Source organism: Mesoplodon bidens (genome assembly GCF_964165515.1).
Source record: "Mesoplodon bidens genome assembly, chromosome: 13".
NCBI classification, from domain to species: Eukaryota; Metazoa; Chordata; class Mammalia; order Artiodactyla; family Ziphiidae; genus Mesoplodon; species Mesoplodon bidens.
In genome coordinates this window covers 79,642,664-79,786,842 of record NC_138169.1, presented here as the reverse complement: position 1 = coordinate 79,786,842, position 144,179 = coordinate 79,642,664, and the positions used below count along the sequence as shown (strand labels likewise).

The 144,179-nt window shown below is 33.9% G+C and overlaps 1 protein-coding gene across 1 annotated transcript; it reads left to right on the top strand.

The window, feature by feature from the left end:
- Nucleotides 1-65,409: 65,409 nt before the first annotated feature.
- Nucleotides 65,410-120,042, top strand: CDH19 (cadherin 19; the record flags this gene model as incomplete). The annotated part of the gene is made up of 11 exons (XM_081252340.1): nt 65,410-65,668; nt 68,912-69,206; nt 75,802-75,921; nt 78,968-79,132; nt 81,178-81,359; nt 82,109-82,362; nt 94,340-94,461; nt 100,902-101,023; nt 114,436-114,550; nt 116,590-116,841; nt 119,552-120,042. Exons 1-11 carry the CDS (start codon nt 65,474-65,476, stop codon nt 120,040-120,042), a joined length of 2,313 nt encoding a protein of 770 aa, XP_081108466.1. The 5' UTR covers nt 65,410-65,473.
- Between the last annotated feature and the right edge of the window lie 24,137 nt (nt 120,043-144,179).

Here is a 144,179-nt window from a genome sequence, read left to right as displayed (position 1 = left end):
AAAGGCAGTAAGTTTAATATCTTTCAGTGGCGCTTATAATACTACCTGCAGCAATTGATATTCACTTGAAAAATATTTTGATCTATCTCTGGTACCCTGGTGCACTCATTGTACTCATATTCTGTTCCAAAGTGTAACAACTCTCCACCCACCAAAGTAGACAGTCTATAACTTCTTCAGTAGCAATTTGGGGACCTCAGATATATGAAACATCAAGCCATCTATTAACTCATTTATTCATTAAACATTTTCTCTGTTAGGTGCTGGGAAGACTAAGAGGTTAATAAAATTAAGAAAACACATATCATTGACCGTAAATATTGACGTACTAACTGTTACAAATATAATGTGAATCATAGGCATTAAAATCAGTTTCACCTGCTCGAGTAATCTAGAATTCTATGATGTGAAAAAGTTAAAAAATAAGCCATTTATTTTTCTCAAGCTACCACATGCACATTGACAAGTAGTATTTGTTATTATTCATTTTTAAATTTTTTTTATTTTTTTGCACACAGAATATTGAAGGAGATATCAGAGCCTGACCAACGTTCACTGTTTTTTTTCTTTCAAAGGGATAAGACAAAGTAAATAGAGCATTTCTTATAATTATGATAATTATAGATCTAACTGCTTTGGTGTATAGCTGGTCAGAGAAACAGGGATCCCGCCAGAATTGGGAGAATGTTACAAAGAGTTTTATTTGCCAGAGATAGTTCAAGACATCCTGCTGCACTGAGAAGAGAGGTGTATTTGGGAATAAAGGAATTTCAAATATTAGACAAACTCCTTTAGATGGGAAACAGCAAACTCATTTTGTATATATCAATAATATTCATACACTTTTCCAGAAAAGTTAATAGGACAAATCAATGTATTTATTTTACATTTGACAAAAATTTTTTAAAATATATTATTTTACCTGCAAAAGAAATATATTTCCTTTGTTATGATTCATTTGGCATAGTAAACCACCGAATACAATATAATGTGAAAGTCATTTTATTCTAAGAACTAAACCTCAGGGCATTAGCTACAAGAGAGACATTTTCATCTGAGCTCTGACTCTCTCATATGAATGATCTTCACAGCACTTAGGAAGCTGATCTATATATCTGGTTCTTTTTATTTTTTACATTTTATATTGAAATATAAAAAATTTGTATGAAAACATGAATCTTTAAAGCAGCTGCAATTTGTCTGCTAGTTCACTGCTGTTTTATTGGAGCATGTCTAAAATATTTCAGGGAAATATTAATCAATAAAATGGAAAGAGATTTTTAATGATTTGTCCAAAATATTATGCTTGTATCATACCAAATTTCTAGAAGACAGTTAAAACTTCTAATTAATGCCTGTAAATAATTTAACTAATGATTTGTATAAACTTTTATTTTCCTTCTCATACATGGTAATTATATTATTAATGTGGATTATATTATATTGTGATTTACACTAAAATTTATTTTCTGGACTTCTTTTGAAAAAATAATTGGGACTTCCCTGGTGGCACAGTGGTTGGGAGTCCGCCTGCTGATGCAGGGGACACGGGTTCATTCCCCGGTTCGGGAAGATCCCACATGCCGGGGAGCGGCTGGGCCCGTGAGCCATGGCCGCTGAGCCTGCGCGTCCAGAGCCTGTGCTCCATAACGGGAGAGGCCACAACAGTGAGAGGCCCGCGTACCACAAAATAAATAAATAAATAAATAAATAAATAAATAAATAAATAAATAAATAAATAAATAATTGGAAATCAAGATTGGAAATATTAACTTAGAAATTAAATTTTTTCTGGTATATCTTTTTCCATTTACTCTTTTAATTTTTAAAAGAAGACTTTTGGTTAAAGATTGAAAGCAGCTAATAATGTTCTTTTAATAACAGCTTTATTGAGCTATGCTCCAAGCACTGCATAAGTAACCTATTTAAAGTGACAATTCAAAGTTTGTGTGTGTGTGCTTTTTGTTGTTGTTTTTTGTTTTTTTGTTTTTGTAAATTCAGAGCCTTGTGCAACCATCATCAAAATATAAATTCAGAATATTTTCTATACCCGTTAGAGTAACTCCTCCCTTCCCTATAATCCCAGCCCCAGTCCAAGATGACCACTAAGCTCTATAGATCTGCCTATTCAGAACATTTTATATAAATGTAACCATATGATAAGTGGTCTTATGTGACTTGCTTCTCTCATGTAGCATAATGTTTTCAAGGTTCCTCGATATTGTGTTTCATTCATTTTTACTGTAGATTAATATTCCGTTGAATGGAAATGTCACATTTTATTTATTCCTCAGTTTACTATTATGAGAGATGGTACTGTTATCATGCCTATACAAGTTTTTGTAATGACATATGTCTTCTTTTGGATATATTCCTCAATGTAGAATTGCTGGGTCATATGGTAACCCTATGTTTAACCCTATCAGTAATCCTATCAATTTTTGAGAAACTGATTAACTATTTCCCAAAGCAGTTGCACCATTTTACATTTCCACTAGCAGTGTAAAAGCATCCCAGTTTCTCCACATACATTTGCTATCCTCTGTCTTTTCTACTGACACCATCCTGGAGGGTGTGAAGTAATATCTCACTGTGGTTTTGATTTGTACATCTCTAATGACTAACAATGTTGAGTATCCTTTAATGTGTTTGCTGGTTATTGGCATATCTTATTTGGAGAAATGTCTATTCAAATTCTTTGCCAATTTCTTTAAATGGGTGTCATTATTATTGAACTGTTAAAGTATTTTTTGTATGTCTTCTAGAATCAAGTCCCTTTTCAGATATGTTATTTGCAAATATTTTCACCATTCTGTGGATTCTCTTTTCACTTTCTTGATGGTGTCCTTTGACACACAAAATTTTTGTTTTGAAAACTTTTCCTTTTGTTGTTTGTGTTTTTGGTATTGTATCTAAGAAACAATTGCTTACCCTAAATCACAGATATTTATTGTTATATTTTCTTCTATTAGTTTTATCATTTTAGCTCTTACATTGAGACCTTTTATCTATTTTGAAAGAATTTTTATATAGGGTGTTAAATAGGGCTCTCTCTTTGTTCTTTTACATGTGACTATCCAGTTGTCTCTGCACCATTTCTTCAAAAGACTGTTTTTCCCCCATGTTGAACTGTTCAGCAAGCTTGCCAAAAATCAGTTGGCTGGCCATAGATATAAGGGTTTATTTATGAACTCTCAATTTTATTCCATTGTCTATGCATTGATCTTTATACCAGTATCACACAGTCTTGATTACTGTATCTCTGTAGCAAACTTGGAAATAGACATGAGTTGTCCAACTATGTTCTCCTTTCCAGGAGTGTTTTAAATATTCTGCGTCTTTGCATTTTCAGATGAATTTTAGGATCAGCTTGTATTTCTGCAAAAAACAAACAAGCAAACAAACAAAGAAAGTCCAGCTAGGATTTTGATAGGTATTGTTTTGAATCTATAGATCAGCATGGAGAATATTGCCATTTTAACAACGTTAAATCTTTTCACCTTAATTATGGCTGTCATTCCACTTAATAAGTTTTCTTTACTATCTTTTGACAAGTTATAGTTTTCAGTAGACAAGCAATTCTTTTGTTAAATTTATAACTGAGTATTTTATTATTTTTGATACTATTATAAGTGGAAAATTTTAATTCCATTTTTGGAATATTTATTGTTAATACATAGAAGTGAACTATGAAGGGAAGCTTGAGGAATACTTTCATGCGTGTCCCACATTTGTCTCTAATTGCTCTTGAGTGGTTGAAACCTAGCAGATACAGCCCTGCAAACCCCCAGACTTGTCCATGCTCATAGGAGTGTAATTCTTTACTGCCATTTTCTCTGTTTCTATTAAACTTATAGGTGCTAGTAGCCTTAGAGTGTATCATGGGGCTACTAACCTCCTAATTGCTCTCCACAGTGGTCTCTGTTTTGTCAACAACACTATTAAGCAAAAAGTTCTTCATGCTCTGTGCAAATAGTCCCCCCAGGCAGAGCTTCAGAGGTCTTAGTCCTCCAGTCCTGCCTTTCCCCCTGCCCTTGCCCAGAGGTAGAGGAGGGGTTAATCCTGAGATAATTGTAACCTGTCCTCTGGATGTACAGGTTCCACCCTTTCAGTGGGGCTAGGAGGTTAAAGGGAGACCTGGTCTTGGCCACACCTACCTAGAGTGTCTACAACACAGAGCTCAGGGGAATGAAAAACACTTCTTAGCGTGGACTTTGGAGATTTTCTTCAATGAATACTTCCTTATTTGCTATATGCCATTAGGACAATTTCCAGAGATTTTAAATGATTGATTTTTAAATTGTTATTGCAGGGAGAGTTCCAGTAAGATGTACCAGGCTTCCTACTACATCATTCCCTAGGTACCAACCTTTTCCCTACTCCCTGTCTGCCTCTTTTAGATAAATGCTAATACATTGACAAAACTGTCAGGGCTTATCTGCTTATCGCACACCCACATTCCAGTTGGGTTGATTTTCACGCAGAGGCCACAGAGAGCACTCTGCTCATGAGACCAAAACATTTATTAGTTTACAATCTTTCTATAAATTTATAGGGAAGAGTTGAAATACAAATTTGCTCATTTTGAATTCATCATACTGAGTGAAGTAAGTCAGACAGAGAAAGAGAACTATCGTATGCTATCGCTTATATGTGGAAACTAAAAAAAAAAATGATACAAATGAACTTATTTACAAAACAGAAACAGAATCACAGACTTAGAGAATGAATTTATGGTTACCGGGGGAAGGGGAGGGATGATTAGGGAGTTTGGGATTGACATGTACACACTGCTATATTTAAAATGGATAACCAACAAGGACCTACTGTATAGCACAGGGAAATTTGCTCAATATTTTGTAACAACCTAAATGGGAAAAGAATGGATACATGTATATGTATAACTGAATCATTCTGCTGTACACCTGAAACTAACACAATATTGTTAATCAACTATACTCTAATATAAAATAAAAAGTTTAAAAATAAATGAATAAAAAAGTAAAAATAAGTTTAAAAAATGAAGTTCTGCTCTTGAAGTAGCTTAAATTTCTTCAAAATGATAACATAAAATATTTCAAAAATTTATTATATAATAGAAAATACTGCTGTGCACCATTGATATTGTACAACATAATATCATTCTGCACTGGATCAAACACACAAATGTAATAGATTTTAATATTTTGCTAACTCTTCCTTAGATCATGCTTCCTTTTTAAGAAGGAAAATAAATGCTTTACTTGTTTGTAATTAACTGTAAGCAGTTCGAAAGCCAGACCTTAAAATTTTGTAATCAATATCTTTCATAATACGTGAATGCAAGGAAAGTAAAAAGGTTTGTTGAGAGGTTAGTTTGACGAAATCTGTATTTTGTCCATGAAAGCAGTCACTGTTGGTATTCTGCACAGTAAGGCCTTATACTGTGTGTGTCCATGTGCGTCTGTACTACATGTATTGATGTACTAATATGTAGAATAGATTTCTTGTTATAACAAGTTGTATGCCTGCATTTATATTAGATATTTACACATATAGTTTAGATGTAGCTATATATCTAAATAGAGATTAAATCATCATATTTGATATGTTAGTAAGTAGAAAAAGGATATAGAGTTATTTTTATTCTTTGTTTTAATGAGACATCACACCTGGAAAAGGATAATAATGTCAGTTTAATCACAGGTCAAAACTTTTATTTATTTACTTGTTTCAGCCTAAATCTATCTTACTACTAAATAGTATCACTTCTCAGTCATTACAAGTCACATAAGAGTGACAGAAATATCTAGGGCATGCTACAACAGAGAAAGTAAAAGAAAGAAAGATTAAAGATATTAAAGAGTCAAAAGTGTTTTCCCCTTAAAAAACAAAAAACTCGTGTCCTGTATGCTGTCATAATATGTCCACATTCAGTGCTACATGATGAAGGTAAATAAAGACAATGGATTATAATAAATCAAATTAGACAAATTCTCAAGTTGTATGCATGGCTACCCAAAAATGGACTCTTTTTTGTGTGTTTTCTGAATAATTTTTTTTCATTATCTAGTTATTTTTTCCTTTGTTCCTAGTGGTAGATATTTATCAGCATTTCAAAGTGAAAATTGTAATGAAACAGTAATTAAAACCATCTGTTACTAGCAGAGGAAAAAACAGATGGAAAGTTAGGACAAAGTAGCCCTGAAAAATACTATTATATAGAAAAATTCACTATGACAAGGAGGGGTAAGATGAAATTATTAAGATAAAGAAGGGTTATTCAATAAACAGGTTTGAGATGTTTGGTCAAAATTAGGGAAATGATAGATTTAGTACATACCCTTCAACATATTATAAAATAAAGAGCAGATGAATTAATTAATGTAAAAATATGACATCCATTACCACAAAATGATAAAATGGCCAAACATAAAGCTGAATATAAGTACTCAGAAAAAAAATTTTTTTTTCTAAAATTGAGATAAATACAAGAAATTTTTAAAAAATAGAACAGATAAATCTGGGTCTATAAAAATAGAAGTCCTATTTTTCCTCTAATTTTTCCATAAAAGTAGCAATAACAAAACAGAGGAAAAATCTCAAATATATTCATTTTTCAATAAGCTTATAACCAACAAGGAAAAAAACAAAAAGACTAGTGAATATATAGGGAAAAAATTACTTAGTTTACTAAGGAAAAATTAAAAATGATACTAAGCATTTAAAATAATTTTGACTCAAAAATATTTCAAGATATTTAATCAAGATGAAGTTCCATCTATTTGTTCTAGTAACTAAGCAGTTATGTATAGTACAAAAATTATTATACCCAGTATTGATGTCTCTTTTACAATTTTATTAAATTATAGAATGTTTTAGAATATAAAATATAGGGACATGCATGGAGTTTAAAAATAGTCTTTTCTTTTTGTAGAGTAGTTAATAACATGAAAATTATTTAAAAGAGGGAAATTATTATGAATATTACTATTGTAGTATTAACTTTAATAATAAAATAATCAGTCATAAAGTAGGCATGTAGCCATTCAAATAAAAATTACGAATACCTATTAATTACATAATGGTAATGGTAATGGTAATGATATTAAAATATATAGGTGTGCTGTAATTAAAAGATACAAAAACCTAGGAAAGAAAGAAATGAAAGTGTGGTCTTGAAAATATTTTTAAATTCCTATTTACTTTAGTGGGTTTGGAAATTCTTGACACATTTTAGCAAATCAAACCAGTAATATGTTAAAAGTATAATACATGATGACCAAATATGTCTTATTTCCAGAATGAAAGATTGATTTAACAGTCTTAAATTTAATTCAATATAATCTACCATATTGAGACTGAAAATATCTCAGAGATGCTTACACATCTATTTGAATATCTACAAGTAAAATGATTGACTAGCAATTGTTTATGAAGATATGGGTCAAATGGAAAGCTAATACACTGCTCATAGGAATGTAAAATGGTAAAACCATTTTGGAAAATAGTTTCCCACTTTCTTAAAATGTTAAACATATACCTACCATGTGGTCTAGCCATTACCCTCTAGCTATTTACCCAAGGAGACAAAAAACACATGTTCTGTACATGCAGGAAATGGAATGTTATTCAGTGCTACAAATAAATGAGCAATCATACCATGAAAGGAGATGGAGAAAACTTAAATCCATATTACTAACTGAAAGCAGCCAATTTGAAAAGCCTACATACTGTATGATTCCAATTATGTGGCATTCTAAAACTATGGAGACAGTAAAAAGATCAGCACTTTCAAGGGGTGAGGGGAGAGGTTGGAATGAATTGGGGAAGCACAGAGGATATTTAGGGCAGTGAAACTACAGTGTATGAAATAATAATGTTGGATATATGTCATTGTATATTTGTCAAAATCCATAGACTGCACGACACCATGAGTGAACCCTAAGGTAAGCTGTGGACTTTGGGTGATTATGATGTACCAATGTATCAATTGTAACTAATATACCACTCTGATGGGGGATGTTGATAATAGGAGAGGCTGTACATGTGTAGGGGGAGGGTTTATATGGGAAATCTATGTACCTTCCTCTCAATATTGCTATGAACCAAAAACTGCTCTAAAAAAATAAACACACATCTCTACAAAGAGTTGTAGACAAATATTCGTAGCGACTTTATTTGTAGTAACCAAAACTGGAAACAACGCAAATATCTGTCAATAGAAGAATAGTTCTACGAATTTATAAAATGTAATACTACACAGCAATATGAACAATTGATAGATGCAACCAAATGTATGTATCTCAAAAATTATTCTGAGTGAAAGAAGCCAATTGTTCCTCACCCCCCCAAAAAATAAATCTAATACGATTTTAGTCATATAAAATTCTAAGAAATGCAAAAATAACCTGAAGTGAAATAAAGTAAATTAGTGCTTGTTTGTGCCTGGGAGTTGAGAGCTACTGAGAGGGATTACATTTAGGGCAAAAGGAAACTTGCAAGTGACTGATGATACATCCATTACCTTGATTGTGGTATCATTCACCCTTGTCTGTGCATGTATGTGTGTGTGTATACATTGTACATTTTAAATATATAGTTTATTGCATGTCAATTATACCTTGGTTAAAAATAAAACAGAAGGTGTGGGGTTGGGGATGAAATAGGTGAGGGACATTAATAGGTACAAACTTTTAGTTACAAAATAACTGAGTCATGGGGATGAAATGTACAGCATGAGAAATATAGTCAATCATATTTTCACATTTTGTATGGTGACAGATGGTAACTAGCCTTAGCATGGTGAACATTTTTTAATGTATAGAAATATTGAATCACTATGTCATGCACCTGGAACTAACATAGTGTTGTAGGTCAATTATACTTCAATTAAAAAATATTTTAAAATTTTAAAAATAAATAAAACACAACAAAGCAAAAAGCAGTGAGGGACATAAGGACATTTCCTTAATGTTCTCCAAGATCCTGAGCTTCCTATTTGCCTAGAGGCAGGTTATGGAGTTTACAATATTCCTCCTTTTCTGGCTCCCCAGATGGAAGTATCACTAACCTTTGGTTTCACGATCTCAAAGTAAACTTGCTGTGCTCTGTGGAGTGTAAGGCTCTAGAGTTCTCTTGATTTTGCGTAAGCCAAATGACACAGAAGAAGGTTAGTAAATGATGAGAAAGCTTGGGAAAGTCTCACCACTGGCAAACCGAACATTAGTTCTCAAACAGGGGAAAACAAAAAAGTAGGAATGAGCCTTTGACTCCTTCCTCTTGCAACCCTATTCCTGCATATGAGGAAACTGCAAGTTGGACACTCATTATTTTAACTGTCACAGAAATTCTTAGAAAGGCAGCCAGGACTTGCAAGGAGAATTGGAAGTGGTTGCTTGTTAGTTAGGATGTGTTGCACACATCCTGCCCTGTGCACACTTGCGAGTGTCCTGAGAGAATGACTGCTACTACTGTGCTGACACTGAAAATGCCATACCATGCCCTTCTACAGACAGGGCTGTAGATTCTTGCCATCAGTGAAAAGGAATTGATGATGTTGAGTTGCATCAGAAAATAGAAGGGGTTGCAAGTCAGAAAGTGCCCTGAAAAAAAGAGGTGAAAAACAAATGAAGGAATAGTTGGAGTTTTCGATACTGTGTCCAGAGGATAAATGAATGCTTCTTTGATGGGTTTGACCAAATGCCCTGAATGACAGTGATCAAGTTGAACCATCTCAAGTTCTGAAATCCTCTGACCCTTCTCTTTAATTTTCTGTCTCTTGAACTGTTTCATCAGACTTTGGAAATTATAGATGCCTCTGCCAAGTGGAAATCTATAGACTGTGGTACAGCCCTAGATGTTACTGGAAAAATCACAGCCTTCTGAAGAACAAGCATTTGATGAAAAAGTTTGACATGGCTATCAGAGTCCCAGCCTTCCTTTCTCTTTTACTTAATAATAGTTCCTGGGGAAGCATCAAGATCTCGGGAAAGCTGTACTTATATTCCAGGGATCCTGTGGTAAAGGGGGCATATACCCACCCTATTCTCCCCCCAAAGCATAGTAAGACTGTGGGTGTAACCCAACTATTTGGCATTCAATATAATTTTATCTAAAATAATTTATTCAGAATCAGTTTTCTGAAAGCATGTGTATTTTTCCATATTTGAAAAAATTGAGCCAAGAAGAAATATTTAATTACATGACTATCAGCAAAAGTCTATTAAAGGTGTCACTTTCTTTGATCTTGTATTTATTATCACTGCACTGATAATTGGGAACTATATGAGATTTTAAAGGTGTAACATGGGAATTCTCACAAATTAGCTTTTGCTGTTATTAGTGGCTCAAGAGCTTTCCAATTGTATTTCTCATACACTCAAAGCAAAATCATTGCTTATTTCAATAACATGATTTAGTAATATCTCATGATTGTTTTATCAATTAAAAAAAAATTGTTCCTGTAAAATTGAATATTGGTCAGACCTTTATAGTTAATTATAAGCTTTAATATCTTGGCAAGTTAAAGAATTAAAATAATATCTTTCCTTAAATTCTTTGAAATTGAATTTATGATTATAGACACATTTGTAGAGTGTGTGAATCTCTGACATAAGGATATGTGTAAATAATGTTATGCATATAGTTATATGGTAAAATAACAATAAAAATTAAACATTATATTTCACACTTAAATATTGGTTTCAACACATTAATTTTAACATTGATCTACTACAAATTAATAAATTCCACAGTAGATTTAGATAAAATCTAAATTGTTTTAACTGGACAAAATAATCTAAACTTCATGTAATGAGAAAACATTATTATATGGAATATTTGAAAAATGAATAGAAACATCTGATCATTTTTTCACTTTAGAATATGAATTTCCTGTTTAAATAACTGAATATATTTCTTATTTTGAGAGATTAAGTTTTCATTTTCTTTGTGGATTATGTAGAGAAATTATAAAAGGATACAAGAGGATTTTTCTATCTTACTGCTATCATAGACCCAACTAGTCAAGCATTTAATAGACAGATATAAATAACAACAAAAAGAGACAAAATGTTTTTTTTTTAATTACCAGAAACAAATAGACTCTAGGAAGACAATGCAGAACAGTCAAAACCTCAACCACTCAATCACTATGCACCCATGTCCTAGCTGTCCAGGACAACTGCCCATAAGATTCACAGCAAATGGAGCAGCTGGACAATGTATCATTCCTCTGTTGTGTAGGTATCCCTCTCTGTTCAGCCAGAAAATTGACAATGCTGCATTAAAAAAAATTAATAAACAAGTAAAAACTAGGAGAACAATTTTTGGTAAGTCACCAAATTTTTTTTTCTGCCTCTTGACATCAGGCTTTCGCTTAAGTACAGGTAAAGTGTCAGCATTTAGCTTCCTACATGTAAATTTAATAACTGTATGCTTGAGTGGAAAAGAGATAATTTGTTATTTAGTATTTAATAAATTCCCATCCTACTATATAGAACACAAATATATATAGGAAAAAAACTCTGATGTCAGAAGTTTATATAAATGATAACGTAAATAAATCTATTATGAGGCAGAGAGAGAAGAAAGCTGTATAGAAAAGTAGAAATTGTGATAATAAATGAGGAATATGTATACATGTGTTTATGTATTTATACATATATGAATATGTATAAATATATCTTAAATATATATAATCAATAATGAAAAATTAAAGCTCTGAGAATACATTTCATTCTGTCCACTGATTAGAGTAACAACTATTCTTGTGATTTAAAATGTAATTCAAATACACCCTCATGATTATAAATTTATTTTAAACATTTTTAAAATAAATCACAAAATTATTTTATGAGACAGTATGCCATCCTATGCCACCATTTAGCCCTGTGATTTGTATAGTTAATATCACAAAATATTACATGAAAACCTAGCATGGTCATTGAGTGAGTTACCCAGAAATTTAATTTCTATATTCTATTTGAATAGTGTTACTTGCTTCTTTCGTCTGTAGCAATTCCCTAGAAGAGTTTTTTTTTTTAATAAGTAAGAAATTTTTTAAAGGATGCTGAAAATTATTTCCAAAGAGGAAAAACAAATATTAAAGGAGTTTAGCTACTCCCATTGAATTTTTAGGCATGAAAAATCCAAGGGGTATTTTGGGAAGATAGCTAATATGTGTAATAAAGAAAATGGGAATAATTAAATAAAAGAAAGACCTATTAAACGATGAATTTTATGAATGACCTACGTAAACACACCATAGCATTCTAAGAGCACAGTTAAATTCTTGGGTTTTATACTATTTCTGATGGTTGTCTTCTCTCTTGATAAACAAAAGTTGATAATATAATGTTTAGATTTTGATAGTGGGATTCCACATAGCTGGATTTCACATATTATAATAACATGAAAATTTAGCAGAAACTCATCAATATAACTGCGACTCTGTGATAGAATATATCTTCTTCTTAATTACACTTACCACGAGCTGTGCTTTAAGTCAGCAAAGCAATTGCCACAAATCTATTTCTAAGGCTGCATTGTTTTGAGCCTCAGTTCCTGTGTTCACGTTGATAACTGTGCTGCCTGAGAACAGGAAGTCCTCCTCCTCTGCTGCTGCTTGGAATTGCTCTAATTTGTTCTGGTAATGGGTGCCAGATGTCAGAGTATAAAAGAAAGCTGGACCAGGCAAAAAGATTGCCGTTCTGATCTTCTATTGAATCCCAGACGTCTTACCCTCTTTTTTCTTCTGTGAAAATCAAATATTCACAAACATACTGAACGAAGTGGGACAGGCAGCTTCCCTCCTGTGGAAGCTGTCACAGCAGAAGAGAGATGGCTGCTTGGCACTACCCTGGAAGGACAACATCTGCCAAAGTTTTCCAAGCTGTCTTGTGGGGTAGTGGGGGAGGCAGAAGGAAATAGAAAGGAAAGGAAAAAAATGAACCCGTATCATCCACATCCACAGAAGCATCTCCTGTGTAATGACTGCTACATCTTCAAAATTGCCTTCTCCCCAACTGGGTCTTTGGCATCTCCTTTTAGTAAAGATGAAGAATAGGTCTGAGGTTTTGTTTTCCTTTGCCTTTTATTTTTCAGTAACTACAGGGCTAAAATGTCTCTGCTTGTATCATGCATATCTAATTTATTGCATTTGTCACTCCATTTGTCTTGGTCAAAGAGCTTTAAATCTGAAGAAGTCGCTGTAGAGTAAATCAAAGTGAATATAGTCAGATATTTGCTGCCGATGATAAGAGTATAAACTGGTGATAAAGTCTATCAACTAGTACAGGATTTACATATCTGAGCATTTAAATCACATTTTTTAAACTGATTTTCTACAGGTTCACAGGGTTCCATGCAACTCATTTTCTATTTTTAATGAAGTTTATATTCCCCAAATTTTCAAATGGCTGTTTTTTTGCTGTAAATGGAGGATTTTTGTTTCCAAGGAGTGTTCCTACAGAAGGTGTCTTTGTTTTCTTTTGTAAAAGTGTAGTTGGAGGATATAAATACCATCCTTTATTGAGGGAAAAGCATTTTGTTTTCTCGGGAAAAGTAGGGAACGATAGACAAAAGCAATTAACTATTCTGTTTAACAACTTTGTCATCCAAGCAGCACATAATAAGATTTGAAAATTCAGATAAATATCTAAAATTATTTTAGAATTTTAGTTATTCACTATTCACCTAACAGAGCTGGGGATGCTAAAATTTAAAATGAGTAGGAAACGTGACACTTATTCAAGGGTCACTGTCCCAATAAAACAACTCTGTTGGCACAGCATACATCCTTATAATTAAGCTGGTCACAGTTTCTGTTTATCTCCTCCTTAATTTCTTTTCCCCAAAATGTCAGAAGATTCAAGTATATCTTAGTTTTTCTTGAGATTTTTAGTAATTTTATAATGTGATTTTATTTTTTTTCTACAGTAACTTGCTCTATTTAAGATTTCTTTGAGAATAACATATACTTAAGAATTAAGCTCTAAGGGCTTCCCTGGTGGCGCAGTGGTTGAGAGTCCACCTGCTGATGCAGGGGACACGGGTTCATGCCCCGGTCCGGGAAGATCCCACATGCCGGGGAGCGGCTGGGCCCGTGAGCCATGGCCACTGAGCCTGCGCGTCCGGAGCCTGTGCTCCGCAAGGGGAGAGGCCACAACAGTGAGAGGCCTGCGTACAGAAAAAAAAAAAAAAAAAAAGAATTAAGCTCTAAATAAAGGCACCAAAAGCCTCTGGAAAACCCAGTTATACTTGTCGGCATCCCTCATTTCTGATCATTGATAATGTGTTTATAAATGTTAACTTACTTATTCAATGTACCCCACAGTATCCAGAAGCATCTTCATTAGTTTGTCCAGAACTATCCCTGTAAAAAACTAAGCTGTGTACAGGACAGCGTGATGGGGTAACAGGGCTCTCTCAGGACAGGGCCAGAAGCAAAAGCAGTTCTCAATGACCAGGGTTCTTCCTATGCCAGTGTGTAACCTGTTTGACCTCTTTGATACTCATCTTCTCATCTTTAAAACAGGATTAATATTTCCTATCATGTAAAAATTCAATATGATATATTTGAGAAAGCACCTGGAGCACATCAGATGCTCTAAAAAATTTTATTGGAAAATATATTGTTGTATTTCAATGAATTAGATTAGCAATCTCAGACCATTAACTGGATTTGTACTATTAATTATGTCAATTTTATAAAGGTTTTACTGGCTGTAAATGTCATATATATATATATATATATATATATATATATATATATATATAATTTCTTATGAAAAATTACACAGTGTTCCACCATTTCTTGATTTCTCTTAAGGCATGTTTGATGGACCACACCTAAATGTCCATACCCAGAGCCCACATTGCTTCTTTGGAATGGAATCATGCAACTATGAGAGTCTTTCCAATTTAACAGCAGACAGAGCTTTCTAGACCCAAATATGTTAGTCATTCTAGCAATAAGGGAAGATCAGCTGAAATAAAGTAACCCTATGCTGTTTCTTATAGGCTCTGGTTTGGACTATTCTTTTCTTCCTGACTCATCTGCACAAACACCACAGCATTAAGGGACTGACTTCCCCATTCCCTGGTCTTCAGGCTTTGGCAGTACTAGGTATTGATTGAGCACCTGGTGCTCATCACCCTGTACTTTAAATTTATCCATTAACTTGACTCTGAGGAGATATTTACTCTAATCATCCTCTCGCATCAGAGGCCTGGCTGTTCCAGGTTTCACTACCTGCAACAAAAATGACCCACTTCCTGTAGCTCTAATGTTTGATTTTATAAAGAGAATATCCATATATTAGTTATGAGTTTACTATTTCCCTCCTTTTTCTTTCCCATGAACACTCAGTTCTGCCGGGAACAAGAGAACCAGAGGAAAAGAACTGACTCACTACAATAAATTTATTAGAACTTAATAACTATATTTGGAGAGATGATGTAGATCTTTAGGGCTGTTTACACATAATGTCATGCATAGGTTTATACAAATACTCAGGAGAGTAATTTCACTTGATAGTATCCTGGGTAATTTTTAAAATGACAGGTCATTATGGTAAGGAAGCATTTGGGAGATGGCAGAAGAGCTTTCATTTAGAAAGAGTACATTTATTTATTGTCTGCCTTACTCTCCAGGTGCTATTTAACTCAAACAAAAATCATAAAATGGAAATTTTGACTAGAAAATATTAACCATTATTCCTCTTCCCTCTCTTGTTATAGTCCTTTACCTCTCAGTTAATTGAAAATCAGAGAGTGAATATGGAACATGAGCAGTAAAAATAGCTGATACGTGGAATTATACCTGCATAACACTGACAAACACACAGGAGTTTCTTCTGCTTCAACCTGCTCTGGTTAAGTACAGAAAAATCAACCATTAACATTGATTCCTGAGTTCTAAAAAAAAGATGAGGATACTTTTAAAAGTATAATCAGTCAATACTGAAAAATGTACCATATTATGTGTCTAAGAACTGTCTAATTCAGGATTTTTTTCTTATTAATTATGCACATACAAGAAGGCATAGGTACAGATAAATAATGTGATGGAAATTAGCTGTTCATACATAAAATCCTGGGTAGTGGAATGAACAGTGAGCTTTGGATTCTGGGTTCAGCTATAAAAACCACTAAGCATATACTCTTGAACACATTGTTTAAAGTCTCTGGTCAAAATTTCTTCATATGAAAACTGAGAATGTTAATAACCATGCTACGTTTCTCACAGAATTTGTTAGTATCGATGTACACAATTAATGCCAAAACTTTTAAAAATTTTAAAATAATGCGTTTAGTTTCTATGACAATAGTAGCTTTACACAAGGTGATACTTTATTTGTGGATAAGATTGAGATCATGCATCTAATTGTCAACTAATTTACAATTAAAAATGTGATAGGGAAAACTTCTGTCAGATAATCAGTAAATAATGAAAATGTTTTTCTCTATTTTTAGTAGGAAAAATATTCCCCAGCTAATCTACACTTAACAATTACCATGTTTTATTTTACCTAATTAAAAAAAAACAACTTGTTTCTCATTGCCCTTGAATGTTTTCTTCCCTGAAGGCAGAAGTATTTTTATGATTTGAGGACTTTCTCTAAACAAACACACATGCGGAAATCTCTCCCATTGCAGAACAATGATGAAGGAAATTACCACCAATGTGTAAAGGCTTTCACTCCCATCTCAGAAGACTTTGTTGTAATGTACTTTTTTTTTTTTTTTTTTTTTTTTTTTTTTTTTTTCTTTTTGCGGTATGCGGGCCTCTCACTGTTGTGGCCTCTCCCGCTGCGGAGCACAGGCTCCGGACGCGCAGGCCCAAAGGCCATGGCTCACGGGCCCAGCCGCTCCGCGGCATATGGGATCCTCCCAGACCGGGGCACGAACCCGTATCCCCTGCATCGGCAGGCGGACTCTCAACCACTGCGCCACCAGGGAGGCCCTGTAATGTACTTTTATTGTTATGCAAAGTTAGAATCATCTATTAATATTACTAATATAGTTTTATAATCAACATGGATAAGGCATTAATATACAATCAGAACATAATTCAATACTGCATTTTGGCAACCATTTTTACTCTAAACAAATGCATGGTTTTGTTGGAAGATGTGAATCATAGGCCTATTGTTATGATTACAAAGTAGGCACATGACATTGGACAAGCTGATAATATCACCTCTCCCTACCCATCACCACTGAAATAAATCCATCACCACTCAATAAAGAGTTGCATTCCTTTTCTAGGATTTTCTGGCTTGACTTTCCTGTTTAAAAAAGTCATTTTTAACTTTCTTGCAATGAGCTTGTAAGGTTAGCATGGGAGTTGTTTATGATAATATTCGCTAACCCTCTCATACACTCATTTACACAAAAATACATATAAACCTACCCGCACAAAAGAAAATGGGCCAATGTCCACGGAAACAGACATTAGAGAGTTCTAACTTTGATTCCCCAAATAAGGCTAACTTCACCTCTGTCCTTCCCTTATGAAAAACCAAATTACTTAGTCTAGTCCTACTTGGCTTTCAATCACTAGCAAAGGAAATCCTGAATGGTACAGTTCAGGACTCTGCTGGATGCTTAGATAAACAAACATAAAATATAAGGCCTGACTTCTAGGTGTTGGGTGCTAATTAGAGCAATTGTTTTACAAAGATATTTGTGTACATGCCCTGGTGTAAGAGGTAAAGGGGATAATTTCACAGTGGTTCAGAGGAATTAGAGAAAATGTTGAGACAGTCAGGAGCCTCCATGGAAGACATGGGATTTTATTTAAGCTGAGATTATGGCAATATTAAGATTGGGTTAAAAGGGGAGAGTTATATCTTATTCTTGAAGTCATGACACTAAGGAATATATTCTAATAAGGGTAGAGAAGGATGAGGTACATCGCACAGGGAAGCCATGACAACCCTGGCATCAGCTGTAAAGCAATCCTGATGGGAAAAAAAAAGGTTCTTATGCAAATTTGAGGTAACAGGACCCCTCCTTCGAAACCATTAGCCTCTGTGGACTCCTGAGGCTCTCAGCACAGCCAGGGAGCTGTGGGTATTCGCTTTAATCCTGAGAGAAAGGGAAAAGAGGATTATCTTCTTGGAGGGTATTGACCATCAAGGTTCCTTGGAGGTGGAACCAGGCACGTGGAGCTCCAGCTGTGGGAGTGGGACTCTTGAATGAGATTAGTTCTTCTGGTTACTCCACAGAATTGTTGAGTGCCAACAAATCATTTAAACTCATATCCCTGATTTCAAATGGGAGATTCTGAATTTTGTGTTATCTCAAAGAGGTACACTGATAACATTTGAAAATATTAAAATTTCTCATATTACATTCCCATTTGGGAATACATTCATATGTACTTATCAACAGGATATACACACATATAATTGGTGTATAGATGCATAGACAAAATCTGGAAGTCTTTATATAAATATTTGTAGTAGTTATTTATGAGTGCTGGGATTTGAGCACTGTATTCTTCATACTTTCCTGTATAAGGTAAATGTTTACAGTAAATATAAAAAATATATTCTTTTCTCAAATCTAGACATAAAATTATTACTTGATAAACATAATTATAATTAATGCTGTGCTCTTGGGCATCTTGATTTTGCATTCATCCATAGCTATTTTTTTCCATGAACTTTTGAGTAGGGATTCTCCAGCATCTCATAATAACAGTATATCTAAAACTCCAGAATGTTATCTAGCACTTAGCAGGTTCTCAATAAATATCAGTTGAATCTAACTCCAAACAAACTATATTTTCAGATAAAAGATATTGCTTTTTCTCCCAATTTTAGGTTCATAGCTTCAAATTGCATAATCAAAATTGATATGTCCAAAATACGTGGAGTCCATTTATCTCTCGCGTGTCACTTCACACAAAATATCCCTCCCCGTCCTCTTTGTAGCAGTGACTAACATCTGGAACAGGCTTTCTCTATCTTTCTGCATCATCAGAGCTGCCATTTCAAATTCCATCTAAAACCATAGCTTTTTCTTTCTACTTCTGTTATTGCATTCCATAATTGAATTATTTAACTGTGAAATGTATGGGGATACAGTTTTCTATGAAAACGGCTTGCACACAAATACAATGCAGTAGCATACTATTTTGAAATTGATTTCCTAGAAATGATTGCCCCGCAGGTTAGAAATAGCCTTGTGTTTATTGGTATTCAGCAAACCAGCTATACACAACAAAGCAAAATATTTTTTTTAATGGACAGATTTTTTAAATGCTGGAAGGGTGAGAACAAAAGATACTTTCCTTAATTCTTAAATGCTCTTATATAGTATTATGTCAATGTGTCTGTGCTCTGGCCACATACACCAAAAATTTATTTGCTACTTAAAGAGAGATAATCTAATTTTGGACTGAGAGTGCTTAGTTTTGAGAGAAAAACACAGAGAATAATAGAATCTCCTTTTACTCCTTTTATTATTTCTATCACACTATATGAATTTCACCCAAGATAAAGAAAATTTTTTCAAATCATTAAGTTAGTAATGTGGAAGTAAACAAAGCTGATCCAAATGAGAAAAACTAAAGGCTATTCATCCTGAGCTTGCTATAGCGATCACTTGCCTTTGGTAGAGAATCAAAGGCAGGCAGGGAAGTGAATAAACTTTATAGTAAAATCGAGGGAAGCCTCCAGGTATGCTCTGATTGGAAGATGTGGGGAATTGTAGGTGGGCTAATTAGAGACATTCTCTGTAATTGGCTGAGAGAACATATCTGGCTTTCTCTGGTTGGCCCTGAGTTGGAAGCAGAGGTAAACATCAGGCAAGCTATCTGTCACTGACCAAGTTCTAACCTTCTGGGTAGATCACTGCCAATGATAATGATGTTCGGCTTCCTGACTGATTGCTGCAGAGATTGTGGATTGCAGTTTTATCACATATATGGTCTGGCCATTATCTATTAGTATATTTGATCTTTCAGTAAAAAATAATATAATTTAGAGCATATCAACTTTTAAAACAAAATACCAAACAATGAATATTAATGTTTAAAGAAAGCTTTTCTTGAGGAAGATGTATCTGAGTTCATATTTGAAGGAAAAGTAAGGACTAGCAGAACTGAGGGAACTGGGTCAGGGGATGGAAAAGAACTTTTGAAATGAAGTGAATAGTGCTTGCACAGACTGTGAAATAAGAAACAGCATAGAACATGGATAAACAGAAAAGCCTCAGACTTGTATTCACAGCAATTCATATTTGTCCACAATGAGTTGGCTGAGGTGTGCTGAGACTAGGTCTCACATGGCCTCTTGGTAAGAGGAAGGATCATGTCTGGTCAGGCTGTGAGTGTTTTCCTAAGAATACCCAGGTGCTGTTGAACGGATCAGACAAATTAGAGCTTTTCTTTTAACAAAAGAATCATTTCTGCTCTTTGAAGAGTGGATAGAGGGAAACATCAGTAGAAAGCACTTAAACTCTTGCAGAATCCTTGAAAAAATATAAAGGACAAAACTATTAGCAGTGGAAAAGTAGAGGGAATAGATGGATTAAAACAGTGCTTCTCAAATCCAGTGTGAATATGAATGCACAGCAGATGTTAAATACATATTTAACATCTGTACTGATTGGATGGATCTGCCCCTGGACTATGCATTTCTAACAAGATTCCAAGTGAATGCCAATGTTGTTGGTGCAACTAATAAACATTGATATTTGAACAGCAAAGGATAAGAGAAATACTTCTCCTCTCTATGATGTTCAACTATTTAAACCAAATTTTTACAACAATATTTTGTATCCTGCAACAGAATTCACTGATAAAATAATCTTTCAAAACATGTGCAAAAATTTAAAGGGGTCAATAAAGTGTCCTAATAGTAATTACAAAAAGGAGAAATAAAAGTTAATTATAATAAAATAATATGGCTTTCAACATGAAAGTATTCAACTATGACCATACTAGAAAACCTAATCACTTTGCACCAGTACTTAAACTCAGTGTAAATATCAGTACAAATATAGATGAAAATAAGCATGCTGTTTTTGCAATAATAAAACCTGCAGCGTTGTCATTGTGACACATCTCTGCAAAATGTTTAAAATTTTTTGAAAATATTCTATATAGAATAAATTATCATCTTGCAGTTTACACAGGATTTGTATTTCTGAAAAATATATATTCAATGTGGTTAAAATCATGCAAAAAATTTGTCTTTGTATACAAAATGGGGTAATGTTCAAGACTCAAAAAATTATCATCATATATGTCCTGTGGCACATTATACATTTTGTGCAGGTCAGTAGAAAACTCTTCATTTTGTGCATTGCAGACATGGAATAACCATAGGCCTACCCAAATATTCAGTTATTTCCTATTCCATCCATAGCCTTATTTGCAGGTACTTTTTTCCAGGTTTTTTTTTTTTTTTTGCTAACACAAACAATGCTGCAAGGAAAATCGTGAAACACATATTTGCTTGTTGCAAAAATTACTCTCTGAATGTGACAGATATTGTCAAATCATTCCCATAAAATGGTACCAATTTACACTTCCAGTATCAAACACTTTATATTTAGAGGACAGCTTTCATAGTGTTTTTTTTTTATGTTTCCTGCTTTTGTAGCAACCATGACAATCAGGAAGTTGACTCTGAGAAAAGACTGGGGACAATGGAAAGACTAAGCCATGCAAATACACAGAAAAAGAACATTCCAAATGCAAAGGCTCAGAGGTAGAAACATGCTTGGTGTTTGCGTAGCAGCAAGGAGGCAAGGAATGGGGCTAGACTCACCAGTGAGATGAGAGGGAGTACGGTGGGAGCAGAGGCTGTGAATGAGGCAAGCACCAGATCTCTACCATCTTTGCAGGGTTTGAAAAGGAATTTGGAGTTTATTCTCCACTGGCAGTAGGAACTCAGTGGAGACTGGAGGTTCCACTTCGAATAATCATCATGTGTCTAAGAATCTAGTACCACTCAATATTTTTTTCTAAAGCCATCAAGAGTCTCTTCAGAATTTTCTTCTAATTATGAAGTTATATATCTTTCTTTTCAAATTCATATTGTTTCTTTGTATTTGCAAAATTTCTTAATTTATTATTAAAAACAAATACATCTTGACAAAATTTTTGTCAACTCAAGGTAACCTACCATTCACCCAGAAAATGTAAGGACTCTTGATAACTTAGTTATATACCTTCAGATTTTTTTTTCTTTTTTTCCTTTTAAGAATGTGTGCAGTAATGCACTGGGAGCTGACATAAAACTATGCAAATTATTACGAACATTTTTCTTTTATTTTTTAAAAGACAATATTTGATACATGCAACAGAATTTGTATCTTTTTTTAAAATTTCTGAAACCAATAATAAAATGAAAATTCATTAATCACACAAATTAAGAAAGTATATTACTGATATTCACTGGGAGTTCCTTCTAATTCTCTTGCTTACCACAATTATTGTCATTCCATGTTTTCCTAATAGTTTTACAACAAATATTTTATCCATGTTAGATATACTTTTTATTATAACATATTGAACTTACTGCATCTTGCTTTTTCAACTTACTATTAAATATCTAAGATTCAGCAACATTAATATGTGAAAGGTAGGTTTTGTTCCCTGCTACAAAATATTCCATTGTTTCTCTCCCCACTTCTTATTTACCATTTCTTTTCCATTTTTCATTGCTTTTATAACTAACATACCACATCAGTAATATATTAATTATGTTTATTTTTTAAAGTTTCTGTGCCTTCTTGCCAGAATATGTTCCACTAACGTAAGCATTTTTGTTTTGTTTAATGATGTATTTGAAATATCTAGAATTTTGCTTGATACAGAGTTTGAGCTCAGTAAGTATATTTTGAATGAATTAACAAATGTATTAATCTTCTATTCAATAGAGTTGCGTTTATTTTGATGTATGTATATTAATATCCGTATATATTGCAGGAATATTACTTACAGAGTTTCTATTAAGATCTGATGATTTTGGGCATGTCTGTGTCTTGTTACATATGTAGGGGTTTTCTGGAGTATATACATTGGCTTATAGTATAAAGAAAAATGATCAGATTCAAGCTGTATATTGAAGGTAACAGAAACAGACTCACTGACACAATGAATTAGGTGTTTAAGAAACTGAGAGGAAACATGGATGACTTGAACCTTTTGGCCTAAACAATTGGAGAAAGAAGTTGGCATTAATTGAGATAGGGAAGACTGTGGGAAGACCAGTTGGGTGTGATCAAAGGCTCAGTTACTGAAGTGTGATATTTGACATGCCTTTTTGACATCCACCTAGAAAGGTCAATTAGCTGGTTGTATATAATATTTGGATATCAAGGGAGAAGTTCAGTCTAGACATAAAAATGCTGGAATCTTCAGCATATGCAGTACTTAGAGCAATAAAACTGAGATCAACAACACCCAAGGAGAAGAGGTTTTGAATATTTGAAGAGAAAGGAGAGTGAGAGAGTATATACCTAGAAATAAGGTGTGATTAGTGGGTATCAAGAATAGCCTCCTTGGGATTATAATCATGAAAATGTAATGAGATCAATCAGCATCTTTGAAGATGTTTTCTCCCAATTTGTTCGGACATTTATAGAAACTTGGCATAGAATTAGACTTAAACCAAGTGGGAGTTTGGCAGGTGAGTTTGGATAGAAGGCATTTTGCTGATGCTGAACAGCTTTTTTAATAGGTTATAGAAGGGATAGAGGAAATGGGTGTTGACAAGCAAAGGGATAAGGTCGTGAATGTACAGAGATAGAATGACACTAAGAGTACAAGAGAAGAAATATAAAGCCTGAGTCCTCTTAGGGTTAAACAAACAGAAATTAAGGAGGAAGCTGGGGTTCAAACTGTCTCAAATCAGAAGGTGGTGTTTTTTTGTTGTTGTTGTTGTTGTTGTTTTGCAGTACACGGGCCTCTCACCGCTGCGGCCTCTCCCGTTGCGGAGCACAGGCTCCGGACGCGCAGGCCCAGTGCCATGGCTCACGGGCCCAGCCGCTCCGCGGCATGTGGGATCCTCCTGGAGCGGGGAACGAACCCGTGTCCCCTGCATTGGCAGGCGGACTCTCAACCACTGCGCCACCAGGAAGCCCCAGAAGGTGGTTTTTTAAGGCTCTGAGTAAAGAGTTGGGGAGTGGAGACTGTATTCTCATTGTGGTCTTCTTTTGTTCTAATGTTAAATTTGGTTCTTGGCATTGGAAAACATCCTGTATGACCACAGTTAACCTGTCCTACACAGAAGAAGACAATTTTCATTTAAGGAGGAAATAGAATTCTAGAGTGTGCTAGGCAGAGGGCAGAACAGGACATTCAGAACCCAGAAATCTTTAATTGCATCCAGAAAGCAATGTTTGTAAAAATTAATTTTCTTATAAGCTATCACCAATGCTTTCTTTATACTGTGTGTTTGATTGTGGATAGCATACCTTTAGGGATGAAAAATTATAATTGAAAAACACAGTAATTTGTAGATACTCAATAGTGATATGATGGAAACCTCAGGAATAAGTAGAAAAAGATTAAGCTCCAAGACATTTCAAATCTCTTTTATTTTGACATTTAGTACTCTTTAATTTTTGCCTTTGAAATACAATTTAGAGACCTGCTGTGGTCTGCATTTAAATGATTCCTCTTCAAGTTGTGAGTTGGGTCCCTACAAGATCCAGTGTAATGATGGCTTCTGAATATTAATATGCTTCTTGACCTACAGGTAACCTGACCTTTTCTAAGTCTTAGTTTTAAAATTTCTCTTTATAAACAAGTAAATTTATTTTAACTCTCTGTGGAGTGCTAAAAAAAACAACTGAATAGAGTTGTCTTTCAGAATGTGTAAAAACATTATCACTGCCAAAAAATAGAAGAATTATCATTTCAGAAGTTTCACAGGGAAACTCACCTCAATGATTTTCAAGGTCTTTTTCAAAATGAAACCACTTTTTTTGGTGCATAAGAATAATGACAGTGTTACAAAGAGAAAAATCTCACATTTTTCAAAAATCGCACATTTTTTTCTGATTCTTAAAGACAATTTAAATCTCAACCCAATTTATAATTTCACGTTGTACATACTAGTGATTCTGAATAGTTTCATAAAAAGTCAACTAAAATATACAGTTTTACTTGATGATATCCTTTCATTTGATCACCATTTTATAAAAGTAGATTTCTCTCTTTTATGTCAAATTTCTCTTAATTGTGAGAAACTGCTCACATAAGCACTTTGCCTTGGAGAGAATAATAAAACTATTTTCTTAAGGATAGAAATTTTAAGTTAATCATTATATTCTTTGGGGGAATGGATCCATGGCGTTTTCATTTTTATCCTATTTCTGTCACATCATAAAACAGAAATATTTACTTATAGTTGTTATACAATACATGCCATCATAATAAACCAATGGGCAAATGAATGGTTGCTAAAGAATGGTTTACTTAGAAAAAGCCTTAAAAAAGTTGTAAAAGATTAATTTTCAATCATTCACAAAGGACTAGAAATCTATGTTCCACTCCTAAACAAAACATAAATACATCTACCTATGAACACATACATAAAAATGTGATTTTTATAGATCATGTGGCATACTTTTAAAGGAAAAATTGGACTTTACAGCCTCATAGGTGCTTAAACTTTAGCTAGTCTACCATCTTTATTTTTCAAAAAATAAAACTGAGGCTTAAGTAAGGATGCTTTAATTATTAGCCTTGGTATTTTCCAGGGTTTAGTATTCCTTAGTATTATGTCATGTTCCCATGCTCCCATGCTCTCTTTAATCCTCATGCCTGGTAAATAAAACGCTAGTGAAATAAAAGAAATTGGGGTAATAAAGTAGAAAGAAGAAAAGCAAAATTTATAAAAACTTATTTCAGTTTACACGACATTGTAACACATCTCTGTCCCAATCAATAACAGATCAAAGCTATTACCTACTAAGCATTTTACACTGTCAAAACCAAAATTTCAGGGGAAATGATCTACTCAAAGTGACTTTTATGTACTGTACATGTTTTCTGGGTCCCAAACTCGATGATAGGCATTTGAATTAGTGATGAAAATAAGAGACTTCATATCTAATGTTAGGTCATTCACAATCTAATGAGAAAACAAAAGTTTTTTATAAACATGTCTGTTTAACATTATCTAAAGTGCAGTAAAGGAATTGAACATAGCTCTGTAAATCGGAGCAAGAGAAAATATTTAGCTTTACACAGGAGAGGTCGACAGAAGCTTCTGTATGACAGTAACATTTTAGCTGAAATCTCAGGGTAGGTAATGCTGGATAGTCAGTATTGAGCCTGCAAAGGACAAAGAGTGTTATTTGGGGTCTTAGGAACTGCAATTTGGGAGACACAGATTTGGGTAACACTGAAAGAGTGTTCCAGGGAAAAGGAAGAGTCAGGGACTCATAAACGCAAGAGCCACGAGGTTGTTAAATTCCCTGGCCCAAATTATTATTTTGACTATGATACACGAAAGAAAATATTTATCCTTAAGAGACAGACTGCCAGGAGTTATTTTAGGTAAGGGTCCGGTATGTATCTTGAGTTTCTGGAACATTGGGCAGGTGTTCTGGATGCCTGAGTTAAGACAATCAGGGATCAAAGTTCGGACTCCATCTGGGCTGAGACCTGCATAAGGTCATACTTCCTCAATGGCCTCCGGACTCTACTTAGAGAATTTTCTTAGCAATACTGACTCCATTTTGATTTTCCTTTCACAGTAAGAATCAGTCTGAAGAATGTACATGTTTGAAGACTAGGAAAGGAAGGGTAAGAAAGGTGCAGGTGTAAGAAACAAACATTCTATGTTAACATAATTGAACATAAAACTACTCTGAAATGAAAAGAGCTAACTTATTAGAGAAATTTATGAAGGGCAGGATGAAAACATGAGGGACACCTTGGAGACTGGCCTCCAATGAAGTGGATGTGGTCAGAAAGCATAGGGCTGTGGAGGAGATGCTAGTTTTGCTTTTAGTTCTAGGTAAAACCGGAAGATGTTAAATCTCGTAAAGCAGGGGGCCCCAACATTTTTGGAACCAGGGACCAGTTTCGTGGAAGACAATTTTGCCACGGAAGGTGGGAAGGGAGGGTTCAGGCAGTAATGTGAGTGATGGGGAGTGACGGGGAGCTGCAGATGAGGCTTTGCTCGCTCACTTGCCACTGACCTTCTGCTGCGTGGCCCGGTTCGTAACACTGGTCTGCAGCCCAGTGGTTGGGGACCCCTGTCACAAAGTAAATCATGGCTGTGTGGGAAAGAAATAAAGGAGGAATCAGAGGAAAGGTTTGGCAACAATTAATTGTTTTTATATGAAATGAGAGCGAGTTGCATAAGAGTCAAGGTGAGTGATGGAGGTATGATGGGCAAACTATTAAATCCATGCCCGTCAAAAACAATACCATGAAACGTTTGTTCAACATGAATTATTGTGGGTTAAAATGAAACAACATTTTCTGCTAATCAAATTATATTATTGGGCTTCCCTGGTGGCGCAGTGGTTGAGAGTCCATCTGCTGATGCAGGGGACACGGGTTCGTGCCCCGGTCTGGGAGGATCCCACATGCCGCGGAGCGGCTGGGCCCATGAGCCATGGCCGCTGCGCCTGCGCGTCCGGAGCCTGTGCTCCACCACGGGAGAGGCCACAACAGTGAGAGGCCCGCGTACCGCAAAAAAAAAAAAAAAAAAAAAAAAAAAAAAAAATTATATTATTCTTTATATTCAAAATAGGAGATTCTTTCTGGTACTGAACCCAAAGTAAAGTTTTCAAATACTTAGAATTTTTCTTTTATTTTATACTTTCCCATCACTCATAAATAATGTTAGTCATTCAACTCACCAAAACCACACTGACTTAGAGAAATATGATTATAAATATTGCTTAAATATGTTTAAAATTCTTTCATCTGGCCATCAGGTCCAAAAAATAGGGCCCGTAATTTTGTAGGTCTTTTCCAGTTTGATTTGAATTGTTTTAAACTAGACAAACTCTTCAGAAGAAGTTTAAAGTATTTAAAATTAAGGTAATAAAATAAATTACCACTTACTGGTTTATGTCACTTCACCTGGCATTATTCTGTTTTGGAAGTGCAAATAATTTTACTGACATGGGCATAGGTTATCATTCTATAGCGAATATTAAAACAAAAACATAACACTTAAAAAAAGAAACCAGGGCCTTCCCTGTTGACACAGTGGTTGAGAGTCCGCCTGCCGATGCAGGGGACACGGGTTTGTGCCCCAGTCCAGGAAGATCCCACATGCCATGGAGCGGCTGGGCCCGTGAGCCATGGCCGCTGAGCCTGCGTGTCCGAAGCCTGTGCTCCGCAACGGGAGAGGCCACAACAGTGAGAGGCCTGCGTACTGCAAACAAACAAACAAACAAACAAAAAAACCCAGATAACTGGTGTCAGGGTTTGGGTCACATTATGTAGTTTTACTTTAAAATCTAACTTGAAAAAAGTACTCTGGAGAACTAGGTCAGGTCTGATGATAAACTTATCTTTAGTTTTTCTTGATATTGCTGTTAACTAGCAGAATTGAAATCAATTAATATTTTGCCAGTTAAGAATCATCTGCCTGTAGAAATCTGAGGAGATTGCAATGTATTTTTGTCTGTTATGATTATGTTTTAATATCCCTTGAAGAATGGATCATAATGTTTCTCCACGTCTCCTTCCCATATTAATTTGTCTCTAAGCAGAGAAACTAGTAGTGCTGGAGAAAAGTTGAAGTATATGAACTATATCTTTTTTTTTCCTCTTTTTTTTTGATGAAGTATAGTTGATTTATCAATATATTTCAGCGTACAACAAAGTGATTCATATATATATATATATATATATATATATATATATATATATATATATATATATATATATTCTTTTTCAGATTCTTTTCCATTATAGGTTATTACAAGATATTGAATGTAGTATGAACTATAATTTGAAGAAAGTGTTACTTGGATTTTTTAAATGTATCTCTGTGAGTGTGGATAAACTCCATGACAAGCATATTTTTAATTTAGATATGAGCCTTATGATTTAGAAAAGAATAAAGTTTTGGAAAATTACATGAAAATTTAAATTTCCATCTACTTACCATTTCTTATGTAGTTGTGTAAGTTTGATCCATATTTTTATGCAACCAACAGCAATGATTTTACTTAAATAGCAGTGAGAAGCATCCCATTGCATTTATTAAAAACAAACACAGAACAATTACAATTTACAAAAATAGTTTACAAATCACCCAGTCATGTCAAAAATATTAACATGCCATAATAACTTGTGTTGGGAAAGGAAAAACATTTTTTCTCTACCCTTCTGGGTTCTTCTGTATGATCTAAGAATTAAATTGATGTGAGACAGATTAACAGGAGAAAAAAAACAGTTTAAATATATATGTACAGGGCTCCATAGGAATATGAGCTCTAGGACAGGTTAGCCAATTGAGGCTTATGCACCAATGGAAAGAAGAGGAAGGGGTGGGAGTTTGGGACTTCAAAGGGAAGGGAGGCAATTCACATGAAGATGGGAAAACAAATGTTTGGTAAACAAATGTTAGCTGAACCATGCAGAGACAATGGGACACCGAGTGTACACTGGTCCCCAAGCCCTTCTGAGTTCCTTCCACCCCCTCCAGGCCACATTCTTTGCAGATATCTCTAGTGATAATGCCCTTCCTGAACTGGCCCTTTATCTAAATTCTTTTAGGTAGTTAAAGGGAAGGTAAAAAGAAAGACTTCCTGTGTCTGCTCTTTCTTAAAAATAATCCATATAAAGTAATTCTCATGCCAAAGAGACACATTTTGGGGTGACAAATTTTGCTCCCCTACACTTGACTAGTCTCATTTTAAAGTTTAATTTTTCTAAAATTTTTATCATGCAATTTTTTTTCACTAAATTAGTAAGAACATAAATCTCTAGTATGAGATTTTTTATTTCATTTATTTAAACAGCCTTCAGTTTGAGTAAACTTTTAGTATTTTTTAAATTTGTGAGGTATTGGAAATATAATTACATCAAGGTAAACATTTCTTGCTACATTTAGGTATCAGGAAAGTGGTATAAAAAAAAAGATTGGAAACAGAGAGCAGATTTCTCCCTTCTTTGACAAAATATACACAATGTTGCCATAGTTACTGAAACATAACAAATATTTTCCTTACTTTTATGCCTTAAGTATTTTACTACATATTCTCTTGTAATGAATTTCTGATACAAATGAAATTTCAGTGCATCTCACACGTGAAGGGGAGCAGAATTTTTCACCCCAAAATAAGCATGCTTGGCACGACGATTATCTTAAGCTGGTTGTTTTTAAAAGACAGCAGACACAGGAGAACCTCTGAAAACTGAGTAGAAGTTACCCTTTTGTAAGAGATATTTATGTGTGCAAGGGAAATCTCCATTTGTACAGGTGTCTCCCTTACCATAACCAGAGAGAGATGACCAAATCTCTAGAAACTCTTATCAATGGAGATGATAGTGACTTAAATCTTCATAACAACCATATCCTATTAACTGTGCTTTCCTGTTAACCTCCCATAAGTGGCTCCCCAACCTCCAATATCTTTCTTTTGTCTTTAGAGGAAGATGATGTTTAAGGTGATGGTGTGGACCCTCTCAGAGAGTTACTCAGTTTTCCTGTCTATCTTTCACGTATATAGAAGGTATACATGTTGTAAAACTTTTGTTTGTTTTTCTGTTAATCTGTCTTTTTTTTTTACAGGGGTGTCTCAGCCAAAAACCTACAAGCTTAGAGGGTGTAGAGGAAGAAAAACTTCTCCTCTACCCTTCTGGGTTCCTTGGCTGGTCTAATAATTCAATTGACATAAGACAGATCAATAGGAGACAAACAAATTTAATTATGAATGCATGGGAGTCCCAAAGATTTGAGACCCAAAGGGCAAGTTGTGCAGGTGAATCTTGTGTTCTGAGCTAAGGATTGGGATAGGGGCCTGGGGCTTCAAAGGGGTGGAGGATAATTTACAAAGCAGTAAGAAGAGCAAATGTTTGATTATTAGATGTTTGCCCTGCCAGACAGACAGATCATTCAGATAAAAAGTTATCTCTAGTAATAGCTCTCTCTCTGAGCCAGGCACCCCTTCTAAATTATTTTAGGAAGTTAAGGGGGAAATAAAAATCTCTTTCTGATTCTTTTGGGCCTTGATTGTCTTCAGCTTAAAATAATCCATATGCCAAAGTGGCACATTCTGGGGAGGCTTGTTCTGAACCCCTTCAAAGGAAATTTTTTTTTCCTCCTTCATACCCTCAGCATGCAAATTTATCATTTAATATCATACATAGATTATTTTTTAAGTCATAGAATAATTAGATAGCATACTAAAAAATAAGCAATGGCATGAAAACATTTAAGTTGAGTATAGGAAGTTAAGTAACTCTGCAATTAAGAAATTAAGAAGTTTTTTGTTTTTTGTTTTTTGTTTTTTTTTTTTGCGGTATGTGGGCCTCTCATTGTCGTGGCCTCTCCCGTTGCGAAGCACAGGCTCCGGATGCGCAGGCTCAGCAGCCATGGCTCACGGGCCCAGGCGCTCTGCGGCATGTGGGATCTTCCCAGACCGGGGCACGAACCCGTGTCCCCTGCATCGGCAGGCGGACTCTCAACCACTGCTCCACCAGGGAAGCCCCCAAGAAGTTTTTTTATTTATGTTTTATTGGAGTATAGTTGATTTACAATGTTATGTTAATTTCTGCTGTACAGCAAAGAGATTCAGTTATACATATAGTTATATTCTTTGTTTGTAATATTCTTTCCCACTATGGTTTGTCATAGGATCTTGAATATAGTTCTCTGTGTTATACAGTAAGACCTTGTTGTTTAAGAAGTTGTTTTAAATTCTAACAACAACAAAAAGTTGTTGATTGGTTAATTCTATGTGTCAACTTGACTGTGCCATGGAGTGCCTAGATTAAATATTATTTCTAGGTATGTTTAGTGGGGGTGTTTCTGGTTGAGCTTAGCATTTGAATCTGTGGATTCTGTAAAGTAGATGGCCCTCCCCAATAAGGGTGGGCATCATCCAATTCATTGAGAGTCTGAATGGAACAAAAGGCAGAGAAAGGAGGAATTCACCCTTTTTTCTTTCTACCTGCCTTTGGAGCTGGGACATTGGTCTTCTCCTGCCCTTGGACTAGAATTTATACCACTGACGCCCCTGGTTCACAGGCCTTTGGACTCAGACTGCTGCTCTTGGGGGGCCAAACCCTTAACCTGTGGATTCTGGTGCTATTTCTAGGTAGACAGTGTCAGAATTGAGTTGAATTGTAGAACACCCAGCTGGTGTCCAGAGAATTGCTTGGTGGTGTGGGGAGAACCCTCTAACACATGTTGGAATTGGGTCCAGAACCCTAACAGGGGACAAATCTTGTCAGTTTACTCAGGGATTTAATTTATTCCAGCCTACTATGCAGTCTTTGTATATATAACTGTACCTCTGAGTCACATCACTCCAAAGTGAGAGCCCTTTCAGAGTATCAACCGAGAATTGGGGATAATTATCAGTGTCCACCTTCCCCAGAAGGTTCTGTATTCAAATTTTATTTTTTTCAGCACTAATTAAGTTAACTATAGTTCTCTCATGATTTTCAGTGACTTTTCTGCTTGGCTTTTTAGCTTCCCTCCCTACATAACTTAAGAATCTCAGATGCCTCAAAGATGTCAAATGTCAAGATAAATTTTCTGAACCTCTCTCCTCTCCATGTTCTTGCCCTTTCAAGCCTTATTGTCTTGAAATCCAGCAACTCTAGGGTTTGTCACCATAGGTTGTGAGATTGCTGAAAGCTCTGTCAGTTTCTCTGCCCCCTTGGAAATCACTGCCTGACTGGCTTTTTGGACTCTCTCCTTTTATGCCAAGTATTAGGGAATGCTTTGTAAAAAAGAGGTGTACAAAATGCTGGTGAGCTCACCTCAGTCAGCTTACCTTTTCTCCAGAATCATGATCCCTCAAGTCCTAGATGCCTTCCGTCACATTTTCTTCTATTTGATATGTTTATTTGGCTTCTACAGTGTTATCAGAAAAGCTACTCCCATCACAGCCCATGTTGCATTAGACTAAAGTAATCATTGCCTGCATTTTTAATAAGAGAGGTATTAGTAATATTCCTATCCTTCAACTGAATTTTGAAGCAAAATTAAATAGAAATAAAAGAATCAAATAATAGTAACTAAATATAATCTCTAGACATAACGTCTGCATGTAAACATATTATCAATATCTAATATCTCCAAACTACTAAGATTAATGGAATTAAAGAACAAATATGCAGCCTGGTTTATATCATCCCCAACAAAGTTTACAAACAAATGGTATGCAGTGAGTTGACATAATGCCAGTTTAGTCACCACCAACACAAACATTTCTACATGTGCATCAGTAAATATAAGTTATGAAAAGTTAGTAAAACCACTTTCATTAGGTTTTCTGCAAATTTTGTCTGTTTTACATGATCGTAAATACCAAACACCTATCAATCAGAAAGTCTCTTTGTAATGCCTTATTAAAATGAAGAAAGCCAAATATGTGTATGTGAGGGGGGCCGCAATTTTAACTTTCATTCAATGTCAATTTAATTTCAGTATCCTTCCCACAACAGTTTATGGTTTGTACAAATTACAGCAATGATGTTCTTGCTAGGGTAATGGTGATGATATGTCATTAATTCCCCAGAGCATATCATATTTTCTGAACACATGGAGTAGGGAAGGTCACATTGAATCCATCCATTTTACACTACTGAAAATAAGCCATCACCACTAAGCTACCATAATAGAGGAAGAATACAGAGAAAATCTGTGAGTGTACTGTCATTTTGAGTATATTTATGTCTTCTGTAACTCATCAGAATTCATTTGCGCTTAGATGATAACTTCACAAAATGAAGTTTTATTAAATTTTTGTAATTAAAAAAGTAGGAAAAAGAACAATGAACATTAATTAATAAAGCTTTCTCAGTGTGTTAGAATATTTCTATACTTTGGTAAGAAAAAGACAAAGTGACCACTTGTCTCTTGGGCTTTCAATCCCAACAATAACAGGTTTCCTTGCTATTACTGTAGGACTGCTAAGATTCTCTGCTGGTCAGAGTTTAAATAGCACATGCATTAGGAATCCCTAATATATTACAACTCAGAAATTTAGTAGGTCTTTTTTAGCTTAAACATAAGTCTAGTCTAAGCTCAATAAAGAGAATTTGTAATGGAATATTTACATTAAAATATCCCAAGGACATGAGTCAATGTATTGTAGTTCTCACGAAGGGTCATTAGTGTGTCCCTGATTCCCCTAGTGATTAAGCAGCAAAATCCTTGCTTAGATTTCCTGCTCAGGATTGAGGTGTGCGACTTTAGGGATTACACTATTTCTCTCATCAGAAATTTCAGTCTTGGCCTCCAAGGTAATCCTTCCTAACTCAACTTCAGACTTCAAGGATTTCCAAAAATGGCAATGAATAAATGGCAACAAGAGACCTTTTCAGGTATGAGTGATGTTGCTTAAAGCTGTATCTCTCAGTGACTCTGCTGTGATGAAGTTCGTGTCATTGTGGGCCCTAATGTTCCTTTTGATGTTGTAGGTTTTCGTTTGTCATTAATTCTTCTGAAGTCTTAATATGAGAAAGCAGATAGTTAATTCAGCACTCTTCTGCCATTAATCCATGTAGTACCACCATGGATGACTGTTTTTGAGGATGTTAAGGTTTTTGCTGGATCATGGGTGCTGTGGACATGAACAATCCTTGGGCTCCTATTTTGTGATGGCCAAGTTTTAGTTTTGTGCTCAGGTTGTGCTGTCTCAGCTTCAGCATTTCTTTTGACACTTAACCAAGGGAAATCTACCATTTACAGATAAAGACTTTTGTGTTGATGTCTGTTTGAGCAGCAAGGAGAGCTCCATGATGATGCAAGGGTGAAGGAAAGTGTCACCTGAACCACATAAGCGAACCAGGACTGGGCAGATAAAAAGAAATGATTGAATGGCGTAGGGTGTTGTCAGAAAATAGAGTGACACAGGTAGAAGTACAATGTATCTCAGAAGACCCTAGGTGGTAGACCCTAGGTCCTAGTTTTGAGTTGTTGGTCAGGTATGGAGGATCAAGCTCTAGAGAGTATGGTTAAAGCAAATCAGTGCTGGCTTTAGGTTTTTTAGATGTGACCAAAGAAGCTTTTAGTAAAGGGCTAAATAGTCATAGTGAGATAATACCTTTCTGGGTACTAAACCCATGTCCCATGAATTACAAGTTTTCCACTTTGACTGCTGGGACACAATATATTCCTGGCCCTTGTGAGTCCTGTGCTCCTTGTGGATGACTATTTCTCTGGCATCAGGTAGTTTCCACTCACATATACTCTTATTGGTCCTTAGCTAGAGATGTATGAGGTCCTCCAGTCATAAAATTGGGACAAATCTATCCAAGAGAAAGACATATCATTCTTTGGATAGGAAACACAAAATATTATCCGGAAAGTAATTTATCCTTAAAACCTGCTTTTCAATGTATATTTATTTCCAATTCTTTCCTGTTCATTTTAGGTTAATTCATTCTCCTTTGCTTTCTGAAATATATGAACACATACATTTAAGTTTTTTTTTTTTTTTTTTTTTGTGGTACGCGGGCCTCTCACTGCTGTGGCCTCTCCCGCTGCGGAGCACAGGCTCCGGACGCGCAGGCTCAGCGGCCATGGCTCACGGGCCCAGCCGCTCCGCGGCATATGGGATCCTCCCAGACCGGGGCACGAACCCGTATCCCCTGCATCGGCAGGCGGACTCTCAACCACTGCGCCACCAGGGAGGCCCCTGCATTTAAGTTTTGAATAATTATTTCCTTCTTCCTATTGCACACAATATATGCATTTAAATTTTCAGTATATTTCATGTATCTAAATTAAATTGGTAAATAAAGCAACAAGAGATAGTCCAGAACTATACATTTCTAAACCTCTTAACGTTTTATAACATGGAATATCAATAAATAGTGTCCAGTATTTTATGTTATGTGTTGTTTATATGAATCTTAATTCCATATTCACACTCTAATATGTCTGTATCAATTTGAATATGAATGAACCCCTTTGGGAGACTTATGTCTCTGTTTTAGTTGCATAAATTTAGAGTTTACTTTTCTATGTTATTTTTAGTATCCTGTTTTTTATTTCTTGATTATACTCCTCAATTGTTTATCTTCCATTAAACATTCCATCTTATTCTTGAAAATAGTCTATTAAAATATTGTACAGGCATGCATGTTTAAAGTTCAACCTATGGGCAAAGAGAATAGAGCTAATTGTTCAAATATTTAACTCCTAGTCTTTCTTAAAAAAAAAGTAACCATCTTATCCCTAGCATGATACACAAATGTAATTATTTTTATAAAATCTTCATGTTCAAAGCCACTTAAATTTAGAATGTGAATCTCTCTGTAAACAGAGCATTTGAAAGATAAATTAGCTTTTATGGTCAACTTTTTTGTTTATTTAAGAAGCTGGATTAAATGGAATAATGATACAATTTCTTATCTAATTAAGAAATAATGCATAGGCTTTGTCATGAGCGAGATGTTACATCTCATCCTTCAGCCTGGAGCAACGGCTCTTAACCAGCAGTGATTTTGTCCTGCAGAGGACATTTGCAGTGTTTGGAGACATTCTGGTTTTCATAACTGGGGAAGAGAGGGTGCGAAGGCACCTGGGGTAGTGGCCCGAGGCACTGGTAGGCATTTGACAATAATGCCCAGGACAGCCCTCACAACAGAAAATAATCCAGTTCCAAATGACAATGGTGCCAAGTTTGAGAACCCTGGCTTACAACAAATAACTCAAAGTTTCCAGTCAGTTAGATGTATGATACCAAGTGACTAAGATAACTACTGTTTGCATGGAATTTACAGTTTAATAAATACTTTTAATATCCATTAATTTATGAATTTATTTTAGGCTTCTGAAGTAAGTATTGATCTTTTTAAAAAAGTATTTTACTTGAAGTATAGTTGATTTACAGTGTTATATTAGTTTCAGGTGTGCAAAATAGAGATTTGATATTTTTACAGATTATACTCCATTTAATGTTATTATAAAATAAGTTGGCTCTATTCCTTGTATTGTACATTACATCCTTGCATCTTATTTATTTTATACCTAGTGGTTTATGCCTCTCAAGTCCATTCCCCTCTCTTGCCCCACTTCCTAGCTCTCTCCCCACTGGTAACCACTAGTTTTTTCTCTGTATCTATGAGTCTGTTTCTGTTTTGTTACATTCATTCGTTTTATTTTTTAAATTTCCCATATAAGTGAAAACATACAGTATTTGTCTTTCTTTGTCTGACTTATATGCACCCAATATTCATAGAAGCATTATTTCCAAAAGCCAAAATATGGAAGTAACCTAAGTGTTTATCAACAGATGAATGGATAAAGAAGATGTGATATATAGATATATATAGATATAAACATATAATGGGATACTACTCAGCTATTAAAAAAAATGAAAATTTTTCCATTTGCAAAAATATGGATGGACCCAGAGGGTCTTATGTTTAGTGAATATTATATTGATCTTTGACACTAAAGAAATATGAAAATGTATGGTAGTAAATACTTAGTTTGAAAAGAAAGAAATCCTTGAATAACACAAACTATAAAAATCAACTGAAGAGGGCTTTCCTGGTGGCGCAGTGGTTGAGAGTCCGCCTGCCGATGCAGGGGACACAGGTTTGTGCCCCGGTCCCGGAAGATCCCACATACCACAGAGCGACTGGGCCCGTGAGCCATGGCCGCTGAGCCTGCACGTCCGGAGCCTGTGCTCCGCAACGGGAGAGGCCACAACAGTGAGAGGCCCGCGTACCGCAAAAAAAAAAAAAAATCAACTGAAGAAAAAAAATGAATAATTGGTATGGTGTTATTTCTATTACAGAAGTTTAATTCTTAGTTTACTTCCAGGAACAAAAAATCTAGTACCATATAATTTCACAGACAAATTCTAATAGTCAATACAGAAATAAGTTATTTCTTCAAAACTTATTTGCTGAATTTTGAAAAGGAGGGAAGACTTCTCTACTATTTCATCTGATCATTATTATACTATTGTTATAATTCAGTTGATCTTTTTGGACATTTTTTCAACATTAAAAAAAATTCTCTTTGAACTTCTTTCTTTCTTTTTTTTTTCTAAATAGAGAGCAGTCTAAACCTTTTAAATACATTTGTGTCCTATTTAATCCTTAGAAAGCATCTAGATATAGGGTTTTAGTGAGTCAAATAAGTTAACTACCAAGCTTAAACTCACAACTTGGTCGAACCTAAAACAACATAATGAAATTAAACAAATGATGAAAACATATTTAAATAAATATGTTTTTTGTGATCAATATTTTCACCATGCTTATTCTCATGTATTTGTGTTATAGCTCTTCAGCAGCTGGCTTGATTTACAATTATATTAGAGTTCTTGTGTGAAAAACATGGTCAGAAATTCTCTAACTTTCCAATTTTTATTATAATTGACAACAATAGTGTTAAAGATAAATATTGAAATCCAAAACTATAAATCTCTGGTTTAAGATCAAATAGCTAGCTGCTGAAAATCCTGTACTAAAAAGTTATTTTATTATACAACCTGAAACAACAATGATGACAATATTAATAAAAACACAAACAAGATGAACAACCCAGGCTTCCTGGTTAGTGAAAATATCATCTTCTTGGCAGCATTTGGAAAAATCTAAGTAATCTTCAGACTACTGTATTGGTTTCTGGTAATAGGCAAAGTCACCTTTTTAACCGCCCATTTGTAGAAAGTGATTTGATGTCACCCAATACAACTATTTTAATATGTGTTCAATTTTAATCATTCTCTGAAAGAACTCTTTTTAGAATTCTGCCTTTCACATACATCCATCATGGTTGGAGTTGGAATGAAAAAAATAAAGATACACAGCAAATTCAGGAAGTAAATTTAAGAAAGTACTGTGAATGTACCTATTGGCATGTGGATCTAACTAGAATCAAATAAAGCAGAGGCCAGCTTGGTTTTTGAGAAAATCGTAATGCCAAAATATCCACCACCACGACTCTCAAACCAACATAACGTGTGACTTCTTAAGACTTAAAGTGTCCCTTTGGTCTCCAGGTGTCTAGAGTCAGGAAATGGGCTGAGAAAGTTGCTTAGCCCTGGTAAGGATATATTCTCCAATCTAATTTAGACATGGTCAGGGAGAATAAAGGATAAAAAGAAACTGCCAGAATGTGATGTCAAAATTTACAGAGAGGGCTTCCCTGGTGGCGCAGTGGTTGAGAGTCTGCCTGCTGATGCAGGGGACACGGGTTCGTGCCCCGGTCCGGGAAGATCCCACATGCCGCAGAGCGGCTGGGCCCGTGAGCCATGGCCACTGAGCCTGTGCGTCCGGAGCCTGTGCTCCGCAGCGGGAGAGGCCACAATAGTGAGAGGCCCACGTACCACCAAAAAAAAAAAAAAAAAAAAAAAATTTACAGAGAAAAATTAATTGGCTATTTCTTCCTAGGGAGCAGAGTTAAGACCTAACCCTGGAGTGTTTCCCATGCTGGGGTAAGGGCTCTTGCCATGCTTTCCTGAGAGAGTTCAAAACTGCTACCTATCGGTCACTGCTCTGTGTGTTTTGTATTCTTTCCAAATTCAAGAGCATATTGTGGGCTCTGTACCTATTCTATCATTGTGCATTGTTTGAGTTTTGAGAAAACTTGTCTTTCTAATACGTAGGTCTCTAGACCAAGAGGAATCACATTTGGACATGATAAAAACAAAAACAAAATCAAAAACAGATATCATTCAGAATTTTTGGAAGATGGGCTGGAACATAATAACTGGATGGGACTTTTGCATTGATCCCCAGAGGACTGAGTGAGTGTGTCTGCATGGTAAGGAGAGGAACCCAATATTTGGACAAATAGATGCCCTATGGTAGTCCCTCTAATACTGCTGGCTCTCCCTTCTAGGAACCTATTATGATTTCACTGCCCCACTCCATCGAAGGCCCATAAAACATGAGCAGAAGTGACATTTGTCACGTCCAGGTGGAAATTTAAAGAACCATCAGTCTTTCATTATCAGACCCTGACAACATGCATCAATTCAATATAGTGTCTGCCCTGATAACTTGAGTTCTGGAGCGAATATACACAAACTGGAGTTCCAGCTACTTTCTATAAAATGTAGGTTTCAGAGAAAGAATCATTTTTTTTTAAGCCACTAAGATTTTACAGTTTTTTTGTTTTTGATTTTTTGTGTTTTTTTTTGCAGTACGTGGGCCTCTCACTGTTGTGGCCTCTCCCGTTGCACAGCACAGGCTCCAGATACGCAGGCCCAGTGGCCATACCCACGGGCCCAGCCTCTCCATGGCATGTGGGATCCTCCCGGACCGGGGCACGAACCCGTGTCCCCTGCATCGGCAGGCGGACCCTCAACCACTGCACCACCAGGGAAGCCCAGATTTTACAGTTTTTTTTTTAAACCACAGCCTGAGTTAGTCTATCCAGATAGATACAACCATTTACAGAAAATTATCCACTTAACACAGGAAAACAGTGCATATTTTTATCCAACATAACCATGTTAATTAATTTAGGCATTAGTCATAGTCTAATAATGATTTTTTATCCAAAACATACCTCTTTAATTATAATTACATGTAGAATTAACTGTTAACATAGGACCCATTTTTGTAGTCCATGTTAAGGAAAATATAGTCATAGTGAGGGGAAATTTTTGTTATAAAAAGAGGCAAACCATAGTGCACTGTGGACTCAAATACAAACAAGCATTCCTGATCCTCTGCATGCCAGTGCAACGTTGAAAAAACTGTTGAAGTAATGCATTTTGCATACTTCTTTCCCCCAGTGACAAAGTTGTTTTTACTCACAGAAACTACCTAGATAGTGCATTTCCCATTTAAGTGTGTTTCCCAGTGAGAGGAAATCAGTGAAGCAATTGTTATCTTGTTGCAAAAATACCTACCAAGAGAGTACAGAAGAAAAAAATACAGCTTGCATCAGCTATCAATTTTATCAGTGAAGAAAACAACTACTATTCATTGGTTTAGGTTAGAAATACTTTTGCTACAGATTTCCTTAACATCTAAACGTTCTTCTTGGGATTTCTAAAAGATGTATTGAAATGGAAAAAAGAAAGTGTTTGAACATAAATCAGTCTCAACAAGTAAGTTGCTTCCTTGGAACTGAATTTATTATTTATAATATATAGTGAAAGCAAAAACTTACTAAGACAGATCAAAACAGTTACGAGCAATGAAGTTAAATTTAGTTTATCAGAAACTACCAGACTTTTAATTAAAATGATTTTATATGTTTCTCCAGTAAGATCCTATGCCAAATGATATTTGAATTGACCAGATATTTAACATTAAAAACTCTTCAGATGTCCTTGGATTTAGTATATTTTTATAATGGTTATGTGTGAATGAAGTTGAGATCCAGTAACATTACATGAATTCACTCATATATACATAATTATATCTCAAACTTCAGTGTTTGTATAAACTAACCATCAGTTTTATTTGAACATTAATGAAAAATGTGCTACAGTTATTTATTTTCTTCTCCATACCTTTGAAGTAATGTTCTGGAGAATGATTTTATATTTGATTTTGGATATTCACATTACCTGTAATGTTAATATGGAAATACAGGAAAACAAGCCCATAATGTTAGCCTGAGAGTGCATTATGTTGGATTATCCTATAATGTTTCCCACTGGGAATACACACAAGGTCCGCTGCCAGCCTTATAAAGAGCAGTGTCATAGCTTGTTACACAGAACTGCCTTTATCATGTTGTATAAGCTTTCATACTTTTCATGGTTTATTGGATATCCTTAATGCCACTAGAGCAATTTCATTCCAACTAAGTCAAGTGCTTCTTATTTACTTGCACAATTCAGGTGTAAACATCTAAACTAATGATTTAAGACATTCATTCTCATATGCAGAAACTTTGGTTTGTATACCTTTCTGAAGTTCACTGTAATCATTTTAATATGAAGTGTAAGTTAAGTTGATAAAATTACCATTGACTGTAGAGAAGTGCTTTTGACAATTCTCACTATCAAACAAAATGACAATAAATAAATTGCAGCACAGGCAAAAACTTGGAAATAACAGAGCTGCATCAGAAGTGAAAAAAGCATATGAGGGCCTATTTAGGAAAGTCTAAGTGTTTGTCTTTCGAAGATTCAAGGAAATTTTCAAGATTTTTAGCTTCTTTATCATTTCAAAATTTTAATTCCATAGTAAAATTTTCCTTTAAGTAAAGACATATTCATAGCATATGCATCTTTTATCTTTGTCGTAAAGCAGTCTTATGAGGAAACAGCCTTTACTGCCTATTTCTCTCATGCTTCAGCATAAAAGGATTGTCAGTCCAGTTGACACAATAGAGTTTTGGATGGAAAGTGATGATTAGTAGCAGCAGAATAAAGACAATAATGGTGGGGGCATCCCACTCTCCTGGAGGAGCTTTCAGATGAAGATCCATGTAAAATAGAAAATGATGGGAACACTTTCTGCTTACCCTATTTTAGTCCATGCTATCCATATAATTAGTCAGATGGTGATCAAGTAGGTGACTTGAATTTACAAATATCTACCAAAAATAATATTTGGCATTTGATAGTGAGTTTGTGAGTCCTTATACATTTGTAATAGGGGGAAAAAAGAATCTTTCTGCAAACCACTTCAGTATGGTAATTGTGATAGCCATGAACATTTCTATATGGTCCTCTGCTGTAAGGAGCATGGTTGAGTGACAGCCCCCGCTAATATCCCTCTGGACTCTGGATCCACCACCATGTTGGTGCCACATTCATGATTCCCTGAGGCTGCTCCCAGCCAATGATTGACCATGAGAGAGCTACTAGTACAGGCCTATTTCTATGAAACTCTATTTCAAAGGATGTTTTGAGTCAAAGACTGCCCATGAGCTCAACCAAAAATTTATCAGAAAAATGCTGTAATCTTAAATCTCTCCCATTCCATCCTCCTTCCTTTCCACCTCCTTTTCACAGGCATCAGGCTTGCATTATGTTCTGACTGTTTTCCTAGTTACTTCTGATTCTTCATGTTCATCATTCCTAGGCACTTCCCCCAATGAACTATTGCACATCTAATCCCATCTTGCCATCTGCCCCTTGGAAGATGAAAACCAATACATTATGCATATCATCAGCAAACATATGATAGGTGACTCTTTTCTTGACTTCTCATTAGCTATTGTTGATTCCAAACAATGCTAGCATAGATCAAAATGGTTGCTTTATTCACCATAAAATGCTTCAGTATACACAGTGTGACCTAAATGTATGTTAGACCTAAATGTAATGTATGTTAGATAATCCTCTGGTATCTTGGATAAAAGCGTCCATTATTATCCCAGTAAGGATGAATCTGTGGGGCTAATCATCCTAACAGACAAAATCCACCATCACTAAGAAAACAAAGTATTGAGAGGTTAACATACATATCTGTAAGAATTTCTTTGGGGCTTTACAAGAAAACAGTTAATTCATTTGTTTTTTCTATATTAGTCTTGCCAAATTGTATTGTGTGAATAATGCAAAAACTTTAAAAATATAACTTAAGGTAAAATAAACATACATTTCCTCCATATGTCCTCATTCCATCATAAAAACAAATATAAGATAGATCATATAAATTGTTAAATGAATAAAATCAGTTTACAGGAAGCATGCTTTGGGCAGAGAAAAACATTATAAATATTACTATTTGCTATTGCCATATTGAAAAGTCTTACATTAGCATATGGTCCCTTCTTTTTACATTTTAATTCAAAATATACTTACAATATTTTTTGTTTGTTTGTTTGTCATGACATCTTTCATTTCTGTCTCAATCTTACACTCTCATTTTTTGATAGTGTCATGATAGAATGCAGATAAAAAAATATAGAAAATGTATAGCTGATTCACTTTGTTATAAAGCAGAAACTAACACACCATTGTAAAGCAATTATACTCCAATAAAGATGTTAAAAAAGTGCCTATTATCATTTTGTTATTATTCCACAATTCACATATATTACTAGTATTTGTATACAGATTTATCTTCTATCTGATAATTTAGTAAAGAGAATCATTTGAAAGCAAACCACCTGTGTCTTCCACTCACTCTTGTCAACTCAAGCACATTTCTCACTCCTTAATCACCCTCTACAAAGTCCCCAAACGTAGTAGTCAAGATTACAGGGACTGGTATTGTACTTCATAAGCTTGAATTCTGATTCTATCATTTACTCTCTGTACAATTTGAAGAAGTTACTTGACCTCTTTGGTCTATAGTCTGTTCAACCCTGACATGGGAAAACCATCTACCTACTGAGGCTGTTATGAGGATTAATTAAAATAATTGTATGGAAGGAACGTATAAGAGTAGTTGAGGTAAAATAAATATTAATCTATATCTTCCATATCTATATGCTTATATTATGTAGTATATAAATATAGGGAGGTTTCAAGTGTTAGGCTTCCAGTAACTTAACCCAAGAGTTAATGGTTGGGCAAAGTCTCCTGCAAATAACAATTATAAATTCTAAAATTGGAATATATATAGAATATACAACTATAATATATGTGTGTGTCCAATTTTGTTATTGTTTGTACGTAAGCTACTTAAAGCATGTGAGTGTGTATGTGTTAAAAGTTTAAAATTCATTAAGACATTTGTTACAATGCAGAGCTCTTGAATAGAGGCCATGATTCCTGTAGGGAAAGGCAGTAGTAGGAATTTTGATTTGTTTGTTTTTGTCTATTTCTAGCCCAGTACATCACTCATAGTAACACTCAGTAAACATTCTGTGAAAGAATAAATGCTGTATATTCGCTTGCATTCCTAAATATAGACGGTGTGATAGACTGGAAACTGTGTCATTTCTGGCATCAATGACAGAAGCTTGAGATCTGGCTGCAAAACATTCTAACTGCATGACATTCTCTGAACTTTAGTTTCCTCATGCCTTATATGAGGATGAAAATAATAGCAACCAACATATATTATGATGCCTGACAACTCCATATCACCCGAAAGAGTCACAGCATCCTTTATCCTACTGCTGCTGGAAGGGATGCCCTGGAGAATTACCATTTGTTGCATACAACACCATCTACTTCCTTTGCCATAGAAACTGGACAAAGGTTGTGAATCCAAAAAGTAAGGGAGTATAGGATCATTGCTGATGTACATAGACTACTTTGTCTCCTTAGAAGTTTTTTTTTTAATTTAACTTTATTTATTTATTTTTATACAGCAGGTTCTTATTAGTTATCTATTTTATACATATTATTGTATATATGTCAATCCCAATCTCTCAATTTATCCCACCACCACCCCCTGCCACTTTCCCCCCTTGGCGTCCATACGTTTGTTGTCTACAGCTGTGTCTCTATTTCTGCCTTGCAAACCAGTGCATCTGTACCATTTTTCTAGATTCCACATATATGCGTTAATATATGATATTTATTTTTCTCTTTCTGGCTTATTTCACTCTGTATGACAGTCTCTAGGTCCATCCACGTCTCTACAAATGACCCAGTTTCATTCCTTTTTATGGCTGAGTAATATTCCATTATATATATGTACCACATCTTCTTTATCCTTTTGTCTGTCAATGAACGTTTAGGTTGCTTCCATGACCTGGCTATTGTCCCCTTAGAAGTTTCAACAGGAAGAAAATAGGCATTTACTAGTAGAAGTTGAAAATCTGTCACTAAGAATTTGTGTTGACAATCAGCCATAAATAAGATAAATTATAAATAAACAGAAACTCTGAGTGAAAGAAAGCCGTACACAGAGAGAGGAGATTAATAACGTAATTTGATATTAATTGGAAAAGGAACACAGAGAGAGAAAGTAGCCAAGTCATTTCTGGAGATAAATCTCTTTTCCTTACAACCAGATTTGCCTGATCAATTATTACCTGTGTCATAAGTTTGCTATAATCCAGAAAACAGATCTGATTTTTACAACACCTCTTAACATGTCTTACCCTTTTTTCCATCATGACCCCTGACATTGTAATCTCAACACATAAACTAGATTGGTTCTTTAAAATGTAAATAAGATGACATCGTCTTTCATTTAAAATTGTCCAATGCTTCCCAACTCACTCCTTGTAAAAGCCAAATAACTAAAGTTGTCAGCAAGTCCTTATAAAATCTGCCCCCATGTGCACAAATCTCACACACACACACACACATACACACATCATCATCATCATCTTCTGCTTTCTACCTCTCTGCACTCCAGCCATGAAGGATGCCTTGATGTTCCTTGAGCATTTTTGGCTAATAGTTTTGTGTGACCTAAGCTGTACTTCAGCTTGATAACTTCAGGGCTCACTCCCTCATCTTAGTCATGTATTTACCCACTATCTCTTCAGTTGGACCTTTTCTGAATCTTCTGTATAAAATTTTCTGCTTCCTACCTCATGACAATACTAACTACCCCCCTTACCTCCTCTATTTTTCTACTTAACACTTTTGTTTATCTAATATACTATATATTTTACTAATTTACCTTGTCTATTCACTATGCCCTAAACTAGGACATGAACTTCATCTAGATAGAGACTTTTTTCTGGAACAATCCTGAGTGTACCTCTGACACTAAGACAGGGGCCTGAGAAATGGTAGATGCTCAAAAATTTCTTGGGAAGGACAAAAAAGGAATCAATTAAGGAAGAAAGGACATTAGTTTAAGTGCTTATATGCTTAGTTTTATTGCTTTACAAGTGGTGGCTACTATAATACTACTAAATTAGACTGCCCATCATGCTTTTAAGAGAAGTGTTTCTTTTAAAAATTGTTTTCTTCAGTAAAGAAAGAGTGTGTTATAGTGAGTGTAATATAGGCTTTGGCATAAAAAATCCTCTGACTCTTCAAGACCTTGCTTTGCTATTTGTCTCACATTTACTCAAATGTAAAGGGGGCCAACAACTACTTGGCAGAAATGCGGTGAGCATTAAATAGTTTCTATCATAGCACAGCCGTTCCATATGTACCATAAAATGAAATAACTGAGGCTTTCCATTCCTTCTGCAAAACAGAACACGCTGAACCTGCCGTAATACTCTCTGATATATGAGCACATGTTTTCTCCCAACCATGCAAATATATTCTTCCAAAAAGCCAGCTATGTTAGTTTGCAAAACTATTTATATGAGGCGTTCTAATTATTGAAAACATAGATTTATAAAATATAACAAGCGAAATATGTCTGAAAAGCAGAAGCCATTATTTTTCTATTAAATTTAAGATATATGTTCTAAAAATGCTCATTAAAAGCAAGGCGTTAAAAAGCTATTGAAGGGTATGAATAAAAGCATTTTTAAAAATAGATATGAAAAAAATCATTGAAACCAAATAGGAAACATTTATATCCACACAAAAGCCTGTGCACGGATGTTTATGACAGCTTTATTCATAATTGCTAACACTTGGAAACAATCAAGATGTCCTTCAGTAGGTGAAAGGATAAACTGTAGAATATTATTCAGGGATTAAACAAGTGAGTTATCAAGCCATGAAGAAAACATAGAGGAAAATTAAATCCCTATTGTAAGGAAAAGAAGCCAATCTGAAAAGGCTACATACTGTATGATACCAAATATATGACATTTTGTAAAACTTTAGGTAAAACTATAGAGACAATAAAAAGATCAGTAGTTGCCAGGGGTTAACAGGGAGGGTAGAATGAATAGGCAGAAGAATACAGAGGATTTTTAGGGCCATGAAATTACTCTGTATCTGTAATGGTGGATACATGTCCAAACATTTGTCCAGATTCATAGACTGTACAGCACCAATGGTAAATCTTAATGTAAACTATGGACTTTGGGTGATAATTATGTATCCCTGTAGGTTCATCAATTATAACAAATGTTCCACTTTGATGGGGGATGTTAACAGTAGAAGAGGCTCTGCATGTGTGGGGCAGGGGGAATATGGGAGCCATGTGTACTTTCTACCATAATTCACTGATAACCTAAAACATCCCATAAAAATAATTTATTAAACTGTATGCCTTCACATGTTTCTTTAAATTCCTTCTTTATTCTTAAACAAACTGGAAAACATAGACATATGATGAATGTGTTTTATAGAAAAATATGCAGAGACTCATTCCGAGGATAATATCTCAAAGAAAATGCCTTGACACCCTAGGGCTAAATATATGTATAAAACTAACCTGAATGTATATATTTTAGGTAAATATAAAATATTTAAGCTATCTTTAAAAAAGCTAACATTTTATTCAACCATATTAATTCATTGACCCACCAACAAGAAAGATAATGTAGAACAAGATGATTGCTGCTGTGTAGATTTTTGTATATTTATGTGTGCTTATTTATCTATTGATCAAATGCATGTAATTTAATTTTTAAGTAAACTATGCTATAAATATGAACTAAAATTCACTATATCACATGAATATAAATCAGAAGTTGGTAAACTTTTCCTGTAAATGGCCAGGGTAAATATTTTATTTTATTTTTATATTTTTGAAATTTATTTATTTTTGGCTGCGTTGGGTCTTCATTGCTGCTCACGGGCTTTCTCTAGTTGCACTGAGTGAGAGCTACTCTTCATTGTAGTGCGCAGGCTTCTCATTGTGGTGGCCTCTCATTGCGGAGCACGGGCTCTAGGTGCATGGGCTTCAGTAGTTGTGGCATGTAGGCTCAGTAGCTGTGGCCCACAAGCTTAGTTGCTCCGGCATGTGGGATCTTCCCAGACCAGGGATCGAACCCATGTCTCCTGTATTGGCAGGCGGATTCCCAACCACTGCACCACCAGGGAAGTCCCAGGGTAAATAGTTTAGATTTTGTAGGTCAAGAGTCTCTGTTGCAACTACTCAACTCTGCCCTTAGAGTATGAAAACAGCCACAGACAATTCAGACAATATGTAAACAAATGAGAATGATTGTGTTTCAATAAAACTTTTTTTTTGTTTATAAAAACAGAAAGCTGGGTGTATTGGGCAATTGGCTTCTTAGTTTGCAGATCCTTATGTGGAGAAAGATTATCCTTTAATTAATATTAAAACACTACTAATGGGCTTCCCTGGTGGTGCAGTGGTTGAGAGTCTGGCTGCGGATGCAGGGGACGCGGGTTCGTGCCCCCGTCCGGGAAGATCCCACATGCCGCGGGGTGGCTGGGCCCGTGAGCCATGGCCACTGAGCCTGTGCGTCTGGAGCCTGTGCTCCGCAACGGGAGAGGCCACAACAGTGAGAGGTCTGCATACCACAAAACAAACAAACAAAACACTTAAACAGGATTTTTCTTTATATAGATATATGCAAAATCTTTCATAAAATGCAGAAATGTCTTAGAGGTACCATTATATTTCAGGGAACTTAAACAATAGTCAGGACATCTAGTACAGTACAGCTCAGTCTGCAAACAGCTGTTATGTTCTAAAATTCTCTCATGATCATCTCTTGATTAAATAACACGTATTTCACATCTCATCACATGAGCAGTGGAGGTTAACTTTCCTCTCTCTCAAAGTGATTTTATTGGATTTTCTTTTAATTTCATTTTGTTAAGCATCTTGTTTTATGCTTAAAAATGATGTGTGCTTTACATTTTCAAGAGATGGCTGGTCAGAGTCTTATTTGTCTTTATGTAACTATAACCTATAACATTTGGCTTTTGTCCTCTGCCTGCTGTTAGATCTGAACTTCATTAGCTGGTCCAGTCTGCAGCTAGTCAATGGATTTACATTCCTTAATTATCTTCTTTTAAAAAAGAAACTGATGGCTCAACAGCGCATTGATGAATTGTAATATTTTAATTTAAATCCTTATTTAGATGGACTCAATTCAATCCTGGCTTAAATGTTTCTAAAACTTCATGCTCTTTTCATCAGCCTGCTGGCAGATGACATTTGTAGAATTCCCCAAGATTGCATGTGAAAGCTGACAATTGTTTACTAGAATGTTTCTCTGTAGTTATGAAACAGCGTCTGTGTTGCAGGAATTGTCCACCCTCCCTTACGTTTGTTCTATGGTGTGGAGACCTCCAATAACCCATAGTGTAATGGCTTTGGCTCTCCTATGGATAGTGCTGTACTTAATTCTGAGACTCTCCATTCTTATACAGTCATGTTCCATGCACTACTTCTTTTCCCTCCCACTCCTGAAAAAGACTTTTCTCCTGATATGAAGAAAATGCACTAGAAATAGTCCCTAAGCTTACTTGATGACTAAGCTTATTTGAGCTTATTTGAGTCCTATCAGTCCAGCCAAGTCTACATTCTTGGTTTTGGCATACGTGTAGAGACTTGCTGGATTCCAGCCTATCTCTTCCCCAGGGAGGACAAGCATTTTTTAGTAATTTATAGTACTTTGTGCTAGATTAAAATCAAATCTAGTTGGTCACTTTACATAGGTGTTTTATGACAGATCTTCCCTTAAAGAAATCAAAAATTGCTGTTAATGGTATTCTACATAAAATATATAGTTTCAAACTGTACCTTCTTTAGAAAGTTTAATACTGTCTCAGTGGATTTTCTACAGTCCTGATTGTCCTTTTAGTGGTATTATAACAATCGGTGTAGAAAATGCTGATCCACACTTGTTCTCTTTTGCCTTAAGATAAGCCCTCAGGACGTCTTGCGGAAACAGGCTATCAGGTTGAAAAAGTGTAATTGCAGTTCAGAGTGGATCTGGATACTGTATCAAGGCAGGAAACAACACCCCATAAAATGTTAGATTCTTACCCAAACACTAGAACATGGATGAATCTAGAGGACATTATGCAAGTGAAATGAGGCATTCACAGAAGGATATATTGCATGAGTCCACTTATATGAGGTGTCTTAATTTGTCAAACTCAGAAGCAGAGGGTAGAATGGCAGTTGATGGGGCCTGGGGGCAGGTGGAAATGGGGAGCCATTGTTCAATGGGTATAAAGTTTCCGTTATACAAGATGAGAAAGTTCTAGAGATCTGCTGTACACTGTTGTGCTGCTAGTTTACAAGACTGTACTATGCACTTTACAATTTGTCAAGAGGGTAACTCTCATGTTAAGTGTTCTTACCACAATTAAAATTTAAAAAATAGCTTGTGGGGAAAAACTTATTTAACTTATTCTTGTTTGGTTTTGCCACATGGTACAGAGGTATCTAACATCTATTTATTTAGCAAATGGTAACAAATGAAATTTGGTTTTTATGAATTGAAAAATAGAGTAAGCATGAATCAGACATCACGTAATCTATTTAGTTCTCACTAACGTTGGTTGTAATCTTTTTCCTACTTTCCTTCCACTGTTATGATAAAATATACAGTGAACATGTATATACTCCTCATATTGCAGGACTCAAGTATATTTCTGAAATTTGAAGCTGTCTCCTCACAATAATTGCATATGTAAACCATAAAAATACTAAATTTTATATATATATCAATCATAGTATTAGACACTGTTCACAGTTTTTTAACCTCTCTCTGATTTGGTTAAAAGATGATTTTTAACTAAAAACAGCTTGAGTAAACAGTATGGAGTATAATATGTATTTCATAATAAATAACAATAACTATAACAAATTCTAATTATAAATTTAATACAATAACTGTATTTAGGTAATGCATAAACCAAGGAAAAGAAGAGGATTATAGTTTAGATATTGCCCTCTCTTTCTGTATTTTACTTTATTCCTGAATAGAAAGACTGAATTAAGGAGCAGTCAGAAGGCATAGACTCACAGTTAAAAAGCTTTTCTCTTTGTAGTAACTTCTGTGCCCGTTTTAAACTGATCATTTGTTTCATCAGCTAATCCCCAAGTAGAGGGCATGTCCTTTCCACTTGCAGAATTCTCTTACATAAGTTGAATTCCCTCCTTATCACCTCAAGCCAATAAGTACTTTATTTTCTTTTTGGTTGTTGTTAGGAAAAAGGGTGAAAAAAATCAGCTCATGCTACTTGCTGGAGCTGTCTGCATTTTAATCCCAGACTATGAACGGACATCAGAGTGCCCTTATGATATTTTGCACAAAGGCTCAGTGTTCATGGCTCTACTCAGAGAACCCAAAATAGCATTCAGTAAGCAGTGACATACTGAAGGTCTTGGTACTAAAAGCACAGGCGTCTGTAACTCAGAGCAATGCAGAACATATAAGGTTTGATGAGAAGTCTGTGAAACAAAATCGGGACAAACTCTCCTACTATTCCTCATGTGTTTCATGTGAATTTTGAATTTGTTTCTGCAGAGCTTATTGAACTTGAAGATACACAGGTAAGAATGTGATAATCAGGCATGTATTGATTATATAAATTAACTCAATGAAAATAGGGCCAAAAAGTACTTGAAAAACTCTGCTAATTTGCACTTCATAAGGAAAAATTTCTAAAACTTTTAAAACTTGACATGTGCATTGAACATTCTCTAAAACAAAAATCAATTTGCCATCTCTACAATTCAGATTGAGGAAAATAAAAGTTGCTTATATCTAGAAAATTTAAAACAAGTTTCTTGGGAGGAATGTAGCATTACTGCTTTTTTTTCTTTCTCCAGGATTTTGTTTCTTAAGTATTTTTTGTATTTACCGCTCTACTATCAGATGCTATGAGCAATAAAGTTATCAACCTTAAAGATATGAGAAAAATATTTATTTATAGAGTAAATATTTTTAAAATAATAAATTATTTATTTCTTAGTAAATGATATTCTGTATGGAGCTTTTCACATATCTCAATAAAACTATATGTTTATTTGAAGGACAATCTATTATTAAAGTTGACATATAATTATTTTATTTTCTTCCTCTTTGCCAGGTTTTTTTGGCTATCAAACTTTCTATTGACTTTCAATATTTCTTAGAGTGAAAAAGTTTAAATAATTGAGAATGTTACAAAAATACTACTAAAAAAAGTAAATTATTGAGCATATTATGAATACAAACACATATTAATTTGTAATCTATTATATCTATTACATGAAATAAGAAGGCTAATTCATCAAATATGAAATACACCAAACTATAAATAAAGCAATGCAAACTGTGAAAGGCATTTATTATTGTTTCAATTCTAATTCATTATAAATAATTTTAATTGGGTTACTAATTTTAATAAAATATTTCAATGTAAATTTGCCAGAGAGATTTAGTAAATCAGTAACTAGCATATGAAATAACACCTGAAGAGGTTAACAACAAAGATACATAAATAGAATGGCAAACTTTTCTTTAGATTATATAAATTTATAGTCTAGCTCTATAAGTTTATTTTTTAATTAATGTACCCAGAGAGAAAACATTATTTATTTAAAATATTTGCAACTTTATATAATTATAATATATAATATATAAAATTTTATATATTAATATATATTTATATTTTGGGTGTGTTTGCAATATGAAGTAATGTAATAAAATAATATACATTTATATAATATTATTTCAAATTCTAAATACTTTAAATGTCTAAATATCACTAGCATGCAAATATATATACTAATAATTTTTAATTTGAAAATATTTAAATTTCAATATAATCTGAACATTTCTGTTTAACAAATTTTGTAACCAGTAAAAATATTTCCAAAAAAGAATAAATATTACAAAATTAGAAGTCTAGAATTATTTAATCTTTTAAAATAGCCAGTTTGTGAAATCTAGAAATCATTTGACCTCTTATTCTTTATATGTGTTTTCTACTTTACCAACAGTGTTTAGCAATGACTGAAATGAATCAGATTATTCTGTAAATTATATCTCCCTTCTACGTTTTCAATTTTGTTTGTTTGTTTGGCTGCACTGCATGGCGTGTGGGATCTTAGTTCCCCCACCAGGGATTGAACCCATATCCCCTGCAGTGGAAGCACAGAGTCTTAACCACTGGACCTCCAGGGAAGTACTATGGTTTCAATTTTAGTATTTTCTTTACTTGTGCCCTTTTATGCTTAAACCCACACACATGCTTTCACACAATTTGTAGAAGTCTTAAGGCATATATTACCTAAGTATATTTTTTGTTTTATTTTGTTTCCCCCTTTAAATATTTCTAAGGTACTTATCTCCAGGAAATTTTAAAAAATAATTCAATTAAATTATCATAAGTTGAAGATGTTTTAAAATGATGTGCACTAATTCCTCCCATGCATTCTTAAGAAACCTGACCCATCTTTCAGAAATTTGCCATAATGTAGTACATATAATTTGATAAATAATAATCAGTAACTAAATATAAATTGGTAGTAAATTTTTTGCCAGTCATGCTCTTAACATGTACCCTTTAAATATTATGTTATATTTAAAGTGTTATAGTATAGTATTTAACATGTTATTGAGTACTAATGCAATAGGAATAAATGTATTACACAGTTTAAAAGAACATATTGATCTTTTCATATACCTTTATTTAGATTGGGATTTATTGCTACTGACCTAATATTTGAGAACCATGCTGATGAATATGGGAAAATGGAACTTTTATATTTTGTTGTCATGATGACTTTCTTTAATAACCATGATCTTCGAATACCTGTATCTTTGCTTTGGCATAAACAGATGAAGGATGAAACATAAACAAATATGGAACTTAATAAAGCATATGAATCCTTTCTTCCTTGCCGTGCTGGTGACAGCTCACAAATTTGAGAAATGAATGAGTTACTTTTTCCATAGTGACCAGAAACATGTTTGACCCTTTTTTTAAAGATCTATACCATTAGAGAGTTTTGTTGCCACCACTCAATTAAAAGAATTCAGCTAAAATGCTCTAAAACCCACCTTTTCACAACTTATAGCAAATCAATTTCTTTTTGAAATGTTGCATGCCCTCTTGAATATTCTGATATGATTCAGTAAGACAACTCTTGTCTCACATTAAAAACGCCTCTAGAATTAGTAAAGTAGAAATGTTTTTGTCAGAAATTTGTCGCATTAATTAGTACTCAATAAAAGACATTCAGAATCATCAAAAAATGTCTTAAAGCAAAAATAATTTTTCAGGGACTCTGCTTTGGCATATGAAGTCAAGTTTGAAATGTTATTATACAACAGTGACTTATCAACATACAAGATCAGTACATTTACATTTTATCTGTTCCTTCCTTCTAAGAACTTACATGATAAATTAATTTTGTAAATTAGCAGGGTAATATATTAAAGTGGGAGTAATTTTGGTACATTAGTTATGGCTAAAAATAACCGAGGTAATTTTCTCTAAGTGCAAAATTTAGAAATGTTCCTGTGGAAATGAGAAAATTATACATAAATCATGGGAACGGAAAACGCCACCATTTTTCTGCCTTTAAGTTGGATTAAAGCTAAATTGTGTTCGAGAGTTTGCCATCTATTTTATTTTTAAAAATCTCAAGTGGAGTATCTATGACCTCCTCTTATTAAAAAATTTATTTTATTGAAGTACTGTACAGCAAAGTGATTCACTCTTTTTCATATTTTTTTCCCTTATGGTTTATCACAGGATATTGAATACAGTTTTCTGTGCTATACAGTAGGACCTTGTTGTTTAGCCATTCTCTATATAATAGTTTGCATCTGCTAATCCCAAATTCCCAATCCATCCCTTCCCCACCAATCCTCCCCCTTGGCAACAAGTCTGCTTTCTGTATCTTTGAGTCTGTTTCTGTTTTGTAGATAAGTTCATTTGTGTCATATTTTAGATGCCACATATAAGTGATATCAGATGGTATTTGTATGACCTCTTTGATAAAGAGATAATACCACCAACTTCAGACACAGATATAAACTATAACTAGAACACTAAAAAAGATAAAAAGAAAAAGATAGGGATGAATCTTCTGTTTGAAATTTTAATGGTATTTTTGTCATTAAGCAAATACTTCCTGAGAGTTCTTGGAGTTGCTCTTCAATTACGGAAGCAAAATATAACTCTTTCCCCAAAGTTTTAGATGAAAAATAAAAGGGCCACGCTGTAATTTTTTAATTGGATGTAAATCCCCTTCTTCTAATTTGGACTTCTGTCTTGGGGCTTCTTAAAACATTGGTTTCTCTTTGGTTATTTTCTGTCCTTAACCAATGTCTACTGACTATACCAATTCTATAGGCATATCAGAATTTGACTCCAAATTTATTGGTTAATAATAAATAAGCATATGTGTTTCTATACATGCATACACATATATACATATACACACATATGTGTGTCTATATATTTATCTATGGTCAAATTTCAAATTTACATATATATTCATTTAATAATTTTAAGCCCACACAAATTATTTGTTAAAATACTGTGCCATGTTAGAGTGTAGATTTAATAAAGTCACTTATAAGAAATTTAAACTGGTTTTTTAAATTAAAATATAATTTCTGTGCAATATTACATAAGTTACAGGTGTACAATATAGCGATTCACAACTTTTAAAGGTTATACTCCATTTATGGTTATTATAAAATATTGGCTATATTCCCCATGTTGTACAATATATCCTTAGAGCTTATTTTATGCCTAATAGTTTGTACCTTTTAATCTCCTGCCCTTATATTTTCCCTCCCCCATTCCCTCTCCCCAGTGGTAACTACTGGTTTGTTCTCTATATCTGTGAGTCTGCTTCTTTTTTGTTAATTTCACTAGTTGTGTATATTTTTTAGATTTCACATAGAAGTGATATCATACAGTAATTGTCTTTGTCTGCCTGACTTATTTCACTTAGCATAATGTCCTCCAAGTCCATCCATGTTGCTGCAAATTTAAATTATTTTATAGGTATGAAACAGTGCTGTCATTGTGTGTGTATACATGTGTGCATATATGTATATTACATATATACATAGGAATTTTTTAAACCAACGTTTAAAACACACAGTTCTTAACTCATAAGAATAATTTTCATGAGATATGTGACACTGTATTATAATGATACCACTAAGCTTTTGTTTTGTAGGGAAAAAAGGACAAGCAATACATGTTTAAGGCTATATGTATATGAGTTAAATATTACAAATCTTAGTAAGATATTAATTAGCTCCTTTCTACATATTACGAAACAAAATAGTTATAAGGGTTGCCAGATTTTTAAAAAAATTATATAAGGAATTATTTCATGTAAGAACATCATCCCTTTCCACAGAATATATGAACTCTCCCTACCCATTGACAAGTTGGAGTGTCTCATAGTCCACATAACTTAAATTTTTAGGAAAAACAGAGACACTTATTCCTTCAATAATTCAGTCATTCAGCTTCTACATTAATATTATACTGAATGAGGGACTTCCCTGGCAGTCCAGTGGTTAAGACTTTGCCTTCCAATGCAGGGGCTGTGGGTTCAATCCCTGTTTGGGGAGCTAAGATCCCACATATCTTGCATCCAAAAAACCAAAACAGAAGCAATATTGTAACAAATTCAATAAAGACTTTAAAAATGGTCCACATAAAAAAATCTTTAAAAAAAAAGTTATACTGAATGCTTCTACATTAAGCACTAAAAGAAGGCATCTTTATCTTCCCTGGTATCAATTACAAAGGAATAAAAAATTTAAATAAGGTATCCTACCTTACTTTTTAAATCAATTTTGTGTCTCAAATGAACTATATTCATGATGATTTTCCTTCCATAAGTCTATGTATTTTTAACCCATCCCATCTCTTGGAGGTACATTTACTGTTTTATATATTTAAAAACATCTATTACTCATCTTGAAAGAGTGTTTGTTTAAACATATTTTGTACTAAAATAGTGATATATTCTCACTTCCTTTAAAAACATGTCCTTTGAAATGTACATTCCATATTAGGACCCAAAATTTCTTATAATTTTAATCCAACTTTTCGTGAGTAAATATTGTAATCGTAAAGTCTTTATAAACTTTTTTTTTCAGTTTTGAAGTTGATTTGAGTAAGTGTTATCTTAACACATGGAATATTCTGAGAAATTATTTGAAGTTCCTGAATTTATTTTTTAACTCTAATGTCATAGCAAAGCATAAACAGTGGTAATTACATTATTACTATTTACTTATATATTATCATTCTTAATAATAAACAGAATTTATTGAGTGGTTACTTTGGTGCTTGGTTTATTTTTTTTTTCTTTGCAGCATCTTTGCTTATTATTGCTCATTTAATTGTCCTACAAATGGGCTCTCAAACACTGTAATTTCTATCTTAAAAAATTCTTCATACATGGCTAGGCCAGCTGTGGAATGTAAATTCAAAACTTTTCAAAATGTATTTAGCACAAATTTGTATTCAAAATGTAACAAATGTGCTCTTCTCTCATTGACCAGTTATGTGAACTGTGTTTAAATATATTGTTAAAATTCAGAAAGGATATTAAAAGTATAGTAAATGAAAAAAAAAATTCTTCATTAACTCGAAGCCCCCTAGGGCAGAGACATATCTCTGCTTTCCCTCTATTTGCAACAACTCTGAGAGACACATCTACTCTTGGGACTCAATTTTTGACCTTTAGTCACTCTTCAATCCACTCTTTTCTAACTGTTGAGAATCACTTGTAAAACTTCTCTTGAGCTATTCATCAAGATGCACCAGTTTTTGTTTTTAATTAATGAGTGGTGTAAGAAACAAATCTGGACACTTAGGGTGCATATTAGTGCTGGTAATAGGTAAATTTTTGCTGATATTGTTATGGTCTCTTTTAGTGGCACCTTAGGAAAGATATCTATTTTTCATGCTCATTTGTTAATACTGATTTTTCTAATTAAATACAACTCACTATCAAACTCTACTTTCCTGATAGCATATAGTTTTTCTACTACAAAACTATACACTGTCATTGTCATAATTCTGTCCAACCTCTTTAAATATTTACTGAGTGTAGATGTCAAAAATTACTCAACTATCTTCAACAATTAGGTTTCCAAATTCTTCACACAATAAACAAATGCATTGCACCAGAATTTTCTAAATGTCAGTTTATTTCTGTAGGATAGAGTTTCAGACCTGAGTTTAGTAGATTAAATGGTCTGAAATCTTTAACACTCCTGAAAGATATTTTCTAATTTCAAAATATCATTCCAATTTATTTTGCTGGTATGAGAAGCAACTAATAACAAGAAATTATGGATTAGGAATTTAGAGGTTGTAGGAGATTAGTGCATATCTTTGAAAGACTTAAGAGGTAGAATTGACCATAGATGAAACCTGAATATATATGAGAGGTAAAGTGAAGAAAACACTACAGGGGAATTTTTATTCAACTGAGAGTTTCTGAGTGGAACCTGGTTTCATTCAGTAAAAGAAACAACATAGTGATGATGTGGAATGGGGGATAAAAGATAATTATTTCTGTGTGAGACATGGACATTGAAATACCTCTTGGAAAATAGGTTTGTAGATCAGGGAAGTGATATATATGGACTATTGAGATTGCTTTGTGATGCTTCAGGATATAAATATTAATTGAAGCTGTAAAACCAGGAGATAAACATGAATCGAATGAACAAAAAATTCCGTAAGAATCGAACTCCATAATTTAAAAAATAGGACAGTAAAATGAAATGGAGATTCCTCAGACAAAAGAGAACCACAAACGTGTATGGTGTATTGCAAACCAAAAAAGGGAGATTTTTGAAAATGATGTGTGGTTATGGTGCAGGCAACAATGTGCCATGCCACTGTGAAGTTAATTTTTAAAAAATAAATAAAAGTATTTATTAAATTTATAGAAAAAAATAAAGGGGATCCCTTTTGACCTCAATGGATTGGTTGCATTGTACAGTAGTAAGGGTAGAAAAAGCCAGACTGCATTTTTCTGTAGACTGAATGAGAGACCGTGAAGACAGTAAATGGACACTTATCCTGTAATAGTATTTCCCCTCCATTTTCTTTGAGATTTATTTGTGGATGCTGTGCCTTTTGAATTAACCTTCTAATTTCCTGATCTTTTCTATCCAAGTTTCTAGATCTATACATTGTTATTCTACTTTCTAAGAGATTTTCTCAAATTTATCTTTTAACCACCCTCCACCTTTTAAAAAACTAGTCATGAAATTGGACTTCACTAGATTTTTTTTGGCAATGACTCAGGTGGTTGATTTAGATACCCCAACTATCATTACAGCTTTGTACTTGAGGATATATGTTTCTTTATTAAAGAAAGTTGATAGGCAAGTAGATAGATTTCAGTTTACAAGTTCATGGAATCAACTTTTCTAAATCTATATTTAGATGTGACAATGACACTATAAGGTGATGGTTTTAGTCTTCTGATTCTATCTCTAAAGTGTCTTAGGTCTTGTCACTATAGTACGTTTCTACTTCAAAACCTGACTTTTCACATAATAGAAACTGCATACATTAGCTTTGGGTGTATAAACCTGAAATCATTTGTATACAGTCTGCAGCAAATATTTCCTATTTTTTGTTGCCCTGTCTTGAAAGGAGTTCTTTCCTCTATGATTTAAACAACATTAATGTTGACAGTTACTCCTTTGATTTTTTATTCCTGTGGTAATAGGGACTTACTAGTGATTCTCTTATGCACCCTAAGGATGGATTAATTAGAGGGTTACAAAGAAATCTGTGTTTATAAACATTTAAATAAATGCCATGTTTATGGCATAATAATAACTACTTTTATTGCACATTTAATATGTTCCAGGTGCAGTTCCAGTTCTTTTTAAATGACTTATCGCAACATACATAGAAGTCAGGTATGTTATCTCATTTTGCAATTGCAGAAACTCAATCTGAGAGTGTTTAAGCACCCTGATTAGTACCATGCAACTCTTGTATCTATATATGTACAAATCTTTACATTTTATACAGATTTCCTTAATAGTTAGCATTAATTTAATATTAAATGAAGACTTAAATAAGTAATATAATTAAGAAAAAGAACCAGATGGTTACTATATGGTTTATTTGATTTAATTCTTTACTTCATGTCATACATTTATCTACTATATATATAGATAGATAGATAGATTTTTTTTTTTTTTTTTTTTTTTTTTTTTTTTTTTGCGGTACGCAGGCCTCTCACTGCTGTGGCCTCTCCCGTTGCGGAGCACAGGCTCCGGACGCAGAAGCTCAGCGGCCATGGCTCAAGGGCCTAGCCGCTCCGCGGCACGTGGGATCTTCCCGGACCGGGGCACGAACCCGTGTCCCCTGCATCGGCAGGCGGACTCTCAACCACTGTGCCACCATGGAAGCCCTTTATCTACTATTATGTATTCTCAACCTTTATTATTTATAATAACCATCCATTCTAGATATAATTTGGCAACCAGAAAGTTACTACTACATGATCAGGGCTTTACGGTAAAAGTCAGTCTGAGAACCAGAGCAGATTATTCTCTTGAAGAGAAGGGAAGCAGGATAAAGTGGGGGATGTGGATTTGGAACATCCAACATGGCCATGTGGTGCTCCTCTACCTTGCAGAACAGTCTCCAAATAGGTGTTTATGTAACATAGGGCATACACAATACCATCAACTGAGCTGTGGGAAAATGTAAGAAATTCTATTTGTATTGATGTTTTATCTCATTCTCTTGCATTTCAATTTTCAGCGTGATTTTTAAAATATCTATATAGTGGTGAAAGTTGTAGAAGTAAATGATTAGTATATAAATATTCAACAAATATTGGAGGCCACCTTCAGCATTTTTTTCTGATAGGAGTATAAAATATGAAAGTTCAGAAACCACTGCTCTAAAAATAAACCTTGGCCAATATCTGCACACATATTTCCAAAATAGCATCCATATTCCAGAATCCTGCAACCACATTGGTTAAATGTACCCACTCAGAAAGAAATAAGCTCTCTGGATTTAACTCCAATCCCACCAATTATTACATGGTTAAGCAAAGCTAGTTAACCTACATATGTTCATTGTCTGCATTTATAAAATAGCAACATTAAAAGAAAATATACCATAGAATTGTTGTAAGACAAATTAATTAAAAAATGACATACTCTTTGTATAGTTATAATCATGGAGTAAACCCTCAATACTTGTTAGACAAGATGATGATGATGATGATGATGATGGTAGTGTCCTCAGACTATTTGCCTTAGAATTACCTATAGTGCTTGTTAAAAATACTTAACTGGTGAATCAGAAGCTATGGAGTGGAAAATCCTCATTTTATCCAGAGTAGAATAAGATGTGTAAATCATTTCCCACAAATAGAGGGATGGAACTAACCAAGGTACTGTTTACTTTATACATTTAAGGATCAAGGAATTCTCTTCATGCATAGTAAAAATTTTAAAGTAGAAAAAATGTAATCAGCTCCAACATAAAATAATAACAGCATTGTCACGTGTTCAGAGTTTAAACTAATAATTATTACTACTATTGTCAAAAAAGTGTTTTTGCTGAAATGCTTTTAATATTTCACCCAGTTCCTCTGAATCTGATACTATATGATTCTGTGATAATATTTTATGAATTTTAAAATTTTTCATTGATTCTATACACACACATACACACACAGACACACACACACAAGCAAAATACAGGGTATATGACTTTAAACGTTTTTTTTCATTCACTATGATTTGGGCCTTTAAAAAAGTCATGTTTATATTATGATTTTTTCAATAACAGAATCATATTTTCCACACCATTTAGAAGTGGTGCTTACGAAGTATTGCTTTTGATGGTAGAATAAATTTATAGATATTGTAGTTGTAAAGAAGATGTACTGAAAACAATTGATAATTGGAGAAAGGAACATTTTTTGGATATATTTGACTAGGCTTTATTGAGCTACTAATACAACTTGAGCAAAAATTGTCAAATAGAGTACAACTGTGTCTTTATTTATAATACTATAATAAAAGTGGCTAAAAAGATTTTCAACAAGTGAAAACCAAGATAATATCTTTATAATGGAAATTGAGGACAAAATATATAACTGTAACAAATTTTTCGGAGAGTAGAATATATTGTTCGTAAGAAGAAAAATATTTTTTTCCTTTGTTTTGTCTTTATAGTGATATATATGTTCAATTCGACATATATTATTTATGTGATGAAAATAATTAACTGATTATGTTTTATAATCATGCAAAACAACGTTTTAGGTGAAAAATGCCTAAAACAATAACTTTGCATCATTCTAAGATTGTGGAATTTTTGACTCAAAATATATGTTAACTGATGGTTTTGTAAAACTGCTATGATTTATTTCATGGTTCATGAAATCTTCAAAAGTGTACCTTATTCATCAATTGTTATTTAAAATGTTTACTTTTCTAAATTTGTCTTAGTTTTTCTTAGCATTGAAAATCACTTTTTGTTAGTTATATACTATCTGAAAGCTATGAATTCATTAGGATTAGATAATAAAGGAAACCTGGAATATATGTTATATTTTCTAATCAATATTTCAGTGGTTTATCTGCATGAATTACACTTTAGTTTTCACCCTGTATAAATTCCATACACACATACACACACACAGACACACACACACACACACATAGAGCTGGAGCCTGGAAATAAACACAATGTTCTATTTGTTTAGATACCATTTGTGTGTGTGTGTGCATAATGCAACTTTGATTAGTTCTAGTCATAAAAATGAAAAATCAATTAAATCCAATGAATTGTAAGGAGAGTGTCGGGCTTCCCTGGTGGCGCAATGGTTGAGAGTCCGCCTGCCGATGCAGGGGACACGGATTCGTGCCCCGGTCCGGGAAGATCCCACATGTTGTGGAGCGGCTGGGCCCGTGAGCCATAGCCACTGAGCCTGCGCGTCCGGAGCCTGTGCTCCACAACGGGAGAGGCCACAACAGTGAGAGGCCCGTGTACTGCAAAAAAAAAAAAAAAAAAGATAACAACATTTGAAATTTGTTTTAATATCAGGAAGTGGATATGTATATAGATTAAACAATATGACCGTGTTTTGATAATTTTGAACCTAAGTAATGATATGTAGGTGTTCATTATACTCTGTTTAGATGTATGAAGATACCATAATATAAAGTTAACATAGATGTTATTTACCCAACATTTTAAGCATAATTCATATCACTGTTAGTGATAGCTTTACAAATGTATACAAAATATATTCTTATAAAGAAAACTGTACTTGTTCCAAACGTTTTCATTATTCACTAGCTATCAAAATATATGTTTTAGCTATTTCTAAGCAACAGACATAAGAATTTCAAATATTTAACATAAGGGTGAAATTCATCTTTAATTTTCACCTCAGCTGAATTTCTTCATGACTTTCATTAAGGAAACTTATAACAAAGAATACATCTGCTTGAAGTAATTACAGAGGGACCACAGGATCCCCGTTTATGACAATGTGTTCTTTCTTAATTAAGTGTTTTTAATAACTCTTCCTAACAAGAGCCAAAGACCTAAAAAAACCTGTCAGGGACAATCAAAAATATGTGGAGAAAATTCAAAACAAGGTCATATGAAAAACTCTTAACAGAAAGAGATTCTATGATTTTTCTGCTGACTATGGCATTGTAGACTGGACAAAATTATTTTTCTTCATTAATCCCAAACAAACAAATCCAATCTGGTTATACGGAGACACTATATAGATGTGGAAATTGCAAAGTTATTCAGTTTTATATAAGGGTGAGAATTACCAATCATATCATGGAGAGCTGTTATGATCAGTATCAGGTAAATGGAAAATTTTAAATGGAAAAGTCAGTAGCTTGAGTTTTTTGTCTCAATATTTACATACTAAAAGATACCTTTCATCTCCATTTTACGTATTATAAACATTCAGTCATTTTACCCAAGCACTGTAATTTTTCATTTATTTTTTAAAAATGGTTTTATTTCTTTGTTAAGCTGAAAAACATTTCTTTCATATCTTTTGCAATATAAAAATATCTTAACAGGATTTCTATTCACATGATGTTTTATAACATCAGTATAAATCAGTGTAAATGTTTAAATCCCCCAGGTTTTAAGTTGAATTGTCATTTTGCCTATTTAATTAGCTATGTAAAATACCATAATGTGGGAAACTGGATGAAAAAACGTATCTATTGAAAAAGAGGAAAAATGTCACATTTTTCCCTGGCTTGATTGTTGATTTAATTGGATAGTTTGAATTTTACTGAGATAGAAAGGAATAAGTAAGCAGGTTAAATTTTTAAAAATATCTCAGTGTCAGTTATCAATCAAGGAGATTGCTAGAGCAACTTTTCAACCTTCAGGCAAATTTATGACTACAATGACTGAGCAGAAATTTGTAATTATACCATTCAAATTATTGCTGAGTTACAAAACATAATTAAGTAGCTGAACTGGAAGATGAGTGTATATTTCTGTTCCATTTTTACAGATGCAAAAGTTGTATCCTGTCTTTAACAATTATGTGAGAAAATGTTATTTTTTAAATGTTGAGAATTTTGTTTTGTTTTTTGTTCTCTAGGAATATGAAAGATACCTAAGGGAACATAAGATTTTTGTTTGCAACATACTGTTCCTCTGAAGAGTACCAGTTGGAATAAAGATCAGAATGAATTGCTGCTTATTGCTGCCTTTTATGTTGGGAATTCCTCTCCTATTGCCTTGCCTTATAGCAACAGAAAACTCTAAAACAGAGCAAGTTAAGCACCCAGCGGGATCTCATTTGAGAGTGAAGCGGGGCTGGATGTGGAACCAGTTTTTTGTACCAGAAGAAATGAATAAGACTAGACATCACATTGGCCAGGTACTGATTTTCTGAAAGTGCTACAGGAAATAACCTTGTAAATCTGATCGAAAGAGTGGAGGAGGCTTTGGTATTTGATGAATTATCCGTTTTTCTTAGTGGAACCATTAGAAAGCTTCAAACACCAGCATAATTGATTGTTATATTTGCAAGCACCTAAAATAGTCGCAAAAACTTGAAAAAGAGGGAAAGCTCTGATTTTTAAATTTCACTTTAACCTCATACAAATTACAGCATTTATCAACATCTGGAAATGTGATGGTGTTATTTTTGGTTATGGATCAAAGCCACGGAGAACAGTAATGTTTACCAACGGTATTTAGCCTGATTTTCCATTATGCTAAGTAGGTGTTGACTTACCCCTCATTAATTTTTAATGAAGCAGATTAATACCAAATCCTTTTACAGTTATGTAGCTTCAAGAGCCTACACACTTCATTTGATTAGTGAAGTTGAAGTAAAACAAATAATTATTTCATTTTCTTATAAGAATACATTTTAAGAAAATTTCCTTTATGAGACAAAACATTTCCTATTTATGTTTTTGGGTTTTATTATTATTTGATTTTCTTCAAACAGAGATAGTTATAATATCATGTCCTTCTCTGTAAGGCTCTTTCTCTGGATGGATGAACTGAAATAAGTTTAACCACTAATTAACTGACACTAAAATTTAATTGGGCCCAAAGCGTGAAACACTCAAAATTTATTAACTCTCTTTTTCTAGCCCTTTTAGGGGAGCTGCAGTGTTAGTGTGTTGTCTGGATTCCATATGAGTTCATCTGTCCCATCAGCCAAATATATGAGTACATTCGACCAAAGGCCTAGATTAGGGTTTTAGGCAAACAGATTTCAATCGTGTGTGTGTGTGTGTGTGTGTGTGCATGCGCACGCGTGTGCATATGCCCCCACCCGCGCGCGTGCCTGCCTGCTATAAGTAATATTTCCCATCCCTTTTTATTTTCTAAGATGACTCCAGGTAAAGCACAGGCAGAACAGTGTGAGGTCCGTTGTTAAGTGTCTGCTAGTTACCTGAGTCTCTAGCCATATTTACAGAGGACTCCACAGATCCCCATGGGCTCTCCCACCACTGAATAAGGAGACATGCTACTATTGGCAGGCGAATGTTAGTGGTAAGGCTCTACAGGGAAGTGCATCAGTGCAGTCAGAACAGGGACTAGTCACTGAATAACTCACATTTTCTGTTTTTTGTTTTTCTGCTCCCCACACATATCTCCCATTTCCTCCTTTCATATAGCAGTTTGTTTTGCTTCTTTTTCATTCAGTAAAAATATTTATGAAAATATTCTAACAGATATCTTTTCCTCTAAACAACCTCATTAAGCCTAAACCACATACAGATAACTGGTTTAAAAGAGAGTAATAATGAATACTTACATGCTTGTAATAACAGAGCTGGTAAAAATAAAATGTAGATGATGTGTCCAAAATAACTTTCTTTTTGATCTGTTTGTTAAAACAGATTAAATTTGGAACACACAATTAGGTAAAAATTTAGTCATATTGATTTGCCAAATTGATAGTAACTATGTAATTGAAAAATATTTTTGAATGGAAACACAGAAAATTTTATAACACTAGAATCCACGAAATTGAAAAGTGTTTAAAATGCATTTTGTGACAACAAGAGGAAGATGTTTAATTTTTTTAAATTAAATATGGGTCCTTAAAAAGATGAAGCTCACTGATCTATGAAAATTAACATGAATATACTTGAAATACATTTATTCATGACTGAATTTGACTTTTCTTCATTCTAACATTCAAATTTTCAAACTACATTGAAATAATATTTGGAAACCAGGGACTAAGCATTGCTTTCATTTGGTATACTTATTGGAGAATACATTTGTTTTCCACAATTTCTTATCACTGGGGCATGGGGATTTCACTTTTACGAGTAATGAAGGACTTTCAAATTTTAAAAGCTGTAACTCTTTTATTATCTTTTTATTGTCTCCAATTTGGTTCTTTCATTGTAGAGCAGTGATGTTCACACACTATTAAAATTATTAAAATTTGTTGTTTTAGATCTCTTTAGATATTCTCCACAATCACATAGAAAACATTATTAATTAGTCCAGAATAATATATTGTACTTCGAGCTATCAGAAAAATTATGAAATTAAGGATGTATTTTTTGGCTAACTGTAAATTTTCAGAGAAGCTCTTACTTTGAAGATGGGTATATTCATAAATGGTGAATCAAGAGAACCATGGATTCACAATAATTAAGAGATTATTCTCTAATCCTTCCTTTCTTTATGTAAAAATATGTTAGATATGAAAAATCATACAATGTTACCTATATCATAACATCTTTTTTATATATAAAATTCAAAATTCCATTCACACTATGAATAATGACAAATTTACTTTGCTCTTAAATAAATAAAATAGTGAGGACAAAAGAAGTACATTTGAGAAATGAGTGACCTATGTTGGAAAGGAAGAGTTAGAGCTAATTTGGTGAAAACTCAAGGACTAAAAGACCATGTTAGGTACCGGTTTGCAGGGGAGGATCTGAGATCAAACAGGCCTTTTGGTGTAAATCATAATTCTATCCCAAAACCATGTGACTCTGTGAAAGTTTTTAAAATTTTCAGTCTCACTTTCCTTCTCTATTGAAAGAATTTATTATATCAGTGTGTATTTTACAATGAATGCATGAGGATTAATTGAGAAAACTAATATAAAGCAATTTGTAGATTTTATGGATGATTGAGATTATTATCATCTTCTCAACATGCTACTTAATTTTCTTACTAATATTTCCATGTTTTCTATGTGTTTTTAGCCTAGAGATAGAACATCACTGTTTAACTTTATTTTAGATCATTATCTCTCTGTCTCTAGGCCCCGATCTAATATAAATATTTGAGAGTATGGTTTTAGTGACTAAAAATGTAATCATATAGAGTAAACATGAACCAACTTTTTTGTGCATAATGTATAAAAGGGGCTTTGTTTTTCAATCATTATAGTTTCTATTTAGAATAATCTGTTTAGAGTAATGAAATTTGTATAGTGCTTTTCGTTGAAAATTCAGACTTCTCTGCATGGTAATAGATGTTAATCTTAAACTTAACATTTTACCTCACTTAATATAATATGGGAATTATATGGAATTCTTAGGGAATAATTAACAGAAATTAAGATTGCAATGATTAAAATTTGTCTTAACATGTTTGGAAAGTAAATTATCTCTCTTTGCACTTGCAGCTAAGATCTGATTTAGACAATGGAAACAACTCTTTCCAGTACAAGCTTTTGGGAGCTGGAGCTGGAAGTATTTTTGTCATTGATGAAAGAACAGGTGACATATATGCTGTACAGAAGCTTGATAGAGAGGAACGGTCCCTCTACACTCTAAGAGCCCAGGTAATAGACACCACTACTGGAAGGGCTATGGAACCTGAGTCTGAGTTTGTCATCAGAGTGTCGGATATCAATGACAATGAACCAAAGTTCCTAGATGAACCTTATGAGGCCATTGTACCAGAGATGTCTCCAGAAGGTATTGCATATTAATTTACGTCAAAGATGTACCTATTAACAATGAAAACAGATTTAAAATTTCGAGCATATGTTTTGGAAGTGAATTATTTACCGTTCTACACGGGTACTTCCTTCTGCAAATGTGTTAAGTGAAATATTTGAAAACATTAGACTTATGATTAAAATCTTGTAAATAGTCATACTATATATTAATAAGTAATTTGTCTTGTTAAAATATAACTTCAGTCTTCAATAGAAAGAAACGTTTATTTGAGTATACATAAAATTCTTCAGCTTGTTCACTTATTGGTTTCTTCCATAAAAGAATTTACTTTCCAAAACAAACTATTCTTTTGTATCTCAAAAAATACATAAGATCATCCTGAAAGAGTCACACATAAAAATAGGAGAAACCAATTTATAAGACTAGAATCCTAGATGCATCCAAACAACGGAACTTGAAAACTAAAAACAAAACAAAATGGTTGAAGACCTCTGTTTAGCCATATCCATTTTTAAGTTCTTTTTCAAACCCAATGCCACTTTAATAAATATTTTAAATATAATACTTGTATAAGAGAATGCTTTCCATTAGATGTAATAATTGACTGCCTTGGAAATCAGACATGTCTTTCCAATAGGGAGAAAATCATGGTATGGTTACACAAAATTTGTCCACACATTCTTTTTGAGAAAAGTTTAATAATACAACAGATAGTAAAATTTAATTCACAAAATTTACTTAAGTATGATAAACTTCAATGTAATTTAATAATTGTCATTTTTAAATTATGCTAATGTGCTTTAAAACTGCCTTACCTAAACATTTGATTCATTAGCTAGGAAGTCTAAAAATGTATATTCCATTACATATTTTCATGATTCTTCATTTTTTTAAACATTCCAGGTAACAATTTAAAGACCTACTTCTACATATATTCAGAACATAGTGTTTTAACAACAGCCTAAACAAATTTAGCTGTGTAGCATGTATCAAGACCAACTGTCCTTAGATATAATTGACACATTAATATTGTCCTATGTGATAACTAGGCAGTGATATATTTCTTCTTTTTTAAAATAAATTTATTTATTTATTTATTTATTTATTTTTGGCTGCACTGGGTCTTCTTTGCTGTGCACAGGCTTTCTCTAGCTGTGGCAAGCGGGGAACATTCTTCACTGGGGTGCGCAAGTTTCTCGTTGCAGTGGCTTTTCTTGTTGTGGAGCATGAGCTCTAGGTGCACGGGCTTCAGTAGTTGTGGCACGCAGCCTCAGTAGTTGTGGCTCGTGGGCTCTAGAGAACAGGCTCAGTAGTTGTGGAACGTGGGCTTAGTTGCTCTGCGACATGTGGGATCTTCCCGGACCAGAGCTTGAACCCGTGTCCCCTGCATTGGCAGGCGGATTCTCAACCACTGAGCCACAGGGAAGTCTGGCAGTGATATTTCTTTTTCCCCTTTCCATTCTTCTCCTCCTCCTCCTTTCTCTCCTCCCCTTCCTCCTTCTTCTTCAACTAGCATATGTTATGGTCCTCACATGTGCTAGGAACTTTTTGTAAGACTGGGGATTCAGTTGTAAAGGAAATATATGAAGTAACGGCTACTATGGAACTTATATTTTAGTTATAGCACATGAACAATAAATAATTATTTTAAATAAGCCAGGTAATATTTGACATTGTATGTTATTAAAGTGTTAAGTATGGGTAAAGTATGATGGTGATTAATTGACTGGAGGAAACGGGGACATTTAGGAGGTGGCATTTGAAGGAAATGATACAAAGAGGCCAGCCATGCCATGTTCTGGGAAAAAAAAATTTCCATTGCAGGGTGAGGAGAATTGTATATATCAATATTGGAGTTATTGGCATATTGCTGGCGTGGAGGGCATGACAAAGGATGAGATCCCCTTGGTAGAGAATTTAGGTAGAGAAAAGGCAAACGTACAAGGTGACCGAACTGTAAGAACTTAGTTGACTGCTGAATTAGAATCAATGAGATTGGTCAGTCATGTAAGAAAAGAAAGACAGGAGGAGAGACGTTGCACAAGAAGAGATCCTCCAACTATGTGGAAGCTGCTTTTAGGTTGAATAAAATCAACGTGATTTTTTTTCTCAAGAATTTGGTACAAGTTTACATGCTGCATCACCTATGTAAAATGTTTTTGCAATATGATATGTCTGATAAAGTGGGCATAGTCAAATATCATCTTAAATTTATTTTTATAAAGTCCTTTGCAAAAACTAGCTTTAAGATTCTAGAAATCCATCTAGAAAGACACAACTGATTTAAATTTTGCATGTTTGAAGAAAATCTCTCAAGGGTAATATAGACAAACAATATCAACTATCAATGTAATGGATAAAATGCAGAATTTATATATTTCAACATATTATGTTGTAAGTTTATTATAGGAACAAGTAAACTGAGAAATTACTTTTATTAAAATCTGATTCTGAGACAATAATTTTTTAGAATTAAACTTCTGTTCACTTAACAGTGTAGATACCAACTGATTTAAGAAATCTTCAGACTGCAAGAGTCCAGTCATTGGCTCTTTGCATTTCCAAATAGTTTGGTCATCTGTGATCTAGCTATGCTGACTCAACTCAGAGACTCACAATGACCTTTGGATCCTTCAGTCACCAAGAGAAGGCTTTTCCCACTCTCTCGTCTACATTCCTTGCTAATTCAATTTCATGAATCTAGTCAATTTAAAATTTTAAGAGTTGCCATCAGTTATTCAACTCTAATTACAGGATGGTGTCTTAAGGTGGAATAATAGGAGTTAAGAGTGAGAGGATTCAGTATATACAAATTCGTTCTGGGTTATTGGCCCTTCCCTTTACACATAATCATTGTGATCATTTTGCATTGTCACCAGTGTTCTAAAGTAGGGCGATCAGATTTCCAGTTCTACCTATGACAGCCCTACTAAACCCTATTTTTTTTTTCTGGCATCTTGTCCTAGAAGCATTTGTCCCTGTTTTTTAATTTTTTAAAAATTGTATTAGTACCTGCATTACAACAAGCCAGAGTTAATTTGGTAGACATCTACTTTTTTTACTTGCAGCTTCTTCCATGGTGTGTGAGAAAAAGTGTGTGAGTTATGTGGACAGTGAATAAAGTTGTTTTAAGACATGGTTAAATCTGAAAGAGGGCTAGTTATAACCCAGTACACTATATGATAAAACACAGTTAAGCTAAGAAACCTATTAAATAATGTGAATACATATGAAGAATATCCTTCTGATGATATACTTCAGGTTAAAATAGTCTGCATATCTTTCATTAATGTACATATAGACCAGTTATTCTTTAGAAATACATTTATTTCTAATATAATTTAGAGAGAATTTAATTTTTTATCCATTAATGTAATAAACCCAACTTTGTCACTTGTAGTGAGAGCACAGTAAAATGAATAAAGAGAGACTAAACAGGTTAGATTATATATGTGACATGTACCATGCTTCATACATTGATCGAGTCAGTAATGCACATTAAAGATGATACTCAACAACTAAGTGTCTGTTGCCTATATTTAACTGGTAACACAAGGAAGAGGGGACTGTGAAACAATTATTGATTATTTCCATGAAAGACACATTATTGGCCACATAGTGATTTTGTCAACTTTGTATGCACTATAGTATAGCATACCTAGCTGCAAGTGAATGCACAATTCCTCTTACACATGACAAGTCCTAATGGAAAACATAAATATACAAAATATTATCAAATATTTTTGTATTTCTTAATTGCTTTGATGTTTATTTATTATTACTATTTATTTACATTTGACTATTTTTTGAAGATTTCTACAGTATTTAAATTACTGATTAGGAAAGTATACAGGCTTACTTCTCTCTATTTACTTTTTTAGAAAAAACATTTAGAAAATATTTAGAGGGTTTAAAGTTGCTTAATCTGTATTTAATGAATTGTAATGTCAATAAAACTGAAACAGGAAAAAAGGAAAGACTGAAACAACTGAAGAAAATAAAATCAGATCATCAGAGTGATGTAAGAATTGAACATTGCTAAAGTCCTTCTGAATTTTATAGACGACATTTACAAATTATAAGTAAGAATAAAGCAAGACTTTATGCAATGAATTTTTGGAAATTTTGCTGCATATTTGTATCATCTTAATTTATTTTACATTTCTTTTTTCCATGGTAAGTTTATAGTAAGATTCACAGACACATGATTTCACACACATACACGCATGCACACACACACTCACTCACTCACAAACATAAAAAGTGAATCACTGGTTAGTCATCAATTGTTCATCATCAAGCACTGTTTGAAACATTGTAGAATTATGCCAGTTCTGTAGGATTGCTACTTTTAATTTAAAAGTGCAGTGAGTCTTATAAGGGAGAACAATAATTATTTTCCTAGAAATTGAACTCCCTAACAAATTCACGTGAGAGAGTTATTCTGAATATTTATATCATATTTTTATCCACTAAATTTTCTGAGTTTGACTTTTTTTGATTTACCCCACACGCAAAGAAATTATTTTTTGTGACATTAATATATTACATTAAGTTTTCCATTTAGTAGAGAAAAAGGTCATGACATATTAGGACATTGAAGAGGTATGTTTTGGTTAGAAGTAAATGAAGCGTCGATTAAAATGGGCTTTAAAATAAACTGAACTGGGAATAACAACCTAACTCCATAGCTCTTGTCTCTAGAAATGAAGTATGGGTGGTCTATGAGTCAGTGCATTTTCTTAGTCTTCCTGATTCTCATTTGTACGGTACTAAGTTAAGAAATCTAAAGTCTTAATTAAGAATTTCTCTTGGTCAACAACTAAGAGTACAATGATTTTGACTATTGTTTCTGAAGCCAAATACAGGTGGTCTAGTTCTGAAAACTAGAGACAGGAAACCCTGATAGAAATAAATGAAATAGAGACATCATGAGGAAATGTAGGGGAAGGAAATGAATGAGTGCAAAGAAGCGTAGTTAAAAGAACAAGACTTGCCTATTACAAACTGATAGAAATGTCTCTAAGAAGCCTTTTGTTGGAATAATTCTTTACGATTCCTACAGGGATGTATCTATCTATTCATTTATTTAGTATTTGTATTATTGTGATATAATTGACATATAATATTGTGTAAGTGTAAGGCGTACAATGTGCTGATTTCATACATTTATATATTGCAATGTGGTTACCATTATAGCCTTACCTATCATTTCCATCATGTCACATGATTATCATTTCCGTGGTGAAAACATTTCAGATCTAGTCTCTTAGCAACTTTGAAGTTTATAATACAGTATTGCTGACTATAATCACTATAAGGTACATAATCTCCCCAGGACTTATTCATATTCTAACTGTAATATGAATATATTACAAACATCCTTTGACAAACATCCCAATTCCCCTACAACCCAGACCCTGGTAACCAGCAATCCACTGTCTCTGTAAGTTCCGCCTTTTTTTTTTTTTTTTTTTTTTTTAGATTCCTCATATAATTCATTGCATACTCTGCCTTTGACTTAGCATAATGCCCTCAAGGTCCATCCATGTTGTCTCAAATGGCAGGAATGTATTTAAAACACCTGAAACTAATGAGTGTCTACATGTTGAGTGGAGGACAGTACAAAACAAGTGTTAAATAACTAACATAACAATTCTAAAACAAAACAGCAAATACTATCAATACATGCAATTGAGGACCACAGTAAAAGTTTCAACATTTTTATTACTGAAGCATAGAATGGCTTCATATTAGAATGTGTCAGTTTATAAAATTAGATTGTAATGAAAAACTTCATAATGCTAATTTCACATACAATCACAAGCCTATTTGATTTAGTGCCATTTGTGTTGCCATTCTTATTGACATAGAACATAGTGTCTCAAAGATGTGGATTTCCAACAAGACCCATAATGCTAGATTCCATGTTTACATAAAAATAATTTAAAAGCTCATTAAAGAAGGATTTTTAATTTGACCATTAATTTTTAAACATACAAATACTTATTTCCCATGAGTTTTATTGATTGTTACTGAATTTTAATAAGAATACTTACCTTATCAATCTAGTAGATTTTGTTTTGCACTTTAAAAATTTCTTTAAAGAAAGTAGGCATTTTACAGAAGGGGATGAAGCAAGCCAAATAATTATGCTCATCTTCAGCTTGACACTGTGTCGAGATCATTTCAATAATCTTTATTAATATTTTACTAATATTCTGTAATTTTTTGAGGTACAGGTCACAACATAGTTTTTTGAAGAAAACTGTTTCTAATTTCCCTTTGATTCCTCTGCTAATAACACATCTTTAAATGATCCTTAATTATGTATTGTAATGGGTTGTTTAATAGTTATATTTCATTAGATCATGGATTCACATATTTAAAACTCTACATGGTATGTGGAAATTAGGGTTATTTTGTATAAGGTTATATTTTCTTGTCTATACAGAAAGATACTTGTTTTATAATTCAGAACAGGGAGGACTAGTCTTTTATTGCATATCATCATCTTGCTTGCTAAAGAAAGAATACCTTACAGACCTGGAATCCGTTTTTCAAAAAGACCATAGGCTTAATTTCTTGTAACTATGTATTTTCTCCTCAGGAACATTTGTCATCCAGGTGACAGCAAGTGATGCTGATGATCCTTCAAGTGGAAATAACGCTCGTCTCCTGTACAGCTTACGACAAGGCCAACCATATTTCTCCATTGAACCAACAACAGGTATTCTTGGAAGAAACGAAGTGCAATTCAACATGATTCTAAGGCAAAGTCAGAGCAAAAGTTCTCTGCCTACAAACATGTTGTAAAGTAGACCTGATGTTTCAATAAATAAATGGGTTGTAATGTTAAGCATTTAATTATTTTTAATCTTTTAGCTGGTTTTTCTAAGGTTGGGAGATTGGACTTTTCACACCCATACCACAAATGATTTGTTTATGGGATATAAAACATACTTAAGGTTTATTACAAATTAATTACAGAACTACAGACAACCTAATTTAAATATATGGGGAAAAGACATTTACAAGCAATTGACAAAAAATTGACAAACAAAAAGTCTGCAAGCATATTAAAATTGCTCAACCTCATTAGTCATCATGGAAATGCAAATTAAAATCACAGAGTTACACCTGTACACCCAGCCAGAATGAAATTAAGCTGAGTTTATGGCTGGGTGTAGGGACTTAAAAAAAATTAGTTCTGTATTTTATGTCTTTTTGATTCACGTGAATACAACATTTGCTTTTTCTGTCCTCCAATTTCTGTTAATCAATTGAATACTTTATAAAATAAATTTTAAAATTGCTATTATTTATTTACATCTATTAAACAGTTAAGAATTATGTGACATTGATTCATTTAACAAATATTGATTGCTTTGGTCACTACAAAGATTAAACCCATATAAATGAGCTTATAGACTCTAAAGATGAGAGAAAAAAAAAACCTGGCTAACCAACCAAGAATGTGGAAAGTTCCAAAAGCAATAAAATTCTGTGATTGTTAATGAGACAAATATTATTTCCATCTTTATGACATGAAAAGCTTTAAAAAATTAAACATGTGTTGGGTCTTTAAGCATTTGTTATTGATTCATTCATTTAGCAAGTATTAAATAGGTCAGCCTTTATCAATCAAGTTTCTTTTGAGAATCAGATTCTGAAAAATATGATTTGAGTGACTATATTCTAAATTTTCCCCAGGATAATACCTAGTTTCTATTATTCTGAATGTACAGGTTACAGTTATTTTAATACATGCAATGGATGCCTTAAGACATTCCCTTACACAATTTTGGTTGAGAAGGGTTGAACATGCAACAGGCATTGTACAGTATACTAGGTTTACAGCAGGACACCATTGCAACGTTAAAAAAATAATAATAGGGCTTCCCTGGTGGCGCAGTGGTTGAGAGTCCGCCTGCCGATGCAGGGGACACGGGTTCGTGCCCCGGTCCAGGAAGATCCCACATGTCACGGAGCCGCTGAGCCCGTGAGCCATGGCCACTGAGCCTGCACGTCCGGGGCCTGTGCTCCGCAACGGGAGAGGCCACAACAGTGAGAGGCCCGCATACCGTAAAAAAAATAAGTAAATAAAAAATAATAAAAAAAATAATAATAAAAGGAAAGCAACAGGGACTCTTTTCTCTTGGAACTTACAAATAAATATTAAACATTTGTGTATTAATAAATACATGCATTGAGTTTGTGAATATTATGAAGTGAAATAAACAAGGTTCAATAGAAGAAAGTACGAACTCCTTCATATTCTGTGACCAAGGCAGAATACACTGAAACCAGAATGCTGAGCTGAGCACGTGACCAAGGTAGGAGAGCATGGAAAGCATTCTAGGTTATGGGAAGAATGTATAGGAAATTCCTGAGAAAGGAGAGTGTTTAAGCTCTTAGACTAACTAGACACCAGTGTGAAAAAGCACCGAGGAGGAGAATAGAAAATGGGCTATCTGTGTAGTACATGTGTGCTGGGTGACACTGGATCTTCACAACCATTTTGAGCACTTTTCCTCCAGCCCTCACTGACTTCTTAAACATATTGGGCAGATTAGCTAAAGCAATTAATTGCATTAATGGAGGAGCAGTAGAGCCGGCAGCAAGACAATTGGAAGCCAAAGCACAGAAGTAGTAAGTTTTTGAGTGTGTAAGAGGATCTATGAATATATATCCTTTATCCATTCTGAAGGTAAGAAGACATGTTGAAAATAAAGTCAGCAAAGTTAATTGAAGCCTCCATACATGGGAAGTGAAGGCCTCTGTGTTCGTCTCACTCGCTGACTAGTCTCTACACCTTTGGATATATAGTTCCAAAACTCTAATACTATTCTCCTTTTCTAATAGGAAACACAATTCCCTGTTGAGTCACACACAGGGAGATATTAGGAGCATCTGTTTCATATATTCCATGGTTTCCATACTGATTCATATAACAGAGTATAATTGTGAAACACTTCAGTCCACAATTAAAATCTCATCATAATGTGGTCCAATTTGTCCTTCTTTTATTTTTTACAGGTATCACACTTTTTTAGTTAACACTTTTTCCCCAGACATATTTGAAGATTAGCCATTCTCTTTCTTATATTTGTATTATGTGTTCCCCAAATCTTTAGGATTACAGCCCTTCTATTCACCACCTTAAATTTTTCCTAGGTTTTTTTCAGTGATGATTAACTTTTTACTAAATAATTTTATAGAAAGTGGACACTTATTACAACATTTCTGTGGTCCAATATGGATATGAATATCTCTGTTGGTGGATTATGAATAACTGTGAGTCAAAAATCAGCTCTTCTTCATATATTATGACTCAAAATAGATTTAACATCACAGGTGCACAATATTTTTGCATAAATTTGTTATTATAGTTTTACATGTATAATAAACTAACTTCTTCTAAGTTTAGGGGAAAAGTTAATTGTAGAGCCCTGATATTATGTTAGAGAAGAAAGCAGAAAATAAGTTGAGGTAAAGATAAGACATTCTTCTTCTCTCCCTGTAGTTTATCTTAACATACTACTTTATTAAGATTCCACTACTATTAGTATTGTGATGACCACTCTAAACTTTAGGCAGAGGTGGTGATTGACTTATTATTTTTGTATTTTTTTCTCCAGGGCAGCATCTAGCACATTGTAGTGGTTCAAAATGTGTCAAAAGAATGATTTTATGTTTGAATTCTTAAGAAATTAACTAGGAAGATGTCATGGTTAATAATGAAATAATAATTATAGTGTATTATGTCTTTAAAGGGGTCATAAGAATATCTTCTAAAATGGATAGAGAACTGCAAGATGAGTATTGGGTGATTATTCAAGCCAAAGACATGATTGGTCTGCCTGGAGCACTGTCTGGAACAACAAGTGTATTAATCAAACTTTCTGATGTTAATGACAATAAGCCTATATTTAGAGACAGTAAGTAAAAAGGATTCTAATAAATAATTTTATTTTATTATTAATTTTATTTTATTATTTTATTATTAATTTTTAATTATTAAAATAAATTAAAATAATTTATAATAAATTAAATTTAAAATAAATAAATTTAAATTTTATTTAAAATTTTATTTTAAATTTAAATAAATTTAAAATAAATTAAAATTACTATTTTATTATTATTTGTTTTATTTATTTTATTATTAATTAATTATTATAATTAAATTAATTATTAATTAATTTAATTAATACACAAGTGTATTAATCAAACTTTCTGATATTAATGACAATAAGCTTATATTTAAAGACAGTAAGTAAAAAGGATTCTAATAAATAATTTTTGAAAGTATGGGAAATAGCACAAACTAAGTCTTGATTTAGCAAAGTGCTTAAAACATCTGCTTTCAGAGTTAGGGTAGTGTCACTCTTTCCTCCAGATAAACTTGTTGGCAATTTTTAATTTGTACAATCAAATAAAAGTTTCTTTTAATTTTCCTACAATGAAAGAGGCACAGTAGCACAGTTAAACTGTTACTTCCTGAAAACAGCAAAATGTTACCAACTTTAAAGTAACATTTCTCCCACCTAAAAAAAGGAAAATCTCACAAAGCAGTCTGTGGAATGACTTGCTACATGCTACTAAGGAAGTCAAGAATCCCTTTAAAGAGAAATTATACTGAACATGCTCCTTTTTTTAATTCTAAAAAGATTTATTCTTTAGGATATTAACACATGTGATTATTTTGTACATTTTAGCATAAATTACAAATGATATATGGATGACTAGTTCTTTGTAAGTTTTATGCAAGTTACTTCTGAAAAGTAAAGAGAAAAAACTTATTTATATTTATATCTATGTATTTCAAATATAATTGCCATTATTTTCTTGTGACGAAAACAATGGGGTCATCTGACTTCATCTTTCTCTCTCTTTTTTTTTAAATTTATTTTATTCAGATATAGTCGATTTACAATGTTGTGTTAATTTCTACTGTACAGAAAAGTGATTGAGTTATACATATATATAATTCTTTTTGATATTCTTTTCCTTTATGGTTTATCAGAGGATATTGAATATAGTTCCCTGTACTATTCAGTAAGACATTGTTGTTTACCCATTCTATATATAATAGTTTGCATCAGCTAGCCTCAAACTTCCAATCCATCCCTCCCCCACCCCCATCCTCCTGACAACCACAAGTCTGTTCTCTGTGTCTCTGAGTCTGTTTCTGTTTCATAGATAAGTTCATTTGTGTCACATTTTAAATTCCACATATAAGTGATATCTTATGATATTTGTCTTTCTCTTTCTGAGTTACTTCAGTTAGTATGGTAATCTCTAGGTTCATCCATGTTGCTGCAAATGGCATTATTTCATTCTTTTTTTATGGTTGCATAATATTCCGTATCTTTCTTTTCCATTTCCACTAATGGAATGGAGTTAATGCAATCCAGGTTCAGATTCTCAAAGTCAAACTGTTACCCTTAGAACTCAACTATTTGTTTTTGGACTCTACCGTCTTTAATTCATACTTATATTGGGTTGGCCAAAAAGTTCATTCAGGTTTTTTTGTAACATCTTATGGAAAAACCCAAATGAACCTTTTGGCCAACTCAATATTTATTGGTTATTTTAGGTATCAGAGAATGCTTGAGTGAAATTGAAAAACTCTTTTTATTAAATTTAATTTGGCATGGTGGAAGGATACAATAAAAATAAACCTATGGATATTGAGAAGGTATGCATATGAATAGAAATTTGGAAACTATATGTACTGGTGAAAGGACTTCCTAAGATATATTTAAGAGAAAATAATAGGTACTCAAAAAATTTGAGGGAAATGTTCAGATTGCAAAAAAATAAAGGGAGAAAGAGAGCAACAGAGACAGGTATTTAGAACAAGTAATTGGTGAAAAGGGTGGGTATGGTTTTTCCGACAGCCCATAATAAAGGGAGGGAGCTATATTTGGGAGATTTTTACATTAATTATCTGTGCAAAATATCCTGAATTTTGTTTTTAAAGGTTTATACCGCTTGACTGTCTCTGAATCTGCACCTGTTGGGATGTCAATTGGAAAAATCATGGCATATGATAATGACATAGGAGAGAATGCAGAAATGGATTACAGCATAGAAGATGATTCAAAAACGTTTGATGTCATTACTAATAATGAGACCCAAGAAGGAATAATTATATTAAAAAAGGTAGATGCATTAAAATTGTTTTGCATAATAATGCAAAATCAAATCAGAAATACATATATATTTTGTGTAACCAGTTAGTTTTTGCTTTGTTAAGTAATTAAAATAAGACCCTGTGATTTAGTTTAGGAAGCAAAAGAAAAGATATATTATATGTGCTTTTATTAAAAATTCTAAGATATTTCATTTTTTAGAATATTAACATATATGATTATTACCTACATTTTAGTATAAATAACAAATAATAATATACAAATAGCTAATTATTTATCAATTTTATGCAAGATACTTCTGAAAAAATAAAGAAAAAAGCTCAGTTATTTATATTTTATATCTATATATTTCAAATATAATTGAGGAGAGAGTTAATTATTACCGAGATCTTTTGAATTATATTGTAGAGTAGTTTTTTTTAAGATTTTAATATACAGGAGAAACTTTTTGAAATTATCTTAAATAACAGGAAATTAATTCTCAACTCTATATTTATACTCAGAAAAGTATACTTTTAATCCTAAATAAAAAATATAATTATTAACCCAAAACATTTTATAATAGACATAAATAACAAAATACACGAAGGGATTTGCTACGCAACTACATAATGATATCAGAGGGATCCAAGAACATAAATAGTAAAAACTAACTGGAAAGCAACTGAGACTTAATTTAACAATAAAAACTTTTTTTTTCTTAAGTAATTCTTCGGGTCACTGATACCAGTTTTCTATGTACACTGCATTTCTTTGCAGAAAGTAGACTTTGAGCACCAGAACCACTATCGTATTAGAGCAAAAGTTAAAAACCGCCGAGTTGATGAGGAGCTCAGGAAATACCATACTGAAGCTTCCACCACTTTCATCAAGATCCAGGTGGAAGATGTTGATGAACCTCCTGTTTTCCTCCTCCCGTATTACATATTTGAAATCTTTGAAGGAAGCCCGTACGGATCATTTGTAGGCACCGTCTCTGCCACAGATCCAGATCAGAGGAAATCTCCTATCAGGTATGTCTGGAAGGCCAGCTTTGCATTAGTAAATGAGGGAACACAGATTAGCTTGGAAATAAAATTTCATATTAATGTAACAAAGATATATCTAGATCTGTATTTCTCTCTAAGGTACTTATAAAATTTGCAACAGTTTAAACAAATTGAAACAGGAAGCCTCACTATTGGTTAAGATGCAGTGAAATAAGCACTTGAAAACATGTGCAAGAAAGAGGCAATCACCAACTAAAATTAGATGCAGTCAACTCTCTATTAATTGGGGTAAGAAGGTGAGGGAAAAGAAACCCTTGATTATGCCAAATCAGAGCAGAAACAAAGCTGATTACAATGTGGTTCATCTAAACACTGTTTAATTAAAATGATATTCAAAAGTAAACTAAGCGTTTATAGGGTACCGCTAAAGGAGTAAAACTGAAGTAAGCCCAATCAATTAGAAATAAATTTCTGTGTTGCAGTTAAACAATATTTACCCTCTATTAAATTAGTCTGTTATATTTAGGTAGTATATTTTCTTTCTGGTTTTTTTTTTGTATTCACATCATAGTTCTGGCTAAAAATAAAAGCAAAACCTGTTACATGTTTCCTTCCACCACCTTCCCTTGCTCATCCATTTTCCATACTTTACAGTCCAGGGACTTACACAAACTTCCATATATTTATTAAGGTGCTGGGTACTGCTTTGCTCTTTGGAAGGGCTACTGACACAAAGAAGAGCCTCTTTAAATTTCTGAGACAGACAATGCTCCCACTTTTCCACTGTAATTCCTAATCATAAAATGCTGCCTTCTAATATGTAGATACACTTCCTATTTATTAGCAGTAAATTTAATAATGAATATAAGTATATATGTAGAATATATATATGTGTGTGTATATACAAGTTGGTAAATTAATTGTTTAGATTTTAAAGAGTATATTAACCTGTTTGTTTTTCTGACAATACTAAAGAATACATAATTTTAAAAAATGCTTTCATGATTAAAGCTTTCATTATATTATTCTTTATAATAATAAAATTTTCAAAACAATTTAAATATCTAATCTCAGTGGTGTAAATAAGGCAATGAATGATGAATGCTTTCTAATGATGCTTATTAACATAAAGACATGGCATGATTCTTTAAAAATAACACAAAATTTAAAAAAAAATAATAATAATACAAAATCATTAGAGTTGTATGTTTACTACAAGTAAAATATTATGTAAAATAAATGAGAAAAATAAGTGAGCACACCCAAATATCAACAGAGGTTGTGTTTTCTTATTTTTTTTTTAATTTAATTTAATTTAATTTTTTTTATACAGCAGGTTCTTATTAGTCATCAATTTTATACACATCAGTGTATACATGTCAATCCCAATCTCGCAATTCACCACACCACCACACCCACCCGCCCACTGCTTTCCCCCCTTGGTGTCCATATGTTTGTTCTCTACATTTGTGTCTCAATTTCTGCCCTGCAAACTGGTTCATCTGTACCATTTTTCTAGGTTCCACATACATGCGTTAACATACGATATTTGTTTTTCTCTTTCTGACTTACTTCACTTTGTATGACAGTCTCTGGGTCCATCCATGTCTCTACAAATGACCCAGTTTCGTTCCTTTTTATGGCTGAATCATATTCCATTGTATATATGTACCACATCTTCTTTATACATTTGTCCGTCATTGGGCACTTAGGTTGCTTCCATGACCTGGCTATTGTAAGTAGTGCTGCAATGAACATTGGGGTGCATGTGTCTTTTTGAATATGGTTTTCTCTGGGTATGTGCCCAGTAGTGGGATTGCTGGGTTGTATGGTAGTTCTACTTTCAATTTTTAGGAACCTCCTTACTGTTCTCTATAGTGGCTGTATCAATTTACATTCTCACCAACAGTGCAAGAGGGTTCCCTTTTCTCCACACCCTCTCCAGCATTTGTTGTTGGTAGATGTTCTGATGAAGCCCATTCTAACTGGTGTGAGGTGATACCTCATTGTAGTTTTGATTTGCATTTCTCTAATAATTAGTGATGTTGAGCAGCTTTTCATGTGTTTCTTGGCCATCTGTATGTCTTCTTTGGAGAAATGTCTATTTAGGTCTTCTGCCCATTTTTGGAATGGGTTGTTTGTTTTTTTAATATTGAGCTGCATGAGCTGTTTATATATTTTGGAGATTAATCCTTTGTCCGTTGATTCATTTGCAAATATTTTCTCCCATTCTGAGGGTTGTCTTTTCATCTTTATTATGGTTTCCTTTGCTGTGCAAAAGCTTTGAAGTTTCATTAGGTCCCATTTGTTTATTTTTGGTTTTATTTCCATTACTCTAGGAGGTGGATCAAAAAAGATCTTGCTGTGATTTATGTCAAAGAGTGTTCTTCCTATTTTTTCCTCTAAGAGTTTTATGGTGTCTGGACTCACATTTAGGTCTCTAATCCATTTTGTGTTTATTTTTGTGTATGGTGTTAGGGAGTGTTCTAATTTCATTTTTTTACATGTAGCTGTCTAGTTTTCCCAGCACCACTTATTGAAGAGACTGTCTTTTCTCCATTGTATATCCTTGCCTCCTTTGTCATAGGTTAGTTGACCATAGGTGCTTGGGTTTATCTCTGGGCTTTCTATCTTGTTCCATTGATCTATGTTTCCGTTTTTGTGCCAATACCACATCGTCTTGATTATTGTAGTTTGTGGTATAGTCTGAAATCAGGGAGTCTGATTCCTCCAGCTCTATTTTCTTCCCTCAAGACAGCTTTGGCTTTTCAGGGTCTTTTGTGTCTCCATACAAATTTTAAGATTTTTTTGTTCTTGTTCTGTAAAATATGCCATTGGTAATTTGATAGGGATGGCATTAAATCTGTAGATTGCTTTGGGTAGTATAGTCATTTTCACAATATTGATTCTTCCAATACAAGAACATGATATATCTCTCCATCTGTTGGTATCATCTTTAATTACTTTCATCAGTGTCTTTATAGTTTTCTATATACAGGTCTTTTTTCTCCCTAGGTTGTCTTATTCCTAGGTATTTGATTCTTTTTGTTGCAACAGTAAATAGGAGTTTTCCATTAATTTCTCTTTCAGATTTTTCATCGTTAGTGTGTAGGAATGCAAAAGATTTCTGTGCATTAATTTTGTATCTACAACTTTATCAAATTCATTGATTAAGTCTAATAGTTTGCTGGTGGCATCTTTAGGATTCTCTATGTATAGTATCATGGCATCTGCAAACAGTGACAGTTTTACTTCTTCTTTTCCAATTTATATTCCTTTTATTTCTTTTTCTTCTCTTATTGTCACAGCTAGGACTTCCAAAACTAAGTTGAATAATAGTGCTGAGAGTGGACATCCTTGTCTTCTTCCTGATCTTAGAGGAAATGGTTTCAGTTTTTCACCATTGAGAATGAAGTTTGCTGTGGGTTTGTCATATATGGCCTTTATTATGTTGAAGTAGGTTCCCTCTAAGCCCACTTTCTGGAGAGCTTTTTATCATAAATGGGTGTTGAATTTTGTCAAAAGCCTTTTCTGCATCTATTGAGATGATCATATGTTTTTTATTCTTCAATTTGTTAATATGGTGTATCACATTGATTGATTTGCGTATATTGAACAATCCTTGCATCCCTGGGATAAATCCCACTCAATCATGGTGTATGATCCTTTTAATGTGTTGTTGGATTCTGTTTGGTAGTATTTTGTTGAGGATTTTTGCATCTATATTCATCAGTGATATTGGTCTGTAATTTTCTTTTTTTGTAGTATCTTGGTCTGGTTTTGGTATCAGGGTGATGGTGGCCTCATAGAATGAGTTTGGGAGTGTTCCTTCCTCTGTAATTGTTTGGAAGAGTTTGAGAAGGATGGGAGTTAGCTCTTCTCTAAATGTTTGATAGAAATTACCTGTGAAGCCATCTGGTCCTGGACTTTTGTTTGTTGGAAGATTTTTAATCACAGTTTCAATTTCATTACTTGTGATTGCTCTGTTCATATTTTCTATTTCTTCCTGGTCCACTCTTGGAAGGTTATGCCTTTCTAAGAATTTGTCCATTTCTTCCAGGTTGTCCATTTTATTGGCATAGAGTTGCTTGTAGTAGTCTCTTAAGATGCTTTGTATTTCTGTGGTGCCTGTTGTAACTTCTCCTTTTTCATTTCTAAGTTTATTGATTTGAGTCCTCTCCCTCTTTTTCTTGATGCATCTGGCTAATAGTTTATCAGTTTTGTTTATCTTCTTAAAGAACCAGATTTTAGTTTTATTGATCTTTGCTATTGTTTTCTTTGTTTCTATTTCATTTATTTCTGCTCTGATGTTTATGATTTCTGTCCTTCTGCTAACTTTGGGTTTTGTTTGTTCTTCTTTCTCTACTTCCTTTAGGGGTAAGGTTAGATTGTTTACTTGAGATTTTTCTCATTTCTTGAGGTAGGCTTGTATAGGTATAAACTTCCCTCTTAAAACTGCTTTTGCTGCATCGCATAAGTTTTGGATTGTTGTGTTTTCATTGTCATTTTTCTCTAGGTATTTTTTGATTTCCTCTTTGATTCCTTCAGTGATCTCTTGGTTATTTAGTAACGTATTGTTTGGCCTCCATGTGTTTGTGTTTTTTATGTTTTTTTCCCTGTAATTCATTTCTAATCTCATAACGTTGTGGTCAGAAAAGATGCTTCATATGATTTCAATTTTCTTAAATTTACTGTGGCTTGATTTGTGACCCAAGATGTGATCTATCCTAGAGAACGTTCCATGCGCACTTGAGAAGAATGTGTAATCTGCTGTTTTTGGATGGAATGTCCTATAATTATCAATTAAATCTATCTGGTCTATTGTGTCATTTAAAGCTTCTGTTTCCTTATTTATTTTCATTTTGGATGATCTGTCCATTGGTTTAAGTGAGGTGTTAAAGTCCCCCACTATTATTGTGTTACTGTTAATTTCCTCTTTTATAGCTGTTAGCAGCTGCCTTTTGTATTGAGGTGCTCCTATGTTGGGTGCATAAATATTTACAATTGTTATATCTTCTTCTTGGATTGATCACTTGATCATTATATAGTGTCCTTCCTTGTCTCTTATAACATTCTTTATTTTAAAGTCTGTCTTATCTGATATGAGTATTGCTACTCCAGCTTTCTTTCTTTTTTTTTCTATATAACCAAGTTTATTTATTTATTTCTTTATTTATTTTAACATCTTTATTGGAGTATAATTTCTTTACAATGGGGTGCCAGCCTCTGCTGTATAATAAAGCGAATCAGTCACACATACACTTATGTCCCCATATCTCTTACCTCTTGCATCTCCCTCCCTCCCACACTCCCTATCCCACCCCTCTAGGTGGTCACAAAGCACCGAGCTAATCTCCCTGTGCCATGCAGCTTACTCCCACTAGCTATCTATTTTACATTTGGTAGTGTATATCTGTCCATGCCACTCTCTCACTTTGTCCCTGCTTACCATTCCCCCTCCCCGTATCCTCAAGTCCATTCTCTAGTGGGTCTCCATCTTTATTTCCATCTTGACCTAGGTTCTTTTGACCATTTTTTTTTTAGATCCCATATATATGTGTTAGCATACGGTGTTTGTTCTTCTTTTTCTGACTTACTTCACTCTGTATGACAGTCTCTAGGTCCATTCACCTCACTACAAATAACTCTGTTTCGTTCCTTTATATGGCTGAATAATTGTATATATGTGCCACATGTTCTTTATCCATTCATCTGTTGATGGATGCTTAGGTTGCTTCCAGGTCCTGGCTATTGTAAATAGAGCTGCAATGAACATTGTGGTACATGACTCTTTTTGAATTATGGTTTTCTCAGGGTACATGCCTAGTAGTGGGATTGCTGTGTCATATGGTAGTTCTATTTGTAATTTTTAAAGCAGCCTCCATATTGTTCTCCATACTGATTGTATCAATTTACATTCCCACCAAGAGAGCAAAAGTGTTCCCTTTTCTCCACACCCTCTCCAGCATTTACTGTTTGTAGATATTTTGATGATCGCCATTCAGACCGGTATGAGAGGATATCTCATTGTAAGTTTGATTTGCATTTCTCTAATGATTAATGATGTTGAGCATCCTTTCATGTGTTTGTTGGCAATCAGCATATCTTCTTAGGAGAACTGTCTATATAGGTCTTCTGCCCATTTTTGGATTGAGTTGTTTGTTTTTTTGATATTGAGCTGCATGAGTTGCTTGTGTGTTTTGGAGATTAATCCTTTGTCATTTGCTTCATTTGCAAATATTTTTTCCCATTCTGAGTGTTTTTTTTTTGTCTTGTTTATGGTTTCTTTTGCTGTGCAAAAGCTTTTAAATTTCATTAGGTCCCATTTGTTTATTTTTGTTTTTATTTCCATTTCTCTACGAGGTTGGTCAAAAAGGATATTGCTGTGATTTATGTCATAGAGTGTTCTGCCTATGTTTTCCTCTAAGAGTTTGATGGTGTCTGCCTTACATTTAGGTCTTTAATCCATTTTGAGTTTATTTTTGTGTATGACGTTAGGGAGTGTTGTAATTTCATTCTCTTACATGTAGCTGTCCAGTTTTCCCAGCACCAGTTATTGAAGAGGCTGTCTTTTCTCCACTGTATATTCTTGCTTCCTTTATCAAAGATAAGGTGACCATATGTGCATGGGTTTATCTCTATGCTTTCTATCCTGTTCCATTGATCTATATCTCTGTTTTTGTGCCAGTACCATAATGTCTTGATTACTCTAGGTCCATAGTATAGTCTGAAGTCAGTGAGCCTGATTCCTCCAGCTCTGTTTTTCTTCCTCAAGATTGCTTTGGCTATTTGGGGTCTTTGTGTTTCCATACAAATTGTGAAAATTTTTGTTCTAGTTCTGTGAAAAATGCCAGTGGTAGTTTGATAGGGATTGCATTAAATCTGTAGATTGCTTTGGGTAGTAGAGTCATTTTCACAATGTTGATTCTTCTTATCCAAGAACTTGGTGTATCTCGCCATCTGTTTCTGTTCTCTTTAGTTTCTTTCATCAGTGTCTTATAATTTTCTGCCTATAGGTCTTTTGTCTCCTTAGGTAGGTTTATTCCTAGATATTTTTTTCTTTTTGTTGCTGTTGTAAATGGAAGTGTTTTCTTAATTTCACTTTCAGATTTTTCATCATTAGTGTATAGGAATGCAAGAGATTTCTGTGCATTAATTTTGTATCCTGCTACTTTACCAAATTCATTGATTAGCTCTAGTAGTTTACTGGTAGCATCTTTAGGATTCTCTATGTATAATATCATGTCATCTGCAAACAGTGACAGCTTTACTTCTTCTTTTCCATTTTGGATTCCTTTTATTTCTTTTTCTTCTCTCATTGCTGTAGCTAAAACTTCCAAAACTATGTTGAGTAATAGTGATAAGATTGGGAAACCTTGTCTTGCTCCTGATCTTAGTGGAAATGGTTTCAGTTTTTCACTACTGAGGATGCTGTTGGCTGTGGGATTGACATGTATGGCCTTTACTATGTTGAGGAAAGTTCCCTCTATGGCTACTTTCTGGAGGATTTTTATCATAAATGGGTGTTGAATTTTGTCAAAAGCTTTCTCTGCATCTATTCAGATGTTCATATTGTTTTCTCCTTCAGTTTGTTAATATGGTGTATCACATTGATTGATTTGCATATATTGAAGAATCCTTGCATTCCTGGGATAAACCCCACTTGATCATAGTATATGATCCTTTTAATGTGATGTTGTATTCTGTTATCTCATATTTTGTTGATGATTTTTGCGTCTATGTTCATCAGTGATATTGTCCTATAGTTTTCTTTCTTTGTGACATCTTTGTCTGGTTTTGTTATCAGATTGATGGTGGCTTCACAGAGTGATTTTGGGAGTGTTCCTCCCTCTGTTATATTTTGGAGGAGTTTGAGAAGGATAGGTGTTAACCCTTCTCTAAATATTTGATAGAATTCGCCTGTGAAGCCATTTGGTCCTGGGCTTTTGTTTGTTTGAAGATTTTTTTCTTTTTTTTTTTTTGGCGGTACGAGGGCCTTTCACTGTTGTGGCTTCTCCCGTTGTGGGGCACAGGCTCCAGATGCGCAGGCTCAGCGGCCATGGCTCACGGGCTTAGCCACTCTGTGGCATGTGGGACCTTCCCATACTGGGGCATGAACCTGTGTCCCCTGCATCGGCATGCAGACTCTCAACCACTGTGCCATCAGGGAAGCCCTGTTGGAAGGTTTTAAATCACAGTTTCAATTTCAGTACTTGTGATTGGTCTGTTCATATTTTCTATTTCTTCCTGGTTCTGTCTCAGAAGGTTGTGCATTTCTAAGTATTTGTCCATTTCTTCCATGTTGTCCATTTTATTGTCATATAGTTGCTTGTAGTAATCTCTCGTGATCCTTTGTACTTTTGCAGTGTCAGTTGTTTCTTCTCCCTTTACATTTCTAATTCTATTGATTTGAGTCTTCTCCCTTTTTTTTCTTCATAATTCTGGCTAATGTTTTATCAGGTTTTTTTTATCTTCTCAATGAATCAGCTTTTAGTTTTATTGATCTTTGCTATTGTTTCCTTCATTTCTTTTTCATTTATTTCTGATCTGATCTTTATGATTTCTTTCCTTCTGCTAACTTTGGGGGTTTTTTTGTTCTTCTTTCTCTAACTGAACTTTATTTATTTATTTAAATTACAAATTTTTTTTCGGCTGCACCACTTGGCTTGTGGGATCTTAGTTCCTGATTAGGGATTGAACCCAGGCCCTCCGCAGTGAGAGTACAGAGTCCTAACCACTGGACCACCAGGGAATACCCACAAAATTGATTACTCTTAAAAACAGTTTGTGAGAGTATACAAAAAGAATATCTTTCAATGTCTCTTATGGACGTTCATTTAGAGTGTCTTTCAAATAATATTATGCTTAAATAATAGGTTCACAGATTTCTTTCCATGTGGTATAATTTGATGTAGCAAATGTTCAATATCAAATTTATATTAAAAAGTCCACAAGAACACATTTCAGGAAGTTTCCCCCTTTTTTTGGAAGCAAAAGATCCAGAAAATACTAAATAATTTCAATTTGAGTTTTAATTTGATAATATCTCTTCCTTAATACTCACCCCATGGCAAGATATATAGAAAGTAAAGGGAATGATAATATAGGGGAAACGCATCACTTTTCCCCTCAGCGATGTTCCATTGCTTGGGAAAAAGAGATTAACACATAGTAAGCAGGGTAAAATATACCTACTTCCAATAACTTATATTACTCAGGTTTTCCTCCTGAATATCACCTCATGTTTCTGTGAAGCATAGGCATTTCCAGGCTCATTTTCAGCAAGTCTTATGTGGGATAAATCAACTTGTTTAACGAAATATTCTTGTCATTGTCAAGAGCAGACAAACTTGAGAAGTAAGTTTGCTTTTGTATAAATTATTATAATAAGCTTTATGGTAACTGCTTAAGAGAACTGGGGGCAGGTATGAAGGAAGAATGCAGAATCTAGACCTGAAAGTGAGATGATACAGTTGCTTCACGGAGCCTAATGTGTTGGGAATTAGAGCTTAGAAGCAGTCTGTAATAAAAACTCCATCATACAATTATGGAAACTCCACAAGAAATTTTCCTTATGATTTTCATTTTATCCCCATTCTCTGTATTACCATATTGTTTAGATTCCACATATAGGGCATATATTCTTTTGCCACTACTGTGGATGATTCATTCTTTGGACATTATTAAATTTTCCTTTTTAACTAAACCTATAGTCAAATTTTATAATATTTTATAAATATGAGAAAGAATATAGTTTTTTCTGTTAGAAAAAGAAGAGCAATTTAAATTCAAGCAAGCAAAAAAAGGAAAAGAAAAAAGAAAGTAAAAAACATTAGAGCAGGAGCAGTGAAATTGAAAATAGAGAAATACAGTGAAATGAAAAGCTGTTTCTTCCAAAACACTGGTAAAAATGATTAATCTAACCAGACAGCCAAGAGGGAAAGAAGAGATTAGACAAAAATTATCATTATCAGAAATGGAAGAGGGCACATAACTATTGAACCCATAGATATTAAACAATATTATAAGGAAATACTATGAACAACTCTACACCTATGAATTCAGACCAATTCCTTGAAGTTCCTTGAAAGAAACTACCAATATTCACATAAAAGGACAAATAATCTGAGTAATCAGGTTTGTGAGAAAGAGCCCAGCTCAGGAGCCAGAAGCAGGTTTGTACTTAGTTCAAGAATGACAGGGATATCTTTCACCAGTGGAAGAGGCTGTCTTTAAACATCTTTCACCTGTGCATTAAAAAAGTACTTTAAAATTCTTGAAAGATCTGGTGGAGTTGCACCTACTTGAGAATCTCTAGGCTTTGTATTTGGGCTTGCCTATTATGTGCCTCAGTTTTTCTTCTGGGAAGTGGGAATAGTAGAGGCGTACGAAAATTAAGAACCCGATATAAAGGCATCCTTATATGTATGGAAGAATCATTTGTTTCTATCATTCTGTCAGGAGCTCTTAGCAGTGAGAAAACATTACATAGCCACATTCTATTCACTCCGCATTTTTAGAGGAATGAAGAGTATTTTAAAAATACTTTGCTTTGTGAAGCAAACCAAAGATTAAAACTTTATATTTTAAGCTTTTTAGTTCAAACTCTTTCTAATATGTATTACAGACTTCTTTCCTTTCTTAAATGGTGTGTATTCACTATTATTTAAAATGTTATTGATGACTCAGGGTCATAATTTTTAAAAACTTTTATAAGCAAATAATCTCAAACTTTTGGTTGGTTTTATTTGGAAGGGTGTATTATAGAAACAGGATATTCTGTACCCTTACTACAAAATATTAAACTACTGTTTCATTTTGTCAACAAATCTAAGTAGGAAATGTGACCACATGTGGATATGTAAGCAAATTGCTTATAAAGGTTTAAAAATGAGTAGAGCTAAAGCTGAATTCTTTTAAAGCTTAATTCTTTGTAGTTTCTGTTTTAATTTCCCCCTCAACACTAACCTACAAATTAGTGTGATATTTTTAGAGAACTGTCAATTCAAGATTAAAATATTCTCATCTTTTGCCACATAATTATGGTAAATCTCATTGATGTCTTATCAAAATCTTTAGGAATATATATGCAATGAGAAGGCATCACTGAACTCTAGTTATTACTCTTCTTTAATTTTTATTATTAATCATTTGCAAGCAGATAAGACATGCTGAGTACTTCAAAGTCTTCTTTCATTGTGGAATTTGAGATTATTTTCTGGGCTTTTGCATGAGAGAATTTTATTATATGGCTTCTTTCCATGCATGATCTAATAATAGCACGTTACACCTAATATCCTTACTTCCTCACTTTTAGGAGATAGGTTTATATATGTATATATGTTTATATATGTATATATATAGATATGTTTATATGTGTACACACACATGTATACATATATAAATATATGTAATAAATACATACTTTATTTTTATTAGATATTATCTAATTATTTCCTTAAACAAAAACAAATATTTATCATATGTCAGCAATCAAGTAATTATAATATGATGCACAGATTTAGAAAGTAACTATGTGGTGTGGCAAGGAGACTCAGCAGCCTAAACTGAGAATTTGTTTTACATTGCTTCAAAGGAAAAAAATGTTTCACAAGCTTTAATTTTTACCCCCATTTATTTGTACTTCTCTTCATTTTGCAAAAGACATTTTGCCATTTCTTTTTAACCAAGTCATTCACTTATGAAAATTCTCTTCTGGGAATGAGAATGAGTGACATGTGTTTAGATTTCACACGTGTAAATTGAAGTCTAGAGCTGTTTTAGGGTTTTGGTGCTTTTTTTTTTTTTTTTTTTTTCCTGTCTCCATTGAGTTGAATCTTAAATGTAGAATTTACCTGTCTGAAAATTGTTCAGCATTGCATTAGCTGTGTAGAGTGTGGATCTGATAATATCTTACTGCTTAAAAAGAGTATTATACACTCTTTAAACTGTATTATATGGGGAAAATAATAAAATTAAAGAATTATTTGTGTGTGTGCAGGTATTCTATTACCAGAAGCAAAGTGTTCAGTATTGATGACAATGGTACAGTCTTCACAACTAACCCTCTTGATCGAGAGATTAGTGCTTGGTATAACCTAAGCGTTACAGCCACAGAAAAATGTAAGTACTCATTTGGGAACCACATATTCGTTCTCCATATTTTTTAAACCACTCAGTAATCTCTAAACATAGAGACAAAAGCTAAAGTGTTGCTGAAATTAGAATTAAATGGTATTTTATATGTCAATTCATACACGTGTATTTAATTTATTATTTTAAATTCAAAATGCCTGCACATTCTTACTACAGCTTATTTATATACTTACCACTAAATATCTTTATTTTTATTATGGCAATAAATAATGTTCAATGCAAGAAATAAATCATGGAAAATTCAAAGAAACACAAGAATTAAACAAAAAATCCCTTGAAATTCTAAGAACCTTTAATTGTATAATTATATGTTCTTACCATATTTTTCATGAATGCATTTTTAAATCAATTTTTAAAAACTGAATATAAATTTGTAAGTTATTTCAAACTGGACATATAAAGTATTGCCCAGTAAAATGTGTTCAAATTAAACTCATTGTGTCAGCAGTGCTGATAGCCACATCTTTAATAACCAGTAGTGACCAGTTTTTTTTCACAGAGAGGCAGATGATTCTATTTTCAAGTTGCAAAACTAGATAAAATCATCCCAGTTTACCACTTAGATTGTGTCTTCAGAATTCTCAGTCAGAATTAGATCAACCATATTCATTCAGGCTCAAAAGAATGGATAAAACACAATGGAAAGGATTATCAAAATCTTCCCTATTACTTAGTCAATGGTTTTAATATAATACAGTAAAGGATTCAATTTGTGAGTTTTCAATGTTTTAGATTGCATCCTTTCAAAACTGATTTTGCATGGAATTTTATTCATCGTGTTTACTTTCTTGGCTTGTTCTTTGAAAGTCTTTGAACATATATCTTACTCCTCACCTTAAGTAGGCTGATGAGACGGTGGAGTACAAAGCATCTCTTGCATATTTTTTGTCATACATTGAATAGCTCTTTGGAAACTGCAGAAGGAGTGTGTCTGGGTTTTGAGTTTTCTGTTTAACTAAATGATAAATGATGGGGAGCAAATGTTGCAGGGGAGTAAATGCCTGCTGCACAGAAGAAACACCAAGGCTTTTGGTGTCAGAAAACACAAAGATGTTTGTCTAAAAGCAAGAAACTTTTATTCACTGTATATTTCTGAGAACAAATTATTTATATCATTACTTAAAAGACTGCTGAGAAAAGAATTCAAATCAGTTCAAAGGAAGACTGGACATCTTTGAAAAATGTGTTTCTATGTAAAGTAGCCTGCAACTATTGAAAGAGCATTTATTTTTACAACTTTATTGGAGCATAATTACTTTACAATGGTATGTTAGTTTCTGCTTTATAACAAACTGAATCAGTTATACATATACATCTGTTCCCATATCCCTTCCCTCTTGCGTCTCCCTCCCTCCCACCCTCCCTATCCCACCCCTCCAGGCAGTCACAAAGCACCCATCTGATCTCCCTGTGCTATGCGGCTGCTTCCCACTAGCTATCTGCCTTACATTTGGTAGTGTATATATGTCCATGCTTCTCTCTCGCTTTGTCACAGCTTACCCTTCCCCCTCCCCATATCTTCAAGTCCATTCTCAAGTAGGTCTGTGTCTTTATTCCTGTTTTACCCCTAGGTTCTTCATGACATTTTTGGTTTTTTTCTTAGATTCCATATATATGTATTAGCATACGGTATTTGTCTTTCTCTTTCTGACTTACTTCACTCTGTATGACAGACTCTAGGTCTATCCACCTCATTACAAATAGCTCAATTTCATTTCTTTTTATGGCTGAGTAATATTCCATTGTATATATGTGCCACTTCTTCTTTATCCATTCATCCGATGATGGACACTTAGGTTGTTTCCATCTCTGGGCTATTGTTAATAGAGCTACAATGAACATTTTGGTACATGACTCTTTTTGAATTATGGTTTTCTCAGGGTATATGCCCAGTAGTGGGATTGCTGGGTCATATGGTAGTTCTATTTTAGTTTTTTAAGGAACCTCCATACTGTTTTCCATAGTGGCTGTACCAATTCACATTCCCACCAGCAGTGCAAGATGTTCCCTTTTCTCCACACCCTCTCCAGCATTTATTGTTTCTAGATTTTTTGATGATGGCCATTCTGACTGGTGTGAGAAGATATCTCATTGTAGTTTTTTTTTTTTTTTTTTTTTCGTTTTGCGGTATGCGGGCCTCTCACTGTTGTGGCCTCTCCCGTTGCGGAGCACAGGCTCCGGACGCGCAGGCCCAGAGGCCATGGCTCACGGGCCCAGCCGCTCCGCGGCATATGGGATCCTCCCAGACCGGGGCACGAACCCGTATCCCCTGCATCGGCAGGCGGACTCTCAACCACTGCGCCACCAGGGAGGCCCTCATTGTAGTTTTGATTTGCATTTCTCTAATGATTAATGATGTTGAGCATTCTTTCATGTGTTTGTTGGCAGTCTGTATATCTTCTTTGGATAAATGTCTATTTAGGTCTTCTGCCCATTTTTGGATTGAGTTGTTTGTTTTTTTTGTTATTGAGCTGCATGAGCTGCTTATAAATTTTGGAGGTTAATCCTTTGTCATTTGCAAATATTTTCTCCCATGCTGAGGGTTGCCTTTTTGCCTTGTGTATGGTTTCCTATGCTGTGCAAAAGCTTTGAAGTTTCATTACGTCCCATTTGTTTATTTTTGTTTTTATTTCCATTTCTCTAGGAGGTGGGTCAAAAAGGATCTTGCTGTGATTTATGTCAGAGTGTTCTGCCTATGTTTTCCTCTAAGTTTGGTAGTTTCTGGCCTTACATTTAGGTCTTTGATCCATTTTGAGCTTATTTTTGTGTGTGGTGTTAGGGAGTGATCTAATCTCATACTTTTACATGTCCCTGTCCAGTTTTCCCAACACCAATTATTGAAGAGGCTGTCCTTTCTCCACTGTACATTAAGAGCATGTTTTACTGAATTTATGTAAATAATTAGCCACTGTAATCTTAGTTTATATATAAGGGTTTTTTTTGTAAGACTATATCATTAATTTCTGTTAATTTAGAAGTACTACAATTTGTATTAAAAAGCAGAGTCTTTAAAATATATTAATCGTATTGTTAGACACAAATATTGTATTAAAACAAAATTTATAAATAAAAGAAGATTAAAAATATGGTTAAGGAAAAAATGCCTGTGAAAGGCAAAATGAATATAAGCTGAATATATTTATATTATATGGAATTTATTACTGAGAAGTTAATCACTGTCCTAGAAATAAGTGATTTGAAATGTTATTGAGTATAGCAATTACACAGTTCATGCTGATCTGCTTCTGGTGCTATAAAATCAGTTTCCTCAAAATAAAAAAATTCGTTTAGAAAAAGAGAGATTTGATATTCCCATTGTTATTTTTATCAAGTTGAAAAGTTACAGGATGGGGAATAAAATTCCAAAATAAAATATAATCAGATAAATATTTTCAAAACCCCACAAAGTTAATTATCATTTCACTCATCTTTGAAGATTATTTTTGAAAATGTTTATTTCATTTTAAAGGAAACTGCTTAGAAAGAACTTATGTAACACTAAGTAACCAATTTTCATGTATTTTTTCCTCTGTCTCTTGATTCATTTTTAACCCACATTATTAAACTCATTTTAGAACAATTTTGGAGAAAATAATTGTAAGTGCCAATTTCTCATTACCATAATATTGATATCAAAAATAATTGTTTGACCATTTAAGTCACTTAAGACATAGTAATATAAACAAACCACCTAAACAGTGGAAAACAAGGCTTCATATAAATTTGTTACAAAAAGTACTTGCTGCATGTGTTAACTACCTGGAAACTTGTGACATAACAATTATGCTGATTACAGGAAAGAGATTTTCCATTTTCACATTTGTTTTCCCAGCAAATGAAGTTCACTCTGCTTAGTCTTTTTCCTGGAAACATCTCAAATTAAGCACCAAGCTATTTATCAGCATGCCAACTAAGTGAATAAGACAACTAACTACTTTAAAATGAATCTGTGAAGATATGTGTATGCTTTTTATAGTCATGCCAAAGGTTTAATTTGAACTTGATTTTAAATAGATTTTTCAGAAAAATAGATAAAAATTTTAAATGAATTTTTTACTAATTTTCCTTAAATTTATTTGTAACTGATATACTTTTTCCATTTTACTTACTTATGAAGAAAGTTGTTCTATAGTGATATATATTTAAACCATAAAAAATATTAGACTTAAGTTTTGAATAATTTCATCTTGAAATATCTAGAAATATATTTTCATATTTAATGTTTCTTAATCAATTTTATCCTGAATGTAACACAATAGAGAAGAGTCTCAACATCATAATTCTTAATGGTTTATGTATTTTCTAAAGGCCATGGGTTTCTTTTGTATGCAATAAAACTTGCAAATTTTAATTTTAATGAATTGAAAGCTGCAATTTCTATAATAATTGTCACTGTTATTTATTAGTTAAAAACAATTACAACCAAAAATTTTATCCCAACCTGGAAAACCTCTTCACGAGGTGAAATAGAAACAGTTTTATAATTGAAAATCATTAAACCAGAATTTGATGTGCATCACAGTAAATTGATAAGAAATTGCCAAATCAGAAAGAAATCTCAGCTTTTTACATAGCCAAGCAGATATAACTCACTGCAGACATGTTCTCAAGATAAACCATTACTGGCCTTAAATTAGGAGAACTTCACATCACCATGTGCCATACAGTTTATCCTAAATTCACTAGGTAGTTGGAGTGACCATCTGTGTTTGTTTGCTAACTGAAACCTAAACTTTTATATGTTTATGACAAGAGGTAGTTTTGCATCTTAGGGTCAAGACCTTTGCTGAAGTTAGGCTCCTACCCTCCCACAGAAACTGGGATAAAAAAGTGTTATCTTCGTTGATGGATTTATTTCAAGGAACTGGCTCCCAGGACTGGAGAAAGACAGGCCTGGGTTGTAAAGTTGGCAAGAGGTTTATCTCAATTTTAAAAGGTTTGCATACATTTAAAAGAGATAGAAAAATAGTTTACAAGCTTTTCTAAAGTAAATGCTCTAAGAAGAGGAAGGAAGGAAAGACTTTTCCCTAATTTTCAACAGGGAGAGTTAAGCCTCTTTTTTTTTTTTTTAATTTGTATTTGCCCTTACGAATTACAATCGCAAATATAATGCTTTGTGATTAAAAAAAAAGAGCATGTAAGATTATAAATAAAAACACTGAGACAAACAAAAGAAACTCCCTCTCCCCACTCTTCAATATATGTACCTTCCCACGGCTTTTTCAAATAAAAAGAAAGATTTAAAATAATGATATACAAATATACAATACCTTATGCTACAAATTGTTTTTTAGCACTTCACAAAACATCATGTATATCACTTCTGGTTAGTAGATAAATAAAATAATAGTATTTAATGTTTATTGCTTATTTATATGTTAAGTGATCCTCTAAATGTTTCATATGTATTAATTCATTTAATCTTTATAACAGCTCTATAAGCTAGTTACTAGTATCATTTCCATTTTACAGTAAACCAACTGAGACAAACAGTGGTGAGCATTTTTCTCAAATTGAGAACCAAGATTAAAATACATTTTTAATGTTCATGATATTACTACATGTGTTACATTGATGCATTCATTTTTAATAAGCATGCACAATTTCATAGTTTGGTGGTAATTTATTTCCCCAATCCCTTTTGGGTTACTTCCAGTTGTTTGGTTGGGATGCATACAATTCTGGAATAAATACATTGGATTACATACTCTTATATATTGGTGCCTTGGACTGTAGCATAGGTTTCCCAAACTAATGACTGGGTCAAAGATATGTGTAGTTTAACTTTTACTATCCATTGCCAGATTAGGTTCTAGAAGAGGCTAACATCCCACTGTTTTTCATCCTTCCACCATCACTGGCTCTGTGTTTCATATTTAACACATGGACTAAATCATCATTCTCCTCATTTCTGGTGAGCGAGCGCCTTTGTGAAAGTTATGATAGAGCAACACATCTCAACTGCAGGCATTTTTGCCTCCTAGTACATTTGACCATGTCTGAAGACAATTTAGATCATCACAACTAGAGTGGAGGGTGCTACTGGCATTCAGTTCGTAGAGGCCAGGGATAATACAAATATGTTCAATAGTTCCTGGATTTAAAAACAAAAGTTCTCATGTACCTGACTATCTCCTTTACTTTTACTACTTTTCCTCAACAGCTCCTACAGTCCATGGCAGATACAAGGCACTGGATTAATATTGGTTGAGCTGAATGTGTTGAGAACATTTTTTCTAGGCTGTATTGTTGAATAATAGATGAATTATATAGCTATCCTGTCCTCAGCTTTTATTCAAGTAAAATAAAAATGTACCATGTAGCCTCTAATGCAGTTTTCATGACTATGTTTCCCCTAAAGACAGCATTAGCATTCTTTATTTTCATTCTGTTTATTCAATTTGCAGATAGTATAGAACAGATTTCTGCAGTCCCTGTGTATGTGCAAGTTCTCAATATCAATGATCATGCTCCTGAGTTCTCCGAATACTATGAGACTTACGTTTGTGAAAACGCAGTCTCTGGTCAGGTAAGAATCCATAATAAATTGCCGACGTCGAAACATTGCCTTGTTTTATACAGAATAACTTTTGCTATGTATTCCTCCCACTTTGAAATGATAAAAATAAGAGTTATTTAGCTATATTAATTCCATGCTTTAATGCTGTAAATTCTGTATAATTTAAATTTCTTTCTTTTAAAAAAATATATAAACTTCACATTTTCTACTTCCAAATTCCTCAAATGTTTGAAAAATCTGCTAACAGTCAGGATTCACGAGTAAATCCTTTGCACATTGTCAGTTCAATAAAGAAAAATTATCTTTTGTGATTCCATAGAATAGATAATTTTAATTAATTTTTATTTTCCCATTCATCATGAAGATATAGATAAAATTATATATAAAATATATCAGACATCAACACAAATGAAACTCAATTTCAAATGAATTACTAAGTATGTAAAGACTTATGTGAGCATACTCATTTTGAAATAACTTATCATTACTTCACTTTTTTTTTTTTTTTTTTTTTTGCAGTACGCGGGCCTCTCACTGTTGTGGCCTCTCCCGTTGCAGAGCACAGGCTCTGGACGCGCAGGCTCAACGGCCATGGCTCACGGGCCCAGCCGCTCCGCGGCATGTGGGATCTTCCCCGACAGGGACATGAACGCGTGTCCCCTGCATTGGCAGGCGGACCCTCAACCACTGCGCCACCAGGGAAGCCCTTCACAATTTTTTTCACACATTTTCTCATGTGGAGCTTACCTTTTTCTCATTTGTAAAATGTAGAGTTTAAATTAAATTCTTCTTTGAGTGTCTCATTTCCAGTACACAATAACTTTACATTTTTTTAGGTATCCTATTAAATGTCAGAAAACATTTAAAAAATTTATAAACTAGTCTTCAAAATACCGAATAAGTATATATACTATAAAATCAATTATTCTAAGTAGGCTTGAATTTATCAATAAAGCTAGTTGGAGACAATTTGGATTTTACATGGGTCTTAAAATGTCTTGTGAAATTTATTCAGCTAAGTTTATGCTAGAATACATTTTATTCTGGAAAGAATTCTCAAATCTTGCCTATAAGTATTTCCTAAATATTTTTAAAAATAATAAAAAATGATTATAAATGTACAAATGAATTTAAACTTAAAATATCTATTTTAAATGGATTTATACCCAGGGTTTTTGATAAAGTGAAAGGTTAAACATAAAACTTTCAGATACTCTCCACAATACAGCACACTGTCCTCTAGATCCAAAAGCAAACTGACTTAGAAACCTGTGAACATACAATATAGGATAGAAAGATTCAAAAACAGAATGCGAGTGAACTGGGACCCATCGCTTCTATAGACATTGGGCTTAGACATCTCTTTAAACTTGGTGTTACAAATAGATCTATGCTTAAAAATCTGATATATCTAAGTTTCTCAAGCATTTCAAACATACTTGGTTACCTGGACACATCAACAAATAGGCAACTTTTTAAAAAATCACGTAAATAATTCATGTAAATCTAATAAATGATACTTTAAGTGTAGTAAATCAGTTTCCTTAAAAGTCACATAATTTGGGGAATAATCAATTTATCTTACAATTTAAACATTCTGTTTAAATTTTTTCAGAGGAAATTTTTTTATTAAAAATAAAAAATCAATAATCAATAAAATAAAGAAGTGGCTACACCATCAAAACATAAAATGAGAACTATACATGTCACATATTGTAAATTCTGGCTTAAGCCAAGAGAAGATGAAGAAACAGCATATACTTCCCCAGATGGCAAACAGAAAATTTGGGTGGTGAAAGCAGAGAGGAAAGAATCTCACCTTTCGATTGCAGATGAGAAAGGGAATGTAATGAGAAAGAGGAGCCTTTTGTGATACACCTCTCAGCCTGAGGTTCCCCAAAGTTAATTGCTAAAAGAAGAATGAAGAATAAAATATAGGGAATATGTAATTTAGAAAATATTGGAGTAAGAAACATAAAACTTCTTAATAGTAAAATCTGTGGGGAGACTTTCTGCCAAGGACAATAGACTTGGTGTGAATTTGTTTATACTAAGAATCCCAAAGTGAAGTTCACTCTTTTTTCTCCCACACATTCTCCTTCCCCCCACACACACACAAAGAGAAGTCCTCTTTGATGTTCAAAAAACCCAGAGCCATGCTAGTTTAAAAAATAAATATATGTGCACTTGCATGGGTACACATACATACACTCGAGTAAAAACAAAAGAATGTAAGCAATCTACATCACAGATTTATAAATGGGTGGTGTTAAGAAAAATAGATCTTCAGAATTTGTGTCCGTTTCTGTGTACTTTAGACACGACCTATTAGTCTTTGATTGCTTTCATTGTTTTTGGTACAGCAATATGTTCTAGGCTCTGCCACTTACCAAATTATTGCTTCCTAGCTGCACATTCATCCTTCACTACCTGCTTAAAAAGAACTGGCACTGTGAAACTATGATAATGGATTGGCCCATTAGAGCATCTTTTATTGTGAGTGCAAGGTTGAGTCTTGTCAATAAAGGGCACTGAATGCACATTGCAGGAGGAAAAGGGCCCCTCTTCCTGGTTCTATGTGTGTAGCATTTTTGCTTTTCCCTTTCTCATGCTGCACGGTTGACCAGCCAACTGGATATGTGGAAATACATGTATTGCTTTACCTAACCACAAGCACAGTTCCCAAAGTCCCAAATGTACATTCCCTTGGCAACCATAGGACTCCAGCCCAAGCCAGAGGAGGTCTTACAGCCTTGCCAGTGTCGTCACTGTGTGCTCCCGGCCTTGAACCTGCAGTGGTCTCCCAATTCCCTCTGCATTTCCAACCACCAGCCCACTTGTACCCTGGAGAATTATCCATGTTTGCCTGGAGAATGTGGACTGGTTCTAGCCCAGTGAATTCCTTTGCCGTGCGTGCAAGATGCCGCAACCACACCTCCTCTAAGGACATCTGAAGCTTGTCTCCCTTCCACATTTGTCTGTCCTTAGATGATTTCACTGAACCCCAGAGTACCCTTTGGAGTTCTCATTCCATCTTTATCGTTACTCCCCTATTATAGCTTAATAATTCTTTATATTAAACTTCCTTCATTTTAATTATTGTCTCTCTCAATTGGAACCAGACTGATACATAGGAGCATTTTATATTTCCTGTTCAAGATCTCAAATCAGTTATTTTCCCAAGATTCTGTGATATTTTTAGTGGAGAATTATAGAAAATGTAGATGCAATATCAGTAAATAAAATTGGGATATCTGTCCATGTAAACCAAGTAAAACCCTGCTCTCTTTCTCTTACCCTACTATCTTAGCTCTCTTCTTCTCTCTCTCTCGTATTTTTAATAATATTGAAGACCACTGTAAGGAAAACTCCATCTCATTTTGTTATTTCTTTGCAAGTTTCTTTATTTTCTTCAGTTATGTACAATTAATATATTTTAGAGAAAGATAGGTATGATAATTTTCAGAGGTTCTCTTTAATTAGAACATTTATAAATATTTAGAGGTAAATAATTTTTTCTCAAATTGCAAAAGATAATCCCACTTATATTTCAGCACTAGTTGGGATAGTTCTGCCATTAATGTGTGTACATATATACGTATACAGCTATGGCAAATAACGTGGGATTTTTGACCAAAATACTTCATCTAAATGTCTAATAGAGACTTGAATCCTAGGACTAGTACAAGACTCTCTATTCTTAAATGTAATAGAATTAATATGAAAAATATTATAAGGTGATGATACCCAAAAGATAAGAAATTAATTTTACATGTCACACACTCTCAGAAACTTAAAAGACAAAGGATGAAGAAGCAAATTCTATTTAAAAAATAAAATGATTGAAAACAGTGTCAAATTTAGTAAATGTTTTCCATTACAAGTAAATATATTCACAAATCCTATACATTTTTGGTATATCAATAAATTTTATTTAAAAATAAAGGCAAAAGATAGAGGGAAAATAATTATTTGCAAAAACTGAAAAAAAATTGCTTCTGTTATTAACATATAAGAGGGCGTGCTGATTGATAAGAAATCATCTTATTAAAAGCTGGTTCCTTGATACTGATGTAGTAACTGTCTTTTGGAAATGCTATGAATAAATTTGTCAATAAATAAATATCCAGGTACTTTGTATCCATTACAGATGACATGTTAATGATTTGTCAATGTGAATATTTTCCCTAGAATATAGTGGTCCTATTGAAGTTTATCCAAATCATTTTCTATAATATGTATTACTATAAATTAATCTATTTTTCATTTTTATCAAAACCACATTTTACTGTATAGTCTTTTATAATAGAATCTACTACTAATATTCATAGGAAGTGAACATTTTTAATAAATTGATTTATAGAAAACATGTTTGTAAATTACTTATGACTATAGAAATACTCAGTGAGTATATAAAAATGAGTATAAAATATAATTTAAGCATATAGATAATTTTACTTAATTTAGGAAAAACAAAGAAAATAAAAGATGTTTTGGAATACCAATTACCTAATAAATCACCTTAAAACCAATAAAAGAAAAGCAGTCTTTCTAATTAGCTCCTAGATTATTAGAACAACCAGACTAATGAGTCTTGAAGTAGCACAATTTGAAACAATTAGATTCCAGAACAATCAGTGTCATCCTATAAAAGCAACATTTTCCCTTACCTTTATTTTGACATCAAGATGATCAAATTTTTAAAACTTGGGTTCAAAAACAATTAGGGAAAAATGCTTTGAATTATGAAACTTGTTTTTTAAAGCTTATAATGTGACTATGTGTATAAGAATTCATGAGATTTTCCATGAGCTCTGCTGGTTCGTTTTTTACAGTGCAGATCTATGAATAAGTATGAAGGGCAAAAGTATTGCATTTTAAAATTATTAAAAATTTTCCAAACAAATTTCAACAAATATATCTATATCTTAAAACCATGTTCTATTATATATACAATATTTTCTTGATTATTTCAAATCGGGATTTGATTGTTTTACAAACATTGGTAATTTGTTAATGATGAATTTATTTTGAGATACTGAAGATTGCTTAACTGTGCTAGAACGTCAGAAAACTAAACAACAAGTCATTTTCTTTCCAGCTAATTATCATTCTTGGCATCAAAGTGACCACAGAGTCAAAAAACAAAAAAAAAGTATTTATTAACTCAGGCTTCTCTAGTTTTTTTTTTTTTTCTTTTGAGTGGCATTGTCTACTACATTTTTTTTTTTTTTCCGGTACACGGGCCTCTCACTGCTGCGGCCTCTCCTGTTGTGGAGCACAGGCTCCAGACGCGCAGGCCCAGCGGCCATGGCCCACGGTCCCAGCCACTCCGTGGTATGTGGGATCCTCCCAGACCGGGACACGAACCCGCCTCTCCCACACCGGCAGGCAGACTCCCAACCACTGCACCACCAGGGAAGCCCTCTACTACACTTTTAATTTAGTCTTAAGCAATGCATGTACACAGCTTTCCAATGATAACTGTGTGTATTTGTGTAAGTTTGATGGATTTGCTTCTCTTAGCATTTGAGAAAAAATGAAAAGGATAGCAAAATAATTTTTCTTCCCTTTATTCTCTACCTGATATCCTTTGTTTTTTATTTGTTCTATCTTGTTTTGTTTCATGTTTTTGAGAGACAAAGTGGTCCTTTAGAGAGGATTGCAATGAACGTTTGTTTTCTAGTGTTAATTTGGGGCATGGTATGGACTGATTGGTATTTTTTATTGTCTAAAAATCAGTTATGTAATTCAAATATGTTTCTGCTCCTGTGGGAATGAAACATCAAAAACGACAGTTAAATAATAGAAAGATTGCCTGGCATAATAGCAAGAGAACTTGACTAAACTCATCCACACTAACCGAATTCAGTGATAATCTAACCATGCTGAATACCGGTCTCCTCATATGAAAAAGAATGATACAACTTTTGCTCTACAAAAGGGTTTAGTAAAGATAAAATACTTTAAAAATACTATTAAATGAGAAAATTGGTAGAATTCAACTTTATTCAAAGTAATTTTGTAAGTACTAACAGCAGCAAACATTTAAGAGTTGTGCCACACATTACAAGTTCTTAACATGGGGCCCATACCCTTCTAAAGAGACTCTGATGAGCTATGAGTCATCTGTGTACACTGGATAGTGCATAGAAACAACACTGTCACTGTGTATGCAGATGAGGGTGGAAGCAGGTTAATGTCTCTCATCCAATGCTTAAAGGAAACCATTACTTATAAAATAACAATTGAAAACCAATATAAACATATTATTGATGGTTTTTTTTATTGGAGCTTTTTGGTCAGATTCTTGATTTATTTTGATTGGTTTGAAACATTAAGCTTTTTTTAAATCTCTGGAGCAATAATTCAATAAATTGCATTTATCATTTTTCTTTCTTTAAGTTAATATTTGTTTATTTGTCTACCAAATTATTTTATTTCAAAACTATTGTTTGAAAGACAATGAAATGATACCTTTGAGAATGCAAATCAAGAAAAAGAAAGAGGGCTTCGCTGGTGGTACAGTGGTTGGGAGTCCGCCTGCTGATGCAGGGGACGTGGGTTCGTACCCCGGTCCAGGAGGATCCCACGTGCCACAGAATGGCTGGACCCGTGGGCCGTGGCCACTAAGCCTGTGCGTCCAGAGCCTGTGCTCTGCAGCAGGAGAGGCCCGCATACAGCAAAAAAAAAAAAAAACAAATTTTGCTGTTGCAAATGGGTATTCATAGGGAGGAAATGGAAAACTTCACCTTAACCTCACACCTTATACAAAGATTATTTCAGAATGTATCATATATTTAAATGTCAACCTAAAGCAACAAAACTTTTAGAGGCAGAGGAGAAAAAATTCTCTTCTGTGGCTAGGAAAAGAGTTCTTAAATATGTCACCAAAAGCCCAATCCATAAGAGAAAACATATTCAGTATTTTTAAGAGAATAACAAAACGATATTTTAAAACCTATTAATATTTTCCTTAGAGATAGTGGTATAATATACACATAATGTAAAAATATGTGTAAACTTTTCATTTGATGCTAAGAAGTCCTTTGGCAAAAACTTAAATTTTGGATTACAAATAAAATGAGTCAAAATGCACACATAATATAAATAGTAAGAATGAAATAATGTACTCAAATCAATAGTCAAAATCTCACTTAATACTGAAACACACATGGTAGCATAATATAAAACAGTAATGAGAAAGGAATTCCTGCTTTCCACGCTATCAATGCATAGTGTTCTGAAACTTAGGTCCACACAATAATATATAAAATACATACAAAACAGAGTTATTGAAAAGAAGAAAATTTATTTGAGAAGATAAGGTTATCTAGTAAAATACTGACAAATAAATATGACAGAATTTTAAATTTTCTTAAAGCCACATTTAAAAGTATTTTAAAAAGAGGAAAGGTTGCTATCCAACAGGCATAAGGTTTCCGTTAAGCTGGGTGAATAAGCTCTAGAAATCTGCGTGCGACATTGTCTCTATAGTTACCGATACTTAAAAATGTGTTAAGAGGGTCGATCTCATGTTAAGTGCTCTTATCACAATTAAAGTTTTTAGTATGTCAAAGAGAAACTGTTGAAATTAACTTTAATGTTTTTTGACACAATATATACAGAATATTGTGATTTTCACATGTAATGAATCAAAAATCAAAAGGGAAATACTTTATATGTTTTCTCATACTATGAAAATCACTCCCATCCCATTTCCCACAGGCTCAAACAGCTGGACAAAATGACAAGTTAAAAGGTCTCCTATATCTATCTGCTTTGGGTAGATAATAACATTCATTATAGAAAATCAAAATACCAGAATGGCTGCACTGTATTCTGGAGGAAATCAGACATTTCCTTAACGACCTATGTGGGTAAACAGAAGATTTACTTCTGTTCTTAGTGTGTAAATGGCCAGAATGGGGAGGAGAGGAAGGAGAACATTTTTCATTGGTTTGCAAAATGTGAATATAATAAATGAGCTGACATTAGGGCAATTTGTCTTTTCTGTTTTGTGTAAATAGTTATTTTTCAAATTAATGATTCCCATTATCTTGACTTGTACCAAATCTCTTTTCCAGAAGTAAAGTGTAATAGCAGTGATTTTTAGATTCTTTCATACCAATACACTGTCTAATGTAAAGACATTTACATTGTCTCCATATAAAAGTATTCTTTTGACTAAATTTCTGTGATCCCACAGTGTGATCCCTGGTTTCTCTTCATCTTCCTTTCTCTCTTGTGTCCAATACTTTTCATTTTTTTCAGACTCACTCTTCCTGCTATCCTCCACAAATATGTCTTAAATACAGTTCATATTCAAGTGACTTCTAGATCTTTATGCCAGTTCTTTCTCTTGTATTTTAAGCTATATGTCCAACTAATTAGAGAAAATACTTACTCAGGTCTCCTATGGTCACACCAGATTTGTTCCCAAGCCCGCCTTTTTTTTACAGTGTACCCAGCAAAATTACTACAATTCACCAAGTCGTGCAAGAAAGACAAATGGATATTATCGTTAATTCTTTCTAGGCTTTTATTCTTTATATCCAATCAATCATTAAGTTCAGTTGATTCCATCTCCTAAATTTTTCTGTAATCTGTCAATCATAATCTATCCCCACTCTTACTAAGCTCACAAGGGCCTAACAACTCTTGCGCAGTGAACCTTAGTTCTGCCGAGGGACGTTCCTGTAAAATCAAATGTTGAATTATCCGATCTCACAGCCGACATGCAGAGATATACTATGGTTGTTCATTAGTTATCGTTAGATAAGCCTGTAGGCACGTAAACCGCTTCTATGACAGTCAGTTTTAAGTTTTGCGGCAATGGTCAGAAGAATATATTGTGTGCCTTCTTAGGAATGATAAAAAGACCTTACTTTGGTGACATCGACATACCCTTAGAGAAAATTGGGGACCTGGGAATCTGTATCTCCATCTGGAAGCATGTTGTACCATCTTCAGTTTATGCAAACACTTCAGTAATTTATTTGTATTTTCTCATTTAAAATAACTTACATCCTATCACTGATTGTTGCTGTCTTTTTGTATAGCACATCCAGGAGTTTTGTTTACCAACCGGTTGCTCCCAAACTTGCTAACTAGATTTTCTATTTTCATACCCACACTAAGGATTTCCATAGAATGAGCCTTTTAAAATGCAAAACTTCCCCCAATAATTTGGGATTCTAAATAAAAATAATTTTGTCTTTCCCAATTTAAAACTTATGAGTGGCCATTGGTGTGAAGTCCAAACTCTGTAAAATGCCCTCCTTAAATAATGTTTGTGTGGCCACTGATCAACTCTGAAGTAAAATCTAATTTCAGTTTAGATGCCAGGTCCTCTGACCCCAAAAGTTTAAGTATTAGGTACTTTAGGTGTTTTATTATATGCTTTTATTCTGTACTTTAGGTATTAGGTCCTTACTCAACACTCTACGTTTGCAGTCCTGCTTCTACCTCTATTCCATTAGAATGTAAACAGTGGTGAGAGAGTCACTCTTGACCCCAGCCACCATGGGACACCCAGAACTGAGATGACGTGGCATGTTCCAAGTGTCAATGAAATATTTGTAAATGGATACATTTGGGATATTAATTAGATATTTTCATAATTTAATTTTAAATTTATATATGATGATTTTATGTGAACTTATAAAGAATCATTAAAAATTAATTTGTCAAAGGAAAATAAAAAATAAATATATTGAGATAAAATAATGTATAATTTTTAACAGAATATGGGTAGATTTCTACAAGTTAATGGCAAAACATTGCAATATCTATGGCTTTTAAATACATCTAATAAAATTTTGTGAAAACTTATTTTTTTAAAAACAGAGTAGCTCTGCCTCTGTCTAGCACCAAAATATGAGAATATCATGAGCATCTCAACATTTTTCCCCTAAAAACATTCTAAACAAAGAAAGAAAACAGACTACAGACTCAATTTTCTTGTGGCTCTATTATTTTATTAATTAGCACTTTGACCTTTTGAACAGGTGTTCAACAACCTTTTTGAATTCTATAGATTTATTTTGTCAAACAGATCTGATTTGGAATCTGATCTGGAAGTACTATAAGAAGTGACAGTCTTGTTCATATTTGTTGACAACAATTTCTTGACAGGAGAAAGAATTTGCATTTATAGCTTGATATAAGGAACAAATACCTAGAATAACTAGATAAGCAAGCAATTTTGATAAGATTTTTAAAAATCCTTCCACATATTCATTTACTGCAACTCCTACTTTTTGGTTAATATAGCTTGCATTGAGAGAAATTACTTATTAAGCACATTTCAAGGAATTAATAATTTACATCAATTGATACTCAGTACCTGTGTATTGATTTATAGTTTATAATTCAATTTATAGTTCATAATAATTCAAAAATGTGTTCCTCAACTAACCTTGGAAGTAGGTTTCACTGATATCTGCCATTAGAGGTAATGAAACAGACTCAATTGAGTTGTTTGCTCCAAATCACAGTACATAACACTTGCTTATTGACCAGCTTTCAAAAAATTGCATGTTTAACAAAGGTCATACCTTATAGTTTGTGGAGAAATGAGTACTGGACTGATCTAAAATCAGGCTATTTAATCTGGGAATGACATTTTAGTAAGCTGGTCCATGGGTGCCTCTTTAAAAAAAAAAAGCCATAATGAAAGGTAATTAATAGAAGGAAAATGATTATATGTCTTCCTTGATTATCTTTAAATATCTTACAATTTTATTTGTCAATTATATCTAAATAAAGTGGAAAAAGGCTCTGGGGGGCACATATACTACTCATATTTCACACCAGCTGTTGCATCAGCTTACATTCAAATTCTGACCCAGCAATTTTACCTACCTATGATATATAACTGACTTGAAGTTTAATATAAGAAAATATAAAGTTGGGACAATGATAAGGTTTATTCCACAAGATTGTTGCAAAGATCAGCTATGGTAATATATAGAACAAACCCCGGCCAATAGGTAAGTTCTCAGTGAAAGGTGGGTATTGTTAGGTTCTCTATGCTTACAAAATATATTCCCATTGTAGACTTCAAAGTAGTATAGACAGGAAATCACATGTATTGTGTCAGAGGGAAACTGGACAAAATTCTGCCCAGAGAACAAAGAGAAATGAAAAGGCTACAGTTTCAGAATTTGTCATAACACAGCAGTTCTTTGTATGAGCTTTGCATTTTGATTTCTTTGCTTCTCTCATAAATATATAAGGCCAGAGATAGGCTCCAGGTAAGTATATATAAATATATAGTTTAGAAATCTAACCAATGCAACAAATAGGTATTTTTCTTAGAATTTTATTTGAAAATTAAAATGAAAAACTTTCCATTGTTATATTAAAATGAAGAATCAATATCCACACTCAATACTTGAAGGTATATTAATGTTGACCCCTTTTTAGAGATTTGCGTTTTCAAGAAAAATATACGTGTTAAAGGTTAGTTCAATAGAATTAATGATACCCACTATGTGACTGATTCTGTTATGTCAGTGGGTTCCTATTTTTGTAAAGTGGTGTAAAACCCAGTTTAAAAAGCAATTTATAAGTGGAGGTATGTTCATTGAAAAGGGCCAGAGAAACCTGTACATATTCCATTTACCTATACATATGTATAGGGTAGTTTGGTTTTAAAAGTATTAAAAAATATATACAAAGTCAAAATCTCTCTAGTGTTCTTGAGCCTTCATACAGGAAAGGAAAACATTTTCAACATTTAGTCAGAGGCATGTGTCTAAAACAGAAAGTCAGGTAGTAAGATAAATTATTTCTTGTCTAAAAATCAAGGCTGCATATGCCAACAATATAAAAGTGATTTTTTTTTTACAATTTGCTATCCATCTTAATTGAGCAAATATATATATAACGAGATTACTCACAGTATTCAGGACACCATCCTATGCAAATCCCAACAAGACAATGTTTTCTCAAAGAAAACACATAAAAATGTGTACTGCTTATGTGACAAGCACTTTGACAAGCTAAGACATTGAATCCTAAAAGTTAAGTATTAATATCTCCATATAAAAAAATGCTATTGGAGCATAGTTGGTTTACAATGTTGTGTTAGTTTCAGGTGTACAGCAAAATGAATTGTCTAGTGGTCCAGTGGTTAAGAATCCGTGCTTCCAGTGCAGGGGTCACAGGTTCGATCCCTGGTTAAGGATCTAAGATCCCACAAGCAAGCCATGCGATGTGGCCAAAAAAATTAAAAAATTTAAAAAAAAGTATCTCCAGTTTTTAAGCTTAGAAAATTAAGTGGTAAAGACAGAATTCAGAGTATCAGACTTCCAAAATCTTATAATAACCGAAAATAAAATCATTATCCTCATACGATGAACATTTATTATTGTAGGCATTGATTGAATAAAAATGTTTTCTTTTATTAGATTATTTAATTAACACTACATGATTATGATTTAATTAGGGACGTGTTATGAGGGAAAAGATAAATCAATGTAGAGAAATAATGTACAAATTGCATTAGTTTCACAAGGTTCTTTATGCATGTGAGGAGATACCCTTTGAGGTGTAATATTATAAATTATGGGTCTGTCATCTTGTAACTAAGGATATTTTTGTTTGACACATTGTTAAAAGCACTTTCATTCTAGAAAATTCAAAACAATAACTTCTATAGTCAATTTACTTTAATTTCCAGAATTAATCACAATCTCATTATTTGATCTTGACAGCACATCTCTTTTTTGACAATAATTAACTACTTGACTGACACTTTCATGTATTGAAAGCCAAGAACTAATTGTGATTCGTTCATAGTTACATTATTTCACTTTTTTATGATCTGAGATAGAGAGAGGGATTTATTTGACCTGGAACACTTTTCCTATAATCTTTGTGGGTCAAGGAAATCATGTACATTGCCCCTAAGCTTTAAATGCATTACTTCCTCAAATCAATTTAAAAGCTCATTACTTTAGCAAATACTCTAGTAAGACAATAAGCTTACCACAGTTATGCTGTCAATATAAGCAGGAAATATATAACTTCAGCAAATCATAATGGTTTGTATTCCGATAAGAAAGGGAGAAGGAAAAAAGGAAGGAAGGGAGAAATCCAGGCAGGAAGGATGAGAGGATGTTTTCTAACAAACTTAGCTTATGGAAATTTTCTCCTCTGTTAACAAGAGTTTGTTTATTATGTAATATTACAATGTTCTTTTGAAAGGAGCAAGTAAACATATTTTTAACCTGAAAAAATATTTTCATATTCTCCACTAGTTTGAGATATCCTCTGCAATATCCATAAAGATTTTGGTAAAGCAATTTTAATAAAAGCTAATAATAATTTAAAATAATAATAAGAATATAATAATGATAGTGATCATTTTTCTGAATAATAATATAAAAAAGCTTATCCCTATATTTTTCTAGGTGATTCAGACCATCAGTGCAGTGGATAGAGATGAATCCATAGAAGATCACCACTTTTACTTTAATGTATCTGTGGTAGAAAATAACTCAAGTTTTACAATCATAGATAATCAAGGTAATGCCATTCACTCATAATAGCTTTCTATCCATTCTTCTTCGAGAATCTTGTTTAATTTTAAGGAAATTTGTAGCATTACTTTTTATACTATACCTGAAATATGATAATGTTGAGAAATAAAGCAAGGAGTGGCAATGGAAATTGGGAACAAAACTCAAAGTAGCATCCTGGAAATATCAGCCCCATTTCCCACTGGATTTCTTTAAATTAGAAGCACTTATTCAAGTCATCATTGGCTATAGGCCCCTGTAAAGTCTGAATGACCTTGCAAATATAATTGCAGTTCTGACACCATGGTTCCTTTCATGTCTTCACATAACTCAAACTTCACCCCATGTCTGGGGAAGAAAATGATATATAATCATGTTAGTTTGATTGATTGAAAGATATTTGGAGTCATTAATTAGGAGCTATAAGTATTTGGAATTGGCTTAAGACTATTCTTTTTCCTTCAAAACGAAGTGATTATATCAGCCTGAGAACGAAATGTTCTAAAGGATTTTGTACAGAGGGAGAGAATTCCTTTTCCTTCCATATAGAAAGGGAATAACTTTTTACAAAGCCACTCTGTTCTTTTTTCCTTCACTTCAGTAAAATATTTTTTTGTCGTTACATGGATTTCTATTCTAATTTTGCTTCATATCTCAAAGATATGAAACACTATAGGATTCATTACTCAAGCATCTATAACCAAACCCCTGCAGCTGTCCTTCCTTACAACTGAGTTTAAGCTCCATATAAGGGGAGATCTGTTATGGGAGAATAAATGCAGACACGTTCTTTCCCTTTTGCCTTTGTCAAATTCCCCAGTGAAGGAAACTCAAATAGATTTAGGATTTTAAAAAATGCAAATATCAATATAAGAAATAAGCTGTAGGTTAGATTTGTTTTTGTAAATATAAAATAAGTTAGTGGGACAAAATAAATATATTGAAACATAAAGAGAATAATTGATTTGGTTTAATGTTTGCAGTTACAAGGAATTTAATGAAATACATACCAAAAATATATAAACTCTCTCACCTCTTCAATCTGCCTAGTGAATAAAATCACAAGAGTTTTATAGACTTCAAGAGCATGATGGAGAATTAGTTTTTAAAAGGTCATTTGGAAAAAGTCATAAGTAGGCATACATTTAAAAGACTTCCATTTATTTGCATTTGCCTATTTCAAAGTCTTCCATTTATATGTTTCCATTTATTTGTTTGTGTCTTCTAAACTTTGTTTGATTGCCACAGAAAATATTTCAGGGAATGACAATACCAAAAGTCAAAGTCAAGTCGGGGGGAAGCACTAGTACTGAGACACAATAAACTGCACCTTGAAAAGACTATTTAGAATATTTTGGGATTGAGGGAAGAGCAATTTCAAATGTTTTGAAGTATATATTGTTTATTTTTGTTAATTTTTTGAATGTTCTGTTTATGTGAATTAATCAGTACTACCAAGGTTTAACGATTCTCTGAAATTTAAGTAGAAAATGAGTTAATAATGTCAAAGTGAAATGAAACATTCTAATAGAATCTTTTACACTAAGTAAAAATAATTATTTTGTCTTATTAGTAAGTACATTATTTGAGATCACTTACTGTGATAGGGAGATGACTTGAAAATCTTGTGTATTTATAGTATTTGTAAAAATAATGAGTTTCTACTAGAAAAAGCACTGTCATGAGTATTTAACCTAAATGAAACTGATACTGTCATTATAAATTTAATGCTAGTACCCCCTATTTACTATTGATATCTAATTAAAATGCCATTTTCTTTTCTGTGTTCCACATGTACATTTCATATATTTATCAAAAAACATTTTGGAACTGATTCGTATGCTTTATCTAATTTTTAAATTGGGATTTAGGCAATGTCAAAATCAATAATGACTTTTTGAGTTGATCTCTTGTCTTTTTTATCAGAAATTTGCTCTTCCCTATTTGAACTTATTTGATCTCTACACTGCTGTCTCTAGTACGTTTAACTGGTATGAATTTCTTTTGTATTATTGAAAAAATCATGCACATGGATTTTTGTTTTAGATAACACAGCTGTAATTTTGACTAATAGAACTGGTTTCAGCCTTCAAGAAGAGCCTGTCTTCTACGTATCCATCCTAATTGCTGACAATGGAATCCCATCACTTACAAGCACAAACACCCTTACCATACACGTCTGTGCCTGTGATGACACTGGTAGCACACAGACCTGCAGTAATAAGGATCTTATGCTTTCCATGGGATTCAGGACAGAAGTCATAATTGCTATTATGATATGCATTATGATAATATGTGGTAAGTTGTGTGAACTGAGCATATCTTCATTTATTGACAGTAACATGATAAATATAGAAAAGGGTTAATTCCATTATAATGGTATGTGTGGGCTTGTGTGTGTGTGTCTGCATTTAATTGCCCTTCTTAATGTGTTACAATACTAAAATCAAGTGAAGTGAATGAAAAATAGAGTGAATATGCACTTCAGGTTGAAAATAGATGATCCTTGAATTCTATGAGTATATGAGTACACCTGTGCACATCCTTTTAAGAGTGTTTTGGACACACATTGCAACATATGTAGCAATATAAAATTAGTAATAATAATGGTGAGATTCCATTGAGTGCTTATTATACTCCAGGAGACTGTCCTAAGTGCTTTACAGAAATTATGCAGTTTGATCCTCAGGATAAACTTAAGAAGTGGCAACTATTATCACCTTCATTGTGTAGATGAAGAAAGTGAAATTCCAAGAGTTATATGGTTTACAAAGGGTCATGCAGCTAGTAAATGAAGTGCTAAGATTCCATAACCATAACACACCTCTATCCAACCTAATACTGCAGCTCACTGGAGCCTAGGAGCATTGAGGAAGTAAATGTTAAGATGAAAAAATGTAAAAGAGAGGGTCTTACTTAAAGTGCTAAACACAAAAGAAATAGTAAAATAGCTCCACCTGTTTTTGTTTGCTTTTGTTGTTGCTGTTGTTTTCACAAGGAGATAAGTTATACTCATTTTACGGAAGAGGCAAATGAGGCCCCAAATGTTTTAGCCAGGCTTTCAAAACTACATGCATCTACCATAACTTTTTCCCTTTCTTTAACATATCAGTATATATAATCTAAACCCTTCTCTTGCTTTCCCTCATAACTTCATATCAAAGCCAACACAACTTTACTGAGTGTTGACAGCAATGGTATCAGCCATGGGTTCTGAAATCCCAAACTCACTGCTCAAAGGGACATACAAAATGTTTCAGGATTTGCTTTGCCTTCACTCTTCTCGTCTTTCTCAAAGCTTTCCTCTTTTACCATTCCTCTTTTACCATTCAAAGTTACCCTTTATTTCTACCTAGCTTCAGTTTTTCAAAATTATTTTTAATGATCTTTGATCATAAAACTGAATTTAGAGCTTCATAGCTAGATATCAGAAGCAAGTAGTAAAAACAGTATAATGTTTGCAGGATGCAAGTACTAAATTACTTACTGGTACAGAACTAAACCTAGTCTCGAAACCCTGCAAGTAAAAACCAAGGGCAGCCTCACAGTCAAGGGCACAAGTAATACTGAGAAGGCGGGAAATCAGAGTAAAGCAGTAGTCAGCAGTTTCCTGTGAAAGTTTCATGAACACGCTCTTCAATTTTCATAGATTGAAAAATTATTTATTAGATCCCTTTCTATTTTAACCATATACCTCTGCTGTATTAAACTACAGTGCCTGGATTCAAACACGATGGCCTTATTTCAAGAACACTATTTCAATTTCTTTAAATGTAAGATTTATATAAAATATTGCCTAATATATTTCTTTGTGATAATATTAATAACATTACTTCCTGTTTGTTTCAATTCTTATAGATGAAATGCTGAACAGCTACATAGATCCAAGATTGTGTAAGGATTGGCTATCCATGAAACACACACAAACACACACATATACACACGCACTTTTCTTTAAAATTTAAAAATTTAAAAAAGCATTCTGAAGTTGTTCTATTTCTACACAATGCTAAAATTATCTTATATAATTGATCGATGTGGACATATCAGTGTTATGATTCAAAAACCTGATAGGTTTGGAACTTCTGAAATTAATATGGTATAACAAAGCATGGATTCTGAACCAACTTTCTAGTTTTGAATGCCAGCTTTTTGTTTCCTAGCTGTGTGACTCTGGGTATGTGATTTAATCTCTCTGCACTTCAGTTTCCTTATCTTTAATAGAGAATTATAATAAAATATGGGTATCATAACAAATCAATGAATAAATGTAAAGCTTTCAGAAAAATTACTGGTACATACTTTGTAGTCAATAAATACTAACTTAGAAAATAATTATGCCACCGAATTTGTCTCAATGGCGAAAATCAAATCAGTTCTATGTGCTTAACTTCCACTAACATGGATCATTGGTTACTGAGATTGGCAGATGCACATAGATTGGAAAACTTTCCTTCATTCTGCTTTGTTCTATTTTCAATATATAAGAAAAATATAAAATTTTTAATCTTAAATTGATCATCATAAACAATCACTATATTTTTATGATGTTTTTCTACTTTAAACCATCAGCCAGAAAGATTGTTATACTTCCTTGTCATTCTGCAAGTCCCTTCCATAAATTTTCAATAGCAAATATATCTTTTTGTCTTATAATCAGAAAATCAAAGCTTATGTCTTGAGCTTGTAACAGAAGCAAGAATTATATAGTTTATTATAAATAATATTTAACAATATCATATATAATATATTATGACATATAATATTTATGAAATAGTACATTATATATTTATGTATAATATATAATATAAAATATTGTAACATACAATAATTAATAATGTGTTTAGTATAAATATATGATAACATACTAATATATGATATTTATTATATATTATATATTTATAATATAATAGTCATATTATGGGTAATATGAAGCATATGTATTTATAATATATAATATTGTATTATATTTGTGTTAATTAATGTTTTTGTATGCTCTCTTTGACAGGGTTTATTTTTTTGAACCTAGGTCTGAAACAACGAAGGAAACAGACTCTATTTCCTGAGAAAGGTGAAGATTTCAGAGAGAATATATTCAGATATGATGACGAGGGTGGCGGAGAGGAGGATACAGAGGCATTTGACATAGTGGAGCTGCAGGGTGGCACAGTCATGCGGGAACGCAAGACTCGGAGAACCACCAGGGTAGAGATTCGGAGCCTGTACAGGCAGTCTTTGCAGGTTGGCCCAGATAGTGCCGTATTCAGGAAATTCATTCTAGAAAAGCTTGAAGAGGCTAACACTGATCCCTGTGCCCCTCCTTTTGACTCCCTCCAGACCTATGCTTTTGAGGGGACAGGGTCCTTAGCTGGATCCCTGAGCTCTTTAGGGTCAGCAGCCTTTGACCAGGATGAAAACTATGATTACCTTAATGAATTGGGACCTCGCTTTAAAAGATTAGCATGCATGTTTGGTTCTGCTATGCAGTCAAATAATTAGGGCTTTTTTTTAAAATAATTTTTTTAAATGCTAATGTGTATTTGGGCAAACTGATAGTCTCTTGGTAAAGAGTTGTATACTCCGGTTCTCTGGAAAAAGGAAAATACCCAATTTATAATGTTTTCTGATATGCTTGGGGTAAGTATCCCATGGTTATTTCAAGCTACCCATACATTGTCACTGACTGCAGGTATGGGAGGTGAAGCTAACAGTCAGCTCTCGGGTGCCAATGCAGGCCAGCTCTAGTGTGCCCCTGAAATACTCCTCTGTCATTTTTTCAATACCATCCAATACAAATTCTCAAAATTTTTGGAAATTTAATGTGAAAAGGGCCCCGAACTAGATTGTCTTAATATTATTTCATTTGTCCATTTTTTAAATCTTACAAAGTAAGAGTGAAGAGTTTATGTGTGTTAAGCTCCTGATATCCTACAGAGATAAACACCTAGGAGAATCTCGGTGGTTATATACATCTTTTAAAAACTGTTTCTTTTCTATGAATAAGCAAGCTTCTGACTGAGAGTCTATGATTCATTCTAGTTTGATATTTTTTGTTTTGTTTTGTTTTTGTTTTTGTTTTTGTTTTTTTGCTGTATGCGGGCCTCTCACTGTTGTGGCCTCTCCCGTTGCCGAGCACAGGCTCCGGACGCGCAGGCCCAGCGGCCATGGCTCACAGACCCAGCTGCCACGGCATGTGGGATCCTCCCGGACTGGGGCACGAACCCGTGTCCCCTGCATCAGCAGGCGGACTCTCAACCACTGCGCCACCAGGGAAGCCCCTCTAGTTTGATATTTTATAAATGTCATCAAGACCACATTTTAAAACTGATTTCAAATTTAGACAGATGCTTGGTATCTGTTAATTACTCAAAGATATAGTGTAAATTTGTACTCTTTTTGATATTACAGCTTTATTTTAAAAAAGGGGCATACATTTTGTTTAGGAGATTTTCATATGTTATTTTCTTATGTATCCAAAATACATCTTTATCATGTCACAATACTATGACAAAACACATATCAACATTTACTCAACATTAAATTTGAACTTTAAGAAAATGGTAGAAAGTGTGAAAATTTTTTTAATTTTAGCTTTAGTTTTTGATTTCTAATTTTATTGCTACTAAAAATAATAGAAATAAATGAAAGGAGTACTGGATTCAAACTGGAGTTAATATTCACCCTAAATGTTATGATCAGCTGCCTTGCTCTTACCATGCATAAAATAAAACATGATAAAATTCTCAGCATTTCCTTTTTTATTAAGAGATTAGACTATAACTGATTCTTCTGTGTTATTTTTTTTATTATGGAATATAAAATTAGGTACAATAGTTACTTTTATTGTAACATTATGAAGGAGGTATGCTAAGCTGCTGGACATAAAGCTTTAAGGTAACATTAGATAGTAAGATAATAAAACACTTTAATTTTAATCAACCTTATAAGAATGAGTCTTATTATTCTATCCAAATCAAAGTGGAATTCAAAATTCACAGGTTGAACAGAAAGAAAATAGTGAATACTGTGTCCTCAAAATAGCTTTATGTGTTCATTTTTTAATAGCATGTGAAACTGAGCTGAACCAAATTGACCATATATGCTCTAATCAAGTATTTCAAATAATTTTGAGCTAAAGTTGGAGTAGTTGAATGGCTACACTATTTTTTTCTCTGTACTTTAAGACAATACCATCCATACTATGTAATAGAAGAGAATTTTTTCATCAGCATCAATCAGGTACCATTATGTCAGCAACACAGATATCACCATTTTACAAAAGCCTGAGAAAATCAGACTTGAAATACAACAATTTAGGAAGATATTAAATGTAGTAGAGAGGACATAAGCTATAGTAAATCCTTGTATGTTCATATCATTATTTACTTAGGGAAAAGTAAGAACAGTAAACAAAAGAAAATTCAAAAAGTGTAAAAACTTGCAAGTAAAAAATGTATGGGTTGAGAGAACATTTATATTCCTATCATATGGACATAAAAATTGAAAGAGTATAGTTAGGGAAATTTTCATGAATTATTCCGTGAATGGCTGTACCCTGTATTTAGAAAATAGTGCTATGTAATCGTTGTTGAAGAACTGGAACGTATGATAAACAGCAGATGAAACAATCCATGGAAAATAGATTAGAAAAAAAGAAATAGGGTCTTCTGAGGCTTGCAGTTAGTTCAGTCATGAATGAAAGCCTTATAAACAACTTATCAACTTGGATGAACACCTTATAAAAATGCAGTATCTGCATCACTAAGTTTAGTGCTTGAGTCCAGTGGCACTAAGCAGATGTGTTAAAATAAATTCTGGTTTAGTTAATGAGAGGATTGTCAATCATAGGGTACATAGGAAAAGAGATTCAGGGCTGGATACATATTTGCTAGTCTAGAAAGTGTCCTTTTAAACTATATCAAGAAAATACTATCTGATTCTAGTAGAGAAGTTGCAATTTTCTAGAAGTTATACTTGGCAATATTTCAATAATGATTTTAACCTTTTTTTCTAGTCACACAGCTGTTGCAAGAACACAACTGTACCCTAAGCTAAAGACATGACATTAGGGTCTCATTTTCGTAAATTTTAATAAAGGTAAATCAATGCGAGGATATTTATGAAATAGCACAACTTAGCGTTAATACCTGAACTACTTAAATAGCACCCTTCATTAACTTACAGGTTTATGTGTAAGTCTTAAATTACTAGTGGTTGAGACAGGAAAATATTGAAATCCTTTATAGGGATCAGAAAATGTTAGCAATAATAGTTCACTAAGCACATAGCTTGAGCCTATCAGATCTGAGTTTGAATTAGTTCACTTTTATTTAAATAATTGTGTGAACTTTATCGAACTGTCTAATCTTTCCATATCTGAGGTTGTGATCGGTAAAACGAGGTCCAATCTACCTATTTCACACGATTGTTGTGAAGAATAAGTAAAACAGGAAGCACACGTAGTACCAGACAAAACGCAAGAGTTCAATAAATAACAGCCCAACATCGTAACAGCTGACATTATTCTGCTGGAATGCACAGATCCCTTTCTTTTCTAGCACTGAGTGATCCCAAGGGCTTCACAGTGCATTTGAAATATAAATCAGTTTTCTGACCTGACATACAAGGTCATATATTATCCTGTGTCTGCTTATCTCTGTGTGCTCTGACCTCTTCTAATGCCATGCTCTAGGCCTGAAGCAATCTCCCTCCAAACATTTCTATTTTTCATTCCCTCACTTCATTCAACTCCGTTATCAATTGCAGCTTCCTCAGAAAGGCCTACCGGACCACTCTCTCCCACTGTGTCCCTTGCTCTGCCTTTCTTTGCATCAAATCACTCAGCTACCTTGTAGCAAGTACGTTATATATATGTTACTTGTTACTGCCTTTATCCTTTATTAGAATGTAAGCCCTAATTGGGCAAGAGGTTATAGGACTTTTTCATTTGTTCTTATCTAAAATTGTTTCTAGCATATGGTATGTGACCAATAAATATTTCTTAAATGAATGTAATAATGAATCCCAATCTATTTTACTCGGTCCTGTATAGAAGCCATATTGACATTGTTGAATATTAATGTGAAATTAATGTATTTTTCAAACCAGGTTAGCACTGGGTAGTTCTGGGTTACAATAAGATTTTTTTAAATCTTTCTAGAAATTATATGGATTTGGTATTTTTACTTGTTTGTACTTATTGATATCATTTCCTGTTGTGGGGCAAGGTAATAATGTTATACTGTTTAGTCAAAACACATCCTTCGATGATTGCTGTAGAAGTTCTCATATGAATAAATTCCCATGAAGTGTGATGAATAGGAAAACATTTGCGATGCATGAGAATTCTATGCTTCACATTTTAGAATACAATTTGGTAACAAATGCATTGTTAAGCTCACAGGGCTACACAAAAGCTACAAGGTAGCTTCATGTTCTTTTATATGATATAAATAGGAATTAGATATCAAGTACATTAAAAGCTGGAAATAAATGTAGAAAAGGATTATGTGGCTTTTATGTATCCAATTACGTCTATCTTATATATCTATGTACCTCTCCAACCATCCTTCCATCCACATATCCATCTATCAACTATCTCCTTTCTACTATCTATCCCCTCTTCCAGGAAACTATAATTTCACAATTACATTAGAGACTAGCATCTCAATCACAAATTAGATCCTTTGAGACATGTTAGTATTTCTTGCCGTCTTTTTTTTCCTAGAGAGCTCCAAGGATGGGAAGCTGCCTGATATGAAATGGCAGGGAAACAGAGAGGGCTAAAACTAGGCAAAATGCAGTTCCTAGCCTTTGACAAGGCAAAACTGCATGAATTTCCCATAGGTTAAGTGGTTCCAGGTGTAGAAGTTTTGCACAGAATGTAGAAGCTGAAAGGGAGCTTAAATCAGTCATCCAAAGACTGTCACACAGGCTAAGGAAAAACAGGGACCTCTGGTCCTTAAAATGTCTCCAAATACCCAATGCATGAGCTCCAGAATAGAGTGCCAGCAGGCAGACGCCGGTCATCACACAGAACTTTGGCTGTGAAATTATGATAGAACCAGCCTTGATTATATGCCCTTTATCTCTCATCTCTCCATCCCCACCCAGAAACCAGAGGTCCAGATGCAGCAGAGTAAGTGGAACAGGGAGAGAGACAACCACCTTGGCCAAAGTGGGCATAAGAAAGATCAGGCAAATGTTTCTTAAAAACTGAATAAAATGAAACATTTTCATGATGTTTCTTTCAAGTTACAAACTAATCGATAAAGTGGATACATTAACATATCAAATCAATCTGGCATTTCATATAGTTTGAATAATTTAAAATTCACCTTACTAGTAGAAAACATTAGCAAAATACAAAAAAAGTAAATATAATTTATAGTTTTCTTAGGACATTTGAAAGCCTGTTAAAATAGTTTATACAACTTTATTTCATGTTATTTCTTTGTGCTTATTCATTTTAATATTTAAAATGTGATATGTTGTTTTGGCTTCTGCAGTGCTAAGTGGTTTATCTCAGCTAGAAATAAGTCTGGACATGGAAATGACCATATATTCTTGATTACATAGAGATACGAATCTATAGAATATTTTGTCCTAGGAAAGGGAATAGAGATGATATATGGGATTTATCTGTACAATAGGGATATTAAGGATATATAACTCATCATACCATTGGAGGAATTAACTGAAATAATACATATAAATAATTAACTGGGCTTAATGTATAGCAAACATGACATTTTTACCTGTTGTGATTCTTAAAATAATAATTATTATAATTATATTAAGTTTAACTTTAGGAATGCTCATAGACTTATCTCCTTACTCTTGAAATATTATGGCCAAAAACAAAATGAAGTGGAAATGGGCAAAGATGGCTAAAAGGTACAAACTTCCAGTTATAAAATAAATAAATCCTGGGGATGTAATGTACAGTATGCTGACTGTGGTTAATAATACGAAAAAAAAAAAGAGAAGAAAATGAATTAATTCAGGACAATAATTAGCTTGCTGTTACTTCCTGCCTGCACACCTTCACCCTTCCAGGGTAATGTGCCGTTATTACCAAAGGAAAAAATTAATTGCTCAGGTTATACATTATGTATGAGATGTTCTGATTGAAAGTCACTCCTCTGTGACATTTATTTGGAAAAAGACCTGCTAAGTTAAGTAGTAACAACATTTGCTGGCAACTTTTTCTAGGTATATATATTTTAGAAACAAATAAAAACTATCAAAAAAGAAAGGGTTGGTTTTGCTCGCTTTTGTAACTAATGGAGAAATGAAGGTATTTCTATGCTTTATTAGAACTACATGGAAAACATGAAGTTCACATGCTAATGGCTCCAAGAGAAAGCTTTCATACCAGTTGTAATATCTAAGGTCTGATACCCACAGTTCTAATTTTATGTTAAGAATTTAAAATTAAATTACGAAGCAGATTGTTCTCATCAACTCTGAAGATACAAAATGAAAAGCTGCACTTTGGCTTCTATCTACATTCCCCTGTCCTTTCTCGTTTTAAAAACAAAAAATTAAGGACGTGTTGCCGTATGTTCTCTGATGAGTACATTTTTATCATCTCCTTTTCTTCTATCCAATTTTAGGACTCAGGCAACTTCTAGGCAGTTATCCAGCTCATAATGCCACCTCAGTTTTCAGAAACTCCTTTCTTATCCCAGATGAACTCCGCATTATTCCTCTGCGGAGCTAATTAACTAATTTTAACTCTCTTTACAACTTAAAACATACCTGCACATGACAAATTCAATTTACATAGAATTTCAGCTGATCAATTGAAAATGTTTTAAGTTTTAGCGATTGTATAAATAAAATTAGAAGTTGATAAATCATATGGTATATTTATTCATACTACCTTACCATTATCACACATTGTTAAAATAATTTGTCCCAATAACATAGTTTTTAAGAGCAAAAATTTCTCCCACTTTATAAAATAGTCTACAGTCATGTTACTTTATTTTTTTACATAAATGCTTGAAAATGAAATCTGTACCAAAGGACATACTAGCAAAAAGTGTGAACTGTGAAAATCCTACGTATTTATCACACTTGTATTCACCCATCTGCCTTAAGTAAATAACAAACGTCAAAGATTTTATCCACTAGAATCATCTTCTGAGCATCTCCAAGTTGAGTACTGCATAATGAACCCTGATTGGAATCCTAACAAATGCTATATCTGCATCCTCGCTGGAAAAATTATGGTGAGGAACAAGTGGAGGTGGAGTGAGAGACTGTGACCAGGGTGACAGCTGGTGCTAAGGTGAGACTCGGTGTTGAGTTCAGCTCCCCTCTGTGCTTTGCAAAGGAGTCACCGCCTCTTACTGCTTTTCATTCAGTTACGCTACTGGCCCCAAACAGGAAAGTATTAATGATGAGATTTGTATTCTTTCAGATGTTTCTGAATATGTCAAACAAATCTGTTCCTTTACGCAGACATAGAGAATGGACTTGAGGACACTGGGAGGGGAAGGGTAAGCTGGGACGAAGAGAGAGAGTGGCATGGATATATATATATATACACTACCAAATGTAAAATGGATAGCTAGTGGGAAGCAGCCGCATAGCACAGGGAGATCAGCTCGGTGCTTTTTGACCCCCTAGAGGGGTGGGATAGGGAGGGTGGGAGGGAGGGAGACGCAAGAGGGAGGAGATATGGGGTTATATGTATGTACGTAGCTGATTCACTTTGCTATAAAGCAGAAACTCACACACCGTCGTAAAGCAATTATACTCCAATAAAGATGTTAAAAAAGAAAATAAATAAAGCTGTTCCTTTAAATCTCTCTCACTCTTTTTTTCTTTTTTTTTTTAATACAGTTTCATTTCCAGGTGTTATTCTAAGTGTTGTATTAAGTGTTATTTAAATCTCTATTATAAGAGAAAGGTACTGATGTTACTCCTAGCATACTAATAAGGAAACAGGGACAAAGAAAGACTGAGCAATTTGCCTGAAGTCATACATATAATAAGTGGTGATAATGTAAACCCAGGCAAATTAGTTCTAGATGCCAGGCTTTCACCCATCATACCATACCAGTTCCTAATTTGCATTACCTCCTTAGGTTATTAATGTAGGGGCTTTATTCATTTGGTTACCAATGATTTTTTTTGTTACTTTAGATGTTATGGTAGCATATAAATTATATATACATATAGATAGGATAAAGAGTTGATTAGTATTCTTTTTTCAAAACATACTGAGCCATTTTTATATTATTATTACTGAAACTGTTTCTATCAAAATGAAATGTTGAACATTTTACTTTTCCCATTATTATTACATACCATTCCTTACTGCTACTAATCAACCATAGAAATGACACCCTCAAAACATATTTGAGAACAGAAGATTGATTATTTAAGGATACTCAAATTATTGTTATATTAGATAATGACATAAAAATCCAGTATATTAATTTACTTAATATGACTTATATTTTTCCCTCTCCTTAGTAATAATCCCCCCATAAAGGAAATAAAATAAATACTTGTGTATATGTTGTCATGAATAGCAAATAAATAATGAGCAAAAGAAAGAAAGAAAATGAGGCAAGAATATGAAAAAACCACTAAATTCACATTGGGAATTCAGAGCAACTACCATTCATTTACATTGCTTTTGTCACGCCCCCCTGCTTCTTTCTTTGCTGTTTTTTTTTTCTATTTGAGCGTTTTCTGTATCTTAGAATGCGCTTGATTTATTTTTCATAATTTAATCCTCAATCAGAGACAAGGATTAGCTATTTTTAAGCAATGACTTTTGAGATTCACAGAAACAGAGAACTGAACACCAAGACTCACAGGATAGTTGAATTATTCTGATGTGGTTGGGTAGCACAAAGTAAGCTTTCATAAATAAACACACATGATTCCCTGATGTATTTTTCAGCAATGATCTGTGCCTTAGGAACAAAAGCATGATAATAAGCCTGACATGTTCCTTTAGCTTTCCACTACTGATATCAGAGTTCATGGTCTGAATCATATTAAAGAATGTAGTACTCTTTGAATAAAGGAGACAGCAATCGACCAACAGACCACCTGAAATACCAAGATAATAGCCACCATCACTACTGAGCACCAGGTCATCTATTGATTTCGCCAGCACACATCCTCTTCACTCAGGATGAAAACAAAATAGAAGTTTCTATTTCGTCCACAGCAATGTGTGATTGTATATTGGGATATATTGTCATCATATAAAATTAACACACTGGTTTTTTGCACATCTGAATTGTAATTGTTTTTATTTTTGATCTTTCTACATGCATACTCAAATATGGTCTTTATTTATTTATCTATTTATCTATCTATTTATTTATTTTTGGCGGCACTAGGTCTTTGTTGCTGTGCGTGGGCTTTCTCTAATCGTGGCTAGTGTGGTCTACTCTTCATTGCGGTGCATGGGCTTCTCATTACGGTGGCTTCTGTTGTTGTAGAGCATGGGCTCTAGGTGTGCGGGCTTCAGTAGTTGTGGCACGTGGGCTCAGTAGTTGTGACACATGGGCTCAGTAGTTGTGGCTCACAGGCTTAGTTGCTCCGTGGCATGTGGGATCTTCCCCGACCAGGGCTCAAACCCGTGTCCCCTGCATTAGCAGGTGGATTCTTAACCACTGCGCCACCAGGGAAGCTCTCTGGTCTTAATTTTTAAGGTGGTCAACATAGAATGTTACAAGTCAATTTAATTTGACTTTAAAAATTTCAAGTTTTTAACTTGAAATTCTTTGTTTAAAATTGTCTTCTGATCAACTTTAGGGCCAAAAACCATGCAAATCTTTAATATAATAAACCTGGAAAGGATGAAAACAAGAAAGAGAGAGAATAACTCAGGAGCCACATACCTAGAGCCATTTGCAAAGGAAATGTATTCAAGCGACTATTCTCCATGCTCTCTTTCTACTCTCCATGTGGAAAGAAGGTAACCTAAAATCCTTTCTCTTAATATTTTTAGAGTGAATATTAAAACATGGTGGGCAGTTATTATCACTGAATCATTACTGTGTTCCTAACCAAGTAATTAAAATGCCTTGTTTCTATTGATGAAATGAAGCTTGACTCTGATCTGGGAAAGGCAAGGTAGACAAGACACCCATATAGTCTGCCCCTGCAGGGGGTGCATTCTACCCATTTTTACTTAGAGAGAAGACTATGGGCCCTTCTGTGTTTTGTGTCAAAGCAAACATTACCATTATCAGCTCAGAGAAAGAGAATAGAACTGAACATGTATGAGGAAGTAGCACCAACCCACACAGAATTTTATATTACATTAAAATCCTGAATTTCTTATGGTTTTCAGCCTTTAAAAAATTTTTGGTTTGCAACATTAATAAAAACTACTAGATTTATTAAAATGTATAGATAACTAGAACTGAAAGTCAGAGCTGAAGCTTTTAGGAATGAGTCATCTTATTGTATTTAAGATTGCAGAAGGGTTTCTGCCCTTGTAAATCATTTGCTACCTTATAATGTATTCTTTTTCCTAATTAAATTGGTTGCACAAAGCTTATGGAACCTTGGGATTTGAACTCAAATGCCTTGTGGGGGCGGAGCTATTCATTTCCAAGCTGACTCTTGCTTTGCCACACGCCTTACACTTCCAAAAGCCAAATGCTACTTTTTTGTGGCATGTATGCTAATCTCTGAGGAAGGTTTCAGCCCATATTTTCCCTTCCCTAATCACTTCCACTGATTTTCATACTGTATATAACATTAAGTTAATCAGAGTATTCCATTATGACCTCTAATTGCTTTTCTGAAAGGCAGGATAGTTAAATGTATTAAATATGTTAAACATGGCAACTTTCCCACTGAGAGACTGGGAATCTCAACAACATCACACCTTTATAAAGCAATTCAAGATGCCTCTCTTCCTCCAGACAGTTCCTTTATTCAAGCAGAAATTATCTGAGATGTGGCTTTTACAATGAGCTTTTGACTTAAGACATTGCCCCAGAGGAGAGAGGATCAGAATAACAATGAATTTTTTTTTTTTCTGCGGTACGCGGGCCTCTCACTGTTGTGGCCTCTCCCGTTGTGGAGCACAGGCTCCGGACACGCAGGCTCAGCGGCCGTGGCTCACAGGCCCAGCCGCTCCGCGGCATGTGGGATCTTCCCGGACCAGGGTACAAACCCGTGTCCCCTGTATCGGCAGGCAGACTCTCAACCACTGCGCCACCAGAGAAGCCCAAAACAATGAATTTTTAAATATCATACCTATATTGCTTTGCATTAGTAATAAAAGAGTCAAGCAATTTGGTTTGGAATACTCAAGTATTTAGTAGATATTCTTTGAGGAAATATAATGTGTAGTAAACATTGTTAATCTTTTCAAAAGTTAAATTTCATACAGTTAAACCACTGTTAAACTACTTGTAAGACACAATGTCCTTAAAGTGTCCCTCACCTACCTACTAAAAGTAGCAAGAAAAGTTGAAAATGCACATTTTAGAAGGTATTTTGTTACTTAAGCAATTATTTTCTTCAAAAGATCCATTTGAATAATACTATTAAATATCTTTAAGGGCTTCCCTGGTAGCGCGGTGGTTGGGAGTCCGCCTGCCGATGCAGGGGACACGGGTTTGTGCCCTGGTCCGGGAAGATCCCACATGCCGCAGAGCGCTAGGCCTGTGAGCCATGGCCACTGAACCTGTGCGTCCGGAGCCTGTGCTCCGCAACAGGAGAGGCCACAACAGTGAGAGGCCCGCGTACCGCAAAAAAAAAAAAAAAAAAAAAAATCTTTAAAATGTGATAGCTACGTGATCCTATATTGTTGCATTTTTTAAGATGATTTGGTTCTAGTTTACTAAGTACCTATAGAGTTGTGCAATGAAAAATTCCATTATGTATATATAACAACTCGTAGTAACATATATCATAAGAGGCAGAAGTCACACCATAAGATAGTGAGAATCCATTCTGCTATGTTCTCATCCCTGGTTCTTTCTAAGGACCTGTAGCATATTTATTATTTATTCAATTTTCCCTTTTAAACCCCAATCAGTAAATACTTATTGAGCACCGATTACATGGCAAGCACTTTAGTAGATGCTGAGAAAATCAAAGAGAATACTACAAGGTCTCTTAATACCAAAAATATACTCTAAGTGAGAAACAGGTGTGCAACAATACATTTCTCATAATCCCAAAGCTAGCAGTGCCCAGTAGGAGATAGGGCAGAGAGGTGTGGTGAGAAAACACTGCATAAGCTGGTGATATTTGAGCTGGGTTTGAAGAAGATTGATAAGGAGATGGTCGTTCACATGATTTTTTGTGGATACAATACTGTACATCATACACATTTACCTACCACACAGTGGAATAGCTTTAGATGTTAGACAGAACCTCCTGGTGACACCGTTTAGCTTGCAGGTACATAAAAATTACCTCAAAGCTGGGCTTGCCCCAAATATACAAGCAGTGAATGACAGTTTTGGTGCAAATGCAGACAGCTAGGTAGAGAGCATAACTATGCATAGAGAAACTCTTAGGGGTGCCATTCATTTGCAATCAGTGTTGCAGTAGGATTTGACTCATGAGGCAACTCTGGCCACAAATGTCTCTCTCCCAAGAAAATTGTGAATATACTTTATTTTTCAAACAATTCTAGATTTATGTTTGTTATGTTGCATTTTAGATTTACATTTGTGTTGATAGTACAGACTTCCCCTAAACCACATACCCAGTCTCCCCAGTATCAACATTCTACGTTAGTATAGTACACTTATTACAATTAATGAACCAATAATGATATATTATTATTAAATAAAGTCCACAATTTATTAAAATTTCCTTAGGTATTAACTAACGTCTCCTTTGTTTCAGGGTCCTATTCAGGATACAACACACTTTGTTTTCACTGCTCCTTAGGCCCCTCTTGGCTGCGACAGTTTCTCAGGCTGTCACTGTTTCTGATGAACCTGACTCTTTTGAATATCTCTGGTCAGGTATTCTGTTGAATGTCCCTCTAATTTAATTTGACTAATGTCTTCCTAGTGTTTCGACTGGGGTTGTGTGTTTTGGGGGGAAGATCACTGAGGTGTCATTTTAATCATACCAAATCAAAGGTACATACTTTCCATATGATCTGTTGCTGCTGTTGTTGACTTTGCCTGGTTGGCGTAGTGTCTGTCACTTTTCTCCACAGTTAAGTTACTCTTTTTTTCTCCCTTTTCCTACTATATTTTTTGGAAGGAAGCGCCTATGTACAGCCCACATCTAGGACATGGGGAATTATGCTTCCCCTCATTGAGGGCAGAGTAAGTACGTACTTTGAGAGATTCTTACGCATGGGAGAGAGGTCTCCTGATTATTTATTCACTCATTTATATCAGTATAAACTCATGGATATTTACTTTATCTTTTGGGTTATAATCCAATATTACTTTATTTTGTTGCTCAGATTGTTCCAGGTTTGGCCATTTGGAGTTCTTATATTTGGATTTTGTGTCATTTTGACACCGCCCCCCCATGACTCTGTGTATGTGTATGTGTCTGTGCGTAGCACTTTCTTACTTTCTGGCACAATAAGATGTTCTAGGTTTATTTTGTATATTTCCTGCTTCACTCCCAGAAGCAGCCATTTCTCTAGTGAGCTCTGGGACCTTCTACTGGTGAATGATGTTAGAAACCAAGATTTGGGCAATAAGAGTGTTTATTGCTACTGGGGTATTGGTTTTTCTTTTTTTTCTTTTTCCTTCTTTTAGGCTCTCAGCTGTAAGAGCAGGGAAATATACATGTGTTTACTGTCATGTGTAGATACACATATCTTAATCATATCATAAGTATTTCCATATGCAACCATCTGCATCTGTATTAAGCAACATATGAGCTTATACTTATGGTTCCAACACTAATCTATTAGCTAATGGGTCATTCTAGCCTTCTACACTTGCTTATATCTAGACTATGCTCCAACAGTGAGAAACCTGGTTTCTAATATCTGCCATCCATTTACTTAATTATTCAATTCTAATACACATCTATAGCAGTATCAGAATTGTTAACAAGTACCCCTTTGGGATGAAACTTTGTATGTGTCTATTCAGCTGTGTTTAGATGGAGTATTCTATAAATGTCAATTCGATTGAATGACAGTGTTGGTCAGGTAATTATATTATTACTGATTTTCTGCCTGTTTGAACTGTCAGTTACTGAAAGAGGGTGTTGAAGTGTCAAACTAAGAATGGATTTGTTTATTTATCCTTTAGTTCTTTAAGTTTTTGCCTCATATGTTGGTGCTCTTTTGTTAGATGCATACACTTAAGGACTGTTATCTGTTATATTTTCATGGAGAATTGACTATATCTATTCCTATCTCTATGTCTATGTCTATAATCTATATAATATCCCTCTTTATACCTGATACTTTTCTCTGTCCTGAAGTCCACTTTTTCTGAAATTTATATACAGATTCGAGTTTTTTTTTCAGTTAATATTTACATGGTACATTTTCCTCATCCCTTTACTTTTAACTTATTTGACTTTTTACATTTAAAGTGCATTTCATATTCCCATCTCATAGTGGGTTATTTTTATATCCACTCTTACAATATCTTTTTTAATGATTATACCATTCATATTTAAAGTGATTACATGTATATATCTTCAAATTCGCCTAGTGTCCTTCTGTTTGTCTCCTTACATGGAGTCCTTGGGTTGTGGTTATTTCATTTATAATCCATTCTTATTTACTGGAGCTCTGATGAGGTGGTAATAATGTGGGGGGGGAAGCATTCCATATTATGATTAAATCTCAGCTTATGATTAATCTCTCTTAGTGGCCCTCTGTCCCAGTGCTGTGACCTTCACAAGTATTTCTTTCTTCCCCCAACTGCTTAAGTGAGGCAGAACGGTAGTGGGAGCTAGACTTAGATAAACGCCCTTGTCTCTAGGTGGCTATGTCTCTGGAAAGGTCTTTCTCCCTGGTGGGTAGGCCATGGCGATAATCCTGTTCTACAGGTCTGCCAAGTATATTCCAGACGTATTTTCACAAAGATTATTTTTCTTTCCCCGTTGCCAGAAACACAAGGAATCTTTCTTTATTACCTTCTTTTTCCTTCCTTCTTTCTTTTCTTCTTCCCTCCTTTCTCCTTTCTCCATTTTCTTTCCTGTTTGTTTTGGGGGACCTGGGGGCTCTTTTTCATAAAAAAACTGCTGGAATTCCAGAGGGGGAATCCACCAAAGACTGCAGCTTTTAGGAGTTTCTCACTCTCATGCTAGTCCACACTCAGTCCCCAGCAATTTGTTCAAATTACCAGTTAATGGGTCGAGGAGCTGAGGCTGACTGGATTCACCTGTGTTTCCAAATTTCAGCGTGGCAGTTTGCCTTCCAATAATAAGCTGCCATATCAGTTATCTGACGGGTTTAAGAAAAGTCAGTGAATTTCAGCTTGTTCAGTTTTTGCTGTTATTGTTGTAAGAATGGGGGTGACATCTTCCAAGCTCTTTATCCGTCGTTGCTCGTGCCAGAAATCTCTCCTCAAAATTTAAGGAAGGCAGAAGGAGAGCGTGAAGATGGAGCCCACCAGCTGGGGCAAGGCAGAGGGGAGCACAAAGCTGGCACTACCTGGAAAGAAGAAGAAAAAAAAAAGAAAAAAGACTACGCCCGCCAGCCTCTGTCCCTGGAGTTTATCTCAGCAGCCGCCGACCCTCAGACCAACGCCTTAAGGTTAGCAAGCTGGCTTCTTTCATATAAAGTTTGGGTGCTTTTCAAAGCGCTGCTTCTGTGCTGGGCCCTGGGGTAAGCCTTTTAGGAGCGGTTTCTCAGTTCGCTGCGGGGTATTGTGGTCGCGAGCCTCGAGCCATGTTGCTTTTCAAAGTTGGATGTTTTGGGGGTTCATCTTTCAGGTGTCTCAGTGGGTGCCCAGCCAGATGAGCAAGTCGGGGTGCTCAGTGTGGCGTTAGAACAATTCGCTTCTCTGGGAGAAGCTACGGTTTTGAATTCCCTCTTTGTTGTGGGTTGCGTTCTCCCTACTGTTTTTTTTTTTTTTTTTTTTTTTTTTTTTTTTTTTTTTTTACTTTTTATTTTATATTGGAGTATAGCCGATTAACAATGTTGTGATAGTTTCAGATGCACAGCAAAGGGACTCGGCTATACATATGCATGTACCCATTCTCCCCCAAACTCCCCTCCCATCCAGGCTGCCACATAACATTGAGCAGAGTCCCCTGTGCTATACAGTAGGTCCACTGGTTATCCATTTTTTTTTAAGTTTATTTATTCATTTTTTTAATTAGTTTCTGCTTTATAACAAAGTGAATCAGTCATACATATACATCTGTTCCCACATCCCTTCCCTCATGCATCTCCCTCCCTCCCACCCTCCCCATCCCACCCCTCCAGGCGGTCACAAAGCACCGAGCTGATCTCCCTGTGCTCTGCGGCTGCTTCCCACTATCTATCTACCTGACGTTTGGTAGTGTATACACGTCCATGCCTCTCTTTCGCCTTGTCACAGCCCACCCTTCCCCCTCCCCATATCCTCAAGTCCATTCTCAAGTAGGTCTGCGTCTTCATTCCCGTTTTGCCCCTAGGTTCTTCATGACATTTTTTTTTTAAAATCCGTATATATGTGTTAGCATACGGTATTTGTCTTTCTCTTTCTGACTAACTTCACTCCCTACTGTTTTGCTGTAATTTGAAATTGTTTGTGGCCCTTGTGAATCCCAGGCAGTGGTCAGCAAGTCTTTCTTTAAAGGCTCAGGTAGTAAATAATTTAGCCTTGCCGTGCATATAGTCTTTATTGCAACTTTTCAGTGTTTGATTTTATAGTATAAAGCAACCCCAGATGATACATAAATTAATGGCACAGCTAAGTTCCAATAAACATTATTTGTAAAATCAGGCAGCAGGCTCACAGGCCATAGTTTTCTAACCCTTGTTTTAAGGTATTTTTTGGAAATCCAATACACTTACAGCTATATGTTAGTACTTCAGTGCTTTAAATAATGATTGTTTTTTCAGTGTCCTAAGAGTTAAACAACCTGGTGTGGAATTTGCCTGGATTATGAAGAACAGGCTTTGTGCAGATTCTGTCGGATATCAGCAAGTAATTAAAATTTCCTACTTCAGTTTATTCATGTGAAAAGTCAAATATAGTAATATCTCTATGAGAAAGGAGGCTAGAATTGAGGGAAACAAAATAAATGGTCATAACTTTCCTATGCCTGTTACAGTTCTTTGTAGGAATTCACTAAACACACTTGCTTATTTACTTGGCCTGTTTTTGAAGGTCAAATTAGAAAATGTATCTGAAAATATGTAGTAAATGATATGATACTTGATACTTAAAGGTTATTGTAATTACGAATAGTAAACATATTCTGTTCTTTATAGCCAGGTGAATATTATCTAAGCTTCTAATTGGACATATTCCAGTGATTGATACACTATCCAATCAATTAACCAATTGAACAGCAATTACTTTTTTATCCCTGGTTCTTTGACCCCTAAAAGGATATGCTTCTGTAGCACAGGTTTTGTCATTCGGCTCTGCTTTAACCTGCATGGGTCAAAGAAGATTGTATAACTTTGAAATAACCTAGATTTTCAGCATATGACTCTACAATTCATCCATAACTTCTCCCAGTGCAGCCATTTCTTTGAATGGACACTTTTCCCAAAGTGATTATCATATACAGTACTTCTTATAAGATACAGATCTTGTTTAAGTAGTGGCCATCCCTGTCATTTCTTTAAAGCAAAAGCCTGTAGATTATTTTTTTCTTATATAATTTAACAGAGAAGTGGGTTTAATGCTTTACTTAAGAATTATGGAAACTCCTCTAAAACATGAATTTATCAGAATGGAACTACAGTATCTTTATGGGCATTTTATTCTGAAACATAGTCCAATGTGGATCAGCCTTCTTGATTTCAAAATTAATACAAGTGGAGCATATTCTGAAATAGTTTTAAAGCACTCTCTCCATCCACATTCACTTTTTGAGAAACTTGTAAATGCATAGAGAAATACATTTAGAAAAGGAGTTAAATGCAAGTCACTTCATTTGCAAAGTCCCAGAGTGACACTTTACAGGACATAGGAAGATGGAGTGGTCACTTATCTTTTTATCTCTAGTTAGCTTAGATTTAAAAATTCTTATCTGATACTTCTTTCTGAATTGATCCTAATTTATCATGCCAAAAAGTTAGCTCTTTAATAATCACAGGGCATAGTACAGAACTGATGGCTTAATAGGTCATCAATGAAATAATAAATTAGGCTCTTAAGATAGGTATAAATTATCCTTCCTTACAAAATTGACTTATCCAAAAAGGCAAATAGTTAAAGTTGGGCTGGGAGAGACGATTGCTGTTTTGGGGTCATAGATGCTTCCTATTTCAAGTTAATAAGAATTAAATGAAATGCCGCAGCCTGCATGCTGCTGTGCATCTATATTGCATGAATTTACACCAACTTTATTTTTATATATACTTATGTCAAACATGGGAAAAAGTACCAAGCAGGTGAAAGATCTCCTGTGACTTCTTATTAGATAAAGATTTGGATTTGATAAATGTCAAAATAAACTTAGGTAGTAGACTGGCTAAAATCACAAAGGAAGGAGAATTTTCAGCCGTACACAATTTATTCTTTCAATCTCTCAGCAGACTAAGACAAGATACTATACCCTACCCCTTCACCCGTAGGGTTCTGCCTGCGTAGACATGGTGTCCTATTTTTAATTAATACAATATGCAGTATAATGTTGTTATATTACTGAAAACTACATACTAAATGTTTGGACCTGATATTCTTATTCCCCACTTTCCCTCCAAAACAAATGCTGAGACCTAGATTTATAAATCCAGGTAAAAGAGGGAAAGGTTTTTCTCAAGGCATGCTTTCTATTCCAAAAAAAAAAAAAAGACAAAAAGCCTTGTTTCCTTAAAAATACACACATCTATCATCTGGGTAAAAATAAGACATAAGTAATTAACAATTGTTTAAACACAGTCTCACAATGTTAATACTGTTCGTACTTGAACTTTATTTTACATGGACCCGAATTAACAATGTACCACAGCATTTGGTTTATTAACTGCTCTAGTTTCATTCTATGGATTTTGTAGAATTTTCCTGCTCTCACAACACTTATGCATGCATGGTATCGCGGAGACTAACAAAAAAAATGTCTGATGGAAATCAGAGATGTAGCATTAATAATTTTTATTATAGTGCTGTCTTAGCTCGTTCGAGCTGCTATAGCAAAATACCACAGACTGAGTAGCTTTTAAGCAACAGAAATTTATTTCTCACAGTTCTGGAGCCTGAAAGTCCCAGGTCAGGATGCCAGCATGGTTGGCTGAGGGGCCTCTCCGAGGTGACAGACTTCTCATTGTGTCCTCACATGGTAGAAGGGGCTCCAGAGCTTGGTGGGGTCTCTTTTTAATAATTTTATTTCTAGTTATATACAGTTTTTCAAGCTTTATTGAGATATAATTGACATATAACATTGTGTAAGTTTAATGTGTACAATGTGTTGATTTGATACACTTATATATTGCAATATGATTACCTCTGTAGTGTTACCTAACACAGCCATCATGTCACATAATGCCATTTCTTTTTTGTGGTGAGAACCTTTAAGATCTACTCTCTTAGCAGCTTTCAAGAATATAAAACTCTATGGTCAACTCTATTCACAATGTTACGAATTAAATCCTCGGAACTTTATCATCTTATAGCTGCAAGTTTGTACCCATTGACCAATAAGATTCTGACTCTTGGGTTTATAATATAAAGAGGTAATAACCATATGTCACATCATACTATTTTATTGCTTCTTTTTACAATTAATAGAAGTTTGATTTTTTTAAAAACCTTTCTGGGCTTGTTTCCATTTTTGTTGAACAGGGAGAATTATATTACCTATCTCATGTGACTGTTGGGAGGATTAAATAGGATGATGGAAATAAAGCAGGTAGAACGGTGCCTGGCACAGAGCAACTGCCCAGCATGTGAATGAAAGCCTTGCCCACTGGTGAGAGCTGGGTTACAGTGACATTTAGAATCAGGAGGGTGAAGGCTGGAATCCCACACCCCCTACTTGCTAGCTTGTCCTCTGCAACAAAATCCTTTAAATTATCTGAACCTCAATTTTTTCATTTGTAAAACTGATATTATCTCAGGTATTTGTTGAAGAAGTTCAGTTTTTTAAAATATATTTTTGTATGCATGGAAATGATTATTACTTTTAAGTTCTATAAATAGAATGTATCATATTAAAGGATTTCTTAATCTATACAATCATTGAATTTCAAAAATGTAATTAGTCATAATGTATTATCTTTATATTTTGTGGGATTGCTTGATAATAATTTTTATTGATATTCTTAAGTGATATTGACCCAGAGTATTGTTTTATCATTTACATTAATTACACTTCAGTATGCCCCCATACAAATTGGAAAATGTCCTTTCTTTTCTATTCTCTGAAACAGCTTAGGTATGATTTTATTCTCTGATCTTTAAAGATTTTGTAAAGTTCCCCTCAGAAAAAAAGTACAATTCTTGGGCATTTTACTGGGAAGTTCTTTTAAATTGTTTACACTCTCTGTATCTTCCAGTTGCAGTTTTTCTATACCATATTTTCTCCAAAGCATACATTTCATCTGGGTTTCCAGATTTATATAGAGAGATATATTTTGTTTCTCCTTTATTAAATGTCTTTGTTCTGTGAGTTTCTCTTGACCTTTTTAATTTGTTATTTGTATACTTTTGATTTTAGCTAATCTAATACCCTTGTTGAGTATTAGATCAGCTGGGATGTGTCCAGTTTGTTCATCTTTATTTTGACTTTTAAAATAATTATTTTCAGCATAAAGGTAATTATTCCATATTGTAATTGTTAGTTCATTTTTTTCCAAATCATTTCATTCACTTTATATGGTGCTATATATTTTTGTGAATTAATGATATATGCAAATATTTTACATTTTAAAATTTCTAAATACTTATCCTTAATATTTGCCAACTTCTCCAACTCAAAAAAATCAGAAATTATAAAAATTTTCTGTCCAAGATAAATTATTATAGATAATTCAATATATTTCTAAGCAATTATTAGAAGTTATGAAAAATAGTGGTAAAAATAAGTAATTTTGTCAATAAGCATATCAAAGAACATGTTTATTATAAAATTTGTGATCTCTCCTTATTCATTCATATAGTCAGCCATTCAAAAATGTTTATTGAGGACTTACCCATTACCTTATATTGTTTTTATAATTTTAAAAAACCTGGCAAATGACAATATTCATTAAAAAATCAGTTTTACAGCACTCTCTGAGGCATCACTCAGTATGCAGCCAAACTCATCTTCTCTAATATGTTTTTACACAAAAATTGATTTATGGTTAAATTTCCAGTATCATTTCGAAGTAAATTTTGCTAGGCACAAAAAATCTGAGACCTGGACCTCAGGTTGCTTTGAAAGAGTATTCATACTCTTAATCTTGAATTTAAAAAAAAATATTACATTATTCCACAAAAGAATGTAAGAATGTTGTTCAACGTTTTAAAAAAGATTTTTTAAATTTATGTTTTTTTGGCTGTGTTGGGTCTTCATTATTGTCGGCGGGCTTTCTCTAGTTTCGGTGAGCGGGGGCTATTCTTTGTTGCAGTGCATGGATTTCTCATTGCAGTGGCTTCTTTTGTTGCGGAGCATGGGCCCTAGGTGCGTGGGCTCAGTAGTTGAGGCATGCGAGCTCAGTAGTTGTGGCTCACAGGCTCTAGAGCACAGGCTCAGTAGTTGTGGCGCAGGGGCTTAGTTGTTCTGTGTCATGTAGGATCTTCCTGGACCAGGGACCGAACCCATGTCCCCTGCATTGGCAGGTGGATTCTCAACCACTGTGCCACCAGGGAAGTCCCTTGACTTTTCATCGAGGATTTCTTTGAAACAGTCTCAACATATTTCAAGAGAGTGAGTTATTTTCTTGAGAATGAACATTTTTTTCTTTCTTCTTTTCCTTTTTTATTTCCTTTGGTGAGATAGAAACAAATAATAAAATGGCAGACTTAATCTTTACATATCATGGAACTCACTACACAGTAAATAAAGTGCATCAGTGGAACCATGCACATGCAATTCACTGGTCCACCTGGCTTAACAAGAGGGATAGGATAGCCTTTTGAAGATTCTCAGTGTCAGCTAAGTGGTAATACCTTGTGGGGCTAAAGATATACTCATCAAGATTCTGTATATGACCTTAACCAGTGTCCAAATATGTTGCTGTTTTTCCCACAGCCAGGATTTATAAGTTCAGGAATCAAGAGTGGAAATGGGAGTGGCTGACTCACACTGATACCTAGTGATCCATTAGCAAAACATTTGCTTCCTATCCCCATGACCTTAGGCTGTCCTGGTTTAGAGACTTCCAAAGGCAGCATTGCTTCCTTCAAGAGACAAAATGTTTCCACTGGTGAGAAGTTACTACTGCCACTGTCCACCTTGACCTCCTCATGCCTCTAAGTTAGGCAAAGAAGGGGGTTAATGTACTGGGTGGGATACTGATCTTGATTATCAAGGGGAAATTGGGCTGCCCATAAAACTTTAATCACTATTACACCTAGTGAAGCCAAGTTTCACAAAAACAGAACAAAATAAATAATGATGGTTTAGTTTATTTAAGTTACATTAACATTAATAGCAGTAGAAAAGTAAACCTACAATAAATAAAAGATGAAATATCTTAGCCATGACTTTCTGCAGTATAGAGTGTGAGAAAACACCAACATTTCATACATAATTTTATAAATGAATCCATATCTCTAGGCTGTTTTGAATTTGTCAGTAATTATTTATTTTTTCCTAAACCAAAGTGTTATATGTATTATGGTACAAAGCTTTATAACAAAGAAATGCATATTATGCATATTAATGTCTGTTAATACTCATGTATAATAATCCTGTTCCTGGATATTCCATTAAATATAATCATGAATTAATTATAACATCATGGGGCTGGGATCTCATAATCAAAATTAATTTCTTAGCATATTGTCCTGACCCCTGTGAGGCACATAAATTTGTTCAAAATATTGTTCAAATGCACATCCCACTCTGCTTAAACACATCCACAGAGGTGAGAATAAGCCCATTTCAGAGAAATTTTAGTCCATTTTTTTCTGTAGTTGTTTATAGAACATTATCATCTTGATACAGAGTCTTCCTCACCATAATTTCTATCCATTACTTTTACTTCTCTCATCTGGGGTTTTATTCTATACATCTAATTCCTCTTATGAGAGTGCCCTTTTGATAATTTAAAGAAAATCTTTATGCCTCCTTCTCCTCCCCCCCATTTTTCTCTTCAACGGGCAAAGTTCATTTCACACACATAAACATTTGTTTTCCTCACAATCCTGTTCATACTCTTTGGGACACATTCTATGTTAGATTGTCATTTATTTCAAGCCTAATGTTCAGATTGCAACCTAAAATTCCAAGAATGAACTAATTCTTATCTCTCTCTCATATATATTATATATATAATGTATATTTTATATTTTATGTGTGTACATATATATATATATATATATATATATATATATATATTATATACACATTTCATACTGAGAATCTGAGACCTGGAGAAGTTCATAACATGATCAAAATTCCCATGCCTGCTAAGTGGTAGAACTGGGACTCAGGGAGAATTGTGGATTGACATATTACAGTATTGATTCTTATCCAAGTTTTCCTCCCTGGACATATCACTTCTACCCTGAAATTGTGAGACAGATGAGTTGTAAGACAATACTTACCTCTCCTGGCCATAAGTCCAGTCGTGAGGTCAAATCTCTGCTGGTATGACTAGCAAGCTGTGTACAAAATGGCATGTACACCAAAGCAACCTCGGTAAATCAAAGTAACATGCAGTAATTAATCAATAGAGACTTTGAGAGCATGTTTGTGAGTGGTCCATGAGTTTATGGAATATCAGGAAATAAGAAATTAAATCTGGATAAACTAAAATGTGTTATGGATAGAGAGACTCTTCTTTGGTTTAGAATTTAAGTGCTTTTCTATAACACCAGAAACCAACGATCCTGGAAACTTGCAAATGTGATGGCTCACCTGAAATAAAAATGTAAAAAAAAAAAAAACTCTTTGTAGGGTGTAGAGAAAATGATCAAATAACTCAAAATGTGTAAGTGAACCCACAGGATGACTTTGTTTCTTGAGAAAGCCAAAGAGCTATCTGTTCACTGGGCTCATAAGAATTTTTCTGGTGAAATGCACACTGCTTTTGTTGTTTAGGTCAGCATGCCTCATTTCTGTAAGCCACAGCTGAGAGTAGAGAATGTTGTGAAACTAGGCTCCCTATTTTCAACAGGAATGATAAAATTATAAAAGAGATGTCAAGTTGTATCACTTAACCTTTAGAGACAAGGTGGATATAATTACTATAAAGATGGAATGGTAGTCAGAAGTTAATAACTTTGGTGTTCTAAGGCATAGAATAGATGAAAATGTTTCAAGGAATTAAAGATTTTTCCTTGAGAACCACTACATAAATATTTTACTTGCTTGAAAAGCTTATATCTGTTTTGATTGCCTACTGCAGTATAACAGAGTAACTGCCATTCCAA